Raw genomic sequence first — 121896 nt, 5'->3', positions numbered from 1 at the left:
GTGCGCCCCCGCACAACCGCCTCCTGCGCTGCAAGACAGGCGCGCACAACCGCTCACACGCACAGCTGAGGACGCACAGGCGCGGCCCTCGCCTCCGCGGGCGCCCTCCCGCACCCTCGGGCGCGCCCCCGGGCGCGCTCCCGGTCCGCAGCCGCCGCGCCCCACCCTGCGGCGAGGACCCGAGCGGGCGGGCGCGGCGGGGGCGGGGCGCACCTGGGCTCCGCCCCGGGGCGGGGCCGACGCAGCGTCGCGGTCGGTGGCGGCCGCACCTGGCTCGGCGGCTGCGGCGACGCGGCGGCGGCGGCCCGGGTGCGAGCGCAGCGCGGCCCGAGCGAGCGCGGGGCGGGCGCCCGCAGCGCGGCAGCGCCATGGTGGAGGCGGCGCCCCCCGGGCCCGGGCCGCTGCGGAGGACCTTCCTGGTGCCCGAGATCAAGTCGCTGGACCAGTACGACTTCTCGCGGGCCAAGGCAGCGGCCAGCCTGGCGTGGGTGCTGCGGGCCGCCTTCGGGGGCGCAGGTACCCGCCGGGGGGCGGCAGGTGCGGGGGGCGGGCCTGGGAGGTCGGCGACGCGGGAACAATAGCGCGGGCCGCCGGGGTCCCCGGGCCTCCGGGCTCGCCGCTCGGCGCGGGCGCTGGACTTTGGCCGCCGGGCTGCGGGAGCGCGGTGGGGGTGGGGCCGGCGGCCCGGCCTCGCGCCGAGACCCCGACGTCGCGGCCCCAGGTGAGCGGGGCGGCGTCTGCGGGCCGCCGGGGGCCTCGGGCGCGGGCCCCGTCTTTGCGCATTCGTGTCGTGCGCGCGAGGACCCCCGGCGCACACCCGGACACACGCCCGCAGGCCCGGACACACACCCCGCGTCCGCCCTGCCGGCGCTGCGGGGGCGCGGGGAGCCCCGGGACCCCTCTCTGGCCTCCGCCGCCCCGGCCAGGGCCGGCAGCTGGGACTTATTGCCCCATTTTGCCTGGGAGGCGGGCGGCCCAGTGGAAGGGAGATGGCTGGGCCAGGACCGCCTGTGGCGGGGCCCAGGTGCGGGCCCTTCTCCCACTCCCTCCCCGGGCCCACGTGTGTGTAAAAGTCGGGCCGCCCCGAGCGGGAGGAAGTGGGTAGGTCGCCGGGATTGGAGGCCCTGGGCAGGCCCAGTCAGGGCCACTTGCCAGAGCTGGGACCTAGGGCCTGGCATGGGGAAGAAGGGGTTAATTAAGGACTGGGCCTTCCTAGGGGGACGCCCTGCCCACCTACTGGTCCTGCCCACTGGTCTTGGCAGCAGCTGGGCACAGCCCATCCTCCCTCAGTGGCCTTCCCAGATCAACCTGTTCTGGGTGTGGGTCTGGGTGATAGCTGTCCCTCTCCCGGTTCTGCTCAAGCCTGTCTCTCCCAGTCTCTCTCCCTGCACCCTCCCATGCAGCGCCCACTCTGGGGCCTGCTTGCCCCCAAGGATCGGCTTGAGGAAGAAAGGCGGTTGGTGGGAGAGACTCTGGTGGCCCCAGCCCCTCACATCCCAGCTTATGAGGCCATAGAGGGTTCACCTTTGGGAGTCAGAGTTGGGTTTGAGTCCTAGCTCCATCAGACTGTGAACAAATTATCCCAATTCTCTAAGCTCGCATATTCCCCTCTGTAAAAGAAGGCACTCCTTCGCTTATATATCCATTTCGCAAATGTCAGTGGGACAGCCACTGTGCCAGGACAGTGCAAGAGTGATTGGAATCCCAGTCAGTACCTTCTTCTTTTTAAAAAAAGAAATATATTCCTATTAACTTTAGAGAGAGAGGAAGGGAGAGGGAGAGAGAGATAGAAACATTAATCAGCTGCCTCCTGCACGCCCCTGCTAAGGATTGAGCCCGCAGCCGCAGCTGGGGCATGTGCCCTGACTGGCCTGGAACCAGCAACCTCGTGGTGCACCGGCAGATGCTCAACCACTGGACCACACTGCCCGGGCCCAGTCAGTACCTTCTACACAAGGTTGCTGGGAGGCAGAGGAGAGAGCCCAGCTATAGAATTCTTCGCACTGTGTCTGGCACACAGTACCCGCTACATAGATGCTTGCTATTACTGCTCCTGGCACAGGTGTGATGTTTTTATTAATAATATTAATACTAGTCATTGTCCCCTGGCCAGGGGACAGCAGAAATTACTATCCCATTTCACAGGAAGGAAAGTGAGGTTCCCTTGAGGAGATGCACTGACCCAGGTCCCTGCGCTGTGTGACATCCTCCCTGAGGGTCAAGTTCAGTCTGTTCCCCACTCAGGTTCTCTAAACAGAGGGGCTGAGGAAGGTGGGACACCAGGCCCTGACAGGAAAGTGGGGTACAGAACTCTGCTTGGCTCATGAACTCTGGGACTCTACTGATGCCTTTTGGGTGCCAGGCCAGTGCTGGGTGCTCAGGATGCATTGGGAGTTGGACGTGGGAGAGTGGGATATGGGACATAAAACCAGGTCATCGCTGCCCTGAGTGATAAGTAGCGGGTGCAAGAGAGCCTCAGGGTAGGGGAGGTGGGGGAGGAAATCCCTAAAATCTTCCGGGGAGGGGAGGAGAAGGGAAGGCTCCTCAGAAGGAGGGCTTGAACTTTGAAGTATGCATAGGAATTTGCCAGGGGGAGGAAAGCACACACAGGGCATGGTGTGTGGACCAACAAGGAGTTCTCCAAGAACAGAGGGGGTCCGGTGGTAACCCAGGGAGGCTGGGGATGAGGGAGGCTGGTGAGACTGGGAAGGGCCTCTCAGGACGTGGGTGAGGCTCTGAGGGCGCTGGGGACTGACAGGAGGAGATGAGAAGTGCAAGCACCCAGGGGAAGGGCGGCCGGGGAAGGGGTGCTTCTGGTGCCTAAGGCACAGGTGCGAGGAAGCTGGGCAGCAATGCAGGCGGGCTCAGCAGGGCTCCAGCTGAGAGAAGATGGAAGGGTGCCGGCTTTCAGCAGGGCTGGGGACCAGCACAGGCAGTCCCTGTGCCTTCGGAATATCAGTGTGTTGCACAGGGGAACCGGGTTTATGTCAGTGCTGCCGTTTGCTGGCTGCGTGAGCTTTAGCAAGTTCTGTCAGATGTCTGGGCCTTGGTTTTCTCATCTGCACAATGGGGGTAAGAATGTAAATGCTGTAAGGACTAAATGACCAGACGTATGAAGGTAGTTGCGGTGTAAGTAAATGCTAGTGGCGCTTAGGGCTACTGCCCCTATGGTGGCCACGAGGCACACGGCTGGTCTGAACTGCAGTGTGCTATAAATGTAACAAACACAGTGGCTTCTGAAGACTTGATACCAAAAAACCATGAAATATCTCATTAATAATAATGTTTTTGTATTGATTGCATGTTGAAATGATAATATTTTGAATGTCCAGGGGACCCCGTGGAGGCTAGGGACACAGTTGAAAATCTGTGGATAACTTCTTTTTGTGTTAATCCTTGCTCAAGGATATTTTTTCCATTGATTTTTAGAGAGGGAGGAAGGGAGAGCAGGAGGGAAAGAGAGCGAAACATCGATATGAGAGAGACACATCAATTGGTTGCCTCCCACATGGGCCCTGACTGGGGCTGTGGATAACTTTTGACTTCCCAAAAACAAAAGTACTAATAGCTTACTGTTGACCGGAAGCCTTACTGATAACATAAACAATCGAGTAACATGTATTTTGTATGTTCTATATATTACACATTGTATTCTTACAATAAAGCGAGAAAAGAAAATGTTATTAATAAATCATAGGGAGGAGAGAAGCGTTTACATTATTTATTGAAAAAAAATCCACATATAAGTGGACCCATCCAGTTCAAACCCATGTTGTTCAAAGGTCAGCTGTATATTAGGTTAAATATATTACTAAGTTAATGCTGCTTGTTTCTACTTTTTAAATGTAGCTACTAGAAAATTTAAAACTACATATGTGACTTGCACTGTATTTCTATGGGACAGCACTGCTCTATAGTAAATGTATAATGAACATTTAATAGCCTAGAACTGTGGGTTTCAGCCAGAGGTGAGGTGGGGGTTGATCTCGGCTCTCAGGAGACATTTGGCACTGTCTGGAGACATTTTTGGTTGTCATTACTTGGGAGGAAGGTGCTACTGGCATCTAGTGATTAGAGACCAGGGATTCTGCTAACAGTCTTACAATACAGGACAGCCTGCCCCACCCCTTGCTGGACACAAAGAATTATCCAGCCCTAAATGCCAATAGAACAGAGGTGGAGACACACTGGTATAGAGGAAGTGCTTGTTAAACATTAGCTATTGGTAGCAAGATCTCACCTCATGTTTTCATTTTGAAGGCCCTGACAAGTCCGGCAGAAAAGAAACTTGTTTAATTTTTGTTAATGGGAGCAGGAAATGAGTAGGAGCTGGAGAGATAGGGAGAAGGGTTTGGTTTTGAAAGATGCCAGGAGGTCGAAATTGAGTGAGTGAAGAATAGTGATTTCTCACTGCGATGGGAACAGAGAGAAGGAACAGGTTTGGAGCAAGATGCTAAGGATTATGGGAGATGCCAAGGCTACAGCAGGTGCTCAGATGGCAGTGGAAGCCATCAAAGTGTGTGTGGGGGGCATGTCCATTTACAAGGCTGCTGAGACAGAGCTGTCAGCTGTGCCTTGAAGGGGCATGTGAGGAGGGGGCTTAGTTTGAGTGGTGGGAAATGAGACACTGGGCGGGGGGAAGGCTTCCAGAAGGAGGAGGTCCGGGCAGAGAGCCCAGGCAAGATACGGGCCCACGATTGTGTGTCGGATGGCCACTGCTGGCCTTGAGGAGGCTGGGAACTGGAAGGGTAGGAGCCAGATCAGGGAGGTTAGGTGGGGGTAGGCTGGAAAGAGGCGAAGCCTGGCGAACTCCTCGTTGGAGCAGCTGAGCTGAGAGGGGCAGAGAACAGGCAAAACTCTCCACAGAGGTAGGAGGTTAAGTGGGAAGGTCAAGTGTGATTTTAGGGGCTGAGGAAAGAGACTGGCCATTGAGGGACTTAAGGCAAGGATGCTTAGGTCCTTGGGAGCATGGTAGTGAAAAGAGGCACCAGAGGAAGGTCTGGTCATGATCAAATGATCTAAGCAATAGAATCCTGCCCCCATTCTCAGAACCCCAATATTCAAAACAGCTTCTCTGATTGGAATGAGCATTGGCCCTCCCTGGAAGAACCACATGCGGGCAGGTCCCCCTATGTTGGCCTCAGTCACCTCTCCCTCCCCCACCTCCATGTGGGGCTTCCTTAAGGCCCTTCCTGCCCCGCGGTCTCACTCAGGGTTTTCATGGCTGCTTCTCTCCTAAGTCCCAGGCCCCTCCTACTCAGCCTCTGGTACCTCCGTCTCAGTCCCCACCCTCTTTTCCCCATCTTCCTCTCACACCTGAGGCCCCCCCCCCATCTTCCCTCCCCCCCCCCCCTCCAGGGTCAGACCACTCACCCCTCCCAAAGTGTCTGCATCCTGAAGGCCTCCCATTTGTTGCCCTGCCAGCCCATCCCACCCCAGCCTCCCGCTGAGAGCGTGTAGTCTGCTTGAGGCCTGGGTTTGAATGCCAGTTCCATCGTCATGGCCCAGCTGAGTGGCCTTAGGCAGGTTGCTTTTCTTCTCTGTGCCTGAGTTTTGGAGTTACCAGTTGTTCCCTGGCTGCTGCTTCCTAGGGTTACGGTAAGGTGTAAATGAGCCTACAGGGTGTTGTAGAGCGCCCAGGGCGAGCGATTAAGCATATTATATTATTGTACTCTTCCCCCCTTCCCCCCTTCCCCCCTTCCCCCCTTCCCTGAAACAAGACCTCTCCCCGCCAGCCCTCTCCCCGAGGCACTGTGCGCTCTCCCACCTCCTGGCCTTTGCTTGCAGAGCCCCTCAGTCCTGCCCGAACCTCCTCCTCGCTCCTTCCTCTGGCAAACTCCTCTACACTTGCGTCTCCTATCTCTGCCCAGGTCCCCGACTCTCCCTTGTGCTGTGCTCCCTTAATTGGAGCCATGTAATTGGGGGTGGGGGGTGTCCTGGTGGCCCTGACCTGCCCTCACACCTCTCTCCTGCACAGAGCACGTGCCCTCGGAGCTGTGGGAACCCTTCTACACCGACCAGTATGCGCAGGAGCACGTGAAGCCCCCGGTGACCCGGTTGCTGCTCTCGGCCGAGCTGTACTGCAGGGCCTGGCGCCAGGCGTTGCCGCAGCTCGAATCACCCCCCAGCCCCTCTGCTCTGCTGGCCCTGCTGGCACGGAGGGGCATGGTGCCCGCGCTGCCGGAGCGCCCTGTGCAGGAGGCCGACTTGAGACACCAGCCTGTCCTCATGGTAGGCCCCGTCCACAGGACTTGGCCACTTTCTGGGACTCCACCCGTCAGGCCTGGCTCCTCCCCCAAAGGCTCCTCCTACCAGGCCAGGTTCCCCCCATCAGTACTCTTCCCACCAGGCGTGGGTCCTTCCAAAAGATACTACTATGGCCCTTGAGGACTTCCCTACATGGCCCCCCAGATCCTACGCCCTAATTAATGACCTCAAAGCCCAGCCCACCAGAAGTGGCTTTTCCAGGTCCCTTGTCTTGGTTCCTTTCCTGAGGCCCCACCCATGAGCCCTGGCCCTGGCGCCCCTCCCACTTCCAGATTCTTCCCCTTTCTTCTGTTCTGGTCTCACCCCTCAGCCCTTGTTCCCACAGGGAGCCCACCTAGCTGTCATTGACGCCCTCATGGTTGCCTTCGCCTTAGAGTGGACAAAGACGCTGCCCAGTCCTTTGGCCCTGGCCAGCTTGGAGCACAAGCTCCTTTTCTGGGTGGACACGGTAGGTGGGGTTGGGCCAGGATGGGCTGGGGGCCAGGATCGCCCAGTGACCAGAACACTGACCTCTCCTGGCCCCCCAGACAATCCGGAGGCTGCAGGAGAAGACAGAGCAGGAAGCAGCCCAGAGAGCATCTCCTGCAGCCCCTGCAGACGGGGTGGCCCCAGCACAGCCCTCGGTGAGATTAAGGCGATAGATGGACCGGAGGACAGACAATCAGGGCTGGGTGGGCAGTGCGGGGCTGCACCTTGTGGCCATTCCTGCATTGAGGGTGTTGGAGGTGACTCTGTCTCTCTCTCTCTCCCTTCCTCCCTCCTTCCTTCCTCTCCCCTCCCCTCCCCTCCCCTGTGCCTGCTCCTCTCATCTCCTCTCTGCCTCTCTGGGGTCAGTGCCCTACACGCTGGTACTGGAAGCTGGTTCCTGTAAGTGGGGCCCTTTCTGCCCCGTCTGCCTGCCCCGCTTGTCGCTTTGTGTCTGTCTGCCTGTCTACTACTCCTCTTACCTCCCCTAAGCTGTGAGCAAAGGAGGTGTGACCCCCAGCCCTGGGGGACAGAGACAACCCTTCTGTGAACCAAGAGAAGAGGGGAAATCTCTGCTGTTCACTGAGAGGGCAGACCCCTCCCGTTACCTGATGGGATGAACCTCCCCTCCCATCAATCAAAAGGGTAGAGCTCCCTTAGCTCGTCCACCTGAGCTGAGGTGGGGAGTCCTCCACTTTTTCTGAAGGGAAGACCTCAGCCCATCAGATCCATGATCCTGACCCTGATGGGCCAGGCACATGGACAAGACCCCTCCTAACCAAGAGGAAGGTCCTCAAACTCAAGAAGGTGGCAGATTTTTCCTGAGATTCCAGCTGCTCTAAGGATAGATCTCAACTTTGGGGGGTGGGAGGGGCCCATCCTTGAAGCACAAGTGGAAAGTGACCACTGAATGTGGGGGGAGGCTTTGGGCTGGATGAGGTCCCCGCCTTTTCTCACTCCAGGCCCTCTTTCCCCCAACCCTGGGGGCTAGGTTGGGGGTTCCTCTCCTTTTGCCTACCTGCTTCCTTTCCCTGAGCTGGGGCCTGGGTCTTTTGTGGGGGGAGGATTCCCTGCATGGAGGCTGCTCTGTGGGGTCCCTCCAGGCTGGGAGGAGCTGGGATCCCCAAAGCTGGCCAGAGTGCAGTCAGGGAGCTGGATGGCCAAGGGCTCAGGACTGGGCTCAGGGCTCTCCTCTCCCCACTCCCGGAGGTGTGCTTGGGTGCCCAGCAAGTCAGCACCTCTCCCGTCCCGCTGACGGCTGCTCCTCTCCCCCCAGCACGCAATTGCCTTCTGTTTGAAGGAGTCGGGGAGCAAACCCCCCATGGTAACGTATCCCCCACCCCAGGGTCCCAGGAGCCCCTGCCCCAGCCCCCACTGCTGGCCTGGCTGCTCGAAGACACTTCCTCTGCCTTGCTGCTGCCCTTCCCCTGCTCCAGGCTGGCCCTCACTTTGGCTCTGGGGACACCCCCCCCTCGTGGTGGAAACCCCAGGCTTCCCTGCCCAGCCTGCATGACCACTGACCTGGGGGCCAGTTGACCTCTGACCTGACCTGGTTCCCACCCGCAGATCCGATACCGCAAGGATCGTACCGTGGCCCGTTGTGCCCCCTGCTTTCCCACCGTGACGGGCCTCCAGGACCTGGCCAGTGGGGCTGCACTGGCTGCCACGATCCACTGCTATTGTCCCCAGCTGTTGAGACTTGAGGGTGAGTGAATAGGCCTGGGCCAGACCCCGCCCTGGGGAGCCCCATGTCCTAAGACCTAGCACCCAGGCATCTGTTCCTAGAGTGGTGCAGTCATTATGAGTGCAGCTTCCAGAATTGGCAGACCTAGGTTTAAACCTTTCTCTTCCCCTAATTAGCGGTGTGACTTCACATAAGTGTTTAACTTTTCTGCGCTTCATATGATTCATTTCTGCAGCAAGTATTTCTAGAGTGAACTGTGTGCCAGACCTCATTTTAGAGGCCAGGGATCCAGTGGCTCACATTCTAGTTTGGAGAGAGAGCAAGTTCATCCAAAACATTCCAGATGTTAGGTGCCTAGAAGGGTGCTGGGTAATCAGGAAAAGCTTTTTTTTTTTTTTTTAGATTTTTTATTGATTTTTAGAGAGAGAGGAAGGGAGAGAGAAAGAGAAACATTGATGCCAGAGTAAGACTCCTGCATGTCTCCTGCTAGGAATCAAGCCCACAGCCTGGGCATGTGCCCTGACCAGAATTGAACTGGCAACCTTTTCAGTGCACGGGAGGATGCCCAACCCACTGAGCCACACTGGCCAGGCAGGAAAAGCTTTTTGAATTGAGTTCTTAGGTGACTAGTGCCCTAGGTTTTGGAAATAGTAGATGAATAGACCGGAAGAACAGCCTATCACAGTACCCACCTCGTGAAGGGTTCATGGCATTAGACCCAAGGGAGGCCCTCCTTTTTCTGGGCTCCCCTTCTCCTCATAGACCCGGGCATTCTGTCCCTGCAGAGGTGTGCCTCAAGGACCCCATGTCTGTGGCGGACAGCCTGTACAACCTCCAGCTGGTGCAGGATTTCTGCGCCTCTCGCCTTCCTCGTGGCTGTCCATTGTCCCTTGAGGACCTACTTTATGTGCCACCACCCCTCAAGGTAAGGTCCTGGTGGGCCAACGTGGGTATCCAGGGCTGTGGGTCCCATGAGCTGACCCTGCCTTCCGCCTCCAGATCAACCTCGTGGTGCTGTTGGCTGAGATGTTCATGTGCTTTGAGGTGCTGAAACCTGACTTCGTGCAGGCCAAGGACCTGCCTGACGGTCACGGTGAGGCCCAGCCCTGGTCCAGGTGGGGTCGGGGAGGCCAAGCTCTGACTGACCCTCCTCTCTCTGCTGCAGCTGCTTCCCCCCAGGCCACAGAGGCCTCCACCCCTCAGAACAGCAGTGGCAGTAGGTACGCTTTTCCCGGTTGGGTGAGTGTCCACAGCCATGACGGGATCCTCCTCCCGGCTCATCACTGGGACAGGCCTAAGGGATGCTCTGCTCTCTACCCTGGGAGAGGTGAGGGAGGGGGTCCTGTGGCTGACGTGCATCTCTTGGCAGTTCTCCTGTCTTCAACTTCCGCCATTCACTCCTGTCACCTGGTGGCCCCCAGTCCCCACTCCGAGGATCCACAGGTGAGGGCAGGGGGATGTCCCTGAAACCCACCCAAAGATCGCCCCAGCTGATTTCATGTTGTCACCCTGTGACCCCTCCATTAGGTCTCTTTGGCACGTGGTGACATTCATTGACACCCACACTGACTCAGTGGCTCAACAGGACTCCCTAGTAACTAAATGGCCCCCAGCTCTCCATCCACATAATGACCCATCAGTGACTCACCCAGTGACACCCCCTGGCTAACCCCACCCAGGGTCCCCAGTGACCTCCCATAGTGACTACTGAGTCACCCCTCCCTAGGCTCACTGAAGTCCTCCCCATCCATGTCCCACATGGAGGCCCTGGGCAAGGCCTGGAACCGGCAGCTCAGGTGAGTGCATCTCAAGGGCCTGGGCAGGGGAGAGGGCTGGGCCAGGCTGGGGCTGGGGTGGGTCAGGGCTTAACCCAGGGGCTGACCCCCCGCTCTGGCCGCCCAGCCGTCCCCTTTCCCAGGCTGTATCATTCAGCACCCCCTTTGGCCTGGACAGCGACGTGGATGTCGTCATGGGAGACCCCGTCCTACTCCGCTCTGTCAGCTCAGACAGCCTGGGCCCCCCGCGCCCTGTGCCGGCCCTGACCCCTGCCCACCCACCACCAGAGCCTGGCGACCTGCCTACCATTGAGGAGGCCCTGCAGATCATCCACAGTGCCGAGCCCCGGCTACTCCCAGATGGGGCTGCCGATGGCAGCTTCTACCTCCACTCACCTGAGGGGCCCTCCAAACCCCCGCTGGTCTCCCCCTACCCACCCGACAAAGCACCTGCCTACGTGCCCCACTTTGAGGGCTCCTCAAAACTGTCTCCCTGCCTGGCAGGGGAGGTACTGAAACCACCGGCCCTGTCTGAGGGCTCCCCGAAGGTGGGGGCTTCATCCCCAGCTGCCAGCAACTCAGAAGTGAAGATGACCAGCTTTGCTGAACGCAAGAAGCAGCTGGTGAGGGCCGAGGCAGAGGCCGGAGCTGGCTCCCCGGTGTCCACCCCAGCGGAACCAGAGGCCCTGAGCTCAGAGATGAGTGAACTCGGAGCCCGGCTGGAGGAGAAACGGCGGGCCATAGAGGCTCAGAAACGACGGATAGAAGCCATCTTTGCCAAGCACCGCCAGCGACTGGGCAAGAGCGCTTTCCTGCAGGTGCAGCCGCAGGAGGCAGGAGGAGAGGCGGAGGCAGAGGTAGAAGCAGCAGAAGCAGGTCCTTCCCCTGGTGGGGAGCGGCCAGCAGGCGAGGGCCAGGGTGAGCCATCCCCACGGCCCAAGGCAGTGACTTTCTCACCAGAACTGGGCCCAGTGCCCCCCGAAGGTCTGGGGGACTATAACCGGGCAGTCAACAAGCTGAGTGCTGCACTGAGCTCATTGCAACGGGATATGCAGAGGCTCACGGACCAGCAGCAGCGGCTCCTGGCGCCACCGGAGGCCCCTGGACCCACCCCTCCTCCTGCTGCGTGGGTTATCCCTGTCCCCACGACGGGTCCTAAAGCTGCATCTGCCAGCCCTACACGGCGTGCCCCAGCTGTCCGGCGCAGCCCCGGGCCTGGTCCCAGCCCAACACCCCGAAGCCCGAAGCACGCACGGCCAGCGGAGCTACGACTGGCGCCACTGACGAGGGTGCTCACACCTCCCCATGATGTGGACAGCCTCCCCCACCTGCGTAAGTTCTCACCGAGCCAGGTGCCCGTGCAGACACGCTCCTCCATCCTCCTGGCAGAAGGGCCACCTCCGGAGGAGCCCATGGCCAGGCCGGGCCTCATCGAGATCCCACTGGGCAGTCTGGAAGAGCCCTCGGCTGAGAATGAGGGAGATGGGAGCCCCCCTGGTGATGATTCCTTAGAGGAAGATGCTTCTTCAGAGGGAGTTCCACGCACCGGGCTGGGATTCTTCTACAAGGTGAGCCACCTTGGTGGGTGGGTAGGTGGTTGCTAGACAGGTGGATAGACGTGATCAGGTGGATGGACAGAAGGTGAGTGAATGAGTGGCTAAATAGCCACGTGGAAATGGGCAAAATGTGTGCAGCCAGATGGACAGATAGGTGGAATGTGTGGACACAGGGTAGATGGGTAGACAGATGGGGGGTGCAGCTGGATAGATGGGTGGGTAATGGACAGAGTGGACAAATAGGGCAAGGGTCTTCAATGGCATCTCCTTCCCCCTCCTATCTCCTTTACACTCTCCCTCCCTCCCCCAATGGCCTTGCCAGTTCCCCTTCTGGACCCTGTTCTGTATCTGGTTGCTCTTCATCCTCATGGCACCCCCAGCCTGGGCCACCGGGCCACCTGCAATCGCATCTTGACTGGTTATACTGACCTCCCTCCCCCAAATACCTGGCATTTCCAACTGAGCAGCCAGAGGTTTTCAAAAAATGCAGATTGGTCCTTGTCATTGCCCTATTAAAATCCTTCTGTAGCTCCCCCCTTGCTCTTAGGATTAAAACCGGTACTTATAAAAAAACAAAACAAAACCATAAATAAAAATAAAACCAGTACTTAGGCTCTGCTCACCCTGATCTTGTCCAATGCCATTCTCCCCAGCTCTGGCCCACACTAGCCTCCCCGCTGTTCTACATGCTTGCTAGGTTGGTTCTGGCCTCAGGGCCTTTGTACTTGCTGTTCCCTCTGCTTGGACCACTCTCTTCACCCCTCCCCAGTTAAGTCCTCCTCATTCTCTGGGCTGCTTCCTTCAGGAAGCCTTGCTTGGTGCATATCTGCAGTGTAGACTGGTAGCTGCCTATTGGTGTGATATCAGATTGTCTTCCCCACTGGATTAAGCGCTTTGTGGGAGCAGTGCCCAATTCTGCCCTGCCCCAGTTGTGTCAATACCCAGCACATGGGGCTATGCATAAAGTGGGCACCAACTAAATGCCTTTAGAACAATTAATTACAAAACCAAAAGGACAGGTGAATAGTTGGCAAGCTGGGTTGACTGATCAGATTATAGCTGTGCCAAGGGAGAGACAGCCAGTTGGACTCAGTGCCTGCCCCCAGGATGAAGACAAGCCTGAGGACGAGATGGCCCAAAAGAGAGCCAGCCTGCTGGAGCGGCAACAGCGGCGGGCAGAGGAAGTGCAGCGGCGGAAACAGTGGCAGGAGGCCAAGAAAGAGCAGCAGAGGGAGGAGGCTGCACGGTGAGGCTGGGCACAGCCCCAGGGACCCCTGCCACCAGTGATCCCATGGTCTGTCTGACCGCTTCATTCTCTCCACCTGTAGGCTGGCCCAAGAGGACGTGGCCCCTGGCCCCCTGGCCCCCACCACTAGGGCTCCAGCTGAAGAAGAGGTGGGCCCCCGGCGGGGGGATTTCACACGGCTTGAGTATGAACGCCGGGCCCAGCTGAAGCTGATGGACGACCTGGATAAAGTGCTTCGGCCACGGGCCTCAGGGACCGGAGGGCCAGGCCGGGGTGGACGGAGGGCCCCCCGGCCACGCTCTGGTTGCTGTGATGATTCTGCCCTGGCTCGAAGCCCAGCCCGTGGCCTGCTGGGTGAGGACCCTGTGGGACATGGCCTGCCCAGTGACCCTCTCCAGGGCTTGCTGAATGAGGCCCCTTTGGGGAGAGGGTGGATATATTTCAGGGGGGCCTTATGTGGGTGGTAAAGGTTTCAGGGGGGAGTATCCTGCCTGTTGGGTAGACTTCTGGAGGGATGTGGGGGCTGCAGTAGGGTAAGGGCTGTTGGGCAGAGCTGGCTTAATGGATGAAGCCCCCGCAGGTATGTTTAGGGGTGAGAGATTTCTGCTCGGGGCTGCACTGGGTGAGGGTTTTTGGCAGGGATGACCTCACATTCCCTCCCCAGCCTGCCAGCTAAGACCCCACTGGGCATTTTTGAAGGTGAGGGGGCTTTGGGGGCATCTGACCCGATGCACTCTATCCCCAGGTTCCCGGCTCAGCAAGGTCTACTCCCAGTCCACTCTGTCACTGTCAACAGTGGCCAATGAGGCCCCCAATAACCTTGGTGTGAAGAGGTCCACATCTCGGTGAGTTTGGCCTGGGCAGGTGGCCTCTCAAAGTCTGGATGTACATGTGTGTGAGCTTTTGAGTGTGATATAGCATGTGTACACATCTGCCACTAAAGGGCTGAAAGGTCACGTATGTATACAACTGGGATTGTCTGTACCTGCTTGATAGGACCTACAAATGTGCCTCTGCACCTGAGTGAGTGTCCAGCATGCCTGAGGCCAGGAGAGGGAGGGCATTGCATGAGCTTGGGGGTATATATGATGTACATGTATGTCTCCCACTCTACAGAGGGTTCCAGGCTTTTCCTTCCCTAGTCCCACTGCATACTGGGCAGCTTCAACCCCCCCCCCTCCCCCTCCACTGCCTGCATCTCCATCCCATTCCTTTTTCCCGTAGGGCTCCATCCCCATCAGGCCTCATGTCCCCAAGCCGCCTTCCTGGTAGCCGTGACTGGGAGAATGGCAGCAACGCCTCGTCCCCTGCATCAGTGCCTGAATACACAGGTAAGTGGGACTTCAGGTGGCCAGTGCTGGGCCCTGCCTTTCCCTAGTCATCCCTGCTGACTACCCTGCCCCCTAGGTCCCCGGCTGTACAAGGAACCCAGCGCCAAGTCCAACAAGTTCATCATCCACAATGCCTTGTCACACTGCTGCCTGGCAGGCAAGGTGAATGAGCCACAGAAGAACCGCATTCTTGAGGTCAGTCTGTGCCCAGGGGTGGGGGTCCAGTGGGAGGGTTGGGGGCCTTGTTGTGCTGGCTTACTGCCTCCCCTGCCCACCAGGAAATTGAGAAGAGCAAGGCCAACCACTTCCTGATCCTCTTCCGGGACTCAAGCTGCCAGTTCCGGGCCCTGTACACCCTGTCAGGGGAGACGGAGGAGTTGTCTCGGCTGGCGGGCTATGGCCCCCGCACAGTCACACCCGCCATGGTCGAAGGCATCTACAAGTACAACTCAGACCGCAAGCGCTTCACCCAGATCCCCGCCAAGACCATGTCCATGAGTGTAGATGCCTTCACCATCCAGGGACACCTCTGGCAGAGCAAGAAGCCCACCACCCCTAAGAAGGGGAGTAGTACCCCCAAATAACCCTGCCCTGGGTGGTGCTTGGCCACCACCCTCTTGGAGGACATTCAGTGGGTATTCCTGGGTCCTGTCTATCCCTAACCTTGTCTGGGTGGGGCTGGAGTCCCCACCCTCTAACTTTCGTCTCGTCCTGCTGTGGGGGCTGAGCTGGGAGGTTCAGGGACTCAGGGCTCAGCTTAGTCCCCTGTCTGTCCTCCCTACCTTCTTGAATAAAATAATTTAAAGCAACCTTGAGCACTGGCATCTCCCTGAGGCTGGCTGGGGCACCTGGTGATAACTGCCTGAGAGGGTTTCCCACACCATTTCCTGTCTCCTTTCACTCTTGAACCTGCTCCAGTCTCTTCAGCCTCTTCAGCTCCCTTACTGGCCCTGAAGCAGCTCTGGCCAAGGTCATGAGTTCCCTGCCAACGTCCCCACCCCATCCCCATTTCTGAGCCCCTTTACTGACCTCTTCGACACAAGAGGCTTCTGACCAGCCTTCCTTTCCCCACAGCCTCCCACACCCCTGCTCAGTTTTCCTCCCCAGTGTGCCTGTTGTTTGTTTTGCCTGGCACTTGGTCCGTGGCCAACTGCCAAACTCGATTGTGTCTCTTCCAGCTGCCTGCCTGTTTCTAGGCTCGGTTACCGCCCCAGAGCCAGGGATTCCTGTGTTGTCTCCTCAGCTCCACATGTGAGGTTCTACTTGCTTCCTGGCATGGCCACTGGATGTCTGATATAGGCCCTACACCATAAGCTTGAGCCAGGCTGAGCTCTCAGTATCTCTACAGCTATGACATGCCAGGTGAGGGATCAGCTTCCCAATGCCATCCAATACTGCACATGTCACCTCCTAAAGCCCTCTTCTGTCCCCATCGCTTCTCTCTGTCCCCATGACCACCCCTAGTCCAAGTCAACAGCCTGGGCCTCCCTATATTCCCAGCAGCCTCCTATACAAGCCAATCCCTCACAGCAGCCTGCGTGGCCTATTCAGGACACAAATCTGATTACATCCCTGAATGCTTAAAATCCCTTAATAGCTTAGAGCCTACTAATGGTTTCCCAAAGCTTAACTAAGGGCCACACCCTGGCGTGGCCCATGGCCAAGGTCTGGCTCCTGGCCTCTGTCCAGAATAGGGGTACCTTGCTAAACTAAGTCCCTAGGACTGCCTACCTCTCAAGCTTGCTGACCAATCTTCCCACGGGGAGGCTGGGAATCTCTACCTGCTGACTGGGGTAGAAGACAGGCCTTAGGGAGCAGGGCCTGGTGAGACCTAGGCAGTTGGGGGCAAGGCCCCGCCTTCTCCAAGGCTCAGGGATCAAGGAGGCCTCAGGTGGCCTCCAAGTCCAGAACTGGCTCTGCAAGGTGAGGATGGGCATGTGCCCTGGCCTGGAGCCCAGTGCACCACCTCCTCCGCCAGCCAATCTGGGGGTGGAGGGGCTGGGCCCAGGGCCAGAGTGAGAATGAGCTGGCAATGCCTGCAGGCACCTGGGTGGCAGGAGGGCGGGCAAGGAGGAGGCTCAGACCATGTCGTACAAACAGGCTTCATTGCAGGGCTGTGAGGGGGGCTGTGCATCAGTCTTCCTTCAGGCTCCCAAACACGGCAGCCGGCACGCTCTGCTGCTCCAGCCGCACCTCTGGGGCAGATGGGAAGGACCTGGTCACCGCAGCTCTCCAGAGGGGCCCAGCACCCCCTTACCCCCCCGCGGGGCCACGGGTCTCACCGTTGGGCTCCAGGTCCATCTCGTCCTCGTCGTCGTCCTCGCCCAGCTCGATCTCCTCCGGGTTGGCCTGCTGCGCCAGCTGGGCCAGCTCCTCCCGAGACGCGTCACTCCTGGGCGGGGCAGTCACTGTTCAGGTGGCCTGACCACCTCCAGCCTCCCAGGACCCTCCCTCTGAGGAAGACCTGGCTTGTTCCCACTCCCACTCCCACTCCCACTCCCCTTCCCCCATCCTCACCTCACAAACAGGATCTTGCTCTGGGCCCGTGGGGGCTGGTCCTGCTCGGCCTCGGCTGCCAGCTGCTCTGCCCGCTGCTCTAGCAGCTTCATGTCATCCATGCCACTCTGCCCAGGGGCAAGGTCAGACACTGTGGGAAAGTGGGAAGGGGGCATCAGACACGGTGGATGGCCCCTCTCCACAGCACACCAGGTGTTGGAGGATCTCTCCTTTCCCTGAGGCTCCAGTCCTCAAGGAGTTCCCAGTTTCAGGCGGGGAAGCAGAGTTGACCCCTGGTGCTCCCAGTCCCAGGAGGTTAAGACTGGGCAGAGGGCAGAGACAGGACCCATAAGCCCAGAGACAGGGAACTGTGTTGCCCCAGGGTGGACCCGGCCAGGGTGAAGGGTGGCTGTGGCCGCTCACCAGTGCCCGTGGCACTGCCCGACACCTTGAGCATCTGCGAGGCCATGAAGTTGACCTGTGTGTTGTAAGTGGCCTGCACGCTTCGGCGGATACGCAGCATCTCCCGGATGGTGTCCTCATTGCCATGCCGTACCTCGAAGTCCTTCCATGTTTGCCAGAAGGCGCCAGTCGTCTGTGGAGGGTAGGGGTGCCTATGTAGGAGGTGGCCAGCTCAATTGCAGCCTCACCACACTCACCCACCTGCCCTAGGCCTGTGCCTACCCGGGGGTCACAGATCTGGGAGCAGAAGCTATAGATGGCCCGGGCGCGGTCAATCTCTCCAAGCTTGCACTCCATGTCTGCAAACCGCAGGCACATCTCCCGGGCGTGTTCATCCGACAGCACCTGGTGATGCAGATCACCAAGAAAGGCATGAGACAGGAGGAGAGCTGCCACAGGGGTCCCACACACCAGGCCGGTCCCTGAGCTTCCAGAATGTTCCCTGCCAGCCCCCAGGTACAGACACCCTCAGATCTGCAGCCTGCATGACCCATCCTATATTCTAAGAGGCCTGCAGCCCCTGCCCCACAGCCCGGCAGTGGGCACCTCGATGGCCTTCTGGTAGATGCCACGGGTGTGGGTGACTCCATAAATCTCCGCTGCCCGCTTGATGTAGATGTTGAACATGTCGTACTGCTGGGCGGGCTCCACAGCCTGGGTGGCACGCTCGTACACGGCCATAGCATGCCGGGCCAGGCCCCACTCCTCCTCCAGCTGTGCGTACAGCAGGTACAGGGCTGCGGCAGGACAAATGGGGAAGTCAGAGGTCTGTGGCCTGGCCCCCCACCCTGCTACCCTCCACCAAGCCACCTGGCCCTCCTCACTCTTTGCATATTTGGGGGGGCAGCCATCCAGTGCCTGCTCAAAGAGGTCTCGTGCCCGCTCTAGCTTGCGGCCCCCATAGCGGGCGATGAATTTGGTCAAATAGGTGCTCCAGATGTCAGACACATTGGGCCACTTGAACAGCGAGATACCACGCTCGTACGCCTGCCCAGAGAGGGGGAGTCGTGTGAGTCTGCAGGGTGAGGAGCTATCGGCCAGGACACTCCCCAGGTCTCCTTCAAGCTCAGTGAGTGGCCTCTTCTCTGTCTACCCCTGCCTACAGTGGTGGCACAGCCAGGAGGAGTGTCTGTATGCTGCCTATAGGACTCCAGGGACAGGGCCAGACTAGGATTTACTGTCATGAGTAGCTGACATAATGGGTGAGAGTGGAATGGATCCTCAGCATTGAAGACACTGGAGCCCCAGCTGAGGGGCAGCACACGCGTATGTATACAACCTCCCTGTCCATGTATATGCAGTATCCACATATACACATGCACACGTAAAACACCCCACATACCTATGACCCGCTGCCTGAGGAGCAGGACAGGGACAGCCCACACAAATCCACACCAACATCCTCCCTCCACCTCATACACACAGAGGCTGGACTTGGCGCCTGGGATGGGCTGAACTGTGTCCCCTGAAATTCATGTCGAAGCCCTAACTCCGGAGTCTTCATATGTGATAAGAATACGTTCAAGATAAGGCATTTACAAAAGTAAGTTAAAATGAGGTCACTAGGGTAGACCCTAATCTAATCTGATGGTGACCTTGTAAGAGAAGGAAATCTGGAGAGACACCAGAAACATGCACAAAGATGAACAGGCAAGGACAAGAAAAAAGATGGTCATCTACAGGCCAAAGAGAACCAACCCTGCTAACACCTTGATCTCAAACTTCTAGCCTCCAGAACTGTGAGATAATCAATTGCTGTTGTGTGAGCCCATGGTACTTTGTTACAGTAGACTGAGCAGACTAATATAGTGCCCAGAGCACTAGGGTAAGGGACACTTGTCTAGGATCTCCTGATTGCCTCTCCTCACCTTAAAGCTCTCCTCGAAGTACTTGTGCTCCTCTAGGAACATGGCATAGTTGATGACGATCTGGGGGGTAGCAATGCGCAGGTCCAGAATACGGTCATACACGGCCTTGGTAGACTGCGGGGGCGGGGGCAGGGGCAGGTCAGAGCACATCCTGGGGCTGAGTTGGCGGCCCTGCCACTCTCCCACAACGCGTTGGGTCCTGGCAGCTCACCTGAAAGGTGCCAAGGCTCTCCTCCAGGTCGGCAAGCATGGACCACACCTTCAGTGATTTGTATACTCGGTTCTGCACGGGCTCTGAGCCGTCGAAATATTCAGCCCTGCGGGCAGGCAGTGCTGTTGCCTTCTGCAGAGACATACCAGAGGAGGCAGAAGTTGGGAAATTGGGTCCCAGACTGGGTCACACAGCCACATACTCCCCTCTCCAAAACCCCAGTGGTGTTTACCCGCAGCAGCCGCAAGGCCTGGTCATAATTCTCGTGCCGAAGCTCCAGTTCACCACACTCACACCACACACTTGCCAGGTCATCCACCTGCTTGAAGCTCACCTTGGTGGCCTTCTCCAAGATGATGCGGGCCTGTTGAGATGGGAGAGGCCAGGCTGAAACCCTGCCCACCCGCCTGCCCCTGGGTTCTCTGAACAAGAATGGCTATGGACTCACATCATCCAGCTGCCCATTGTCCTCATAAAATTTGGCAAATGCAACCCACAACGTGTGGGGCTTGCCTGTAGCCTTGAAGGGGTCCACTGTCTGCACGGCCTCTGTGTATGTGTTGATGATCTGTGGAGGAGGGGCAGGGGTCAGGCTAGACAACTGGGGCCATGGCAGGTGAGGGTGGGGTGGAGCTTTGAGGAGGCAGGGCCGTCACGCACCTCCCGGGGGCGACCCTGGTGCAGGGCCACACGTTTGTGCCATTCATGTACATGGTGCGGGTTCTGGCGCAGCAAGACGCTGTTAAGGAGCAGGGGCCGCCGGCTGATCAGCTGCTCAAAGCGAGCCAGGCGTAGTTCCAAGTCCACGTCATCTGGAACCCATGGGGAGGGCGAGGGGAGTGGGGTTGAGGGCCTCAATACACAGCCACTTCTACTTGTCAGCCCTCTCCCCCTCCAGCCCTTGACCAAGTGCTCTGACCTGCCAGACTCATCCCACTATCCACCCTGCACTCCTTCCCTGAGCTGGTCAGGGCCACCCAGACCCCAGACTCACTCCTAGCCCCCAACATTTCCCCTAGCCCTCCTTCCTTGCCACCCTCTGCCATCCACCCAGCCCTCCCTCTCCACCCAGCCTGTGTCTAGCCCAATCCTGAAATGTATCCTCAGTCAGGCCTCCTCCCCAACAGACTCCTGCACTGCCCACCCAGCCTCCCTTCCTGCTGGCCTGACTGACCCCAAGACACACCTCTCCACTGCCCCAGCCCCTTGTGACTTCCCTAACACCTGCACACTACCCCAGTGCACTCTCCCTACCAGCCCAGAACTGCCCTGGCATCTCACCCTCTTCTTCCCGCCCCAGCTCTGAGGTGGTCTCCATCTTAGCTGCAATCATGCTCTCCTCAAACTGGGCATAGCTGTCAAACACCTGGGTGAAGTCCCGCACAGTCATCACGGTCCGGATGGCCTCCTCGTACACATCCCGAGCCTGTGGATGGGTATGGGGAGGGATGAAGTGCTGGCACGGAAGAGGCATGTGTTCCCTGCCAAATGGACACAGGGAATCTAGCAGCACTGCCCTTGGCACCAGTCCCAAGTTGGGACCCCGCAGGGCCTTGCCCTGGGCCTGCTCAGCTCCATCAGGGTATGGGCAGTGATGCTCAGCAGAGCCAGGATGGAGCCCTCCCCTCCCCTGATAGAGTGACTTGGGGACCTTGGCTCCTCCTCAGTAAACTGAGAGTGACAGCTCCTCATGCAGTCACTTTGAGGTTCAAGGAAGACATGTGTCAAAAACCTTGCACCCAGGCCCACAATGCAGGGACCCTAAACTCAGCTCAGCCACAGAGGGCTCAACTGTTGCTACTAAGAACCCGTTATGCCCACCTGACCCACCCTTCTCCAGCTCAGATTCTCCCAGTCACCCTGGCTCCCTGAGCTCAGGCCCCATCTCTCTGCCTCTGCCCCTGGCTGGTCCTGCTCCTCTGCCTCCACCTGGCTGCTGGCTTATCTCTTGCCGCTAGCCTTGGCCAGTGCGTTCTACTAGAAGTGGCAGCATATATAGTCGTTGTAAATGGACACCTGGTCATGCCTCAAGACTGGCTGGTATCTCCATTGAGTGGGACACAGCAGCCTCTCTTCAGCCTGCAAAGCTCCCCCATTCCCTAGCACTTCATCACCCACTCTCTCCAATCATCCCAATTTCCATCTTCTCCCACTTTCCCCAAAGCTCCAAAAACCCAAGCAGCTGCTCTGGTGACTTCTCAGAGCCCTATACTCCTCTCCCCAAGGATGACAGACAGCAAGATAAGATGGACACTGTAAAAAATAAATAAATAAATGGAGCTACTTTAAAATAGAGATGGAGCTGCCATCCCAGAGGTACTGCCTAGCACATCTTACTCCTCAAACCTTTGGAATGTTAAAACTGGGCAAAATAACCTTTGGACTGGGCCTAGAGCACAATTAATTATATACCAAATAAACTCTTTGCAAAAATAACAAGAAAGCAGATGTGATTACTACCAGTCTGAAAATTTAAAAAGCCAATGCCTTTCCCTTTCTCCTCCCTCTCTCCTCCCCCCAGGCACTTTACAATTAGCTTCCTCACTCCCAAACTCCAAGGGCCCTTCCTTTTTGTCTCTATAACTTGCTTCCTAACCCCTTTTCTTCTAGGAATTATTTTTTCTACCTCTGTGATTTACCAAATAAATGTTCTCTTACAAAAAGTAAATAGAAACATTTTTTAGTATAGCACCACTATATTAGCTTATCTGACCTTTTCCCATAAATATCATTTGCATTTGTCTCCTAATCAGAACAGTTTGGGCTTCTGCCTGAATCGGTGCTTACTGAATAGGCATTCTTTTGGATCTCAAACATGCTTGTTGCTTCTCATGTTGCCTTTTATTCTTAGGTTAATACATCTGGTGTCAGAAGTGGGATCTAAAGTGGCCTTACTTCCATGGACTGGCATTGCCTGGAACCGGGTATGGTACCTACGGAGCCTCTTTTGCTCATACCACTTCCATGGATAGCTGCCTCCCCAACCATGAAACCCTTTGGTGTGAATATCCTTCCTTTTGGTTGAGGTAAGTGACTTTGAGACCTGGAAGGATTTCTGCCTCAGGGACAACTGTCCTGATGTCAGCAGGAATCTGCCACTACATGAGAGATGCAACTTGGAGCCTGCTACCACATGAGAATCTTTTTCTCCTCCAGAGGGACTTTTCATGGCCCTGACACTTGTAAGAAGCACCTGGGGGGGAGCAGCCTGCAGGGACCCTTCCCTAATTGGTGAATACTCATTTTGTTGCGCACTCATTTGTTTCCATTCCTTTTCTCTGTTTATTAAGTTGTCATAAGAAAGATTTTAGAGGGAAAGACACATGAACCCTATAAATCCGCTGTCCAGGCTGCTGAGTTTGCAGATCTCACCAGACTGGCATCTATTTAAACAAACTACCTGGGGCTTTCAATTAACATCACTTGTCTTTATGTCCAGCCATGACAACTTTTAGAAGAATTTGTCTTTATCATTGGATCTTCACCTTCCAAAAGTCCTCAAAAAGTACCTTTGTTGAAAACTCTAGCTAATTATATGTGCAAACATTTTGGTCCCTTCCCTTGTGCCTGTCAATAAAATAGGCCAAATCAGCCAAAACAATTTAAAATTCTAATAGCCATTCAGGAAAACCTTTATTGTAACTCTACCTCAACCATCTCCCCCTAAAAGAGAAGATTCCAAACCTCTTGGGGACAACAGGATACATTCTTTAATTGATAACAGAAGCTCCTAGAGGACAAAAAAGTGTCCAAAATGGCAGCGGCATAGGAAGACAATGAACTCACCTTCTCCCACAAGCACACTGAAATATATACTTATATATAGAGCAATTACTCCTGAGAGACAACTGAGGGCTGACTGAACAGCTTCTGAACAACAAACAAGAGAAAGAGACCAAATAGAGAAGGTTGGAAACCACAGTTCTTTGGGATCTGCAGGAACTCTCTAGAATCAGAGGTGCTGATGAGTGTCATTGTTTATGTCCCCCTCCATCTAATCGGGTGGGCAGGAGCTCTATACAGGTGCTTTGGCCTACTTCCAAGTTCACTGCAGCACATTCCCAGCCACACTGCCCAGAGCCCATTATGGCTCTGAACAAAGGGAGTAAGCAGGATTAACCAGGCATCACCACACACACCCAGCCTCCCTGCCTGAAGCTGCTCTAGCCCAGCAGGCCAGCACCCTGGACACCATAGGCACCTGCTCACCTTCAAGTGGCTTGTAAAAAACACCCAGCACACACAGCCTAGAGGTTGCTTCTACATAAGGCTACATTTTAAAGACTGGGGAAGATAGCTATTAAATCTAGTTAATATAAACAAACATAGAAAGTCAAGCAATGAGATGATAGAATATCTTTCAAACGAAAGAACCAAAAAAAAATCCCCAGAAAAAAACCCTAATGAAATGGAGATAATTTGCCTAACAAAGAATTCAAAGAAACTGTCATGAGGATGCTCACCAAACTTAAGAGTGAAATAAAGAAATTCAGAAAGAACTTCAACAAAGAGAAAGTATAATAAAGAACCAAGTAGAACTGAAGAATACGATAATTTAAATGAAAAATACACTAGAAGGAATCAACAGCAGATTAGCGAATACGGAAAAATAGATCAGGACCTGGAAGACAGGCAAGTGGAAATAAACCAATCAGAACAGCAAAAAGAAAAAATTTTTAAAAAATGAGGACAGTTTAAGGAACCTCTGGAATAACATCAATTGCCCAAACATTTGCATTATAATGATCCCAGAAGAAAGTGAGAAAGGAACAGAACCTTTGTTTGAATAATGGGTGAAAACTTTCCTAACCTGGGAAGGAAACAGACATCCAAGTCCAAGAAGCAGAAAGAGTTCCTTCCTCTTGAATTTTTTTAAATAGTTCGAGAAAGATAGATATTAATTCTTGCAAACTCACTTTACAAAGCCAGCATTGCTCTGATACCAAAAACCAGACAAAAATATTACAACAAAAGAAAATTACAGGCCAATAACCTTGATGAACACAGATGCAAAAATTCTCAACAAAATATTAGCAAATCAGATTCAACAATACAATAAAGGATTATACACCATGACTTAGGATTTATCCAAGGGATGCAAGGATGGTTCAACACCTGTAAATCAATCAACGTGATACATCACATTAACAAAATAAAGGATAAATATCGCATGATCATCTCAATAAACACAGAAAAAACACTTGACAAAATTCAACATCCCTTTATGATAAAAACTCTCAATAAGTGGGTATAAAAGATACATATCTCAACATAATAAAGGCCATTTATGACAAATCCACAGCTAATATCATTACTCAATGGTGAAAAGCTTAAAGCTTTTCCTCTAAGGTCAGGAATCAGGAAAAAGACAAGGATGCCCACTATCATCCTTCTATTCAACACAGTATTGGAAGTGTTAGCCACAGCAATCAGACAAAAGAAGAAAAAAGGGGGAAAAAAGAAAAGGCATCAAAATAGGAAAGAAGTAAAACTCTCAGTGTTTGCAGTTGATAAGATACTATATTTAGAAAAGACTCCATCAAAAAACTATTACAACTGCCCGGCCAGGCGTGGCTCAGAGGTTGAGCGTCAGCCTAGGATCCAGGAGATCGCAGTTCGATTCCCAGTCAGGGCACATGCCCAGGTTGTGGGCTTGATCCCCAGCAGGGGGTGTGCAGGAGGCAGCCGATCGATGACTCTCATCATTGATGTTTCTCTCTCTCTCTCTCTCTTCCTCTCTCTGAAATCAATAAAGATATATTTAAAAAAGAAACTATTACAACTAATAAATTCAGAAAAGTTGCAGGATGCAAAATTAATATCTGCTGTTTCTATATACCAATAACGAGTGATCACAAGGAGAAATTAAGAAAACAATCCCAGTTGTAATTGCACCAAAAGGAATAAAATACCTAGGAATAAATTTAACAAACAGGTAAAACCTGTACTCTGAAAATTATAGGAGCCTGAAGAAAGAAACTGAAGACACAACTAAATAGAAGGATATACCATGCTCATGAATTGGAAGGATTAATATTGTTAATCTTTACTACCTAAAACAATATACAGATTCAAAGCAATGCCTTTTAAAATACCAATGGCATTCTTCTAAGAACTAGAACTAATCCTAAAATTTATACAGAACTACAAAAGACCCTAAATAGCCAAAGAAACCTTAAAAAGAACAATATGGGAGGTATCACGCTCCCTGATTTGCAACAAAGCTACAGTAATCAAAACAGTATGGGACTGATATAAAAGCAGATATATAGATCACTGAAATAAAACAGCCCAGAAGGAAATCCTCACTTAGATGATAGATTAATTTATGGGGAAAAAGGCAAGGATATACAATGGGTAAAGTGAAATAAGTTACACATTAAGCCACAAAATGAGCCTCAATAACTTAAAAAATATTGAAATCACATCAAGTGTCTTTTCCAACCACAATTTCAAGACATTAGAAATCAACTACAAGGAAGAACATTGGAAAGCACACAAACATGTGGAAACTAAACAACATGCTACTAAACAACAAATGGATCAAAGAGGAAATCAAGCCCTGGCTGGTGTGACTCAGTTCACGGGTTTGATTCCCAGTCAGGGCACATGACTAGGTTGCGGGATCCCAGGTAGGGGTGGATGTGGGAGCTAATAGTTCAATGTTTCTCTCTCACATTGATGTTTCTCTCTCTCCCTCTACCTTACTCTTTTTCTAAAAATCAGAAGACACATTTTAAAAAAAGGAAATCAACAACCTTGAGACAAATCCCTTCAATAACCAGTGCTGGGGAAAATGGACAGACACATGCAAAAAAGTGAAACTGGACCACTTTCTCACACCAAATACAAATATATATATAAACTCAAAATGGAATAAACCCGTCAATGTAAGATGTGAGACCATAAAACTCCTAGAAAAAAACACTGGCAGTGAACTATTTGACATCAGTCTTAACAACATATTTTTGCGTATGTCTCCTCAAGCAAGGGCAAGAACAAAAATAAATGGGACTACATAAAACTATAAAGTTTTCTGCACAGCAAAGGGAACCATCAACAACACAAAAAGACAGCATACTGAATGGGAGAAGATATTTGCAAATGATACATCCAATAACGTACTAATATCCAATATATATAAGAAATTCAGCCCGGCCGGGCGTGGCTCAGCTGTTGAGAGTCGACCTAGGATCCAGGTGATCGGGGTTCGATTCCTGGTCAGGGCACATGCCTGAGTTGCGGACTCAATCAATGACTCCCTCATCATTGGTGTTTCTATCTCTCTCTCTCCCTCTCCTTTTCTCTCTCTGAAATCAATAAAGATATATTTTTAAAACTAAAAATTTTTTTTAAAGAAATTCATACAACTTAACACCAAAACCCAAACAATCCAGTTAAATGTGCAGAGGGCCCAGCCAGGATGGCTCAGCAGTTGAGCATCCACCCATGATCCAGGAGATCCCAGTTCAATTCTGGATCAGGGCACATGCCCAGGTTGCAGGCTTGATCCCCAGTAGAGGGCGTGCAGGAGGCAGCAGATAATGACTCTCATCATTGATGTTTCTCTCTCTCTCACTCTCCCTTCCTCTCTCTGAAATCAATAAAAACATATTTTTTTTAAAAAAATGTGCAGAGGGCTTAGCTGGGTGGCTCAGTTGGTTGGAGCATCATCCCATACACCAAAAGGTTATGGGTTCGATTCCCAGTCAGGGCACATACCTACGTTGTGGGTTAGATCCCCAGTTGGAGGCTGTGTGAGAGGCAATTGGTCAATGTTTCTCTCTTTCTCTCTTCCTCTGTCTCCAAAAAAATCAATAAACATATCCTTGGGTGAGGATAAAAAATAAACAAACAAATTTTAAAAAATGTGCAGAGGACGTGAATAGACATTTCTTCAAAGAGGACACAGATGCCCAACAGAGGTGAAAAAATGCTCAACATCACTAATCATCAGGGAAATGCAAATCAAAACCACAATGAGGTATCACCTCACTCTTGTCAGAATGACTATCATCAAAAAGTCAACAAATAACAGGTACTGGTGAGGATGTGGAGAAAAGGGAACCCTCACACACTCCTGGGGGATTGTAAATCGGTACAGCCAATATGGAACACAGTATGGAGGTTCCACAAAAAATTAAAAATAGAACACCTTATGACCGCATCCCAGTATTTATCTAAAGAAAACAAAAACACAAATTTGAAAAAATATATGCACCTATATATTCATTGTAGTAGTATTTACGATAGCCAAGATATGGAAGCAACCTAGGTGTTAATCAACAGATGAATAGATGAAGATGTGGTGCATATATACAGTTGAATATTATTCAGCAATAAAAGAGAATGAAATATTGACATTTGTGACAACACGGATGTACCAAGAGGGTATTATGCTATATGAAATAAGCTAGACAGAGAAAGATAAATACCATATGATCTCACTTATGTGTGGAATCTAAAAAAAACAAAACACATAAATAAACAAAACAGATACAGACCCACAGATATAAAGAACAAGCTGATGGTTACCAAAGGGAAGGGGGGTGGTCAGGAAATGGTTGAAATAAATAAAAAAAAGACAAAATGACTTAAAGAAAAAGAAAAAAAAGCTCTAAAGGGTTCCTGAGTCATCTGAGCAGATGCTTTAAAATGTCTTATTGTGTGTCTGTCACAATAACAATACCTAACGAGGTATTTCAAAATGTTTAATAACTCTATGGTCAGAAATTTAGCAGAATTAAAAGTCTAATAATGATTGTTTTAAGCCTCTTCAGCCACCTGCCCCCCAGGCCCTCCTCCCAATAATCAGAAATGTGAACAGAGCCCACAACAGCTTGAGACTAAACAAACCAAATGAAAAAAAAACTGGGAGCAAAAAGCCTTTTAAAAACACAATTGGCTGAAAAGGTTCCCTTACATAAGCACCTGCCCCTCAGCCTCACTAAAAATTATTTCTCAAGGACAAATACAAACCTTAAATTTCTTCTCTAATAATAGTAAAAGCTTTACTTATCTGAAAAAATAATTTATTCCAACTGTTATAAATTAGTGGGGTTTTCCCTTTTGTACCTGTCTTATGGCTGAATTAAAAAAACTGAAACTATCAGGTCTGTTTGTGTCTGTCTACATATTGTATGTATACATCTAGAGGATTAATAAAATTGGTTTATAAAGAGCCCTGTTCAACTGACTTAAAAGGAATTAAGCACTTATATAAATTAAAAAAATATAACAGAAACTAACCAAAATGTTTTTCAGGTTCTAAAAAAGAATTTGATATTAAAGCTGATTTGAGTTTGGTTTGTTGAAACAGACATGTCTTTAGAGTTAACATTAAATATAATACTTTTATTCTACCTAGACTTATTACAAATTTATCAGCAAAAACAACTTAGAATGATGACTGTCTTGGTCTAACATCTCAAAGTTTTTATGGATTTTCTAAACATAATTACAAAGAACAAATAAATAGATGTAAGAGGGAATGAGAGCTGGATAAGATTAAATGAATTTATTATAAGTTTTAATTTCAACAGTGTACTTATATAAAAATAAAACTTAATGTTCTTCCATCTACTAAAAGAAAATTTCCTGTACTATTGATGTGCTCTTAATAAGAGATTATAAAGGAAAAACAAAGATTTTGTTTTATTAAAATGATTTTCTGTGCTCTTTATCATCAGATCTTTAACTGTTTAAGTAAACAAAGTCTTTTTAATATTAAGAGAACTAAATTTTGCTTACAACTACTTAACTTCCTGTATCTGCCTGTGATGTCTTTGTCACCATGATTAAATGGATAACTAAGTATCCTCACACAATTACCTGATTGTATGTTTATTTTTATTTCTTTTATTTATTATTGTATTTATTTATTATTGTATTTAAGAACTTTTGATATGATGTGGAATTTAATGAACAAAATAAACCGATGAACAAAGCAGAAACAGAGGCATGGATACATGAAACAGCAAGGCGGGGCGGGGGTGGGGTGGGGGGAGGTAGGTGTGTGTGTGTGTGTGTGTGTGTGTGTGTGTGTGTGTGTGTGTATGTCTGTCTGTCTGTCTGTCTGGATGAAAGAAGGTGAAGGGGTTAGCCAAAAACATATATATGTAACACACAGACAACAGTGTGGTGATAGCCAGAGGGAATGAGGGTGGGGTCTAGTGGAGGTGAGCAAAGGGGAGGGAAGGGGCGGGGAATAGGGGACAGACAAAAAGAGACTGCTTGAAGTGATGGGCGCACAATGCAGTGTACAGATGTTTATTTATTTTTAAATATGTCTTTATTGATTTCAGAGACAGGAAGGGACAGGGAGAGAGAGACAGAAACATCAATGATAAGAGAGTCATTGCCCGGCTACCTCCTGCATGCCCCCTGCTGGGCATGTGCCCTGACCGGGAATCGATCTCCTGGATCCTAGGTCGATGCTCAACCGCTGAGCCATGCCCAGCCGGGCAGATGATGTTTTATTGAGTTATGTACACTTGAGGCCTGTATGGTTTTGTGAACCAATGTCATCTCAATAAATTCAATTAAAAAAAAAAAGTTATTCCCACACCTAAAAATAAAAACGGTAATAAAGAAACTTTAAAAATTAAATAGAATCCTTTTCTTGATCTGAAAATAACCTGAGATTTCCCAAAAAAGGGCCCTTGGAACATTTATCTATTTATCTATATATATGTGTGTGTGTGTGTACATATATATATATATATATCCTTATAAAAGAGAAATATTGCCATGGCCAGTGTGGCTCAGTTGGTTGTGATGTTGTCCCATGCACCGGAAGGTCAAGGGTTCGATTCTGGTCAGGGCCCGTACCTAGGTTTCAAGTTCAATCCCTAGTCAGGGTGTATGCAAGAGGTAGGGGACTGATGTTTCTCTCTCTCTCTCTCTCCACCTTCCTCCCTCTTTAAAAATCAATAAAATAAAATAAAAGAAGAAATATTAAACCAATTAGGCTTATTTGGTACTTTAAGTTACATGGGAAGCACTGTCAAATAAATGATGCTAAACTTTTGATTATATTTGTGTAGGTGTTATTAACATAAATATTCTAGAAATTATGTAAAATCCCAAAAATCTGACAAGTCTTAAGATGTTAGAAGACTTCCATTCTTTCTGTCTTGAAGCTGTCTTTCCATCTCTTAAAGCTGTAAATCTTACCATGTGTCTGAATTGTAAATACCCAGGAGCTAACCAAAACATTGCCCTCAGAGACTGAAGGAAAAGAATATAAAGAGGCTTTTTAAAAATACAGACTACTGCCAGGCCTGGCGCGGCTCAGCGGTTGAGCATTGACCTATGATCCAGGAGATTGCGGTTCAATTCCCAGACAGGGCACATGCCCGGGTTGTGGGCTCGATCCCCAGTGGGGGGTGTGCAGGAGGCAGTCAGTTGGTGACTCTCTCATCATTGATGCTTCTCTCTCTCCCTCTTCCTTCCTCTCTCTGAAATCAATAAAGATATCTTTAAAAAAAAAATACAGACTACTACATAAGTTCCTTTGCTAAAATTGATTAGTAAAAGAACTAAGGTTTGTGGGGTTTGTGTTTTACAAAACTATTTAAAAAATAAAGATGAAAGAAAAACAACTGTTTATGGGAAGTAGGATATATGATTTCAGTAAAAGAAAGTATGAAAAAAGATGCACTTTTGTTGAGGGAAAGGAAAATAGATGTTTTTTGGATAAGGAAAGACATAAAGGACATGGGGTCTTTTTGTTTTTATTTTTCTTTATTTGGTAAAGGAAGAAAAAGGAAGAAATTTTGTCCTATTTTGTTTCAAATAAAAATAATAAAAATGGGACAAAAGCTGAAAGGTGTATGGAAGTTGCAGAAAGTCTGTGGAAGTTACAGAAGGTTTATGGAAAAGGGATCTTGCCCAGCCAGCGTGGCTCAGTGGTTGAGCTCGACCCATGAACCAGGAGGTCACTGTTCGATTCCTGGCCAGGTTACATGCCCAGGTTGCGGGCCCCATCCCCAGTAGGGGGTGTGCAGGAGGTAGCTGTTCAATGATTCTCTGTCATCACTGATGTTTAATCTCTCTCTCCCTTCCTTTCTCTGAAGTCAATAAAAATATATTTTAAAAAAACTTGCTTCGCCAGGGTGCTCAGTGGTTGAGCACTGACCTATGACCCAGGAGACGGAGGTTCAATTCCCGCTCAGGCCACATGCCCAGCTGTGGGCTCCATCCTCAGTAGGTGGCGTGCAGGAGGCAGCCAATCAATGACTCTCTCATCATTGATGTTTCTATTTCTCTCTCCCTTCCTTTCTGAAATCAATAAAAACATATTTTTAAAAAAAAGACAAAGAAAAGGGATCTTGAGAAAAGCATTTTATATGTGGACAAGTTAAAACTGCAATGAGTAAGTCAACTGTATCATTTGTGTGTGTGTGTGAACACTCAGCGGAACCTTAACCATGCCACTTTTATTTATTTATTTATTTAAAATATATCTTTATTGATTTCAGAGAAAGGAAAGGAGAGGGAGAGAGATAGAAACATCAATGATGAGAGAGTCACTGATTGAGCCCACAACCGGGGCATGTGCCCTGACCAGGAATCGAACCCCGATCGCCTGGATCCTAGGTCGACGCTCCACCGCTAAGCCACGCCGGGCCGGGCAACCATGCCATTTTTAAGTCTTTTGTCATTTACAAACAGTTGTTATTTTAGTCTAATGCTTTTATAAATGTTCCTACCAACATGCTTCATTTTCAAGTAGATTCATGGAGAGAACTCTGACACTCTAAAATACAGGCTTCTGATAAACTTTCAGATTATACCATTAAACTGGGTGAAGATTTGCAGAACACTAAGAAAAACTGCTTAGTTCTATTTATAAAACTGCTGACAAAAAGATAAAGATCAATAGGAATTAATAGCATGGTACTTAATGAACTGATGAGGATGATTATAATTTTTATGTATTTTTATATGAAATATTAGTTTTTTTTTAATCTTTGTTTTCCAGATGTAATTTTTTTTCTCCTAAAGTATCTACGACCTACAATTTAGTAAATTATACCTTCGTAAGAAGAATTGAAACATTTCTTTCCTTTCCTATCTGATCCCTCCAAAATTTATAAACTCTTAGTATAATCTACACCTTCATTTTTTTCTTTTTTCCTTACTTTAGTTCCTTTCTACTTCCTTTAGTATGTCACAAATATAGTGAGTGCAAGGCCAAGCACCCACTATAATATTGTTTCTCCTTTTCCCTTAATTTCTACCTGGAAAGATAATTCAGCATTGGGCATCATCTTTAAACCTACTTCACAGGCCAAATTGTGCATCTGGTTGCACACACAGTCAAGGATGTTTAAAGTCTGGTGTCGTCAACCCCAATGAAGGTATCCGATTTAAAAGAATATTTCTCCTTGGGCAGGTACTGTAATTAATGAATACATGATTAGAAACTTATCACAAATCTTAGAGAAAATTGCTGGAGCTACCCCCAAAGCAATAGCCAACCAGGAAAACTCTTTACAATTCCCCTGCATGAATTATACTAGACAATAAAATTGTGCTTGACCATATCCTAGCTGGGCAAGATGAGGTTTGCTGTCAATACTTCTTGTTATACTTGGATAAAACACCTCTGGTACAACAGAGATGGAACTAGATAAAATCTGGGCACAAGTCAAATGATTAAATAGAGTACCTACTGACACTTCACGGTTTTCTAGTACCTTAGCTGATTTCCCTCAAGTATTCCTCCTGGTTCAGATCTATTCCTCAATTTGAACTTAACATTTTATTTATTATAGACATTTTTGCTGTTATAAACTTTGTTTTGCACAGCTCAATGTTTTAAAAACACCACTCTGATAACGGTTGCTCAACATTCTGAAATGATCACTAAGGTTTGTGAGACTTCATATGAGAAGCCTTAAGAAACTACAAAAGGCCCTAGCTGGTTTGGATCAGTGGTTAGAGTGTCAGCCCTCAGACTGAAGGGCTCTGGGTTCTATTCCAGCCAAGGGCACGTACCTCGGCTGCAGGCTCAATCCCTGGCCCTGGTCCGGGAGTGTGTGGGAGACAACCAATCAATGTGTCTTTCTCACATCGATGTCTCTCTCTCTCTCCCCCCTTCCACTCTCTGAAAATCAATGGAAGAAAATATCCTCAGGTGAGGATTAAAAAAAACCACAACAAACTACAAAAGATGTTTGCCCCTACAGGAACATGATGGTAAAGTTTTCCTCTGTTTAGACACTCTTGTTGCTCAAAAAAAATGTCCTGCCTATGTGGGGTATGACATACCAGCAATGAGCCTTCCTAGTGATGAGGGAATGACAATGGCGTGACATAATGAAAATGAGCCTTTCCAGCAATGAAGGACCAATGGTGCTTTTAATAACTGATCGGTATTGCTTTCCAGTAATTGATCAATGACGCTTTCAAGGAAAGACTTCAATCAAAAGGAAGAAAATGTCAAAAATAATATAAATGGAGCTATTTTAAAATGGAGTTGGAGCTGCCATTCCAGAGGGACTGCCATGCACATCTTACTCCTCAAACCTTTGGAAGGTTAAAACGGGGCAAAATAACCTGTGGATTGGACCTAAAGCAAATTGTTTCCTAAACAGTTTGTAAAGAGAAGAGAGCAGATATGACCACCAGATTGAAAATTAAAAACCTTCTTTAGAATTAGCATCACTATGTTAGCTTGTTTGTCCCTACAGATATTCCTCCCTTCTACTTAGTTGTTCCTTTTCTCATAAGTACCCCTTGCCTTAGCTCCTAATCAGGAAACTGTTTGGATTTTTGCCTGAATTAGTGCTTCCCAAAATAGCTGTTCTTTTGGATCTCAAATAAATGCTTGTTGCCTCTCTTTGGCCTTTTATCTTTAGGTTAACAACACAAACACCTCGGGAGTGGGGAGTGAGCATCAAGTCAGGCACCTGCTCGGCATGTGATTCCCCACAGGTGAGGGTATGACTGTTACTCTCAATGTTTCAAATGAAGACACCAGGCTTAGAGGGTCCAGGGCTACACAGTCATGGAGAACCCAGGTCCAGCTGACCCCAAGGTGGGTACACTTGCCAGCAGGCCTTCAGCAAGGTAAATGTGTGCACGAGCTGCACATGTGTGCACACTGGCACATCTGCAGGTGTTTCCTGCTCACACACGTGTCCACATGTGTCCTAAGTACCGTGTTTTGGGGGAGATCCTGCCCTGTACCCAGTGCTCACGCACCTTCTCAAAGTGGCCACTGCGGATGTAGTAGTCAGCCAGCGAGCACCAGAGCTTGCCCAGCTGATCAGTGAAGCGGGTAAGGCCCCCTCGGATGATAGCGTCCACGTTGAGCGACTGCACCTTGTCCGGATTCTGGGAGATGAGGTCACAGAGCTCATGCCACAGCTGCAGGGGCCAGGAAGGAATCTCAGTCTCGGTCCCTGAGCAGGCCGTCCCACCCAGCCCCCGTCTCCCCATAGGTGCACCTGGTAGTTGGATTTGCCAGCCTTGGACACGAAGCGCTCGTCATTCACCACGGTGGCCAGGCGCTGTGCAGCCTCATCCAGCCGGTCACTTGACTTTAGGTACTCGATGTACTCCTCTGCGCTCTCAGGGCTTAGCTGTGCACCGATGCACCATGTCAGCAGTCAGTGGTGCCACAGAACCACACTGCTGTGCCTACCTCCCACTCAGTGGCTCTGGGCCATCTGTTAGCCTACTATCACGGTGCTGGCCAAGAGCCAGCCTCAGCCACACCCGTCCAGGCTAGGTCCTACTGGTCTAGCCTCAGCCCCATGGGTCCATCCTTGATCCCATTGTTCCAGTCTGGAAAACACTGGTCCAGCCTCAGTCCTGGCTGGTCCAGCCTGGGCCCCACTGGTCCATTCAGCCTCACGGGTCCATTCTTGGTCCCACTGATCTAGTCTGGGTCACAGTGGTCCAGCCTGGGTCCTGCTGATCCAGTCTCAGCTCCATGGGCCCAGCCTGACTCCATGGATCCATCCTTGGTCCCACTGATCTACTCGGGGCCTCATTGGTCTAGCCTTAGTCCTGATTGTTCCAGACTAGGCACCATTGGTCCAATCCAGCCCTCACTCATCTGGCTTAGACACCAATGGTCCAACCTGTACAGGCCAGGCCCTGATTTCATCACAAGCCCCTCCCCAAACGGTATTGCACTAAGGGTTTCACAACGTATATCAGAAATTATAAGTTTGAGAAAACCATAAAACAACTCCACTGTTTGCACCTTGACTCTCCACACTGCCTGTTCCACATTTCCATAGCTGTACGTCTCCCACAGCTGCAGTTTACTCTGGTTTACAATACAGTCAGCTCATGTGCATCTGTCTACCCAGTTAGACTAAAAGCTCCCTACAGGCAGGAACTGTCTTAGTCACACTGCCCCAAACTATTTAAAGAAGAAACAAATAAACTACAAACAAAAGCCTGCCTGTCTCAAGGAGCCTTTCCCCCATATCCTATCTGTTAAGTAACATCCTGGATGGGACTAGTGTCCCAGTGAGCCAGTGGGAAACTCTTGACCTGGGGAACTGGCCCATCTGCCTGAGGCTGACCCCACCTCACCCCTCCATGGGCTTACCTTGAGAAAGCGCCGGTAGCCCCGCACGGCCGTCTCAGGCAGTGGGTGTGAGCGCAGGAAACGCAGGTAAAGAGGCCAAATACGAGAGTGCTGTGTGATGGGCAGAGCCCGGAGGGCCCGGTCGAAAGTGCGGCGGGTGTGAGTGATACGGCCCTGGTCCACCAAGAACTGACAATAATCTAGCCACAGACGTGGCATCTGGAAGCAAGAGGAGAGGCAGGGTCTGAGTTGCTGGCACTACAGCATGGCCACAAAGACACCAGCCTCTGCCCCGAACAATAAGCCTTATCTCCTCACAACGTGCCTTGTCCTACAGCCAAGCCAAAATACAGCAGGACCCAGGAACCTATCCCTCCAGGACTAAGTCTAGCTCAGCCTCAAGTGCAGAAGCAATAGGACTCCAAGCCCCCTGCTTCATCCAGCTCCATGGACTCTGAGCTCCACCTCCCCACTCATCCCCTGGCCCAGTTCCCCCCACACCCAACCTTGTGCATGAATACAAAGGCCCTCTCGTGGCAGTTGTTGACATCTTCATAGGCAGGATCAGTCACACAGCGATGCTTCACTTGTGCCCGGCGTGCCTTCAGGTAGCGGTACCAGAGTTTGTAGCTGGGGAATAGGGGCAGGGGAGGAGAGGCAGAAACTGGTTGGCTAGCTTTATGGGGCCCCAGAATCCTTCACCCTGCCCCATAAGGCAACTCCTAGAAGGAACCTGGGACCAGTGACAAGTATCAGCAATGAGGGGATGGGCAGGGATATCAGGGAGGGTGTGCTGATCCATCAGAAGACATATACTCAGTGACAGAACACACAGCAACCACCTGGGACCTACTGGCTAGTTCTATTATAGCTGGACAGGTGGGGTTGGTGCTGGGGCAGGTAGGGCAGCTGAAGCTGTTCCTACCTGCAGGGCAGCAGCTTCAGCGCTCGCTCATACAGCTGATTGAGCCTCGGCTTCGGGGCCCCCTGTTTGAACTCAATGTAGCGAAGCCAGCATTTGACGGAGAACTGGTTCCGCATAATTTCCTCCTCATAGGGGAGGTCTTCTTCATCCTGCCAGGACAGGTAATGGGGAGAAGGGAGAACTGCTCTCAGAACCTCAGCAAAGCACCATCTACTCCGAACTCCAGACCTTACTCAGATCCTGGTGACTACCCTCAGGGCCAGGTCACCAGATGCCCAGACAACAGGACTCTGGTCCAGACTTAGCCCTCAGAATTCTACTGCCCACAATCTGACCCAGATCATCAGACTCCTCAGTCATAGGGTTCTAGGCCAGACATAAGATTGTCACCCAGACATCATTCTTTTGGCCTTCCAAATCAGGCTACCCATTCTCTGGCCCAGATACCAGACTCCTTAGGCTCTCTGGTCCAACACCAGCCTCTGTCCTGAACAATAAGCCTTATCTCCTCACAACATGCCTTTTCCTAGACAACAGGTCTTTGGAAATTCTTCAAGCTCCCACTAGCCAGAGTCTAGTTCAACTGTGTCCCAGAACTTGGAAGCTAGACCTTTTTCTCAGAAGACACGTATGGACCAAACACAAAGCCTTTTTCCCTGGACACTGAGAAATAGAGTGAAGAAACAGGGAAATAAATCACACATTAGGCGACAAAACAAGCTTCAATAACTTAAAAAAGAATGAAATCATCTCAAGCATCTTTTCAGACCACAACTTCATGAAACTAGAAATCAACTACAGGAAGAACACGGGGAAACACATAAATATGTGGAGACTAAACAACCTGCTACTAAACAACAAATGAATCAAGAGGAATCAACAACCTTGAGACAAATCCCTTCAATAACTGGTGCTGGGAAAACTGGACAGATGCAAAAAAGTGAAACTGGACTGCTTTTTTTAAAAAAAAAAGTTTTTATTGATTTCAGAGAGAAAGGAATGAGAGAGAAACATCGATGAGAGACAAACGTCCACCGATCAGCTGCCTCCTGCATGCCCCCTACTGGTGATCAAGCCTGCAACCTGACCAGGAATCGAACTGGCAACTTCTTGGTGCATGGGATGACGCTCAACCAACTGAGCCACAGCAGCTGGGTGAAACTGGACTACTTCCTCACACCATATACAAAAATAAACTCGGTAAGTTGCCCAGAAGAAACACACCTGATTGACTACCTTTTTCTCTGCTATTTTTTTGTTTGGTTTGGTTTTGGTTTTTTTGTTTGTTTGTTTTTTTGGCTTCGGGTTTTTTTTTTGTTTGTTTTTTGTTTGTGGGTTTATTTTTTCTCTTTTTTCCTTAGGAATAAGAGAAAGGGCAGAAAATTTGTTTTTTTCTTCTTTTTTAAATTTTATAAAAATCTTTTTTTTTCTTTTTTAAATTTTTTTTTAAACATTTTTTTAACTAATTTTTTTTTTTTTTATAAAATAATTTTGTCTTGCTTAGCTTGTTTTTGGTTTTGTTTTCGTTATTTGCTTTGTTTTGTTTTATCCTTGCTTCTACTGTCAAGACTTTCTTGATATCCCTGCTTAACGACTGGGACTTTATCATTATAACCAAGTTTACTGCTTTCCTCTATAGTTTTCCCCAAATCTCTTACCAGACTCCCTGCCTGCCTGGGCTTTATCTCTCTCTCCTCTCAATCCATTGGCATAACTTTTTTCTTCTTTTTCTTCTTTATTTTTCTACTTTTCTTTCATTCTTTCATTTTGCCCCCTTCAGTTTTCCTGTCTGATTGTTAGTTTCTCTTATTCTCTTTATTGTATTTTTGTTTTCTCATTTTCAACTATTATCCTATTCCTATTCTCTCCCTTAATTTTGTGCTGGCCCTTCTTTCAGAATCTTTTCTCTGCTTCTGTTATCTCCCAGTAGCTTCTCTATTTTTTATATTTTAGTTTATTATTATTTTCTAAATTTTCACCAGTATTAACAACAACATACACCTCTGGGCTCCACTGGACCCACAAGACAAAAATCCCACGCCACAAGACTGGGACACAGCAAATATATCTAATATATAGATATAAGCACTAAGATCTACCAAAATGGGGAGACAAAGAAACAACCCCCAAATTAAAGAAAAGGAAACATCACCAGAAAAAGATGTTGATGAGATGGAGTTGAGCAAGTTATCAGAAACGGAGTTCAGAGTATTGATGATGAAGATGTTCAAGGAACTTAAGAAGACTGTAGATGATAAGATCAAGAAACTTAGTGAAAACATGAAAAAAGAGATACATACCATAACTACAACTCAGACAGAGATAAAGAATGCTGTATCTGATATCAAGAATGCACTGGAAGGAATTAAAAGCAGGCTCAATGAAGCAGAGAATAGAATAAGTGACTTAGAAGACAAAGTAGAGAAAAATCACACAATCAGAGCAGCAAAAAGAAAAAACACTTAAAAAGCATGAGGACAGTCTAAGGGAACTTTGGGACAACATGAAGCAAAACAACATTCGCATTATAGGAGTGCCAGAGGGGGAGGAAAGAGAGCAAGGGATAGAGAACTTGGTGGAAGAAATAATTATAGAAAACTTCCCTAGGCTGGCGAAGGAGAAAGCCACACAAGTTCAGGAAGCACAGAGGGTTCCAAACAAGAGGGACCCAAAGAGACCCACTCCGAGAAACATCATAATTAAAATGGCAAATGTCAAGGACAAAGAGAAAATATTAAGGGCTGCAAGAGAGAGACAAGCAGTGACCTACAAGGGAACCCCCATAAGGCTGACAGCGGATTTCTCTTCAGGCCAGAAGGGAGTGGCATGAAGTTCTGCAAGTAATGAAGAGCAAGAACATGCAACCAAGATTGCTTTATCCAGCAAGGCTATCATTTAAATTTGAAGGTGGAATAAAGAGCTTCCCAGACAAAAAAAGGCTAAAAGAGTTCAGTACCACCAAACCAGCATTGCAAGAAATGCTAAAAGGACTGCTTTAAGAAAAAGAAGGAATAGTGAAAGAAAGGTACATCAGCATAAAGGGGAAAAATGGCATTAAATAAGTTGATATCAATAGTAACTTTAAATGTAAATGGAATAAATGGGCCAATCAAAAGACAAAAGGTAGCTGAATGGATAAGAAAACAGGACCCAAATATATGCTGTCTACAAGACACCCACCTGAAAGCAAAAGACTCACACAGGCTAAAAATGAAGGGGTGGAGTAAAATATTCCATGCAAATGGAAAGGAAAAGAAAGCTGGAGTAGCAATTCTTATTTCTGACAAAACAGACTTCAAAATAAAGACCATAACGAGAGACAAAGATGGTCACTACATATTACTAAAGGGATCAATCCAACAGGAGGAAATAACCCTTATGAACATTTATACACCCAATACAGGAGCACCTAAATATATAAAAAATCTCTTGGGGGACTTCAAAGGGGAGATTGACAGCAACACAATCATAGTGGGGGACTTTAACACCCCACTGTCAGCATTGGACAGATCATCAAGACAAAAAATCAACAGGGAAACGCAGACCTTAAATGAATCACTAGACCTAATGGATTTAATTGACATTTATAGAACATTTCACCCCAAAGCAGCAGAATACACATTCTTCTCAAGTGCACATGGAACATTCTCAAAAATAGAGCACATGATAGGGCACAAGGCAAGTCTCTACAAATATAAGAAGATTGAAATCATATCAAGCATCTTCTCGGATCACAATGCCATGAAACTAGAAATCAACCACTATAAAAAAACTCAAAAATATTCAAACACATGGAGGCTAAATAGCATGTTATTAAATAATGAATGGGTTACCAAGGAGATCAAGGAAGAAATCAAATACTTCATGGAAAGTAACGAAAATGAACAGACAACAACTCAAAACCTATGGGACACGGCGAAAGCAGTCTTGAGAGGAAAATTCATATCGTTACAGGCCTATCTCAAGAAACAAGAAAAAGATCTAATGAACCATCTAACACAACTAAAAGAACTAGAACGAGAACAGCAAGAAAAGCCCCGAGGAAGTAGAAGGAAGGAACTAATAAAAATCAGCAGAGATTAATGACATAGAGACTAAAGAAACAATACAAAAAATCAATGAAACCAAGAGCTGGTTCTTTGAAAAGGTAAATAAGATTGATGCACCTTTAGCCAGACTCACTAAGAAACAAAGAGAGAGGACCCAAATAAAAAAAGTCAGAAATGAAAGAGGTGATATAACAACTGATCCAACAGAACTACAAAGGATTGTAAGAAAATATTATGAGCAACTGTATGCCAACAAATTGGACAACATAGGGGAAATGGACAAATTCCTAGAAGCATACAATCTTCCAAAGCTGAATCAAGAAGAGGCAGAAAACCTGAATAGGCCGATAACAACTAATGAAATTGAAGCAGTAATCAAAAAACTCCCAGCAAACAAAAGTCCTGGACCAGATGGTTTTACAGGCGAGTTTTACCAAACATTCAAAGAAGAATTAACACCTATTCTATTCAAACTATTCCAGAAAATTCAAGAGGAGGGAAAACTCCCAAATTCTTTTTATGAGGCCAGCATCACCCTAATCCCAAAGCCAGATAAAGATACTACAAGAAAGAAAATTACAGGCCAATATCCCTGATGAACATAGATGCTAAAATCCTCACTAAAATACTAGCAAACCGGATCCAGCAATACATCAAAAAGATCATACATCATGACCAAGTGGGATTTATTCCGGGGATGCAAGGCTGGTACAACATCCGCAAATCAATAAATGTGATACATCACATAAACAAAATGAAGGACAAAAATCATATGATCATATCAATAGACGCAGAAAAAGCATTCGACAAAATCCAGCACCCATTTCTGATAAAAACTCTCAGCAAAGTGGGAATAGAGGGATTGTACCTCAACATAATAAAGGCCATATACGACAGACCTACAGCCAACATCATACTCAATGGGCAAAAATTAAAACCATTTCCATTAAAAACTGGAACAAGACAGGGATGTCTACTTTCACCACTCTTATTCAACATAGTACTGGAACTCCTCGCCATAGCCATCAGACAGGAGGAAAACATAAAAGGTATCCAAATTGGAAAGGAGGAAGTAAAACTGTCATTATTTGCAGATGACATGATACTGTACATAGAAAACCCTAAAGACTCCATCAAAGTACTACTAGATTTGATAAATGAATTTGGCAAGGTAGCTGGATACAAAATCAACATCCGGAAATCAATGGCATTCTTATACACCAACAATGAACTTTCAGAGAGAGAAACTAAAAAAGCAATACCATTTACCATTGCAACTAAAAAAATAAGATACCTAGGAATAAACTTAACCAAGGACGTAAAAGACCTGTACTCAGAAAACTACGTGACACTGAAAAAAGAAATAGAGGAAGATTTAAACAGGTGGAAGCAGATACCATGCTCATGGATTGGGAGAATTAATATCATTAAAATGTCTATACTACCCAAAGCAATTTATAAATTTAATGCAATTCCTATGAAAATACGAACAGCATATTTCACAGACCTAGAGCAAACATTTCAAAAATTTATATGGAACCAAAAAAGTCCCCGAATAGCTGCAGCCATCTTGAGAAAAAAGAACGGAGTGGGAGGGATCACATCACCAGACTTCAAACTATATTACAAAGCCACTGTAATCCAAACGGCCTGGTATTGGTACAACAACAGGCTTATAGATCAATGGAACAGAACAGAGACCCCAGAAATATACCCACGCCACTATGGTCAGTTAATATTTGACAAAGGAGGCAAGAGTATCCAATGGAGTAAGGACAGTCTCTTCAATAAGTGGTGCTGGGAAAACTGGACAGATACATGCAAAAGAATGAAACTAGACCACCAACTTTCACCATACACAAAAATAAACTCAAAATGGATAAAAGACTTAAATGTAAGTCACGAAACCATAAAAATCCTGGAAGAAAACATAGGCAGTAAAGTCACAGACATCCCACGTAGTGGACTTTTCACTGATCCATCTCCTAGGGCAAGAGAAACAAAAGAAAAAATAAACATATGGGACTACATCAAACTAAAAAGCTTCTGCACAGCAAAAGAAAACAGCCTCAAAATACAAAGGAACCCCACAGTCTGGGAAAACATATTTGCCAAGGATGTATCTGATAAGGGGCTAATTTCCAAAGTGTACAAAGAACTCATAGCACTCAGCAAGAGAAAGACAAACAACCCAATTAAGAAATGGGCAAAGGACTTAAACAGACACTTCTCCAAAGAGGACATACGGATCGCCAAGAGACACATGAGAAAATGCTTGACGTCGCTAATCATCAGAGAGATGCAAATTAAAACCACAATGAGGTATCACTTCACACCTGCCAGAATGGCTGCGATCAATAAATCAACAAACAACATGTGTTGGCGAGGGTGTAGAGAAAGGGGAACCCTAGTACACTGCTGGTGGGAATGCAGACTGGTGCAACCACTATGGAAAACAGTATGGAGGTTCCTCGAAAAATTAAAAATGGAGTTGCCGTTAGACCCAGTGATTCCACTCCTAGGAATGTATCCTAAGAATCCTGAAACATTCATCAGAAAGGATATATGTACCCCGATGTTCATAGCAGCACAGTTTACAATAGCTAAGATCTGGAAACAGCTCAAGTGTCCATGAGTAGATGAGTGGATAAAAAAGCTGTGGGACATTTACACCGTGGAATACTACGCAGCTGTAAAGAAGAAGAATCTTGTACCCTTTGGGACAGTATGGATGGACCTGGAGAATATTATGCTGAGTGAAATAAGCCAGGCAGCGAAAGACAAATATCACATGATCTCGCTTATACGTGGAATCTAAAGAACTTAATAAACTGATGAACAGAATAGGTTCAATGACATGGAAGCATAGATGAGATTGATGAATGTCAGAGGGATGGAGGAGGGCGGGTGGGTGGAGGGGGAGAGAGTAACCAAAGAATTTATATGCATATATGCACAATCCAAGGACATGGACAATGGTGGGGAGAGGGACTGGGGAGGGGGAAGGAACCGGGTGGAACGGGTCACTGGGGAGAAAAAGGGACATCTGTAATATTTTAAACAATAAAAAAACTTAAAAAAATAATAAATTAATAAATAAAAATAAACTCAAAATGGATTAAACCCTTAAATGTCAGACATGAAACCATAAAAGTCCTAGAAGAAAAGAGGCAGTAAACTCTTTGACATCAGTTTTAACAATATCTTTTTGGATATGTCTCCTCAGGCAAGGGCAACAACAAAAATAAATGGGACTACATCAAACTAAAGAGTTTTTGCACAGCAAAGGGAACCATCAACAACACAAAAAGACAACACACAGAATGGGAGAAAATATTTGTAAATGATACATCCAATAAGGCGTGAATATCATATATATATATATATATATATACATACATATATATATATATATATGGAACGCATACAACTTAACACCAAAAAAACAATCCAATTAACAAATGTGCAGGGGACCTGAATAGACATTTCTTCGAAAAGGACATACATCCTGAAACACCAATCAGATAGAATATATGCACCCTTGTGTTCACAGAAGCTTTATTTACAATAGCTAAGATCTGGAAACAGCCCAAGTGCTCATCAGTAGATGAGTGGATAAAAAAGCTGTTGTACATTTACACAATGGAATGCTATGCAGCTATAAAAAATGAAGGATCTCTTACCCTTTGAGACAGCATGGAGGGAACTGGAGAGTATTATGCTACATGAAATAAGCCAGTCAGAGAAAGACAAGTGCCACATGATCTCACCCATATGTGGAATCTAATGAACAAAATAAACTGACAAACAAAATAGGTCCAAAGACATGGAAGCATGGAACAGACTGACAGATCTCAGGGGTCAGGGGGGCAGGAAGAGGTTAACCAAAGAACTTATATGCATGTATGCATAGCCCATGGGCACGGACAATAGTGAGGTGAAGACTTGGGGTGGGGCAGAAGCTGGATGAAAGGGGACAAAGGGGGGAGGAAAACGGGGGACATCTGTAATACTCTCAATAATAAAAATAAATTTTATAAAAAGACATGGCCAACAGACATGAAAAGAATGCTCAACATCACTAATCATCAGGGAAATGCAAATCAAAACCACAATGAGATACCACCTCACTCTTGTCAGAATGACTATCATCAAAAAGTCAACAAATAACAAGTACTGGTGAGGCTGTGGAGAAAAGGGAACCCTCACACACTCTTGGTGGAATTGTAAATTGGTACAGCCAACATGGAACACAGTATGGAGGTTCCACAAAAAATTAAAAATGAACACCTTATGACCACATCTGGGTAATTATCTGAAGAAAACAAAAACACAAATTTGAAAAGATATATGCACCTGTATGTTCACTGTAGCATTACTTATAATAGCCAAGATATGGAAGCAACCTAGGTGTTAATCGATAGATGAACAGATAAAGAAGGTGTGGTGCATATATACAGTTGAATATTATTCAGCAATAAAAGAGAATGAAATATTGACATTTGTGACAACATGGATGGACCTAGAGGGTATTACCCTAAGTGAAATAAGTCAGACAGAGAAAGATAAATACTGTATGATCTCATTTATTTGTTGAATCTAAAAAAACAAAACACATGAATAAACAAAACAGAATACAGACCACAGCTATAAAGACCAAGCTGATGGTTGCCAAAGCGGAAGAGAGGTAGGGGTCTGGATAAAATTAAAAAAAGAGCCCAGCCCAGCCGGCTGGCTCAGCTGTTAAGCATTGACCTACGTACGATTCAGGAGATAGAGGTTCGATTCTGTCAGGGCACATGCCCGGGTTGCGGGCTCATCCCCAGCAGGGGGCGTGCAGGAGGCTGCTGATCAATGACTCTCTCATCGTTAATGTTCCTATCTCTTCCCCTCTCCTTTCCTCTCTCTGAAATCAATAAAAACATATTTAAAAAGAAAAAGAAATACCCCCAAAACAAGAAAAAAATAGGAAATAAAAGTGAAGTCACTATAGTCAAGCTGCTAAACTACCAAAATCAAGTAGGTTGAGACATGAGGAAACAATTCTTTTAACTCTGTGAACTTGACCTTTTGAATTTTCCAATTCTGTGTCACTGCCTGGATATACATCAGTTTCTTGTGTATCAACGCCTGGACACATACCAGACCCCCAAATACACCTCTTATTACCCCCTAAAGGACTCAGCCGGATCACCTAACCTGACCAGACCACCTGCCGCTGACGCCCATCCTCTAGACTACCTGGTGCTCATCATCCGGACCATCTGACATCTGACAAATAACTGTTTTGGACCAATCTTATCAAGTCTTTGACTCCAGGATCCCACTGGCCCTCGCCTGACCTGCTCCACATCAGCAGGTCTTTACTTCTGACTCCAGGGTTCTCCTAAGCCAGACACCAAGCCTTTATCCCAGAGACTGTAATGCTCAAGACCGTTACCCAGAACACCAACTCTTTACCACAGAAACCAGAGCCCTGGCCTGGTGACCCTGACTTTACTCCAAACACCAGACCTCTCAAGATTCAGCGATTCGAATTTCTCTTCTCTCCCGCTCCCCGCGCCCTCCCATTTCCGCCCCAGCCCGGGACGCCAGGCCCTTAACCTTCAGGGCAGTCCTTTACTCAGCCCACCTGGGCTCCGGCAACAGACGTTTACTCCTGGCCAGCCTGGTCCGGACATTACCACAAGGCCTCTAGCCCGTTAGGTTCCTCCCGCCCTCGGGACGACACAGCTTTTGGCCTAGATCCCCAGAGAGTCAGGCCCCAACCCCCTGAAGCATCCAGGCTCTATGTCCCTACGCGGACCAGCCCCGGTTCCGCAGCAGACTCACAAAGACAAGGTCCGGCCTCTCCTGCCGCGAGAGTCGCGCCATTACCACCATTTTCCCAGCTCTCCAGCTACAGGCAGAAGTCGTGTTATAATGACGTTACCATCTGAAGGCCCGCCCCCGAGCCAGACTCATTTCTTATTGGCTGACCACTTTCCGAGTGTGCAATCAGAATCTCGACTTTCCCTTAGACTTACCCAGCGACCTGGAGTAGTGAGTAGGCGCCCGAAGATGATGTCATGCGGCGCTCCTCGGCCAATCAGCTTCAGCGGTCGAGCCCTTGATTTCCTACTGAGCTGCTGCGGTCTTGGAGGGTTGGGTTTGGACGCCAGCGGCTTCGTAGCCTCAGGGCACCGAAATGGGGGTGAAGTTGGAGGTGTTTCGGGTCAGTGGGCTCCTGAGCAGGTGGGCGGGGCGCCTTCCTGGATCTGAGGAGGAGGCTCTGAAAAGACGGGATTCCAAGAGAGGGCGCTCTGGGGAGAAAGATCCTGAGATTTGAGAAGGCCTTTAGGGTTGGAAACCAAAGAAGGGGGCGCTGGATTAGGGTGGCTCTAGTAGGGCTGGTGTGAGGAAGGGTCTCTGAGAGGAGTGAGCAGAGGAGGGGCCTCTAGAAGGAAGACTCCAGACTCTGGGGAAGCTCTTGGGTTCAGGATGGGTGGGTGTGTGTCTCGTAGAGAGACTCCTAGGCTAGGGGAGTAGACTGAAGAATGAGGGATTTGGAATGCTCTGGGGATATGATTTTGGAGGCCGGGGCAATGAGGTAGGAACTCCTGTGCTTCTGGGGCCAGGGTGTGTGTGTATGTGTGTTGTCCTTTGCGAGGGAGTCTCCCAGACTCTGAGGGAGCTTTCAGACATAAGGTCTCTTGGATTATGGCGGCCAGACTCCCATAATCCTGGGGTTCTTGGGGGGCCCCGAGGAGGCTCTGCTGGGCTGTGCTAGAGCATGGCCCTCCAGGCTCTGAGCAACCTCTGCTCATCGCCCTCTCCCTCCCCTCCTTCCAGATGACACTCTACCTCACCTTCCCTGTGGCTATGTTCTGGATTGCCAACCAGGCCGAGTGGTTTGAGGACTACGTGGTACAGCGAAAGGTGGGCACTGGGAGAATGTCCGTGGGTTCATTGCTGAGGGAGGGGGAGGGCATGGGGCACTAATGTCTGCCTTCCATGAGCTGACTTGTCCTAAGTGTGGGGCTCTGGAGACTCCTGGCTCATCTGTCACTTTATCCCCACAGAGGGAGCTGTGGCCACCTGAAAAGGAGGACCAGGTAAGTCGCATACTCTTCCTCCCACCAGATGGACAGGGGGGGCTTGGGGCTTGTGACCATGATGGGTTCAAATGAAAATGTTATCCTCAGTTGTGAGCAGGGAACTAAAAGCAGATGGGCACATGGTTTCCTTATTGTCCTCTCCCCAAACGATGAAGCTGATCCCACTTGGATCCTGCTTAGAATTGGCACAGGGCTTCCAGTATAGACACTGAACTCTAAAGCCGTGGCCTGGGGGAGTGGAGGCAGGGTGGTGGGAGAGGGCTCCAGACTCTGAGGTATGTCCCACCTCTTCCCCACCATTAGCGCCGAGAGCTAGAAGAGTTCAAAGCGAGGATACGGAAGCAGCGAGAGGAAAAGCTCCTTCGCGCTGCCCAGCAGAGCTCCTGAGCCCCCCAAGTGCCTGCGTCCCACCTATGAAACAACAGACACTTAGTTCTTTGTTTCTCATGGAAGTGTTTTATTGTCTGCTTTCGGGGGGCACAAGTGGGGCGCAAGATGGCTCAGGCCCTCATGGGGCTTGTGTCTGGGGCTGGGGGCTGCTGTTCCGACGGAAGCTGAGAGCAGACGGGTCCTGAGGGGTGAGGAGGGGTTGAGGGCTGAGGGTCCCGGCTCGTTTCTGCACTCCGTCCTGTGGATGAAGAGGAGTCAACCAGAGGGAGGGACCAAGGGCAGCGTCTGGCGGAGGTGACACAAACATTGGAAGAAGGGTGCAGGTGGGAACTGTTGTTCTACCTCCCACCATCTGCCCCCACCATCCTAGAACTTCTACGTACCTTAGTTACTCAACACTTAGGGTGGTATGTGGGTGTGAGGTAGGGGGTCTAGGGGATCCCACTGGGGTCTTGATCAGAACCCAAGCTGTTCATGATTACAAGCAACATAGATACATCTGAGTGTATGATGTCGTGTGTCCTCCCTGAGAATGTCTTCTCAGGAGGGGTTTTTTTTCTCAACCCTTCCTGAAGCCCTCAGTCATGGCAATAGGAGCCATGAGTTCCAGCCATGTCTCTGATGCAAATGTGCCCTCTGCATGACCTTGCGGCCCTCTTGCCTTGTCTGGGTCTTCATTCTCTGGTCTAAAGTCGAGTATTAGATTGGCCAGGGGCCTTGTGACTGGTAGGGACACAGGACAGGCACTCCAACAGGCACTCATCCCCAGGGGGCACATGATGGACAGGTGAGGGTGGGAGGCAAGACTAGGGGCCTCAAGATGGCTGGTCTCAGCCCCGGCAGAGCATCACCTACCTTGGGGCCCACAGGCTGGAAGCCAGGCAGGGCGCTGACTGTCACACGCTGGTCATCCATGCGGCGACCCTGGGTGCTGGCCAACATGTCTATGAGATTGTCCATCTCTGGCGTGGGGCCACTCTCTGCATGGAGCAGACACAGGTGAGGATGAGCACATACATGGATTCCAGGGGACATGGCGCAGCTGGAGCCCCCAGCACACCCCTTCCCCCCCACTCGTTCTCCAGGAAGCATGCTCATCTCGCCTGCCATCCCTTGCCCCTAGACCCACAAGCATCTGTGTCTTTAGTTGCCTGTTCACTCTATCAGACAGACTCTTGCCTGCAGGGTCCCCAGATGGTCACTCATCCTGTACCCCTATGCCCTAACCCATTTACACCCCCAGACAGCACACCCACCCTACACACCCCACTGCCCACTCTCACGGCTCTTGGAGTTGGTGCCTGGCCCTGCCTGCAGCGAGCAGCGCTGCTCCTCCATTCGGCCGCTCTGCACATGGCTCAGCAGGTTGAAGAAGCCCTCTTCGTCTGGGGAGCCCGCCTGAGAGACAGACATACCTGGTCCAGCTGGCCCCTCAGTTGGGGGACCCTTCACTAGCTCCCACCCTGATCCCAAGGTCTGCTCTCCCCTCCTTGGCTCTCACCATAGTCCACGCTGATGCGCTGCTCTGCAGAGCTGCTGTGAATGAGACAAGAGTCTCCTTCCCAATCCCAGCCCCCAGGGTCCGGCCATCAGTAGCACTGCACGTGGTGCTGCCTCAAGGGAGAGGCTGTCTGTCGTCCTAGATTAGGGCCTTACTACAGGATGCCAGGCAGGAAAACATCCCAGGGGCTGCCTGCAAATCCCAGCATCCCCCCCCCCCCTTCACCGGGACCATCACTGAGAGCACTGACCTCTGCCCTGGGGCTGTGTCAGGCACTTGGACCCTCATACCCACCAGCACCTCCATGGGCAGCAAACTGGGTCAGGGATCCCAAGAGACTCGATCACTAATTAGATGCCCTACAAACTAGTTAGCCTTGTCATTCACTGCTCTTGAGGAGTTGGGAGTGTGTGGGGGTGGGACCTGCTTACCTTGGCACAGGGAACTGAACCCCCATCCACCCCTTCCTGGTCCATCCTTGTTCCTGCTTCCTGGGCCCTGTCTACTTTCTGCTGGCCTCTGGCCCAGCCCCATACCAGAGAAGGCTTTTTTTTTTCTTTTTCTTTTTTTTAATATATCTTTATTAATTTCAGAGAGAGGAAAGGAGAGGGAGAGAGAGAGATAGAAACACCAATGATGAGTCATTGGGGATTGAGCCCGCAACCCGGGCATGTGCCCTGACCAGGAATCGAACCCTGATCACCTGGATCCTAGGTCGACGCTTAACCACTGAGCCACGCCCAGCCGGGCCAGAGAAGGCTTTTTAAAAGACAGGTGTGGGGGCAGTGGATACCCAGCCCCAATCCCCGGCTCACACCCCATCTGCTCCCACCCAAGCTTAAGCCACATAAAGATGATCCAGATAATTGTTTTTGCTGTGCAATACTGGGGCTGCTGTGGGAGTAGGAAGCCAGGTGACCTGGGGTGGGACTTTGCTGATCTAGCAGGACTTTCTGTGCCCCAAGAACTCTCAGGTGGGATGTAGCAGCAGGCCGGAGCAGTGTCCCCACAGGGGTAATGGGGACTGGCTGGGCCCTATTGGGAAAGAACAGACCAATAGGACAGCTCAGGTGGAGTCTGCAGCCCAGCAGCGGGAAGCAGTGCAGGTGTTCTCACCCGACTGGAAGGCAGTAGCCATCTGCAGGTGGTAGGGGAAGTTGGACCTAGAGACCCCTGAGGCACCACCAGCCAGCCTAGCTCCATCTCTGTCTCCTGACCTCTACCCTACTCACTGTCCCTGGGTCTGGTTGCCTCCCATAGGTCCCAAGGCAAGGTTTGAGATCTCCTATCTCCCCGACACCAAGGCCAAGTTTAGCTGTCTACTTTGATTTGTACCCGCAGCCCTGCCTGGGGACTAAGGTTAGATTCCTGGGGAGCGAGGCAAGTAGGAAAGCCCTGCTCCTACTCCCACGCCACTCCCAGCAGCTATGGCTTTCTCTCAGTGCCCTGGGAGAGGATGTCGCTGGGAGGATCCTACACACACCCCATCCCTCCCCAAGATGCCTTTCTAGGAACCAGCTAAAGTTTCTTCCTGGAATAAATGGCCACATTGTCACCACCCCTGCCCAAGTGCAAAGCTTGGGCCTCCTCCTCAGGCAGCCTTTCCTGATCCGCAGTCATGCCTTCTCCTTGGCCTCAAGTCCTTGATGCCAGTGTGATGTCCTGCTCCACCACGGATGTATTAGTTTCCTAGGGCTGCCTTAATGTGTCACAAACTGGGTAGTTTAGATTAACAGACATTTATTGTCACACAGTTCTGGAGCCAGAAGTGTGAAATCATGTTGGCAGACCATGCTCCTGAAGCTTGTGGGGAGGAACCTTTCTTGCCTCTCCCTGCCTCTGATGGTTTCGGGCAGACCTTGGTGTTCCCTGGCTTGTAGCTACAGCGCTCCAATCTCAGCCTCTGTCATCACATGGCATGTGTCCTTGTCTTCACATGGCTGTCATAAGACATGGACATTGCATTAGGGACCCACCCTACTGCAGTATGACCTCATTTTAACTCATCTGCAATGACCCTATTTCCAAATAAGGTCATATTCTGAGGTCCTGGGGGTTAGGATCTCAACGTACTTTTTTTAGAGGGGGGGGACAGGAGCCCACTCAGACCATAACAGCTGAAAAGCCTGGTCACCCTCACTGAGTACAGTGTGGGGTGGCAGGCCCTGGAGACTCACCCCAGGGGACAGGCTGTGAAGCTGGGGTGATCCCAGCTCCCTCATGGTCTCCCAGCTCCCCCCTTGGCCCCTGCAGTTTATCTTCCCCCACCCCAGAAGCTGCAGGGGTTCCCTCCTTTCCCTTGGTCCTCGTTATCCTCTGGAGAAAACCCAAACACCTTGGGGATAATGGGAGTATTCTAGAATGGATGGATGATGGATGCACAGCTCTGAGTATGCTAATAGCTATTGAACTGTACTAGCACGCAAATTATGTCTCAATAAAACTGCTAAAAGGAAGGAAAGGGGAGAGTGGGAGGGAGGAAAGAAAATGAAGGAAAGAGAAAGAGAAGAAAGAATGAAGAAAGGAAGGAAGGGGAAAGGGAAGGGAAGGGAAGGGAAGGGAAGGGAAGGGAAGGGAAGGGAAGGGAAGGGAAGGGAAGGGAAGGGAAGGGAAGGGAAGGGAAGGGAAGGGAAGGGAAGGGAAGGGAAGGGAAGGGAAGGGAAGGGGAAAAAAGAACCCAAACCCCTATCAGGGTGGCCAGCCCTCCTGGTTTGCCTGCAACTGTTCCATTTTTATCAGGGTCCTGCACCCCAGGAACCTCTCAATCCCAGGCAGATCAGCTGGGCAAGGCCTACCTTGCCCCACAGAAGTCTGGCCTCTGCAGCTCCTCCAACCTCACCTCCTGCCCAGCCCCCTTCCCCACCACCTGCTCTTCTCCGCCTGGATTACTGCATGGCTGCTGCTTGATGTCATTCAGGGTTAAGTTAAAGGCCATCCCCTCAGAGGGGTCCTCTGGTTGTGACTCCGTGAAAAAACCTCATTTCCACCTGCAACAGTACCACCCGCAATAAAACACCTCCGACATGGCATTTGTTACCATATCACTATTTATTTCCTTTAGGTCAAAATCGATTCTTTTCTATCCCCTCCCTCCCGACCTCAACTGTAAGTCCCCTGTGGCAGACCTTCTGTTGTCTGTCCCATGCCTGTCTCATGTAAATGGCAAAGGACCTGGTACCTGGTCAACTCTTAATAAACACTAAATGGAGGAACCAGTTCGGGACTCTGCCTTAGCACACGTGCATCACACTGTAAGCCCGAGACCTCATTCGGATGAGTGCTGCTGGACTGTGCTCTGTCTGGGACAGCGTGTCAGCCTTTTACACAGCAGGGGCAGGCCCTGAAATTTCGAGTGGAGCCTGAACTGAGGTGTGTGTGTGTGTGTCAGCGGTTGAGCGTGCCATTCAACCCACGCGTGTATCAGCCTACGAATGTGATTGTCGCCTGTGAGGGTGTGTGTGCCACCAGTGAGCACCAGGCTGTAAGGAGCATTCCTCCTGGGGCAGACTTTTTTTTTTTTTAATCCTCACCTGAGGATGTGTTTTTATTGATTTTAGAGAGAGGAAGGGAGAGAGCCGACGTCTGTGAGCGTGTGGCGGGGGTGGGCCCCTCCGGGGACTTGGGGCACAGCCACCTGTCCACCGGCGGGGAGCCTACCTGCCTTTCCAGGAGCCCGGGGCGGGGCGGGGCGGGGCGGGGCCAGGCCGGCGGGGCGGGGCCCACGTGGGTGACGCGCGAGGCCACGCCCCCACCTTAGGTAGACCCGGAAGCGGCGGCGGCGCCCCTTGGGGAAGATGGCGCCCTCGGGGCTGAAGGCGGTGGTGGGGGAAAGTGAGTGTCGCCTTGGGGGGCGGGGGCCAGGGGCGCCGGGACTCCGGGACCCCGGCGGCGGGGAGCTGGAGGCCGGGCTGGGCGTCGAGCACCTGATCCTCGAGGGGGCGGGCGGGAACCGGGCTCCAGCTGGACAGCCTGGCTCTCCCGCGCCGGAGCCCAACCGAATTGTAAGACTGGACTCCGGGGACCCGAGGGGTGGCGTCGGGCACAGCTGGACGTGCAGACTCCTGGGTCTCTGAGCCGGGCAAAGTCCTGGGGCTGGATTCTTGGGGTCCAGTGCCGCGGACTGGGCCCGGCTGGGTGCTCTGGTCAGCGGCCCGAGACCGTGCGAGAGCTCAGGGGGTGTGTCCAGGCCCCTGTCGAGGTCCGGGGTGGGGATGCCCTCGCTGAGCCCGGTGCTAGGTGAGGACTCGGGCGTCCCGGCTGTGCGGCCGGCGTCTTGGGGGAGGGGGGAGGCGCGCCCCCTCCTGACCCTCGGGTAGTTCCGGCCTCAGCCGCTCCTTCCGCCCGGCCGGCCAGATAACAGCGGTGCCGCGACGGGCGGGGCCGCCCTGCCCTCCCCCCGCTCCGCTGCAGGGCGGGGGGTGGCTCAAAGCCCCGGCACCCCAGCCGAAAAGGAGCCTCCTACGTGGTGGTTAAAGGGAGACTGGAAAGCCACTGATTTCCGTGTTACAGATGAGGAAACTGAGGCTGGAGGTTGGGTGACGGAATGACCACAGCCAGGCGCATTTCAAAGCGGGGAACCAGGGGCCCTGCATTCTAATCTAGTGGAAACTGATGGTGGTGGAGTGGCAGCTCTGGTCAAAACCTCCACACCAGGAGAACTGGAGGTAGCCCACAGTAAGGCCCAGTCCAGCTCTGGAGGCAGGAAGATCTGTATGCGAGCCCTGACTTTCCAGTTATTCATCTAAAGTATATTTATCCAGGGCTACTTACATACCAGGCTCTGGGCCACTTAGGCACTGAGGGTGCTTAGTCTAATCACTTGCCCTCTTTGAACCTGTTTCCCTGTTTACAAGTTGGGACTGACACCAGGAGCTACGCCACAGAATGGGGGAAAGGAGTAAACAAGAATTAAGATGGAAGTCCAGCCTGGGATCCAGAAGGTTTAGGGGTATGGGTGGGGGAGCAGACAGAGGACCCAGGATCCTAAGCCCACCTTCCCCTACAGAAATTTTGAGTGGAGTCATTCGGAGCGTCAAAAAGGACGGCGAATGGAAGGTAGGGGCGAGGCAGAATGCGTTTTCCAAGCCCATGTGAGGGGCCCTGAATGTGAGACTCCCCCAAATTCCCTGAGGAGTCTGGGTGGGTCTGTGATGGGGTGGAGGTAGGGTCCTGGGTCCTGTCCAGCCAGCGCTTGAAGCCAACAGTCCTGCTCACCACCCCAGCCCACCTCTGGGGCAGCTTCAGCCTCTCTTGCCCACTTGTCTGTCCATCATCCATCTGTCTGGACAGGTGCTTATCATGGACCACCCAAGCATGCGCATTTTGTCATCCTGCTGCAAGATGTCAGACATCCTGGCTGAGGGCATCACCAGTGAGTGGACACCCCCACCCCATGCTCTGCACATGGGACCTGAGTGTGGGAGCCCATGATGGGCAGAGCCCCACACAGGACTTAAGGCTGTGGTTCCTGAGGAGCAGTCTCCCCAGCTGTGCAACCCCTGTGTGTGGACCTGTGTAGAACCCTCAGGGAAAACTCAGTGTAGGGTGCCAGGATGCATAGCCCCTTGGGGTGTGACTGTGTGACCCTGAATGTGCAGAACACTGCCAATGTCTAACACTTGCCATGTGCCCCAGTCCCAAAGTGACCTTCATGTGTCCCTTTCTCTGTTCCTATTAGTTGTTGAGGACATCAACAAGAGGCGAGAACCCATCCCCAGCCTGGAGGCCATTTATTTGTTGAGCCCCACGGAGAAGGTGCCTATGTGAACAAATGTGTGTGTGTACATGGGTGCATGCCTCTGCATGTCTGCATGTGTATGGGAGCACAGGCAGTGGCTGAGGGGCTGGGGCAGAGGACAGATGGGTCAGGGAGTGCAGGGCCAGGCCTGGAGATTGATCTGCATTCCCTAGTCGGTACAGGCCCTGATCGCAGACTTCCGGGGGACCCCGACCTTCACCTACAAAGCAGCACACATCTTCTTCACAGACAGTGAGTATGGATAACCTGAGGAACGTGGAGGAGTAGGGGTTGAGGCTGGAGGTGTGGGCAGCTCTGGTCTAATGCCCCCTCTTGCCCACCCCAGCCTGCCCTGAGCCTCTGTTCAGTGAGCTGGGCCGCTCCCGTCTGGCAAAGGTAGTGAAGACGCTGAAAGAGATCCACCTTGCCTTCCTCCCCTACGAGGCCCAGGTACAGTCCAGCCTAGTCCTGGGCAGGTTGTGGGGGGTCGGTGACCAAACAACCCAGGTTCCCCCAGAAACGCTTTGAGACAAGTAAAGGGGACAGTGAGTCAGAAAGGAAAGGAGCCAGCATGGAATGAATGAACTCTTACCACTGTAGGCACCTGGAGCTGCGTGCCACTGAGCAACTGCAAGGGGCAGCATAGAGCAGCCTCTGAGTTGTCCTGCTCAAGGGGGCGAGACGGGTATTTTCTCCACCTCCTCCTCTAGGCATGGGTTGGGGGTGCCCCAGCTTGCCTCCTGAATGGCAAAGTGGGCTCCAGGGAGGCCCCAGGGAGTGGTAGGTGCTGGTGGCTGGTGCTGGGCAGGTGCATACCTACAGTGGAGACACTGGCACTTGTGTCCTTGCAGGTGTTCTCCCTGGATGCCCCCCACAGCACCTACAACCTCTACTGCCCCTTCCGGGCAGGTGAGCGGGCACGGCAGCTTGAGGCGCTGGCCCAGCAGATCGCCACACTTTGCGCCACACTGCAGGAGTACCCAGCCATCCGCTACCACAAGTGGGAACCCCAGCCTGATGCTGCCCCCTGACCTTGACCCCATTCTGCATCCACCTTTCACCCCTTTTGTGATACCAGCCCCAACCCTCACCCTGCCCCCTGACTCCTATCCCTAACCCCATCCTTGACCCCTAGTCTGTGCTTGGTCCTCCCCAACCCTACTCCCTGTGGTGCCATGTCTGCCTGTCCCACCCCCAGGGGACCAGAGGACACGGCCCAGCTGGCCCATGCAGTCCTGGCCAAGCTGAATGCCTTCAAGGCAGACACTCCCAGTCTGGGCGAGGTAAGGGGGTATGCTGCGTGGTGGGGCAGGGCCCCAGCCATGGTCAGGGTTAATGTCCTCCTGCCTGCCCACCCCTAGGGCCCTGAGAAAACCCGCTCACAACTACTGATCATGGACCGGGCGGCCGACCCCGTGTCCCCGCTGTTGCATGAGCTCACATTCCAGGCCATGGCCTATGACCTGCTGGACATTGAACAGGACACGTACAGGTAGGAAAATCTTCCCCTTTTCCCTGAAAACCCCTTCTCCCATCACAACCGACCTGAGTCCCTGGGTCCCTGGGTCCCTGGGTGCCTGGGTGCCTGGGTCCCTTGTCCTCAGCTATTGGCCCTGACCTTCCTGTTTCGCCCCTCCTGCAGGTATGAGACCACAGGGCTGAGCGAGGCCTGTGAGAAGGCTGTGCTGCTCGATGAGGACGATGACCTATGGGTGGAGCTGCGGCACATGCACATTGCGGATGTGTCCAAGTGCGTGCTCGTGGGGGGCAGCGGGGGGGCCATTCTGCACCACTGTCCCCACCTGTATCCCTACTACCAGCGTCACCACCCCTCTCCATTGTGGGCCTAGTACTGGACCTTCCACCTTAGCTGAGCACGCCCTTCTACAAGCCACATCCCTCAGCCAACTCTCCAGTGTGTCCCCAGTGTGGGCTTGCACATGGCATAGTGCAGGGACATGCGTCCCCTGGCTGCCGGGCTCCTCCCAGCCATTCGACCCCCACACTGCCCTCAAACTACATTCTTGGCACCAGCCCCCAACCTTACCTCTGCCCACCTTCACGGCCAGGAAGGTCACAGAGCTTCTGAAGACATTCTGCGAGAGCAAGAGACTCACCACCGACAAGGTACAGGCTGGCCTGCATCAGGATGGGCAGCTTGGGAGGAAAGCCCCCTTCCCATGGAGCGGGGGTGGGACCTCAGTCTGGATCCCAAGCCTGGACTGGGGACCTCACCCCCACCCTGTCCATAGGCCAACATCAAAGACCTGTCCCACATCCTGAAAAAGATGCCACAATACCAGAAGGAGCTGAACAAGGTGAACACAGGCCAGTACCTGCTCCCCCACCACACCTGCCACCCTGTCTCTTGACTCAGTCTGTTACCCCTGATTCCCCCTCCCTACCCCGCAGTACTCTACGCACCTGCACTTAGCTGACGACTGCATGAAGCGCTTCAAGGGTACCGTGGAGAAGCTGTGCAGTGTGGAGCAGGTGGGGGCAGCTGAGGGGCTGGCAGGACAGGGTGTGGCCCATGTGAAGGGAGGGGCTTGTTGGCAGACGGGTAGAGACCAGGTACTAGGTTGAAGCAGCCCCCAAAGGTCTTAACCAATGACCCTGGGGATGTTCCTGCCATGCCCCACCCCAGGTGGCTGACAGGACAGCTGACCTCCAATCCCCACAGGACTTGGCCATGGGCTCCGACCCAGAAGGTGAGAAGATAAAGGACGCCATGAAGCTGATCGTGCCAGTGCTGCTGGACGCAGCAGTGCCCGCCTACGACAAGATCCGGGTCTTGTTGCTCTACATTCTCCTGCGGAATGGTGGGTGGGGGCACTGGGGTCTTGGGACACCGTGGTTCATCAGGGTCTCCAGTGGTCCTGAGACTCTCTCAACCCCACACCACAGTTCCCTGTCCTTGAGATGTCCCCACTGACCAGGCACAACAAACCTCACAGATACCCCTTTGGATCCTGGGATACCCCCCCTCCATTGACCTGGGAACCCTTCATTGATATGAGAGCTTCATTAACATGGAAAACTACCAAAATCTGACTCCTCCAAACTTGGCTTCTCAACTAATTCCAGGGGACCCCCAGCCTGCCCTGTCTAGACTCCATCCCCACCCAGAATTCTAACATCCGGATTCCCACTTGCACCAGCCCTGGTGGGTTCCTCGGTCCTGAGAACCTCCCCACTGCAGGTCCTGGGACCTCCTCACACCACCCCTAACCCAGGAAGTCACATGGCCACTTTCTGTCCCCCTGCCCTCCCGGAGCCCACCCGCATGAGAATCCCACCCGTGTAAGCCTGCCCATCCCCCTCCACCAGGTGTAAGTGAGGAGAACCTGGCCAAGCTGATCCAGCATGCCAATGTACAGGCCCACAGCAGCCTCATCCGGAACCTGGAGCAGTTGGGGGCCACTGTCACCAACCCCGGGGTATGCTGGGTGCAGAGTCTGGGTGGAAGGCAAATGTAGGCTTGGGGGGTGGGGGACAGAGCCTGTGGAGAAGGCATTGAGGCAGAGCTTGGGCCCTGGGTCGTGGAGGGCTGGGGTCCACGGGGTATGGTGTGGTTTTGGGGGGGACAGAATACTGTGTAGTGATTGGTCTGGCGACCAGGGAGCACCAGGGCTGTCCCCAACTCTGGGCCACGCTTTACCAGGGGGGTGAGGTGTGGTCAGAGCCCAAGTCCTGGTGGTGGTGCAGCATGGCATCTGTGGTCTGAGTTCCCAGGGGTGGATGGCACATTGCTAGCACGGGGGTGAGAACACACGGTTGGCCCTGGGCTCCTGGACATCTCAGAGGACTCCTGTGCGCCCAGCACACACAGCAACTTCCTCTGTTGGGATTTGCGTAGCCTCTCCTGTCTCTCTCGCCCTCACATCCTACACACCCCTGGGTGGCGCCTCTCTCATATTTCCCCGTCTCTTTCCTGGTCCCATTGCCACCTCCCACCTCTCCGTTCCAGTTCCTCTGTCCTCCCGTCTCTGTCCCCACTTCTTTCTTTGTCTTCCTTCTCCTCTTTGCTCAATCTTTATCTCACTGTCTCTGTATTTCTTCCTCTCTTTCTCTCTCAATCTCTCTCTCTAGTTTTCTGTTCTCTGCATCTTTTTCTGCAACCCCCCCAAGCAGTAGGAGCCCTAGCCCCATCTATGACCTTCCTCCTCCATTACCCCACCTGCCCGCCACATTCTGCCCAGGGCCCTGGGACCTCCAGCCGGCTGGAGCGGAGGGAGCGTTTGGAGCCCACCTATCAGCTGTCCCGCTGGACCCCAGTCATCAAGGACGTGATGGAGGTACCATGGGTGGAGATGGGCACTGGGAGGGTAGGGGCTGGGCCTCTCCTGCCCCCCCCCCAGGTCCTGCCCTGATCCAGGCATCAGCTCAGTCCCCTCCATGCTCATGGGGCTAAGCCTTGGGGCTTAATGGGAAATCCCTTATTGAAGGCATCCCCAGCATCTAGTCTGCTGTGCCAGGGGGCACCCCAAACCTATCCAAGGAATTGGGGCAGCAGAGGGGCCCCTTGCAGGATGTCTCAGTTTCTCTCCACCTACTGTTCCCCTTCTCTGATCCCCTCCATCACCCTAGTTTCTTCCCGTTTCTGGGAAAACCCCTTCTTCCCCCCTTTGCCTTCTCCCACTGGCCCCTGCCCATCCTAGTCACTAAAAGTGGCAAAACCAAAAAAGACTAGGTCAGGGGCCCGCTTCCTGGCTTCTTGCCTGATGTCCCTGTGGAGTCCTGGCACTTCCACCTGCTTGGGGGCCCAATCACTGGCTCCTCTGAGAACTGTGGATGCCTGGGTTCCTGGGTCTCTGAGGGGCTGGGGGGCTGGACTTCTGGGTCACAGGGGACTGGGAGTCTATACTCCTGGGTCCCCAAGGGACTGAGGGTCCAGACCCCTAGGTCCCCGAGGGGATGAAGAGGGCTCCTGTCTGCCAGGATCTTGGCTCCTGAAATACCCAATGAGGGGAATCCAGAGCCCGGGCCCCATTGCCTGAAGCTCCTCTCCTAAGCCTCGCTCTCTGGCCCCCAGGACGCAGTGGAAGACCGGCTGGACCGTAAGCTCTGGCCCTTTGTGTCGGACCCCACCCCCATGCCAAGCTCCCAGGCTGCAGTCAGGTGAAGGCCCTGGGGATGCCCCCTACTGGTGTCCATGCCGGTGTTACTTGAGGGGTGTGGGGGGGTCTCTTGTCCAGACTGACCTCTGCCCACTTCCCCCCCTTCCACCCACACAGTGCCCGCTTCGGCCACTGGCATAAGAACAAGGCTGGTGTGGAGGCACGGGCAGGGCCCCGGCTTATCATCTACATTGTGGGCGGCGTGGCCATGTCGGAGATGAGGGCTGCCTATGAAGTGACCAGGGCCACCGATGGCAAGTGGGAGGTGCTAATTGGTGAGGAGCCAGGACGGGGGTCTTTGGGCTGGGGTGGGACCAGGATCTGGACTCCCCCATGCCTGGGTCCCTTGGGCTGGCGCTGGACTCCCAGGCGCTTTAGAAAGGTGGCCTGACAGCTGGAGTCCTGCGTTCTCAAAGCCTGGGGCTTCTGCAGGGCTGACATCTGAGAGCCCTAGATGAGGGGAGGTGACTGGACACTTGGGTTTCACTGGGACTGGAACTTGGGTTCCAAAGGAAAGGAGTCACTTAGGGCCTGGACCCCTGTGTTTAAAAGGAATGCTCAGAGTCAAGGCCTGATCTCCCAAGGACCCTGGCTGGGGGTGTCAGGGACTTGGGCATGGACCCCACCTTCCCAACCCTACCCTCCTGCCCAGGCTCCTCACACATCCTCACTCCAACCCGCTTCCTGGATGACCTCAAGACGCTGGACCAGAAGTTAGAGGACATTTCCTTGCCTTGACCCTCCCACCTCCACCCTGACCTGTACCCCTCCCTTTTCAGAAGAATAAACTATATTCCTATGTCTGGGGCCAGCATCTACCTTGCTTTTTTCCCAGGGAGCTATAGTGGGCCAGCCTCCCATGGGTCTCATCCCCTGGCCTGTGCCTCCAGCCCAATCACACCCTGTTGTCCTGTGGAGGACATCTGAAACCCAAGTGGAGATTATGAACTTGGGCTCTTGTTTGAATGTTATCTCCAAGTCTGACTAATTGTTAGGTGTTGGCCAACTTGCTGGGTTCCCCTTCAAACAAATGGGGCAAAAAAATGCTTTGCGGAGGAAATAAGTCATGGTGTCAGAAAGCTGATGGGTGATGGTTGCTGTTCCCCCATTGTCACTAGAGTTACCTTGACTGCTCCAATGAGATTGTTAGTAGTATTGTTGCCAAACAGAATGGCCCTGTATGCACCCTCCCAAGCCCCTAGGAGCTGCCCTGACAGGGCTGCAGCCCCATGGGGGGTCTTCTCTAGCTCCGGGGATCAGACTGCATTTGTGCGAGAACCAGCACACAGCAAATCATGCCTGATTCCCACCCCAGCAAGTTGGAGCTCTCCCCGCTCATCTTCCTCCTTACCCCCAGGGTGTTCCCCGGGGGCTTCTAACTTCAGGACTTACCAGAGCCTTTACTAGATATATTCGTTTTCTGGGGCTGCCATAACAAAGTACCACATTCCTTAAACAACAGAAGTTTATTTTCTCCTGGTTCTGGAGGCTGGCAGTACAAGATGAAGGTGCTGGCAGGGTTGGCTTTTCCTGAGGCCTCTCGCCTGGGGGCATAGAGAGCTGTCTTCTCCGTGTCCTCACGTGGCCTCCCTTCTGCACACGTCTGTGTCCTAACCTCTTAAAAGGACACCAGCCTTGTGGGATTAGGGCCCATCCTCATGACCTCATTTTAACTTGTCTCTTTAAAGGCCCTTTCTTTAAATACAGCCACATTCTGAGGTACTGAAGGTTAGGGCTTCAGTGTAATGACTGTTAGGGGGACACAGTTCAGCCCAGAACACTCAGCTAAAATGAGATGTGAGTCCAGTAGCGCTAATAAGACAGATGAAGACACTTGTCCCTGGAGTACGAAGGCACGGCCAGGCAGGCAGCGGAGCAGCGGCCAGAGGACGCCCCAGCCAACGCAGCCTGGGGCGGGCAGGGGAGGCTGCTTCCAGGAGGCGAAACGTGAGCTGAGAACGAAGAGTCAGGGGCGGGAGGAGAGTGGAATGGAGCCAGGGGGCAGGTTTGAAGAGACCACGAGACCCGAGAGCCGCCCAGGGCTGGCAGGGTGGCGAGAATCCCGGCGCCGGGGGCGGGCGGGCACCCTGAGTGGGTGGGCGGCAAGCTGGGCATGGGGACGCGGACGCCGAGCTCACCCTACCCGCACCCCCACCCCCACCCCCACCCCCACCCCCGCGGAGCGCCGCTGAACTCCGTGCGGTCACCCCTGGGAATGTGGCCCGTCCAAGGGGCAGGAGGGCGTGGGCTGGGGCGGGGCGCCGGGACCATCCCTTCCCACTCGCTGGGGACTCGGGCCTGACTTTAAGCCAATTATTTTGAGAATTCAGGGAATTCTAGAAGAATCGCGCACACAGTTCGTAGGTGGGGGCTTGGAGAAGCACAAAAGTCTGATTCAACAATTCTAGGGTGTACCTGAGACTCCGACCGGAGCAGAAAGATGGGAATACACAGCTGTCGCGTAGTGGGGGGGGGGGGGGGAGCGGGGGTACAAATGCCTTAGACGGCTGTCCCTGACGCACGGCTTCCCGCGAGGCTTCAGCAAGGAGGCGATTTAACTGGCGGGAGGCAGAGGGATTGGGGCGGGGGCCGGGGGCCGGGGGCCGGGGGCCGGGGGCCGCGGGAGGGGCGGCTCGAACGTCCCACGTTTAAACTCGCCTCCGTGGGAAGGGGCCGCTCGTGTAGGAAGCGCCGCGAACGCCAGGGGGCGCTGTGGCTCAACGTTCCGGTTTCTTTGCCCTTTCGCGTCCGTGACGGGAGCTCGGGAAACTCCGAACAGAAACGTCGGGCAAGGTCAGGGCTTACTCAGTAGTTGAGCCGCAACAAAACCCTGTTGCATATGCGGCCTAGACCTTTGCGCTGTATTTATACACAGATGATGTTCCGTCTCCAACCTAAGGATATTTTGATTATACAAATATTCATGGGCCCTTATGGGGCACAGCAGCCAGTGGTATCAGGCTCTGACAGCATCCCAGTGTCACGCCAAGCCCTCCACAGGCATGACCCAGAGTCTTCAAACCCTCCCATGAGAATAAAATCCAACCGCTCTCTGCATCCTGTTAAGTTCCCTCCCCAACTCCATTCCCCACTCAAACCAGGCCACCACAGCCGCTCCAGCAACACTGGCTGGTCCTGCCACAGGGCCTTGGCACCTGTTGTTCTTGCCTGCAAGGCTCTTCCTCCAAATTTTCGCATCCCTCCCTCCTTCCCATCTTAGTTCCAATGTCACCACCTTCAAGAGGCCTCTGTTGTACTTCCTCAGGGGCATGTTTTCTTTGGGGCTCTCTTCCCATCCTGGGGAATGGTCCCCATTCTGGATTTGACTGGTTGCTTCCTTGTGACCTCCTCCTATAGCTTGTTCCTTAGAATTTCCCCCACCCCAACCGATGAAGGGGTGTCCTTTAGTCCCCACCAACTCTCCACATAAAGATGTTAGCAGCCATCGATTCTGGCCGCCTGGACCCATTATTTCTCAATGATTTCCAAACTTGCGTTCCTTCTGCCGGAGTTAACTGAAGTCCTTCTCGAAGGAACTGCACCTCAGCAACTAGTGGGTTTGTACGGAAAGTAAAACCTGATACGTTTTCTTACTATTCGAGATCCCCAGGAGGCAACTGGACACATGAGCTCATCAGGGAGGCCTGGGGTGGGGACAGACCTCAGGGTCTCCAGTGGTCACGGTATAAGCCTATAATAATAATATAATAATATAGATTATAATAATATATTCTTGACATAATAATGTTATGATTATTTAACACTCAAATGGGGGCAGCCCTGGGCTGGGCAGTGGTTCCCAGTGTGCTGAGGAGGCCCGCAGTGAGAAGCAAGGTCTACTCAGGCTAGTGTCCGTGCTTTGGGCGGCCTGAAGGGCTTCTGGGATGGAGTGAGCACCGTGCTCTTGAGGTCGGGAACGCGTTCCAGGGCGGGAGTGCCTGCCTGTGCTATCTACGCAGGGGCTTCTTCTAGAATAACATCTTAACCAAGTAACAGGAGGGAAAGGGCTGTGATCTTGAACTGCTCCAAAATGTGAGGGTCCTGGGCCCGAGGGAGCTGCCAGATGGGCCAGGTGGTGGGATGTGGAAACCTGGGAGAGACCTGGGGGGAAAGGAGCCGAAAAAGACCTGCTGGAAGTCTGCAGGGTAAGGGGCTTTGTGGCCTCGGGGCAGGGAAAGCAAGTGACTGTGACTTAATGAGCCGAGGAAAGCTCTTGGAAGTGAGACAAGTGAACAGAGGGGAAGCCAGTGTGCCAGGGGCACCCAGACATCCAGGAAGCAGGGCAAACTTCCTGTTTTTTGGTCTTGTAAAGTTGCTTAAAACACAAGTTAACCAACAGCTACTGCCAAGGACATTGTGAAAAGGTGTCTGGGGTGAGGAAAGTGCCCTGGTAGTGGGAAGGTTCCACCCCAGTGGGGCCAGAGATGGGGTGCCTGGAGGCTGGAGCATTGGGGGTACAGAACAGGAAGGGAAAGTCCTGGCTGGAGTGACCACAGTTCCCTTTTGAGACCACTAAGAGTCTCAATTCCTGTTGGTGGCTGGGGAAATTTTGGAAAAACAATGATGAAAAAAGGCAACATTTATGAAGCATTTACTAGGTGCCATGCTCCATCTGTATAGTCTAAACAGATTCACATAAAGTGCTAAGGAAATAAGACAGAGAAAGACAAATCCTGTGTGACCTCACTTATATGTGGAATCTATTTTCCCCTCCAACTTTATTGAGATACAGTTGACATGTAACATCGTTTCAGTTTAAGGTGTGCAGCGTGGAGATTTGATACATGTACATATTGCAAAAGTATCACCACAATAAGGCTAGTTAGCACATCCATCCCCTCACATAGTTACATTTTTTTATGCGTGGTGAGAACTTTTAAAATCTACTCTTACCAACTTTTAAACACACAATACGTCATTGTTAACTGCAGTCACCATGCTGTACGTTAGATCCCCAGAAATTATTCATTTTATAACTGCAAGTTTGTACCGTTTGACCCCCTTCACTCATTCCCGCACCACTCAGCCCCGGGCAACCACCAATCTGTTCTCTGTTTCTATGAGTTTGTTTTCTTTTTTAATATTTATATGTGGAATCTGAAAAAACTGAACTCATAGAAACAGAGCAGATTGGTGGTTACCAGGGGCTGGGGAGAAATGGGGAGACATTGTCAAGGCGTACAAATTTCCAGTTATGAGATGAGTAAGTCCTGGGGACCTAATGTGCAGCATGGTGGGTGATTAGAGTTAACAACACTGTATTGTATACTTGAAAGTTGCTGGGAGAGCAGAACTTAAATGTTCTCATTACAAAAAGGAACTAACTGGTAATTATATGAGGTGCTGAAGGTGTTAACTAACCTTATGTGGTAATCCTTTCACAAGGATGTGTATCACAGCAACACACTGTACACCTTAAACTTACACAATGTTATATGTCAATTCTATCTCGACAAAGCTGGGACATTGACCATGAAAATGAATGAAATCTTACCATTTGTGACACCATGGGTGGATCTAGAGGGTATTATGCTGTGTGAAATAATTCAGTCAGAGAAAGATAAATACCATATGATTTCACAGAAAGAGACTGATAGATACAGAGAACGGACTGATGGTTGCCAGACCGGAAGGGGGTTGGGGGGCTGGGTGAAAAGGGGGAAGAGATTAAGCAGAACAGATTGGGAGTAACAAAACCGTCACAGGGATATGAAGTACAGCACAGGGAATATGGTCAATTATATTGTAATGACTGTGTAACGTAGGGAGGATGTCAGGAACCAGCCTGAAAGACGAACAAACCTGAGTTCGAGGGGTGGGAATTAAAGAGACAAAGTTATGGGATCAGGAGGGCTGCCCTCCAACGAGGTGCAGCAGCAAATGGCTTCAACGCCTTTATTATCTAGTGAGTAACAAACAATTAATAATGAGGTGGGGGAGATACAGAGTAGTTCCTTCAAGGCCGCATGAATGCTTTGTCAGAGTAAACACCTGCCTCCTGCATGAGCTCAGACCTTGGGAACTATCTGTATCTCGGCTTCTAATGGGAACTTTTGGGGAGGGTTGAGTCCTTGGCTCCAGAGCCTCAGGCTGCGTGGACCATGCCCAGACACGTAGCGGGCTCTCAATATCGAGGGTCATTGTGGGGAGGGTCGGGTCCCTGACTCCAGGCCCTCAGGTGGCGTGGACCATGTCCAGACACGTCACCGGCTCCCAACAGGAAGAGGCATGGGAACGAAACAAATAGACCAAAGTGAAGCCATGTCAGACTCAGAGCCTGCCATGTGCCACCAGATTATGAAACTGATTAATCAGTCATGAGATAAGATGACTATCAATTGCTTGCCACACCACAAACATTTGCCCATACAAGGTACATTTTGTGGTCTGTTTGTGCGATGCCAAGAACCCTCCTGGCTCAGGGCTCGAGTCCTCACTAGGGACTCTCCCCTCCAGCATCATAGGGATGGTGCCAGGTACTAGACTTATCAGAGCAACACTTTGTAAAGTATATGATTGTCTAACCAATATGCTATATACCTGAAACTATAATACAAAATAAAATTGAATGTCAATTGAGAAATAAATTTTTTTTAAAAGCTGGGGGGAAAAGTACTCAATCCTCACCTTGCGAGGTAGTCACTAATAACTCTCCCACTTTACACATGGAGAAACTGAGGCCCAGGTGTGCAAGGCCACACAGCCAGTAAGAGGCTGCGCTGGGATGCCATCCCAGGAGGGGGCTGCAGCCCTGAACCTCGCTGAGTGCCTTCCTTTGCTGCTTTGGTGTCCTGGGCAGGGGCTGGACTGACAGCTCATCCTGGGTGCGCAGGACCCCAAGAATTGGGCTGGTCGATGGGGTTCCACGAAACTGTTCTTGGCCCCCTTACTTTGCCCTCCATGTGTCCCCACCCCTGCTGCATGCACCCCACCCCCACCCCATGGTATGGGAGGGAAAATGCCTTGTTACGAGTAAAGACTTTGACCCTGCACACATCTAGATCTGAAATCTCCCCTTGGAGAGTGATGCACCTGCAGCATCAGTTTTCCCCGCCACGAAGCTGCACGTGGCTGCTGGGAGACTTTGGGGAGGTGGCGAGATGGGAGCGCTGAGGCTCTCGGTGGAGGCTGAGGGGTTGGGGGTGAGGCTCAGTTTTATTCCAGGAAGCCGTGGTCCCGTGCTCCCCCATCCTTTCCCACCCCCACCATCCTCTGCTCACAGTTCCTCAATTGGGGGAAAGGGTGCAAGTTAGTTCATTAAACCACCCCCCCTTTCATTTGTTGATTAGGAAGTAGGAATTGGGGGGAACTTTTATAAACTTCTAAATTCTCTGAATTCCTTTTAAGCCTTTGCTGGGTAGCTCAGTTAGTTAAGAGTGTCAGCCTGATAAACCAAGGTTGCGGGTTCGATCTCCGGTCACTGCACATACATACAACAATCAATGAGTGAATTCATCAATAAGTGGAACAACATATCAGTGTTTCTCTCTCTCCCTTCCCCTCTCTCTCTAAAAAAATAAATAAATAAATCAAAAAAACAACAACGGGTGCATTTTTTTTCTGTCATTTCTTGAAAAGAAAAAGCTGTAAGAATATTCTCAAAAGATTATTTTTTTTCTTTTCTTTGTCTTACTTTTTAAAAGGAAAAGCTGGGACAGCAGCCGTGGATATCCAGGGAGAGCCCCCCATTTCTTGGGGCTGAAATGTGCAGGGACCAGACTGGCCAAGTTCAAAACCAGCTCCTCCACCAACTGGCTGTGTGACCCTGGGCAAGTCCCTTAACCTCTCTGGGCCTCAGCATCCCCTTTTGTGAAGCGGAGATAACAATCCTATCTACCTGACTGGGTGCTGTGGTGGTGATTAAATAAGGTGCTATGAGTAAATTCCTCAAAACAGGAATAAGCAGTCAACAAATACTAGATATCATCATCTCAGAACTTACTGGAGAGCCTGGAAGTGAAAGACTGATTGATCATATCCTATGAGGAGGGAAGCTCCGGGGAACCCTGAGAGGCAGGAGTGGGTCTCGGCAAAGAAAAATCTCCCGTAGTTAACACTAGAAATTGCCATGATTTTCACCACCCACCCTCAAGCCTCCCACCCCTCCCTGCCCCAAGCACAGCCTGGCCTCAGTGGGCCCTGCCAGAGCCGCTTGCCAGTCGATTCGGCAGGACAGATCCACAGCCCCACCGCACGGCGCTTAGGTAAACGAGGCGAAGCTCTCCAGCCCTTTGTTAAAGAAATCCGGCAGTGGTTCAGAGCTTTTCCTTTTCTTTTCAGTCATTCATCAGAGAGAGGCCGGAAGCAAGTGTCAATGATTCTTTTCTGATGTGGCAGAATGACTTGTCATCACGATGTGTCACCAGGGCAACAAATCATCTAGCAAGACAACCAATCAGAAGTGCAGATTGCCTCCTGAGGTCAGGTTCACAGAAGGTGGCAACAGTTTCTAAGTCTTCCAAGGGATACAGGCCCCTTTGTTCAAGAGGAGATGTGTATTAACACAGAGAGGCTGTTCTCAAGGTCTTCAACACACAGGAAAACCAGTTGTATGGGGCAGAAAAATCCTCTTTCTGTGGCTTGAGGACACAAGTTTCCTTCAGATCTTTGGGAAATCACTCCCCCCCATTGTAATTTAAATGATTATTTGGTGGTGATGATTATACAATCACATTTGTCAAACCTCATAGGACTCACTGTGTAAATTACTCATTAAAAAAAGAACACTTGGGAAAAACAAAATATTCATGCAGCATGCAGGTATGTACATTTGTTAAAATGTAGCCAATCGACTCTTCCTTTCGCCAGAACCGCCATCTGCCAGTAATTCGCCAAAATGACCAACACAAAGGGAAAGAGGAGCGTCACCCGCTATATGTTCTCTGGACATTTTAGAAAACGTGGAGTTGTTCCTTTGGCCACATGCATGCGCATCCACAAGAAAGGTGATGCTGTAGACACCAAGGGAATGGGCACTGTTCAAAAAAGCGATGCCCCAGAAATGTCCCCATGGCAAACCTGGAGGAGTCTACAGTGTCCCCCAGCGCGGTGGGCACTGTTGTGAGCAAACAAGTTAAGGGCAAGATTCTTGCCAAGAGAATTAATGTGCGTATGGAGCATTTTAAGCGCCCTAAGAGCCGAGACAGCTTCCTGAAACGTGGGAAGGAAAATAATTAGAAAAAGAAAAAAGCCAAAGAGAAAGGGACCTGGGTTCAACTGAAGCGTCAGCCTGCTCCACCCAGAGAAGCACACTTTGTGAGGACCCATGGAAAGGAGCCTGAGCTGCTGGAACCCATTCCCCAGGAATTCATGGCATGATAGGTGTTAAAAAAACACACACAAAAAACCTCTGTACTGATAAAAATGTTTCTCTTAATTGGGTAGAAGTGTGGTGTCCCTTCCTGCCCCCCCTCCGAAATTAAAGAAAACTTTGCATCTTAAAATAAATAAATAAAATGTATCCAATCGAACACTTAAGATAGATGAGTTTTTATTGCATGGAAATTATACCTCAATAAAATTTATTTTTAAAAATTACAAGTATGTGATTGTTCTACTGTACTTTTTAAAGACCTGGCTCTGAAAAGTTTATTAGATAGTATTAGATGCAAAATTAAGACCATTAGAGCTGAGTCACTGGTAGAACTCAGAGGGAATGAAAGGAGCATTTTAAAAAGAAAAAAAAGAGAGAATTAAGGAGCACATGGATTTTTCCTGCTATTGAACCAGTGGTTTTCAAACTGAGTCCCCAGACAACCCTAGGGGTTCCATATACTCTCATTGCTTTTCACCCAGCTTGTATCAGTTCTGCCCACTTCTTCTGCACCCTTCAAAAGCTTTTCTCACCCGGCCGGGCATGGCTCAGCGGTTGAGCATCGACCTAGGATCCAGGAGATTGGGGTTCGATTCCTGATCAGGGCGCATGCCCGGGTTGAGGGCTAGGCAGCTGATCAATGACTTTGTCATCATTGATGTTTCTGTCTCTCTCTCCCCGTCCTTTCCTCTCTCTGAAATCAATAAAGATAATAATTTTGCCTCCCCTCTTCCTGTGCCCAAACTGAGGGAATTGGTAGTGGAAAAAATAAAATGGAACAAGCATTGCAAAGACACTCACTAAAGCAGAGTCAGGAGGCTTTCAGGGAAGTGGGGCCTCTGCAGTCCTGTGCCTTGGTTCTCCGAGCTGCTATTACGTTGCTAACCTGCAGCTAAACACAGCTCAAGGCCGAGCCATAAACATCCTGGAAAAACATAGGCACTTGCCCTCCTGGTAGTTTCCACCTTGCAGTTTGCATATTGAAACTAACTGAACCCTGGTAACCTCGCCAGCATCCTCCCTTTGCTACAAAATTACGCTTTGTGCATTTTGCCTTTACAAACCCTGCTTTCAAATAAATGCTTTTTATTCTTTATTACAGCTTATACTTTTTCTTGGTCGACAGGGTCTTTAAAGAAGGGAGCTTGTGGAATTCGTTTATCCCAACCAGGCTCTGCCTTTCTGCCCCACTAGTCGTTTTCAGTTCTTCAAAACAGGTGCCCTCTTTCCTGCTCCAGGACCTTGGGACATGCAGTTTCCTCCACCCGGAATGCCCTCCCCAGCTTGTCCTCCAGGTTTACATTTGCTTGCTTTCCAACTTCTGCTTAGCTGTCTCTTCCTCCACAAAAACCTTCATGGGTTCCTGCATTTGGGGGCCAGGTTCCTATGTCAGAAGTTCTCCTAGAACAGGGGCCCTTTCTTTCAGGGCAGAGATGACAGGTGAAATTGGAGGCCGATTGAGTGTTCTCTTGGTGTCAGACAAGGGCAAAGTGCCTGAGGGCAGGAGTGGCCCTTTGCTCCCTACTGGATGCACAGTACTCAGTACAACACCTGGCACATAGTAGATGTTTGATAAATATTGCCTATATCTGGCCCTGTGCACACTGTTGTGTCTACATAGGAATTTTACACACACATATCACTTTTTTTTTTAAATGTATCTTTATTGATTTCAGAGAGAGGTAGAGAGAGAGAAGCATCAATGATGAGAGAGTCATTGATCGGCTGCCTCCTGCTCGCCCCCGACCGGGGATCGAGCCCACAACCCGGGCCTATGCCCTGACCAGGAATCAAACCGCGATGTCGGGGATCCTAGGTCGATGCTCGATCGCTGGGCCATGCCCGGCTGGGCACACATATCACTTTCATTGAAATACAACATGCGTAAATAAGTGTGCAAATATTATAAATGGATGTGTGTGGTATGTTCTCGTCTGTGTCTGGGCTCTTTTGCTCACCGTTGCGTTGGTGAGAATCATCCAGATTGTTGTATGTAGCTGCAATCACACACTGGTTTCTCTCTCACATTCACTGCCACTGATCAGGGTGGGGCAAAAGTTTTTTCTGTAAAGGGTCAGAGAGTAAATGTTTGGTTTTGTGGGCCATATGGTCTCTGTCACAACTATGCAACTGCATTGCCATGCTGGAGCAGCCACGGAAGAGATATTAAAAAGGGGGCATGGCTGTGTCCCAAGAAAACTTTATTTATGAAGACTGGGATTTGAATGTCATATACTTTTTGCCTGTCACTAAGTATTAAAACATTTTTTCAATGATGTAAAAATGTGAAAACTCTTTTGGCAGTTCCTGAAAAACGTTCAATACGCAATTGCCATATAACCCAGCAATTCCACTCCTGGGTAGATACCCAAGAGAATTAAAAGCAGGGACTCCAAGAGATATTTGTACACTAATGTTCATAGCAGCATCATTCGTAATAGCTGAGAGGTGGGAACAACCAGACTGTCCATTAATAGATGGTTAACCAAAATATGCCGTAAAATGGAATATTAGCATTAAAAAGAAATGAAGTCCTGGTACATGCTGCCACATAGCTAAATCTTAACATTGTGCTAAGTGAAATAAGCCATATGCAAAAGGATAAATATTATATGATTTCACTTATTTGAGGTATAAACAGGCAAATTCATAGAGACAGAAGGTAGAATGGTGGGTGACAGGGCTCAGGGAGGAATATAGGGAATGTTTAGTGGAAACAGTTTCATTTTGGGAACATGAGAAAACTCTAGAGACAAAGAGGGCTGATGTTGCACAATATTGCGAATGTACTTAAATTAATGCCATTGAACTGGACACGTTACAATTGTAAATGTTATGTCTTTTATAACGATTTAAAAAATTCATTTATATTAGAAACAAACAAACCTATTCTTAGCCCGTGGGTCTGTTACAGGCACCTTTCACAGACACCAGAGGGGTGTGATCCGACAGCCCTAAGTCAGGGAGAGGGCTGTCCCCTCCTCAGTGCTTTTCTTGTATAAATGAATTCAAACGAGTGACTACAGATAATTGTGTTGTGTTAAAGTGGATTTATTAAGGAAGTAAAGCATGCAAATTTATTAATGAAGGAAGGCAAGCAAATCTACCACCCGGCAGGTAGCGTGGATGGGCTCTTAGCTAATCTGAAGAGGGAGTGTGGTGTGTGTGTTTTCCTTATATAATTTTCTGTTTATAAACTTTCTTTTTTAATATTTTTATTTAAATTTTTATTTAAATATGTTTTTATTGATTTCAGAGAAAGGAAGGGAGAGGGAGAGAGAGAGATAGAAACAGCAATGATGAGAGTCATTGATCGGCTCCCTCCTGCACGCCCCCTCCTAGGGATCAAGCCCGCAACCCGGGCTACTGTCTTGACTGGGGATCAAATCTCGATCTCCTGGATCACAGGTCGATGCTCAACGTCTGAGCCACACCTGCCGGGCCTGTCTATAAACTTTAAAATTCCTCTGCTAGATATCCTGGTACAGGTTAACTCTGAAGATGTCTCTCCCTTTTACTTTGTTATGACTTCCCCAGAATTTATGAGAAGCACCTGGCAATTAAATCCCGAAACTGCTGACTCCTCTGTTTAAACAGTGGGATGAGATAAGACTGCACTCCCCCCACCCAGCCCCCCTCTGTCTTTTAGTTAGTTTTCAGGGTGATTTAAGCTCTGTATTTTCTAATTGCACGAAGATTCCCCCTCCTCTCCCCCTTCCCTTCCCCCTCCTCCCCTGCATTCTTTGGAGACACCCATTTGCTCTCAGGCTCTTTGGCTGGGGAAGATAAGGGCTTGCTATTTACAAGCTGGCTGCATGCAGACTGCCAAACTGGTTGGCATTGTTTAATTTTCTTGTTTCAGCTTTCTTATTTCTCCTGCCCTGGGATTTTTCTAGCTTCTTACTTTCCTATAACAGGTCATACAAATGTAGATGGCAGGCCCAGCTGGTGTGGCTCAGTGGCTGGGCATCAGCCCATGCACCAAGAGGTTGCTGGTTCGATTCCCGGTCAGGACACATGCTCCAGTTTCGGGCTCGATCCCCAGTAGGGGGCGTGCAGGAGGCAGACGAGCGATGTTGCTGTTGCTCTCTCTTCCTCTCTCTAAAGTCAATAAAAACATTTTTTTTTTTTTTTTTTACAAAATAGATGGCGGGCTGGATTTGGCCCACAGGCTGTTGTTGATTGTTCTATTGAGGAAACAAACCACAGTTTTATTTATCTGTTCTATTGCTGATGGACATTTGGGTATGAATATAGTCTGCAGTTCTCACATAGGGGCATTATTCTGGTTATGTCTGCAATCCCACCCCTACATACTCACTCATTTCTCTACCTGTCCCTCGGACTGTGGCTTCTGGAACCATCCCCCAGGCACTACCTCCTGGACCAGTCCCGGCCAGGTGCGGGAAGGGAAGAGTTCTTGAAGACGGAGGCTGCGGCAGGTAGAGGGGCAGAGCTTCCACCCCTGGGCCCCTGCACCCTGCTCCAGGGGCTTCCTCTTGTTCCCGGATGTGGTCAGGGAGGGATAGAAGGCCAAGGGAGGTATTACCCAAGTCAGGAAACCCCACACCCAGCGGCCTTAACGAGAGCGAGATGGCATCAGCATGGACTTTGTGTTGAGGATTTGGCCTACTGTGCCTGCTGAAGTGACACTGCTCCTGCTTTACCCAGAGCCCTGGCGGGGGACCTGGGGGCACAGCAGGACCTCCAGTCCCATCCCCTACAGGAGCCCAGGGTTCTAAACCCCACATGTTCTGTGAGCCTGGCCCTCCCCAGATGGGCAGGGCTGACCCAGCCGTGGGTCTCTTGGTTCCCTTTTCCAGCCCCTGCAAGATTAAGGCTCTCTCCACCCCCCTCCTCTGCATCCTGGGGCTGCTGGTGTGCGGCAAGTTGCCGTGCCCTGTGGATGAAGCCATCCGGGAGAAGATCCAGGGTGTTATCAGCTCCCTGAGTAAGGACTTTCACATCCAACCCCAGCAGGGGCCTCAGAGGCCCCTCTGATTCCTGACCCGGAGAGAAGGTCAAGCCAGCCCAAGCCCCAACCCAAACTAAAACTGACCCCAACCCAACCCAGTCCTAACCCCAATCCCAAATAAACCTCAACCTCCAGTCTAAACCAAATTTAAAGTTCAAACCTCACCCCCAAGCCCAACCAACCCCAAGCCCAACCAAACCTCAACCTTGAGCCCAACCCCAACCTTCAAGCAAATCTCAACCCTAAAACCCAACCCAACCCCAACCCCATCTAGCTCTAGCTAAATTTAACCACAGCTCCAAACCTTCCTTCCTCCAAAATGCCCACAGACTCCAGGTGAGCTCTCCGTCACCAGAGCTCCCCACCAGGGCCTTCTCTAGGGGAGTTTTCTTGACCCCCCCCCAAACTCCAAGCCACCAGGGCCTAGGCTACATGCGAGTGGAGGAGGGGCAGCTTGGTCTCACAGAGCCCCTCCTTCCTCCTGCAGCTCTTGGGGCAGTAAGAACCAGTCATCGGGAGTGTCACTTCTGGGAGGTCCTGGTCACCTGACCAGCACATGAGTACAGAAGTCCGTTTTCCATGCTCTCAGCTGTTCCCGGTGTCCTATAACCCCCTTTCCCCATGTCCAGCCTCTATTTCTCGAAGACCACGGAGCCAGCCCCCGCCTCTGCTTCCACAGGGTCCTGGTCCACATTCCCAGCCACCTCCAGGGCTCTGTTTTCTTAGGACACTGATGTCTAGGCCCCCAGCCTCCACAAAGCCCACGAATCTGGCTTCCACTCCTCGGTGTGGGAGCCTCCAGCCCCCTACCCCCCCACCCCCAAGCCTCGAGCTTGGGGTCTAAGCTCCATCCTCTAGGCCCACAGGCTTTGCTGTCACCGGCTGCATGTGTGACTCTGTCTGTGGCTTGTGGGATGTGCCTTCCGAGACCCCCAGGAGCGCGCAGCTGAGGTGCGCAGCCTGGGTAGGTGAGCAGGGGCCTGAGAGTGAGTGTGCTTCTAGGTGTTTCTTTGAGCGGGGTCTCCAGGTTGAGGGAAAAGTAGTTCCAGGGAAGGTCGAGGCACGGACCTGGCCTCAGTTGCAGGCGGGGGTGTGCAGTCTAGTGGTTAGCACCGTGGCCTCACATCCGTTCCCTTACTCCATGGGCCTTGAAGAAGTAGAATTTCTTGGGGTGGGATGGAGGTATGGGATTGCTGGGGAAGGAAGAAAGGTGTGGGGGACCCAGGAATCCTGCCTCTGAGGCTGGCTGCCCCGACCCTAGAAGGTGGGACTCGGAGGTGTCACAACTTCTCTCTTGAGAGAGAGGAGACAGGAGGATGAGGGTCATCCAGACAGACAGACAGACATACACACACAGCTTCCCGTGTTCCTTATCTTTTTTAAAAAAGCTTATTTTTGCCCTGGCCAGTCTGGCTCAGTGGTTAGAGCGTCGGCCTAAGGACTAAAGGGTCTCGGGTTCAATTCCAGCCAAGGGCACGTGCCTCGGTTGCAGGCTCGATCCTGCCAATTGATGTGTTTCCCTCACATCAATGTCTCTCTCTCCCTCCCTCTCTCTCTGAAAAGCAATGAAAAAAATATCCTCAGGTGAAGATTAAAAATAATAATAAAAAACTTATTTTTATTGAATATAATTGACATACATTATATAAATTTAAGATGTATAATATGTTGATTTGATGCATTTATGTATTTTGAAATGATGACTGTAGCACTTGCTAACATCTATCACAGGTTCCTGACCATTCTGATCCGCCTCTAGGTCTGCAGGCTTCTTCTCCTGGTCCACCCTGAGACCTCTGGTCTCCTAAGACCCCTCTTGATCTGGGGGAGTGAGGATGCCCCGGGGTGGGAGGGTTCTGGATCCCTGAAAAGAGGAGGCCGACCTCTCCTTCCTCCCCCACACCCCAACCCAGAGATTTCCTCATCTGCTGAGAAACCTTCCGGTGGGTGGGGATGCGTGTGGGCAGACTGGCACACTGGGACCATGGAGGCTGAGGGAACCTGAATAAACCAGGAGGCCAGGATGCAGGCGGCAGCCTTCAAAGACAAGCAACAGGAGGCCCCAGCCAATAACAAAGGTTAGGTAACTTGGCGTGGGGGGGGGGTCAAGAGGGGGAGGCTGGGATGGGAGAGGTAAGGAGCTGAGAGTGGGGGTCAGAGGTTCTTCACCTCCCCAAAAGGCGCGCGCGTGTGTGTGTGTGTGTGTGTGCGCACGTGTATCCCCCAAACGTTCACAGACCCTCTTCTCTTAACCAAGAAGCAGATCTTACTTAACTTTTATCCCCAGAAATGTGTTGTATGCAGGGGTGTGGCGAGCCAGGACTTCTGAGCCCCCTCCCAGCCCACCCCCAGCCCCAGCCCCAGCCCCAGCCCCAGCCCCAGCCCACCCCCAGCCCCAGGCAGGGTTCCAAACCCTTCCCACCGACCCACCCGCAGGTGCAGATGATCCCGACTATGAGAATATCACCTTGACCTTCAGAAAGCAGGACAAGGCCCGGGGCAGACATTCACCACCCAAGAGTGAGGGTAAGCAGCCCCGCCAGCCCACACCACGCAGCTCTGGGAGGGCGTCGCGGGAACAGCGGGCAGCACCTGGGGGTCGGGGTCGGTGGTGCAGGGCGTGGTGGCGCCAAGGCTTACGCGAGACGGGTGGGGGCAGCTTTGCGGGCGGCAGGGTGGTGACTGTGTAGGTGGAAGTGTTGGTGAAGGTCTGGGTGATGGGGAACAGGTGACAGGGAGGATCCACCGAGACAGCTGGTGAGGGTGCGGCTGGTGGGGACAGTGTCGGCCACAGTGAGCACTGATGTTGGTGGCTGCTGGTAACAGCTTCTGCTGACATTGCTGATTAGTGCCCAGGGTGATGACAGGGGGGCATGGCGGTGAGAGCGTTAGAAACAAGTGCTGGTGGTGCAGGCCAGGGTGCGTGCAGGCGGCAGTGTTGCTGGTGGGCGCAGCTGCCAATGGCATTGGGAAGAGGGAGTGAGGCGATCGTGTTGGAATCGGTACTAACAGTCCAAGTGGTGGTCCTGAACCCTGGAGGTCACCCGCCCTGCCTCTGCCCCACTGTCAGCCCGGTCCAGGCCATCCTCGGACTCTGCCCAGGGCCCCCCAGGGTTGTACAGAGCCATTGTGACCCTGTACATTCTTCTTGCTCTGCTTTCCATCGTCCTGTTGGCCTGGATCCTGGTAAAGAGTGAGTGAGTTGGCTTTTGGTTTTGGTGGTGGGGAAGGGGACCGGGGCAGCATGGAGGGGTTTGAAGAGTTGGGGAGGCCCAGTGTTCCCACTGTCCCCTTTCCCCCCAGTCCCTCTCCCTCCCCCCACCCCTGCTCCCAGGGCTGCAGAACTGGGGCACTTCAAGGGGTTTTCTACCCTCCCCCATCCTGAACAGATTCTGAGATGTCCCGGGAGATGCTCTTCTTGAAAATGGAGATCTCGAATGGTGAGGGGAGGCCCTGGGGGAGGCCCAAGGGGTTAGAGGGTGGGTAGAGACAGCCGCAGTGACACAGACATCCCCGCCCATACCCTCAGTCTCTCACTCAGCACTTGAGTGCCGGGAAGGGCAGAAGGAGGGCTGGAGCAATATCCAGCACAGCATCAGTGAGGTCAGAACGTACATCGGCAAGGTCAAGAGCGATGTCTACAATGGGAATGAGAAACTGAAGATGCTGCCAGCAGGTGCTCCTGTGGCCCTTCACTGCGTGGACTGTGGTGCTGGGGAATCTGGGGAGGGGACAGCAGAGGTCCTGCCCTCCCAGAGGGCAGGGTTTGGAGGGGTGATGGATGTCACCTTTCAGTAACTTGGGGGGTATTTAAATGCTGCTGGGAACCCCAAGTGCAGGGCTCTGCAGCACCCTAGCCTGGGGGTTTGGGCAAGGAGGGGACTCCCAATGAAGGTGGGGGCCTTGTCCAAGGCCCCACCCCAGAGCTCTCCTGTCTCTCCCCAACCCCAGACATAATCCAAATCAAGGGTCAATTACAGAAAATCTCTGAAATGCTGCATAAAATGCCAAGTCAAGGTAAGCTGGGGCCAGGGGAGGCGGAGCCCTGGATTTGGCCCTAGCTTCTCTCCCAGGGGGGATCTGTCTGATTTTGGATCTCCATCTCCCTCCTTCAGCACCCCCATCTAAATAAATGAGAAGATATGGAAGCCCTGGGTGCAGCTTGGAGGACATGGTGGTACCTCCCAGTATAGGTGAAACATGGGGGCCCCAGCCTGGTCGGAACCTGTTCATCTTCTCCCACATAAAAAATCGTATGTCGCCCGGCCGGGCGTGGCTCAGCAGTTGAGCATCGACCTGTGATCCAGGAGATTGGGGTTCGATTCCTGGTCGGGGCACATGCCCTGGTTTTGGGCTCGGTCCCCAGCAGGGGGCGTGCAGGAGGCAGCGGATCAATGACTCTCACCATTGATGTTTCTCTCTCTCTCTCTCTCTCTCCCTTCCTCCCTCTGAAATCAATAAAGATATTTATAAAAAATCCTATGTCATGGAGAATGAATGTTGTGGAGTTGCACGTGTGCACGCGTGTGTGTGGGGGGCGTATGCGTTTCATGGAGGGCGGGTATTTCAGTGTGTCCCACAGGAAGGTGTTTTGGGTGAATGTTGAATGTGGGTGTGTGTGCACAGCTGTGTGACTGTTCCTGTGGCACGTGTGCATCATAGCACGTTGTGAGCGTCATGCACGTCACAGTGGGTGGCTGTGTCAGCAGAGACCGCAAGGGTGTCACAGTGAGCGAGGGTGTTGGTGACACATGTTACCCATGCATGTTTCACTGTCAGTGTGAATATGCATGAATGTCCTGCAGTATGTTGTGTGTGTAAACGTGTCAGGGCAGAAGTGTGTGTGGAGCACACTGTGGGAATGTATCATTTTAACTGTGGGTGTCAGGGTGTGTGCCCTGTTACTCCCTGTGCCTGTGTGAACAACTGTGTCAATGGGAGCGTGCCTGATTGTGTCACGGAGAGTGCTCAGAGCACGTACACACAGGTGCCCGGCTGCTTTTGCATATTTTGTGATTCATGGAAATAAAGGCCAAAGGAAAACAATGTGGCTTTCAGATCTGTTATTGGGGCGACTGGGGGTTTGGGGGAAGTCTGCAAGTGTTTGGACTTGGGCAATGGGAAAAATCACACCCATCTGGTGGACGTTATGCCAGAAACGCTGGGGACACGAGGGTGCATGAGAACGATGTCCCCAGCGGGTCCCTGTGTCCGTGAACGTGCTCAGGGAGCGACCGAGTCCCTGTGCCCCTGAGTGTGTGCCCACCAGAGTCTGTGGCCTGAGCTGTACATGTGTGCACATGTGCCCCTGAGACAGACGTGTGCCCGTGAACATGTGACCATCCGCGCTGCCGTCCCCCTGAACGGGGCCGACCAAGGCCGGCGAGATCCCAGGCCCCGGACCGCACCCTCGGGTCGGGCTCGGCGGACACGCGCGCCCCCGAGCGGCCGCTCTAGCGAATCGCGGCGCGCGCCCCGCCCACTCGCCTGCCCACCGCGGCGCCTGCGCACATGGGGCCATTTACGGCGTCGTAAAGCAGCTCGGCCGAGCCGCGGGCCGCAGTTCCCGGTGAGACTTTGCCCGCCCGCGCCCCCTGCCCGCGCCGGGTCTCGTCCCGACCCCTCCCTGCGGCCCTGTGGGTCCTGGGCCAGAGTCTCGGCGTCCGCGACCCCCGGGCGGCCCGCTGCGGCGCACCCAGGAGGCCCGCAGGGAGGGAGTGCCCCTCCGCGGCCCCTCCGCCCGCCCGGGCCGGGGTCTCGGGGCCCTGGCCTTTCCGTGGTTCGGCTCGCGACCCGCGTCACGGCCCAATAGAGGGGCCTCAGCACAGCCCCTCCCGTCCCGCGCGCGGCGCCCTCCGTGTAGGCGGCTGCTCACCCGGGCGGGGGCGCCCCGGACCCCCGGGCCCTGCTCGTCTTCCACCCCCCACGCGGAGGCCGCGGGCGCCGTCCCGGCCTCCAGACCCCTCCGGCCGCCCCCCCGTCCCCGCCTGGTGGGGGCGGGGCGCTCAGTTCTCCTTCCCCACCTCACCGGGGCGGCGGCTGCACACCTTAGTGGGCGAGGGTGGAGGAGAAGAGAGGGGGTGTCAGCGCCCTTGGGCTCCTCCCCTCACTCACTGCCGCCCCCACCGCAGAGCCGCAGCGTGGGGGTCTCAGCCCCCCTCGGGGTTTCCTCCTTTAGCCCCCTTCCGAGTCTCCCCCACGGACCGCCGCGGCTCCTCGCGCTGGGACGGAGGGTCACAGCGCCCCCTCCTGGTCCCTTAGGCCCCGGGTCTGAGGGTCAGCCCCCTCCCTCTCCTCCCCTCACCTCTCTGGAGAGCCCGGGGGGAGGGGCCCCCCGCTCCTCCGCCCCCCGCCCCTCCCGCCCCGGCTTTGTCACAGATGCAGGTCCCTCTTTGCCCCAAGGAGGCGTGCTTCGTGCGCGCCGAGTTGGCGCTGCCTGCGCGGGGTTGGAAGAGTTCCCAGCGCCCCTTCCTGGCTTGCCCCGTGGATCGCGTCTGTTCCCCGAGCCGCTGGTGGTCTCAGCACACCCCCTAGTCCCACCTTCAGCGTCTCGCTTACGGCCGGGCAGAGGCAGGGGAGTAGCCGCACCCGCAGGGAGTCAGTGCTGGAGCGCACACCAGGGTCCTCACGGTCCCCATCCTTCCTTGCCCCCTCCCTGCCCTCGTTTTCTAGTTGCTGCCACAGTGGTGGAGGGGGCGCAAAGGTGCTTTTCACGCACAAGAAATCACCTGGGGATTGGGGTTTCCCTCGTCCCCTCGTGGTTCCACTCTTGTCTCTCCTCCCACCTTACCCCCTAAGCTCTCTCGGGCCCCCGTTTCTCCTCTGCTGGATGGGGCAGGAGGCTAGGTTTACGCCCAGGTGAAAGCCCCTTTTCCTTTCCCATGTGAGAAGTCAGTGGTAGAGCGCCTGGGGGCGGGCTGGGGGTCCCAGGGCTCTTTCTCCGGCCCTGACGCTGCTGTTGCCTGGTCTCCCCGCAGGGAAGCGGCTGTGGCATGGAGGCGCGCTTCACGCGTGGGAAGTCGGCGCTGCTGGAGCGCGCGCTGGCGCGGCCGCGCACCGAGGTGAGCCTGAGCGCCTTCGCGCTGCTCTTCTCGGAGCTGGTGCAGCACTGCCAGAGCCGCGTCTTCTCCGTGGCCGAGCTCCAGGCGCGTCTCGCTGCGCTGGGCCGCCAGGTGGGCGCGCGCGTTCTAGATGCGCTGGTGGCTCGCGAAAAGGGTGCCCGGCGGGAGACCAAGGTGCTGGGCGCCCTGCTCTTCGTCAAGGGCGCCGTGTGGAAGGCGCTCTTCGGCAAGGAGGCCGACAAGCTGGAGCAGGCCAACGACGACGCGCGCACCTTCTACATCATCGAGCGGGAACCGCTCATCAACACTTACATCTCCGTGCCCAAGGAAAACAGCACGCTCAACTGTGCCAGCTTCACGGCGGGCATCGTGGAGGCAGTGCTCACACACAGCGGCTTCCCCGCCAAAGTCACAGCGCACTGGCACAAGGGCACCACGCTCATGATCAAGTTCGAAGAGGCTGTCATCGCCCGAGACCGGGCCCTCGAGGGCCGCTGACCCCGCAGGAAATAAAGGATGAGAGAGCCCCCTTTCCAAGAGTGTCTTGTGTGTTATGTGGGAGCCTCAGAGATCCATTCAATACAATCCAGATCCCTGCCCCAGACCATGAGGGAGGCCGAGGTCCAGGCTGTTTTTACCATGGGGAGGGCCAGGTTGGACCCAGCTTGGGCTTTCAGGTAGGGCTGGGGGAGTCCAGGGACAGTTGGGAGATAGACCAGGCAGAAGGAGTGGAGGGATGCTGGTAGTTTCTGGAATCACAATTGGAGGCTAACTATGCTGGAGAGGTCACCCCGATGGGGTGTCAGGTTCAGAAAGACTCCTTTAGGTCAGGGGCTAGCACACTTTTTCTGCCAAGGGCCAGGTAGTGAATTGTTTGTAGGTCAAGGACTGGGCGTGGCTGTGTGCCTGGAAAACAGGCTGACCTGCTGTAGACTTGATACTCAAAGTGTGGTCCAGGGACCAGCTTCATCAGTATCTCTGGGGAGTTTGTCGGTAATACAGACTTTCAGGCCCACCCCAGACCTACTGGCTCAGAGCCTGCATTTTAGCAAGACCCCCAGGGGGTTCCCGTCTACCTTAGTTTGAGAAGCAGTGTGCCGGGGCACAGAATATTAAAAATTTGGGCAACTGGGCTCCACCACCCTCCCCTCCTGAGTTTCAGATTCTGCAGGTTTGGGGGGTCCAGGAGATTTGCATGCTTAACAAGTTCCCAGGAACTGCTGGTGCACCCTGGGCTCCTCTTTGAGAACTAGGGCCCTAGACACCTGGCTCTCAAGGGGAAGTCAGTGGGCTCACTTTAGAATCATCTGGATGCTTAAAATAGCTTGAAGTTAATTTCTAAGTACACAATTGATAGATAAACACACCTTGTTTTAAAAATACTACACCTCGGGCGGCCGTTTCCCTTTTGCCCACTACCCTGCATCCCTAATCACTCCTCCCTGAGGGAAATCTTGCCACTCTTGGGGAAACTTGTTCAAATTTTCCCTGTTCCCTCACTCCACCAGTACCTGAACAAGTCCATTTCCAAAAGGAATCTCAGGTGCTTTCGGCTGGGCCCCCTCACTGCTTACGGAGCTTTTAAGGGTGGCATGGGACAGCTCTTCAATGTGCTGCTTCAGTGCTCTGTCCAAGAGGGGACAGGGTGCCGGCTTGGTCAGGGGGCAGTTTCAGTCCTAGCAAGAGGTGATGAGCTGGGTGGGCTTCAGCACGTTGCCAAGGAGGCAATGTCCACAAGGTAAATAAAACTACTTGGGACTCAGTGTGTGTAGCACAGAGGTGGTCAGGAAATAGCTGTTGGCTTGAGGCGAGGAGACCCAAGGGAGCTGGGAAAAGGGTGGCAGCCTGAGTCTGAGGTGGGGGGAGGTGACTATGAGGCCAGTAGGGATTTGGAGTCTGGAATCCAAGAGAGATCTGGGGATCAGGCAGACATGGAAGCCACAGACCTGGAGGAAGGAGAGCCAGAGAGTGTGATGGGAAGCGGATTTTGAAGGGAACCGCAGGGGTCATCTTCGGGTTTAGCAGCCTGAGGTCTTCAGGGACCCTGGAGGGAGCGTCCTTCGAGCGCCTGCTGGGGGGTTGGGGGCCAGATTGTAGGAGAGAGCCAGGAGACAGGGATGACACTGCCAGCTCTGCCCAGAGTCCCAGCAGTGAAGGATGCCAGAGAGAAAGAGGGAGGGAGGGGAGGAGACACGGCCGGTCCCCAGGGGAGGGGAAGCAGGAGAGCATACACACTGTGAGAGGAGGGCCCAGGGCCTGTTTCCTCTGCTGAGGATGAGAGGCTGACTTGTGGAGAATGGAGCAGGTTTGGAACAAGCAGTAGGACTGTGGGACTGGGCACCTATTTGGGGCAAGGGAGGGTGAGGAGAGAGCCCGCAGCTGTGGTTCCCATCACGGCAGCTTTGAGTTAGGAAGCCCCCAGGCAGGTGGGGGTGGGGTGGGGTGAGAGGAGGAACCCAGCACCAGCCCTTTGGTGACTCAGGCAGGCGTCGCCCACCCCCTATTTAACAGGCCACCAAGCAGGATCCCAGAGAAGAGGGCATTCACCCATGGTCATGCATTAATTAATCTGACAAATATTTACTGAGTGCCTACTGTTTGCCAGGTGTTGGGGACACAGCTGAGAACAAAACAAAGATACCTGCTCTGAAGCTGTGCTCTAGCCAGCAGGGAGAGGCAACAGACAGATCGGCAAATTCAACATTTTGTTGAAAGGAGGGGTGCCGTGGTGAGAAAATACAGTGGGGCAAAAAAATCAGTGTTGGGTGTCATTTTAAATGGGAGGGAGAGGGTGCTCAGGATAGGCCTAGCTGAGGAGTGGGGGGGGGGGCAGCATGTTCAAAGGCCCTGAGGCTGGAGTGAGCCTATGTGCTTAAGGAACAGGGAGGAGGCTGGGGTGGTGGGAGGAGAGAGAGATGAAGCTGGGGAGGTGAGGCGTGTGGGATGGATTCTGTGATGGCAAAGGACTTGGACTTTTTTTTTTTTTTCTGAGCAAGAAGGAAACTTCTGGAATGTTTGGGACAGTGAAAAGTGAGACACCACCAGTTCAGGTGGAGTGAGGATGGGGCTACACCAAGGCGGCTGCTGGAGCGGGTAAAAAGGGGGCGGATTCTGAATATGGCTTGATGGCAGAGCCTGTGGCTCTCCTTATGGGTCTGGAGGGAAAGGGGTGGCAAGGATGACCCCAGTGTTGGCCTGAGGGACTGGTAGACTGAAGTGATGAGTTCCCCACATGGAGAGTTCTGAGGAGGGGGCCCTGGGGGAGACAAATATGGGGGTGGGCAGTGGACAGAGAAAAAGGTGATCTGGGATTCTAACCCATGTTTCACTCCAAGGGTTTTGCTCTGTCCCTGCCTCGTCCTGAGCCCCAGGACTCCCAGATGTCACTATAGCACCCTCCCCAGGCCCCTGGGTCATGGCTGGACCTTGGCAGTCCAGTGTGGGCATCTGCCCATGGATTCTTCCTCCCCCTCGAGTGGGCCTGAGAATCGTGTGAACGTGTCTGGCCTCCTCTAAGCCAGGAACTGGGAATGGGGGAGGCAGGAAAGGGGTTTAACAAGGGGTGTCCTGAGATCCTGGCCTGCTTCCCTTCTACCTTTGGTGTCAGGCTGACCTTGGCCAAGCCTGGGCCTGGTGCTGCCTCGGCCACTGAGTGGGAGTAGGGTTGGAACCTCTGGGCTTCAACTGACTGCCGGGTGACCGGGCCACCTCCCCATCGGTCTCTCCACCCGGCTAGCGCTTACTGAGCACCTTCTGTGCACTGGGCTTTGTGTGGACTTAGGCCTTTCCCAGCAGCCTGGGCAGGGGAAGTAGGCTCAGTGTCGTCAGCCCACTGCTTCACCCTGAAGGATTCCTGGGGCACTAGAGATGTTCTGTGCGCCACTGGACCCGAGTCCTTATGTCCAGCCCTGCCTAGTAAATGCTTCTTGTAATGAAGGAGGGGGCAGAAAGGTGGGGAGGTAAAAATGCCACTTCAGTTGTTCCCAATACTCAGAGGTGACCTCAGGCACCAGGCTCTGGACCTCCCAGCTCCCACCTTCCACCCCTGGAAACCAGAACGAGTGAGGCCCCTGAGGAGAGACGTGTGAGGGGCTGTCTCCGCTCCATTTATTGATGCAGGGAGGGCGGGGAGGCCTGGCTGCTTGAGCTGCAGGTCTGTCCTGTGGAGCAGGGACACAGGGGCTGCATCTGGGGAGCACAAGGGCATGGTCCGCTCCTGCCTCCAGCAGCGGTGAGGTGGGGATGATGGAGGAAGCGCACAGGTCAGGGTGGCCCCTGCTCTCCCTGGAAAGCTGCACTGCTAGGCCCTGTACCCTAGCTGGAGGGAGCTCCCAGCCTTCAGGTTGATGGGCAGGGGTTCTTAGGGCGGGAACTCTGAGCACTTGAAGGCAGGGAGGTGGTGACAGCCAGTTGGGCTGAGGGGCAAGGGACAGGCCCTCTGGGAAGATGGCATGAGCCAGGGATGGGTCAGCCGCCCTCCTTTGGGCAGGAGAAAAATGTCTTCAGGACTCTTCAGCCATAAAAGAGGCACCTAGGCCTTGGTTGGTCATCCTCAGGGTCCCACTCTGGCCCTGGGTGTTCCCTGTTTGAGGTGGGGGAGTCACAAAGAGGGGAACACCTGGAGGGCAGGCAGGGGGCTGTCAGGTCCATGTCTGGGGGACCGAGGCGGCAGGTGGGCAGTCAGCATGTGGCCAGCCGGTCACATACCCAGCCGTCGAGGTAGCTGTTGCAGAAGGCATCATTCCACTGCCCAGAGCCTAGCATCATCACGCAGTCCTCGCCCTGGCCCCCGTTGTTGGGTTCCCCTGGCCGCCAGTTGCTGGAGCAGAAGGCTTTGGGTCAGGTTGGGGTTGGGGGAAGGAGCCCCACTGCCTTCAGCCTAGACACACACCCCTGAACCTGGGTCCTTCTCACCCCACCCCTGGATCCGGTCTAGGCCTCCCTCCAAACCCTGAGCACCTCCTGCCATTACAATCCAGAAGCTCTCCTGAGGCCGGGCCTGGGGCACCTGCCTCCAGATACCCTCCCCTCTCATCACAGGGAGCTCCCGCTCTCTGAGTCTGGGCCCAGGGCCATCTCCTTCACATCCCCACTTCTCACCTATAGTCCAGGGGGTTCTCGTCCATCCAGACAAATTCCCCCTCTGTGTTCAGGTCCCGAAGGCCAATCCAGGAGCCCTTCTTGTTGATGTATTTGGCCAAGAAGTCCTGAGGAGCAGGACAGGGCTGGAGGGCTGGGGAGACGGGCTAGGGTCCCTCCACCACCCAAGAGGCTGTGCCAGGGCTCCGCCTCCCCCTCCCCCTCGACCACTTGCCGGCCACGCCTCCGCAGAGCCCAGGCCCACCTGCTCCTCCTGGTTATGGATGCTGACCAGCCGCCCCTGGAGCTCGCTGCAGGCATACCGTGCCTGGATCCACCTCTTGGCGCCCTCGCCGAAGTAGTAGCACTTTCGTTGGAAATTGACCCACTTCTCAGGGCATGTGTTACACATGGAGCCTGGGGTGGAGGAGAGACCCAGGGGGCAGCTGTGGTAGGCACCACGGCCGGTGTCATGGCTGGTGCTATGGTGGGTTCTGAGCACCCTGTTGGGTACCATGGGTGCAATGGGCCGAGTGGGTGGCAGCACCTCTCCTGGAGTCACTCCTGGGATGTGGGCTGAAAGCAAACCCACCTGGAGACCAGAGGGTCTGGCGGGTACCCTCCTTCCCTGGAGCTCTGATGCTGAAGGTAAGGCAGCCCCACCGCAGGAGCACCTCAATTGCCAGCACCATCGCCACAAATGCCTCCACTGTGAGCAGAAGGTCAGCCGCTGACACCGTGGCCATAAGCGTGCCTCGGCCACCAGCGCCGCAGCCGTCAGTGAGCTACCACGACCACACGCCCCAGCACCGCAATCGCCCGCATCGCCTCCGCAGCACCAGCACAATGGCCGGCAGCACCTCGATCACGTCTTTGCCACAAACATTATCACGGTCAGAAGCCCTCGACCGCCGACACGTTACCACAAATGCCTCTGTGGTCCACAGCGTCTCATCTGCCAACACCACGTCCCCAGACACCGCCACTGTCAGCAACACCGTCATCACTGACATCAGCACAGCACCATCCGTCCAATGCCAGCCACCTTCCCCAGCATCACACCAGCCACGTCTTAACCACCGGTGCTGATGGCGACGCTGGGACCAGGACGGCCAGTGTTACTTTACCCCGCACTGTTCTCGCCAACTGCTCCGGTAACCGCCCCGGCCACCATCAGTGCCAGCACCCCAAACCAGCACTCCTGGCCACTTTCTGGGATAGGGAGTTGATTTTCTTCTCATTGGCCAGGAGAGGCTGGGGGGGGGGGGACGGGACTGGAGAGTTGGGTCCCCATGGCCTCAACCCAAGGCCACCTTGGTCTCTCTCTCTCCCCTTGTTCCCACCTCGGGGAAACTCTCAGGCACTGTCACTACCACCAGCATTTCCAGGGGGAGGGTTGAACCCACTGTTACTGGTCCACTCAGCCATGATTTAAAATAGCTTTTCTTAGAGTGGCGCTTGGGAGGAATTGTTGTAAGGAGCCTGGGGTCCCCAGAAGTCTGTGAGGCCCTGGGAGGAACAGAGCCGGCTGTGCTTCCCACTCATGAAATGGCAACCGGTACGCAGCCCTCTGGGGGAGCCACGTTAAACAGGAAGAGAACATCTCTGGTCCCTTTAAGAAAAATTTGGGGAAGGTGTCGTGGCTGTGTGTCACCTGGTCATCGAGAGACAGCCCTGGAGCTGGCCATACAGCAGAGGTATCCTTCAGCATGAGCGTGGTCCAGACCCCTCCTCCCAGTCTCCCCGGGGGGTGCACATGGGGTTTCTTGCTGGAATTCCCACAGCCACACCATGTCCCAGGGGACAGCACTCCTTCCCACCAAGCACAGATCCTTCCTCTTCTCTCCCCCAACTGAGGCAGCTGGGGCTTCCCAGAGGTGGAAGAACAAAAGTCAAGGGGGGGGGGGAGCGGGACTTCAGGCTAAAGGCACACTGGCCTGCTGGGGCCACCCCCACGATCCTTGTAGCTACCAGCACTGGCTCTGTCACTGCCACCCCTGGGGACTATGTCACGATGGCTTCATCCCCATTGCTGTGGCAGTGATCCTCCTGCACCCTCTGGCTAGGTCAGACAATCCTCTGGCGGGTGGCAGGGCTGTGGCTGGGGCATCCTACTGGTGACCCCCTGCTGAGCCATGAGGGGCAGGGGACTGGTCAGTAAAGAGAGCCCAGTGATGGCAGACACAGGACTGCTTCTACCTGGAGGAAGACACTGGGCCCGCCCACCCTCAGGCCGGTGGAGGGGGGCAGCCAGACTCAGAAAGGGCTTTCTGCGTGTCCTTTGTTGGCCCCACCACACACCTGCATTGTCACATGCACATACCTGCACACCTGTGGGCACAGGCCCACGCACTCACCGTTGGACACCCGGAGCTCTATCCACAGCTTCGCCACCTCCTCCCAGAGTCTTTCCAGTGCATTCAAGGCTGTGCGTCTCTCATTTAAGCCTTGGGTGGTTGGATGGGGCCAGCGGTCACAGACAAACTTGTGGGCCTCTCCTGGTCCCTCCCCGACCCCAGGCCGTCCCAAGCCTCACCCTGGGACTTGAGGTTGCTCAGGCCCTCTTGAAGTCCATCCAGGTTCTGAGAGAGCTCCAAGTCTGATGGGGCGGGGGCGGGGGGGTGCAGGAAGGGTGTCAGGAGTGATGCCTGTGGATCTCGAGGTCCCCGTGGCTCTAGGACACCCCCAGTCTCTCACCCTGAGTTTTCATTCTTTTCTGCTCTACTTGGATTTCCTCCACGTTCTGCAACATCTGGGCAGCTGTTTGCAGGGAGGGGCTCAGTGTAAGCAAGTCTGTCAGGGCCCCATGCCCCACACAGGCCCCCTTGGCTCTTAGCCTGGGGTTTCAGGGCCACCTGCTCACTTTGCAATTCACAGGTGACCTGCAGCACAGCATCCACATGTGCTTTCAAGTCCTCTTCCTCTCTTTCTCCCAGACCCCCAGCTGAAGCCACTCACCCTGGGATTTCTGGGCCATCTGGTCACCCCTGTGTCTTTCCAAATCCTTGGAAACCTGAGAGACTGGGGGAGTAAGGGATGTGTCCTCAGGAGTCAGTCCCCCACACTCCCCAGCCCCAAGTGCAGGGACCTCCTCACATAGTCACAATGGCTGCAGCTTTTTGTTTTTAATTTTGGTGGCAAAAGTACTCAGGAAAGTGCAGGCAATAGAATGGATTTGTGCACTCCACCCCCCGGAATGGAATATAAAAGCAGCAGGCATTTACTGAAAGCTCATTGGATAGCAGGCACCTTCTAAATGCTTCACAAGTCTTAGCTTGTTTCCACCTCATAGCACTGAAATGATGCCCATTTTACAGGTGGCTAAGCTGAGGCATGGAGCAGTTATAACATTTTAACAGGCACTTCTCAGAGTCCTCCTCTCCCAGAGTCACTGGGCTTAACCCCCACATGAGGAGAGAGGAACACAGGCTGACCCTTGAGTTCTGGGGGGACACTGGAGCCCAGTCCTTCTCCCACGTCCCACAGTGGTCAGTGGCAGAAGCAGGACAAGAGCCTGGTGTCCTAGGCCCCTCTCTCACCCTGGCCCCTCCATACCGTTCAGGGCAGCGATGTCTTCCAGCCGTTTCAGACCCTGTACAGTGTCCCAGTCTGGGCAGGGGGAGAGAAGAGGAGAGGAGAGGAAGGGGTTTTTCAGGTGCCCCACCCAGGTGGGGGGCTCTTGAGAGTGGAGGAAAGGAGAGACATGAGAAGGGGCTGGCAGGGACAGGGTGGGAGACATGGTGGGGGAGTTGGGCTCCAAGGGCTGTGTTGGGCTCCCCAGGATCTTAGAGTGGGTGTCTGGGAGGGACCATGAGAGGCGGGCCACATGGGACTGGGGATGTTCTCACGCCACAGAAGCAGCAAGGTCAGCAGCCCAGCCCACAGCATGGCTGTCACCAGCCCCAAAAGGGCCATCTGCACCCCTGGCCTGCAGCATCGTCCTCTTCTGCGAAACTGCAAAACGTCTGCCAGGAACAGGGAGAGCGACAAGGGGCACAGGGTGAGGCTGGGCTCCAGCTCTGCCCCTTCCCCCATTGCTCAGAGCCCCAAAGTCCTGGGAGCCTGTCCAGAGCGCAGGCTGGAGCAGAGGGTCTCAGCAGACAACACCCCCCCCCCCCCCCGCCTTCTCTGTGCACCTTCCCTTCACTCTATACCTCATGTCTGTCTGTGCAGCTCTGAGTCTGTCCCTCTGCATATCCAGCCCAAAGTCTGCCACTCCTGCCCTAACTCCAGCTGTCAGCAAGCCAGACTCAGGCCCAGGTCACTGTCCAGAGAGACATGCCAGGGGCCAGGGGCCAGGGGCCAGGGGCCGAGACCCTGCTTCCACATGCTCCTCTCTGATGGCTGACCCCACCCACCTCTGCCTCTGCCTCTCTTCCCTTTTATAGGTTCAGCTGCCCCCCACCACTATGCTGGGGGCCGGGGCTTCCTTCCCCTGTGACCCCAGCCCTTACCCTGGTGCCTATCTCCCACCGTGGCCCATTCCCTAAACACAGCACGTGGGGTCTCAGTTCTTCCCCATATCTGAGCTTCCCCCAGCCCCTTCCCCGGATACCGGCACCCCCGGGCCTTGCCCCAGCTCCTGCCCCTCCCAAAGCTCTACCTTGATGCTCCGCTGCAGGCCCAGGCCCACTCCCCTCCTGGCCGTGAGGACTCATCACACTGAGCCCCACTTGCTCTGGGTCCCCGTCTTCCAGTCTACTGGGCTTCCAGGGCCCCAGCTGGAACTGTTTTGCTGTTGAGTCAGAGAAGGGAGGTGCCCTCGGCTTCCCTGTCTGTGTGGCTCTGTGCCATGAAGGCCCCCCCATAGTGGGCCTTTCCTAGAAATTCACTCTCCTTCCCAAAGAGAGACGCAGGAACCCTTCTCTTCTCCTGGATGGAAGGTAGGAGGTCAGGGCCCTTGCTTTTGGCAATGTCAGCTCCAGAGAGTCCTCTCACCTGAGTATAAACCGTCTTCCATGGCAGCCCTGATTGGATCCTCCCGGCGATGGGGTGCTCACCACCTGTCAAGGTAGTCCACTGGATGGACACAGGCACAGCTTGGGCTGGGATCTGAGTTCTAACAAGGCTTAGGGTTAGATTCAGGCTCTAGTTCTTGGCTCAGGACAGCATCTGAGGGTTGAGAAGCTCCGTGAGCTTGAACTGATTTTGTTTAGTTCACAACTGGGAGGTGCAGCTGGTGTGAAGGGCCGCAGGCTTAAGACCAGAGGTGAGGGCCCCAGAGTCCATCACATGTGAGGTTCATGGCAGATGCTCAATTAACGTGCACCCATGTGATCTTGGCAAGTGGCTGAACCTCGAAACCAATTTCCTCATTTATAAAATGACTATATTAATACCTGTACTATAGGGTAGTGGTCTCTTCTCCATGAATGTGTAATGTGCTTCGAACAAGGCCTGGCACATAGGAAGCCCCCAAATATCCTTGGCTCTTGTAAGTCTTGCTCCCTGTGCAGCCTTGGCCGGGGACTCAACCTTTCTGAGCCTCAGTTTTTTCCTCACTAAAATGGGATCGATGATAGCATCCAACTCATGAGGCCGTGGTAGGATCAAATGTGTGTGAAGCTTTCGGCACCGTGCTGAACACAGTGGGTCTTCAGACACTAAACCTTTATCAGGTATTTACTCTGTGCCAGGGCTGCTGGGAAATGCAGAGACCCCGTCCCCAGGCCTCAGCTACCTCTTCTGCCAACCTTTCCAAGACATCTTTAAAGTCGCTTGACTTTATTTATTTTTGTTAATCCTCGCTGGAGGATTTTCCATTGATTTTTAGAGAGTGGAAGGGAGAGAGGGAGAGAAACATCAGGAGGAGAGAGACATCAATTGGTTGCCTCCCACACGCACCCTGACTGGGACCTGGGATCGAACCTGCAACCCAGGTAGGTGCCCTTGTCAGGAATCGAACCCGAAACACTTTTGTGTGCAGGCCGACACTAACCACTGAGCAACACTGGCCAGGATGAAGACACTGACTTTAAAGCACCTACTATGTGCTGAAGAATGTGGACTTTGGGTCAGACAAGCCTGGCGATCATTGGCTGCCCCTCTTGCTGTGTGACTACAGGCAAGGTGCTTCCCTTCTCTGAGCCTTGGGGAAATGAAGATGTGGGGCTGCCAGGCTCTGATTACTGGCAGCTCAAACCAAGTATTTGGCCATCCTGGCGGAGGCCAGAATGTCACCATTCTGTGGCTGGACATGCCTGAGCCCAAGCCCGCCAGACCTGGGGCTGAGTCCTGGCTTTGCCCTGGATGAGTGATTCAGTTTGCTCCTCTGTAAACTGGGGGTGAGTGACACTGCTGACTCCACTGTGTGAAGTACAGTCGACTGTGTGAGATGCTGGCATGCAGTAGGTGCTCAGTAAGCCTACTGGTGGGGTGCTGGGCAAACTGAGGTACTGAGAGGGTAATAAGTTGCCCACTTCCCAGGAAGTGCTTGAACCCAGGACCTGTGACCTTGGAGCTTGTTTGCTCAGCCACCTGGGGACATGGCCTCCTGGTGGGTGTTTGCTGGTAAGTGTCAAGGTGGCAGGGTACAGAAGCCAGGCCATTTTTCTAACATGAGAGCTCTTGCCTCTGCTTACAACCTTCCATAGCTCCCCAGGGCCCTCCATCAACAGCCCCCAGTATACAGGCCAAGCTCATCTTTTTGGCTGGCTTTCACTTTGCCCAACCAGGTCCCTGCACACCTGGAGGTTCTGTCCGTGACACCCATCACCCACTGCCCACTGCCCTCTTTGCATACAGACCTCCCCTCGGTTATTTCTCAAGACAGCCCAGAGCTGGTTTCTTCTAGTAAACCAATGTCCACTTCCCACCACCACCTGACACACACATGGACTCACACATGTGCACACACATTCACACACTCACACAGGCACACACTCAGAGGCACTCACACACAGGCAGACACACGTGCTCAGTCACAAGCATCGCACATTCACACTTACCTGTCGCTGTCCTTCTGGTCCGTTGGGGCCAACTGGAAAGGCCACAGAGGCCCCAAGCTGCGGTGAGAAGTTGAACCTGGAAGCACACTTTCTTCTGAAAGCAGAGCCACCCCCAGCTTCTATTTTCATGACCCAAAGGCAGGCTCCCACCCAGATAATCACGCTACATGCATGGCCTCATCTGGGGCGCCCACACCCGGTAAAGTCCGTACTATTATTATCTCCCTGTCTCAGGTGAGCGAACTGAGGGTCAGAGATGCCAACCCGCGTCCCCAAACTGCTAAAGGAGGTAAGCGGTGGAGTCAGGGTTTGAACCAGAGGGACTGGGCAGGAAGAGGGGAGGGAGTGGGAGAGGGAGGGAGAAAAGAAAGAGAAAGACACATGAGGTAACATGATAAAACTGTGGTCAGACAGTGGCAATTTTGTTGTAGTTTAATTTAGTAGCGACATGTGCTAGGCACACTTCTTAGCACCTTAGGTGCAGAAACGCATTTGATGGTCATAATCACCCTATAAGGTAGATGCTTTTGTTATCCATGCTGCCTTATGGGTGAAGAACATGAAGCACAGAGAGGTTAAGTAACTTACCCAAGGTCACACAGCTCTTACACGGCAGGGGCAGGATTTGAACTCAGGCAATGTGAGTCCCAATGTTCCCTGGCCCTTAGCGCCAGCCTGCTCTCAGTTAGGGAATGCCCAATGCCAACGGCCCGCTCCTGGATGGGCCGCCTTCTCACCCCACGCCTGACACCCTTGCTCCCACCACGGACGACGCCCACTTGTGCCCCATGCCCCAACCCGAACTGAGCCGGGCCATCCCCCAGGTGCGGAGGGGCCTGGCGGGAATGTCCTTTGGAGCATGCCCTCCAAGACAATGGGACGGTGCTGCTTGTCTGTCACACTGTCCCCAGCGTGGGGATGTGGAGCCCTCTGTGCATGTGCATGGAATGAATGGCTCTGGTGAGCTGGGTCACTCATGCACCTGCACTGTCCCCCTCGACCTTGATGGGAGCTGATGGCGGGAGCTTGAACCCACTGCATGGTGTGCCAAGTGGCAGAGGATGACCATTTAAGTAGGGAAGACAGCTGTCAGGTGGGCAGCAGAGAGAGGTCTCTGGGGGCTGCTCGGGGGACAAAGGACAGCAGAGGCCTAGAGGGACCTGGGAGCTGTCACGGGCGAAGGAGGGGGAACTCTGAGAGGGCTGTTTTTAGAGGGCCTGGGGGGCTGGAGACACGGTGGGGGACTGTCGCCTGGCCCAGCGGCCAGAGGAGGTAGCCTGAAGTAGCGGCTTGGGGATGGAGAGAAGCGGATGGGTTTGAAAAGGGCCAGGCCTTGGGGACGGGCGCTTGGAAGACGCCGTGAGAAAGGACGGGGCTCAGCCCGGTGTCTGGGTGGACGGTGGCGCCGTCCTGGGGATGGAGGCAGACAGAGGGGCAGGTGTGGGCCGCAGTGAGGCTACGGGGCACGTGGGGGCAGAGATGGGGCGGGATCGGACCTGCGTCCAGGCGCCGCTCTGCGCGGTGCCCGGGCGACAGTCCAGCTCGGACCCCGGGCTTGGTCCAGGCGCCGCGCCTCTGGCCGGCCGGGCCCCCGCCGACATTCAGTTTAGACCAGAGGACGCTCTGGGGGTGAAAGCTCACGGGTGCCCCTCAGCTGAGGGCGCCCCTCCTTCCCTCTGCGGCTCCACCCACGCCCCCCACCGCCCGGGGTGAAAACAGGAAGCGGCGCTGCGGCCTGGGGGGGGGGGGGGGGGCGCCCGGCGCTTCTTTGGGGTTTGGGATCCTTGGGCCTGGGCTGCGCCGCGCTCGTCGCCAGGCCTGGATCCTGGCTCGGGAACGGGTCGAGTTGGGGGTCCCCAGACGGGACCCCGCCGCAGCCGCAGCCCTGACCCTACACAACCCCAGCTCGGCCCCACCGACGCTCGGATTTCCAGGGGAACCTGCGCTCCCGGCTGCACCGAGCCGCGTCCACAGCGCCCAATTCAGGGCCCGAGCTCCCGGGACAGGGCCGACGCCCACAGCAAACGTGATGCAGGAGCCACACCGCCCGGACTCCAGCCGCATCCTGAAACAGCCCTGGGCTCACCCCACCTGCTTAATCTCCGCTGGTGACGTGAGGCAGGCGCTGTGTCGAGTCCAGGAGGGCTTCCAGGAGGAGGTGTCTCTAAAGCTGGGTTTCTCTTTCTCAGCACTGCGGCTGGATGAGTCTTGGGTGTGGGAGGTGTCCTGTGCATTGTAGGTGATTTAGCAGCATCCCTGGCCTCTACTTACTTGTTGCCAGTAGCAGCTCCCTCTCCTCCTCCCTTTCACCAGTGGTGACAACCAAAAATGTCTCCAGCTATTGCTAAATGCCCCCTGTGGGGAAGAATCACCCCAGTTGAGAACCACTGCTTGGAAGCATGATTTTTATTTTATTTTATTTATCTTTATTGTTGAAAGTATTACAGATGTCCCCTCTTCCCCCAGTGACCCCTTCCACCCCACACCCACTCCCCTCCCCAGGCGTTCACCACACTATTGTCTGTGTCCATGGGTTATGCGTACATGCATATAAGTTCTTACGTTAATCTCTCCCCACCCACCCAGCCTTCCCTCTGAGATCCCTTAGTCTCTTCCATGCTTCTATGTCTCTGGATCTATTTTGTTCATCAGTTTGTTTTGGTCATTAGATTCCACATATGAGTGAGATCATGTGGTCCTTGTCTTTCTCTGACTGGCTTATCTCAGCATAATACTCTCCAGGTCCGTCCATACCGTCCCAAAGGATAAGAGATCCTTCTTCTTTACAGCTGCGTAGTATTCCATGGTGTGAATGTCCCACAGCTTTTCCATCCACTCACCTACTGATGGGCACTTGGGCCGTTCCCAGATCTTAGCTATTGTAAACTGCGCTGCTATGAACACAGGGGCGCATATATTCTTTCTGATTAGTGTGTTGGGTTTCTCAGGATACATTCCTAGAAGTGGGATCACTGGGTCAAATGGCAGCTCCATATTTAATATTTTAAGGAGCCTCCGTACGGCTTCCCACAGTGGCTGCACCCGTCTGCATTCCCACCAGCAGTGCACCAGGGTCCCCTTTTCTCCACATCTTTGCCAGCGCTTCTCACTTGTTGATTTGTTGATGGAGCCATTCTGGCAGGTGTGAGGTGATACCTCACTGTGGTTTTAATTTGCATCTCTGATGATTAGAATTATGGAGCGCTTCACGAATTTGTGTCATTCTTGCGGGGCCATCTAATCTCTGTACCGGTCCCATTTTAGTACACATGCTGCCGAAGCGAGCGCTGGAGGCCTGATTTAAGGAGGAGAAGGCGCTGGCTTTAGGCTTCAACTTCCACCGTTTATCTGTCTCCATCTATCTCTCCATTTGTTGTCGACAGATCACCTCTTTCCTCTTTCATTCACTCAGCCATTCATTGCTCACACACTGTGTGCCAGGCTCTGGGGACAAGGTAAAGTCCTAGTTCTCATGAGGGAGGAAGACAGAGTTTTGTTTTTAATTATAGTAAAATATACGTAATATGAAATTTATCATTTTAATCATTTTCAGTAGCACTAAGTACATTATTGTGTAACCGTCCCCATCACCCCTCTCCAGAACTTTGTCATCTTCCCAAACTGGAACTCTGTCCGCATTAAACACTAACTCCAACACCCCTCCCCCAGCCCCTGGCTCCCACCATCTACTTTCTGTCTCTATTGATCCGACCCCTCTAAGGACCTCCTGTGAGTGGAGGACACAGTATCTGTCCTTTTTGTGACTGGATTTTTTTACTGAGGGTTCATCCCTATTATAGCATAAGAGCAAAAATTAAACTCCATACATCCCAGGGCAATTGTAGGTGGTGGGAAGCAGGATTGGGGATACTTTGGGGAACAGCTAGTTTAGACTGAGGGATTAAGAAACCTGGGGCCCGGGAAGTGACTCTGAGCAGGCCACTCCGGGAGAAGCCGAAGCTGTGGCTGTGTTTTCATCCTGATGTTCCACGCGCCGCAGGTCCTCCCTGGGCTTTGCAATCTCAATGGCATGAGCTGATCCCAGGCCCCCTCCCAGCCAGGGGAAATCCACGCCACCCTCTTCCAGAGGCGCCAGGTCCTGGAGCAGGGCCAGTGCGGCCCCCACCCCACCCCCACCCCAACCTTGACCGTGTGGCTGAAGCAGTCTCTGCTTTCCTTGGGTCTCAGTTTTTCTCACAGAGAAGGGCACTGGACTCCTGGCCCTGGCAGCCTGGAAATCTTACAGCCTCAGGAGCTGGGAATTCTAGAGAGCTGGGGCTGGGCTCAAGTGACAGCTGCTGCGACAGTAGGCTGAGGGATGCAGGGTGCGGGGCTCTCAACATCAGACATACAGATACAAACACGTATTCACAAAGTGCCACAACATCATCACTTGCAGGGTCACACACATAGACAGAGACTGACAGGCACTACACAACTGACCCAGACACACGCACAACACACAACACATGCACACAGACACAGTACAGTAAAAGCTCAAACACACACAGACACTTACACCACACACATGCAAAGATTCAGACATACAGACAAACGCAATACAATCCAGTCACGCCACACACACCACATACACACAGTCACAACTCAGAGATGTCTGCACAACACAGACACAGACACAGACACAGACTACAGGATACAACCAAACCACACACACATTACAAAGAGACACATGTGACGTACATAATGCATACACACAGACACAAACAGATACAGACAAATATATAGAAACTCAGACACAATACAGCCAACCAGACACAATACAATAGGACCACACATACAACCCATAGACATTTATGCAACACAACACAAAGATGCAGAGCACATGCACACAGACACAACACTGCAAAACCACAGACACACACACAACACATACACACAGAAACACAGATACAAACACATAGACACCCACAGAAGCACACACAGAGCACACACGTCATAAACACACAGATACAGACACAACACGATTGAACTACAGGTACAATATAGACACAACCAGTGTGCGCATCGATACAACACAATCGCATGCACAAACACATACATACACATATAAATGCACAGAAACGTACACACAAACAAAATGCACACACATACAGACACAACAGATATGAGCGCGTGCACAGACACGCACATCTGCCTCTGCCAGCCTTCTGCAGAGCTGGACGGGGGCTGGACCCGAGGCGCCTTCCCGCCCGCCACCCTCCTGCCTGACTGCTCGCCTCCCTCCACTGCAGGCCTCTTCCCCTCCCCTCCCCTCCCCTCCCCTCCCCTCCCCTCCCCTCCCCTCCCCTCCCCTCCCCTCCCCTCCCCTCCCCTCCCGTCCAGCGTCCCAGCCTTTGATGACTCCCCCATCTCTGTGTTCAGTCCAGCCCCCTCTCCTGAGCTTCATTTGTTAAAGCTCCGACTCCCTCCCTCGTTCGCTCCTTCATTTATTCAGTGAAGCACTGGGCACTGTCCCGGGCAGTGAATGAACCAGACAGAACGCCCTTTCCTCGGACCTGCCCTCTATCCAGCGGGAGAGAGACCAAGGGCGGATGGTGGCGAGCGCCATGGGGACATGCAGCAGGCGGGACTGGGACACAGGCGCTGTTTAACTAGAGGGATCAGGGACGGCTCTCTGAGTGGAAGCTGTTTGAGCCCGGCCCCTGAAGGGACTGAAAGAAGCAGCCTTCAAGGGTCGGGGGAACAGTAACCTTGGCAGAGGGAACGGCAAGTGCGAAGGGCAGTAGCCTGCAGGCCCAGTGTGGCTGTCACTCCCCCTCATGGTTCCCCCTCTGCTTGGCTGGGGATCGGGGGCTGACTACCTGCTGTGCTGGAGGAACACCCAGGAGGCCAGTGTGGCTGGAGCGGAGTGAGCCCAGAGGCGTCGCTGCCCCAAGCTGGGTACTGCATCGCCCCCCATTACCCCCAGCCATGGGCCCCACTTTCTACATTTCTCCTTTGATTGCTCCTGTTTTTCCTCTCCTACGACCCCACCTTCGGTCCCTGTCCTTTCTCCCAGACAATGGCGGCAGCCCCACCCACCCGTCTCATCTGCCACCGACCTTACAGCCCTTCCCCGCACAGCAGCTGCCTGACCGCATCGTTCCCGTGCCTACAATCTGCTACGGCGCCCAAAGTTCCAGCTCCCCATCAAGAGCCTTACTGCTCGGCGCCCAATGCTGTCTCTCAGCCACCCCCAGCCCCACTCCTGCGTGATCCTCCAGGTGCCTGACCGTCACAGAGCTCTGCCACACCGTGCTCTCCGCACCCCTTTGCACTGGCGGGTCCCCGTGCTTGCAGTGCCCAGCTGGTCTGCAGCATCAGTTTGCAAAGAGGCCTTTCTGACTGCGGAGGCCAGGCCAGGGGCCTCCTCTGAGCCCCTGCAATCCTCTGGACCCCTCTTCCCCAGCGCCGAGCTCCTGTGCTGCATGGGCCTCTCCTAGGACTGGGAACTCCCCAAGGGCAGAATCTGGGTCCCCTTCCAGAGGGGACAGCCATGTGTACCCCCCTTTGCACTCCTTCCTGACCCTCACCCATGCAGAGAGCAGGAAGAGGGAAGGCACCTGGAAGAGGCTGGCTCTGCATTGTCACCTTCCTGGAGCGTTGGGGTCTGGAGCCAGGCTGGTTTTGTTTTTGTGTGTTGTTGAGGGTGGAGGAGGGGACACAGAAGCTGGCTTATCCACAGCTTTCCTTCTGGCTGGCCTCTCAGGCCTACTGCCCACTCCCTCCAACGCCCAGGTCCCAGCACACCTACAGGCGCCAGCGGGCTGAGCTGGTTTATCCAGGAATCCTGAGAGCATTCTAGGCCTGCACTGGTAGATTTGGGGATTTCTCTCTGACAATGCCATGGTTTAGTGACAGGATGGGACATTATGTGGGGACCAGAATGGAGGATGGCTCTCAGCCCCTCAGGAATCCAGAAATTCCTCAGGGATCCAAAAGTCCAGGACCCTAGGACCCCTAGCCCCTTAGGGACCCAGGAATTCAGGACCCAGGTACTGACTTTCAGGGGCCCAAAAAGCCAGGACTCCAGTCCTGCCGTCAGGGACCCAGGCCCCCAACCCCTTAGGGACTTCTATCTAAGATTGTGGGTTTTTTGTTTTTTTTCTACTCCATCCCAATGGACTGTTTTGCCGGCTAGTGCATTAGATGGGCCAGGACAGTAGGGGTGCTGCTCCCTGCTGGACACACCTAGTCACTGTCCCCCACTGGGTGTAAGTGAAAGTTGCAGAATCCCAGCCTCACCCCTTTCCCTGCAGAGTGACTTTATCCTGTCCAGGCCTCGGTTTTCTCAGCTGTAAAGTGGGGATTAGCACAATTCTCCCACATAGGTTGTCATGTGCGTTAGGCCTTCTGCACCAGGCCGGATGGAGAGACATGCTCAGCACATGGAGAGTTATTAGTGCTACTTCTGCAAATTTGCGGCTTATCTCCCATCATTAGTCCCCACCTCCTGCAAAGGCCCTTAGAAGAAAATCCAAATTCCTTGCATCTAGCAAGGCACTGTGTCACTGGCACCCGCCCCACAAGCATGAGTCTCCCTTTGCTATGCACCCCCCCCAGCCATTTCCGATGTTTAAGCCCTTTCCCTGGTCCTCCTTCATCCTCCAGGACTCTGCTCTCTGAGGGAAGTGACCCTGGCTAAGTGGCCCCAGCCCCTCAGCCATCCCTTTAATGGTCTCTGTGACCCCTGCCCCATGTGCGAATGTGTCAGGTGTGCCTACGGTCATCACCGAGTGGTCAGCTCATGGCTCAGGGCTTGGCACACAGTAGGTGCTTTACAGGCATCATATCTGAATTCGTTTCCTATGACTGTTGTAAGAAATTACCAGAGACTTGGAAGCTTTAAAAAACACAAATTTATTATCTTGCCGTTGTGGAGGTCAGAAGTCCAATACCACCTCACTGGGTTAAAATCAGGGTGTCAACAGGGCCAGTTCTCTCTGGAGGCTCAGGGGAGAATCTAGCTTCTAAAGGCACTCACATTTCTTGGCCCATGGCCCCTTTCTCCCTCCTCAGAGTCAGCAGTGTAACATCTTCCCATCTCTCCCTGACTACTTCTGTTGTCATGTCTTTTTCTCTGACTCTGACCCCCCTGCTCCCTCTTGTAGGAACCGTTGTGACAACATTGCCCCCCACCCGAGAATCCAGGATCATCTCCCATCTCTAGATCTTGACCTCAATTCCACCTGCAAAGTCCCTTTAACCATGTAAAGCCACATGTTCACAGGTTCTGGGGGTGAGGATGAGGCACCTCTTAGGGGCTGTTATTCAGCAGATCACAATATCCTAGAAGGTGGATGCTGTTGTTATCATTAGTCCCACTAGAGAGATGCAAACACTGAGGCTCAGAGAAGCAAAGTCACGTGCCCAGGCTCACTCAGAGTGAGTGGCAAGCACCAGCTCGGACTCTGGGCTTTCTGTCAGCGTCTGCCAAATTCATCCATTTGAGCCATCTGTAAGTGGATCTGGGCACAAAGGAGAAGTGACTCTGGGGGCCGGGGTGTTGAGGGGGCATCAAAGAAGATGGGGAAGGGGCTGGGCTGCCCAGGGCTGGAGGAGAGTGTGTCCTGTCCCACCCTGGGGGCTTCCCCAGACACCTCAGCCAAGCTGATAAGATGCCTTGGGATCCCAGGGGCTTTCCTGGCATTGGGAGGAGGGGGTGGGAGGTTGGCAAGGACAGGCAATTCTGTGTCAAGGCCATTTCCTTGGAAAGTGGGTGACAGGGGGGCCAGTTTGTCCAGGAAACCCTGGTTGGCCTCCAAGGTCACCACTGACCTACTGATTGAGCCCCAGAAAGTGTGGTCGTATCGTCACTCAGGGGGTTTCAGGAACACACACTGGAAAAAAGGCAGAGGGCAGCTGAAAGTGACTTCTCCTGCCCCCACCTCCTGCTTCTTGGCAGAAGCCCCCTCTGCCTCTCCAAGGCACACCGCCCTTCCCCCACCAGCCACCTTGCCCCTCAGGCTAGAAGTTGGGGGGATTGATTTTCTAGAAAATTCCACCTCCAACCTCACCATGTGTGCATGCCAACTTCTATTTCTCCTCACCATCTCCTCTCCCTGCCAGACTGTGAGCCCCAGGGAGGCAGCAATCAGGACCTGAACCCCAATATTTCATTGTGACAGTCTTTGAGCATACAGAAAAGTTGAGCTTTAAAATGAAAAACCCATCCCTAGATTCTGCAATCAATATTTTCTATGTGTGCTTTATTACAAGTCTATATATCTATTTACCCCTCAATCCATCTTATTTTTTATGCATTTCAAAGTTAGTTGTATATACAACTCAACACCAGGAAGACAGACAATGCAATTAAAAAATGGGCAAAGGACCTGAAGAGCCATTTCTCCTTAGAAGACATACAGATGGCCAAGAGACACATGAGAAAAGGCTCAAGGTCCCTAATCATCGGGGAGATGCAAATTAAAACCACAATGAGGTATCACCTCACACCTGCCAGAAGGGCTGCCATCAACAAATCAACAAATGACAAGGGCTGGTGAGGGTGTGGAGAAAGGGGACCCTGGTGCGCTGCTGGTGGGAATGCAGACTGGGGCAGCCACTGTGGAAACAGCATGGAGTTTCCTCAAAAAATTAAAAATGGAGCTGCCTTTTGACCCAGTGATCCCACTTCTGGGAATATATCCTAAGAATCCTGAAACACTCATCAGAAAGAATATACGCACCCCTATGTTCATAGCAGCACAGTTTACAATAGCTGAGATCTGGAAACAGCCCAAGTGCCCATCAGGAGATGAGTGGATGGAAAAGCTGTGGGACGTTCACACCATGGATACTACGCAGCTGTAAAGAAGAAGGATCTCTTACCCTTTGAGACAACATGGAGGGACCTGGAGAGTATTATGCTAAGCGAAATAAGCCAGTCAGAGAAAGACAAACATCACATGATCTCACTTATATGTGGAATCTAATGAACAAAATAAACTGATGAACAAAATAGATCCAGAGACACAGAAGCATGGACCAGACTGAGGGATCTCAGAGGGAAGGGGCTGGGTGACTGGATAAAGGAAGGTGAGGCGATTAACTAAAGAACATATATGCGTAGCCCATGGACACACACAATAGTGTGGTGAGGGCCAAGGGAGGGAGGTGGCTGGAGTTGAGTGCAGGTGGCAAAGTGGGGGGAAATTGGGGACATCTACAATAGTGTCCACAATACAAAACTATTAGTTGTAGACTTTCTGCTCACTTCCCCTGAAACAGTCCAGCCTGTGGAACATGAACTAAAGTCCAATATTTGTTTGCCACGCTCCTTACTTTTTTTCCTTTGAGTAAGATGACATAGAGTGAAATGCACAAATCCCAAGAGTGTTTCCTTTGAGCTTTTACAAATGCATTCACTTTGTAATTCAAATATCTATCAAGATCACAGACCGTTTCCATCACCCCAGAAAGTTCTTTCCCAGCCCTTCCTGGGAAATCCCTGCCTCTGCTCCCAGACAAGCATTGTGCCACTTTTTTCCTATCTAGAATAGTTTTGCCTGTTCTAGAACCTCATATAAATGGGCTCCCGGAGTCTACACTGCTTGGTGAATGGCTGCTTCCACCCAACCTAAGTATTTTCAGAATCCTCCACATCCAATCTTCTTGTTTTCTGTTGCGTGCCAGTGCCCGATGTATAAAAGGTAATAAGCGTTGGAGAAATGTTTGTGGATGAGAAAGTGATTGCACTGACGGAATGCAAATGATTTCATTGCATGAATGAATGAATGAATGAATGAATGAATGAAATTGTTTCTTGTTCCCAGGATGCTTGTTCTCACTCCTCTCCAGCTTCTCTTGACAGCCTCCTTCTTGGTCTTGGTTCAGGGGGCTTTGTTCCAAATAGCAGAGGCCCCCCCACCTCTTGCTCCCAAGTCCCCCAGTCTTCCCAGGAAAACACATGTTGTCAGGCATGTTTCCACCAGCTTCCTACCTTCCCCGTTATCTGCTCCACCTTCCAGCTTCATTTCCTTCCCTCCTGCTCTTCTCTAGATAAACCCCCCACCTGGCTCTGGAACTGCTGAGTCCCTCCTGGGTCAAGAATGCCCTTCCCGGGCAACCAGAGGCCCAGACACTGCCGACGTGGCGCAGAGGGCCAACCAACTTTGGAAAACGGTTCAGCAGTTTCTTATAAAAGTTAAACACTCATGTACTGCCTGACCCACTGCCGGGTATTTTTCCAGGAGAAGTGAAAACGTAAAGCCATGAAAAGACCTGTACCAGAATGTTCATAGCAGTTTAATTCGTAGTAACTTACGTTGGAAGCAATGTGACCGGCAGCCCGCAGGCGAGTGGATGCGCCGTGTCCAGCCGCGCCGTGGAACATGGGCCAGCATGGACAGGCACACACTGTGGGTACACGCCCTGTGTGATGTCTAGAGAGGGAATCTAGGCACAGGGGACAGCGTATGGTGTGATTCAATGGATATGACACTTGGGGAAAGATAGGCCTAGCCAACAGTGATGAAAGCAGATCCTGGTGGCCTGGGGCAGGGGTGGGGAAGGGACCTGAAGGATGATAGAAACGTTTTATATCTGGGATGTGATGGTGGCTACACAGCTGTATACTTTTCTCAAAACTCTGACTTGGAGCTTGAAATGGGTGCATTAAAATTTAAAACATTTAAATTGTGGTATAAAATACACGTAACATAAAATTTACATCGTAACCGGTTTTAAGTAGATAGTTCAGGCCCCTGGCCAGTGTGGCTCAGTGGTTAGAGCGTCCTCACGTGCACCAAAGGGTTGTGGGTTTGATTCCCAGTCAGGGAACATACCCAGGTTGTGGGTTCGATCCCAGGTCATGTTAAATATATTCACATTGTTGAGCAACCAATCTCTAGAAGTTTTTTTGTCTTGCAAAACTGAAACTCTGTACTCATTAAATAACTTCCCATATCTCCCTCCCCGCAGGTCCTGTCACCCACTATTCTACTTTTTGTTTCTATGAGTTTGGCTACTCTACGTACAAGTAAGTGAAATAATGCAGTGCTTGTCCTTTTATGACTGGTTTATTTCACATAGCAACAGAGACTTGGCAGATGTAATTAAGGATTTAGAGATGGAGGTTGTTAAGTGTTAACGAATTTGATGGGTCTTTGTCCCTGTTTTTTAGCAAGGAGCATCTAAACCCTTGGGATTTCCCTACGATAGGAGTGTCTTTGATCTTCAGGGTGGGACCCCTGGGCTCATACCTGAGTTTATACCAAGGAGATGGCTCAGGTCATGCCAGAAAGACCAAGCATGAGGGGTGGGACTTTCAGCCACCCAACCTCCAGGGAGGGGAGTGGGGCTGGAGATGGGGTGCAGTCACATGAGCAATGATTCAATTAATCACACCTGCATAATGAAACCCCAATCAAAACTCTGGACACCAATGCACAGAGGAGCTTCCTGACTGGTGAACACGTTGAAGTGCCAGGACAGTCACCTGTCCTGAGTCCATGGGAACTCTTTGTTTGAGACCCTCCCAGCCCTCACTCTATGGTTCTCTTCATTTGGCTATCTGAATTTGTGTCCTTTATAATAAAACTGTAGGTATAGAGCTTTCCTGAGTTCTGAGTCATTCCAGCAAATTGTGGAACCAGAGGGGATCGTGACATCCTCTGAATTCATATCGGTGGGTCAGAATCAGTTGGTCAGAGGTGTGGGTGGCCCGGGGACCCCCAAACTTGCAGTTAGGGCAGCCTTATTAGGAACTGTGCTCTTAATCTGTGAGTGTTATCTGCGCTAACTTGGGGTGGTTAGTGTCACAACTGCATTGTAGGATTACAGGAGAGCATCCTGGATTATCTGGCTGGGCCTAAAAGTGCAATCACAAGTGTCCTTATGAGAGGGAGACAGAGGAATATTGACCCAGAGAAGCAAATGTGACCACTGAAGCAAGATGCTATTCTACTGGCTTTGAAATGGAAGGAGCCAAGAGCCAGAAAATGTGAGGGATGCAGTTATAGAAGCTGGAAGACAAGGAAACAGATTCTCCCATGGAGCTTCAGGAGGGACCCTGGCCCTGGTGATGCCTTGATTTTGGCTCAGGGAAACGAATTTTGGGCTTCTGGCCTCCAGAACTGTACAGAATGTGCTGTCTTAATCCATCAAGTGGTGGTCATTTGTTACAGCAACCCTAGGAAACATACACTCCCCCACGCTGACCATCTGAACATCTATCAGCCTGGCCGACAGTCCATGAAGCATGCCACCTGTCCAGGACTCAGGGAGCTCCTGGGCCTGGCCAGTGCCCTGCTCTGAGCTGCACTTGTAGAGGGCCCAGAGAAGGGTTGGAGTGTTGGCTGGTCACATCACTGAAAGGCTTCCCCTGGCCAGGGTGTCTGGGTGTTACTCTCTCTTCTTCCTGCTCAGTCAATGCTCTCAGGGCTGAGCATCCTAGGGGATCCCAGCAGCTTTGGTTTTGAACTCAGTTCTACACAGAAGTACAAGCTGCTAGCCTGTCCTGCCTCTTAGACCTGTCTCCATTGGAAATTCCAGGAAAGCCTCCAGGTCCCCCAGCCGGGGACAGGAAATTTTGGGGGTACAGAGTGAATTCAGATCAAAAGTTCCTAGTTGATAAAGCCAGGCTCTGTGCACCCTGCACCCCCAAACGTGTTCCACCATACTTAATACCTTCCAGTGCTCTCTGCCTGCAAAACTTTCCCCTTTCAGTTCCATGTGCTCAAATCTCATTATACCTCGAAAGTCTGTCTTCTCTGGGATGTATTTCCTGATCACTCCACCCAGTGCTCACAGAACCTAAGTGCCCTAAACATAAGGGACCTGCTCATCAGATCCCAGCAGCTCCTCTCACACCTGCCTCAGGGCCTTGTCTCAGGCTGCTTGAAATCTCCACATGCAGTCTCTTCAAGGAAAGGGGCCACCACTTTAGTATCTCAGCAGAGTCCCTCTCCCTGACTGCACAGGTGGCTCCTTCAAATGCATCACGTGTCACTCATTCATGCATTCCTCCATTGAGTCACTGGTCACATTGTTCCTGTGCCCAGCTAGACTGGAATGAGATGATCTGGATGAGGGGTGGGGGTTAAGGACTGGGTCTGACTCACTCCCATGTCCCCAGTGCCCCACAGCCGTTCTGGCCCAGTGCAGGCTACTCATAGAGCCATGAAGTCGCTTCGAGAGGTTGGGGTCACTCACAGGGGTCACTGTCAGGGTCTCGAGGATAAAGCTTAGAAGAGCTCCCCAGAACAAGGAGCTAAGATTCACATTTCAAACATTTATTGATGCTTCTTAGGGCTTTGAGGACAGTTCACAAAACCCCTATCTTTGAGGCCTCCCAGTCTAGGGAAAAATGCAAGAAAACCAGACATCTCCGAGTCACCTGATCTTCGGTAGGGAGGGAGGTGGGGCCAGATCAAAGGACCCAGGAGTCAGGATTTTGGAAGAGGTGGAGGCTAAAGATAGGTCCACGTGGGAGGGCTTGTGATGAGGTTGCAGAGGAGGTTCAGATGGTTCTTAGTAGCGGCGGATGGGGGGGTCTGATGATGGTGGGCCAGCCAGGAGGGTGAAGAGCTTCAGGGAGCACAGCGGTGGGTGTGGCTCAGGGGCACCGGGTGGGCTCAACAGCTGCGTCTCTTCTCACAGATCCAGTTGTCCCTCTCATTGCTGCAAGGGGCGTCGTTCCATAGCCCCGAGTCTAGCATCATGATGCAGTCCTCGAGCCCCCGAGAGTCATTGGGCTCTCCCTTGTTCCAGTAGCTGCAGGGGTACAGCGGAGGTGTTGCTGGGGGTCTAGGCTGAGGATGGCCCTGGGGTCCAGCCTTCAGGGGCTAGCCTGTTTATTGCTTGCTTGGATCTACTCTAGACACCCTGAGGGTCTAACTTACGCATCCACCTGGGATATAACGTTCTAACCCCCAGAATTTATCTCTCAGCCAGTTCCTGGTGGCTGGACTGCCCATCCCTAAGGAGTTCCTGAAATCTGTCCAAAGGACTGTCCCTAGGGTTTGACCTGTTCCCTTCCCCAAGTCCCTTCCTTCACCTGAAGCTGAGCCGGACTCCGTCCACCCACTGATAGCTCTGGATCTTTCTCCCGCGGCGCACGGCCCTCAGGCCCAGCCAGTAACCGCGGCCTCCTGTGTTCCGACTCAGGAAGCCCTGGATGGAAGAGAGACCGAGCTCTCCATTCTGTCCCGCCTACCCGCCCCCCCCAGCCTCCCCTCTCTCCCCTCCCCCCTCCCCGCCTCAGGTGAACTCCGCCTCCCACCTGGGACGCCCAGGCTGCGCACCTGCTCATCCAGGTCCCCGACAATCACCAGGTGCGCACCAGCGCCCGAGCAGTTTTTCTGCGCCTCTGCCCATGTGGCCTTCTGCACCGAAAAAAAGTAGCAGGAGCCCCGAAAGGGCAGCCAAGACGTGGGGCACTCCAAGCAGGAACCTGTGCGGTGTCAAAGGTCAGTGAGGTAGACTGCTCCCCGGTGGCGCAGACGGAGGGGATTGGGGGGCGCAGGGGCAGAACCATCGCGAACAGGTCAAGGGCAAAGGGCAAATCCGGGCGGATCGGGGAACCAAGAGCCCGCGGGCAGGGTCCACTTATCCCCTCTGTTCCCTTCCCCCTCCCCGTCCTGCTCACTGTTTCCAAGTCGGACTCCCTCCAGCGCCCGGTGCAGCTCGCTGCGGATGCCCTCGCGGTCCCTTCCCGCTTCAGCCAGGCTCTTGGTCACTGCGAGGTCAAGGGAGTCCAGATTATAGCTGGGGTTAGGGTCAGGAGCAGGGTTGCGATTAGGTAAAGGGCAGCATCCATGTCAGTGGTCAGTATTACGGTCCAGACTATCACGGCCAAGGCCCAGCCTTATAGCTGGGTAGGGTCCCCCGGGGTTGGGGTTAAGAGTTGCAGTCAAGGGCAGAGTCCAAGGGTCAGAGTCAGGATGGGAGACACGATCGGGGTTAGAGGTCAGGGTCACAGGAAAGGGTCTGGGTACAGAGGAACCAGGGTGTAAATCAAGGGCATGGTGAGGGATCAGGGGCCGAGGCGGGGTCCCGGCCGTACCGCGGTCGCTCAGCTCCTTCAGCGCGCTCTCCTGCTCCACGAGTTTCACCTGCGCCTGGGTGAGCTCGGAGCGCGCGCTCTTCAGATCCGTCTGCAGGCTCTGGCCTGGAAAGGGGGCGGGGATGGGGCGGGACATCAGAGGCCTCCTCCAATCCTGGCTGCAAGCCCCGCCCAAGCCCGCGGGCCCCGCCCACAAGCCCCGCCTCCGCCCCGCCTCCGAGCCCGCGGGCCCCGCCCCGGCCCCCCGCCCCGCCTCCGAGCCCGCGGGCCTCACAGCAGCTGTTGCAGGCTCCGACGTCGTCCTTCAGGGCGCTCAGCACCACCGTCTGCTTTGAGGCTGGAACGACCCCGCCCGACCCCCACACGCCAAGTCACCCTTGGGAACTCACGGGGACACCCTTCCCCACTCCGGGCCAGCTCCGGGGACCCTGAGGTACCCACCCACCCACCTACTCGCAAACCCAGGAGCCCCGGGTCTGCACGCACCGTTGATTTTCAGCAGGTCCTGGCCTCCGAGCAACTCGCCGTTCTGCTTGGAGGCTGTGGAAAGAGGCTCCTGCAGGCGCGGCCCCGCGGACTCGGAAACATTCTCCTCGCCCGAGGGGTGCGGGGACCCCCGTCGTGGGACGCACAGAGGGGGTGGGTAGGGGTACAGCACACATGAAGTGCCCAGGAGCCGAGGGGAGACAAACACACGGGGCCACACACACGTTCATGCATGCACATGGGCACTTGTGTGCGTGCACACAGTCCGAAGATGCACACACACACTGTTCACACGCAGCCCCAGGCAGGGGTCAGGGACCCAGCCGGTGTGCCCTGGGGTGGAGGAAAGAAACTAAGCAGGGAGTTGGGAGGTGGGGCAGGACTGCGACACAGTCTCCCCATCATAGACGGTCACTCACCCTTGGAAAGTAGGATGCTCAGAATGAGGGCCCACAGGACTGTGGTGACCATGAGAGCCAGGGCCACTAAGAGGAATCGCCATCTCCACTGTTTCCAGTGTCCTTGGATAACAAAGGACTCATGGGTCCCTCCTGTACAGGACAGTCCTGGACCCCTGAGCCCCAAGGACTGAGCCTTAGCCCTTTAGGTCCCAGAAAACTGGGATTCAGAGAGGTTAAGTAACTTGCCTATGGTCATAGCCCTTAAGTGACAGAGTTATAATTTGAATCTATGTCCAGTTGGCTCTAGAGCCTGTGGTGTCTCTCCAGCACCCAGGACTGCTCCCTCTCTTGGCTGTTCTTCTCCCTTCCCCCATCAAACCTCAAATCAGAGGGACCCAAGGGGGCCAGTGAGGCAGTCCCACTGCTCGCTCATACCTCCGGGCACCTCCTCGAGGCTGCCACTCCAACTGCTGTACCCCGCAGTGTTCATGGTGAGTGGGATCCCTGCCCTGGGTATTGGTATAAATGTAGCCCCCTCCCTCCCCCACCCGCCTCCTCGGTCTTCCTTCCTTTCCATCTCTTTCCTTTCAATTCCTGGTACTGAGAACCCATTGACTAATCACAGGGCTGGGCCCTTTCTGGGCTGAGCCAGGGGGTAAGGGCGAGGTGCAGTAAGGGAAGTGGGAAAGCGGTGAGGGGGTGAAGGGGGGTAGAGGGAGTGGAGGGGGAAGGGCAGTGGAGTATGAGCACACACACACACACACACACACACACACACACACACACACACACACACACACAGGCTCATCTGTGCTCAGTACCAACCTCCCTGGGCTGGTGCTGGGGTCTTTTCTTTGGTCCCCATCTCTTATAGGTCAGAGGCTGGGCTTCCTCCCAAGAGGGACAGGCCTCCTTCTGGGTCCCTCAGGCCTGGACTCCTGGGTTAGCTCAGCTTCACTCCTTAACTCGCCCACAGATGCCGGCCAGAGGCTGACTCTTAGTTCAGTCCTTGTTCAGAAGGGAGAACACAGATGTTCAGCTAAGCTTCTGGACTCAACTCTTGGGTGGGTGGGTGGAGGAGTGTATGTATGTAGTTTCTAGAAGCCTCAGTTTTACTCCTCTGTGCACAGGGGACAGTGACAGGGCCTCTCTCCAAGGGATGCTGTGATAAAGAAATGAGGTTATGAATATTAAGCCCTAGCACCGTCCCCAGGCACAAAACCCACGAAATGTTCATTCATCTTTTCAACAAACACTGAACACCTCCCACGTGCCAGGCATCGATTTAGGAACTGGGCATTGTCTGATGGTAGGGTAAAGGTATAATGGCCACTGCAACGAGAAGTTAACTTCAGACCAAAGAACAAGGCAGGCAACTCCATAGAATATAATAGAATTGATTATACTTACGGGAAGATTGGGCTGGAGCAGAACAGATGGCCCAGCAGTCTGTGCGAACTATTTTCCACTACCGGACCCCTGCTACTGCGCTTTTTTATAGTATAACTGAGGTACTAATGATTGACAAGACAAAGGGACGAAGAATGGAGTAGTGCCAGGGGCCATTCCTCATGCCGGTCTTGTGATGGATGGTTCTTTAAATCGATGCTATCACCAGTTTGATATTTATCTTGGTTGTCATGCCATTCTGGCCGTTACTAACAAATATATTTATGGCTACATTTTAAGGAACATAGGTAATCATCAACTAGAAGGCTTGATATGCTCGCTAAGGACCGTGAAGTTGGTCACAGCACGAAATTTAAAATGGAATCTAGACACAGAGATGGAGTTGATTTTGTCTGCAGCTACAGCGGCATACATCAATGCCCACAGGAGCAAATCAGTGCCCACAGGAGCAAATTCCCTCCTTGGAGCAAACATTCCAGTAGGGGGTAGGGATAGACAGACAGTGAACAATGAACATAATGAAAAAGTAAGTTGTATAGATAGTGGTTCTCAACTGGGGGTGATTCTGCCCCCCAGGGGACATTGGGCCACACATGGAGACATTTGTGGCTGCCGTAAGTTGGGGGGTGATACTGGCATCTAGTGGGTGAAGACCAAGGATGCTGCTCAATACTGGCCCCCAATGCTGAAGGTGAGAATCCTACCATAAGATATTAAAAAGTCCTAATGCACCCAGCCAGGCGTGGCTCAGCGGTTGAGCGTCGACCTAGGATCCAGGCGATCGGGGTTTGATTCCAGGTCAGGGCACATGCCCGGGTTGTGGGCTGCAGCCGATCAATGACTCTCTCATCATTGATGTTTCTCTCTCCCTCCCCTTTCCTCTCTCTGAAATCAATAAAGACATATTGAAAAAAAAAACACCTAATGCTATGAAGGGCTTGGAAATGCTAGGCTGGGACAGTGGTCGATAAATTGGATGGATGACCAGGGTAGGCCTTGCTGAGAAGGTAAAATGTTATTTTTTATCCAGCACCTCCTACATTCTAGCCTCTCTCTTTTTTTTAGTTGAAAATGTAGCCCACCTTCTCAAATCCTCTCAACGACCCTCAGAAATAACAAACATTATCCACATTTTATTTAAAACTTTTATTCTATGCCTGTTTTCCTGCCTTGTTCCAGGAAGGAATGAGAGAGACATGCACAATAAAATAAAATAAAAAGACAAGAAATTTTTTTTTAAAAAGGAAGGCAAATAGGAAATGAGGCTCAGGGAGGGAACTTGAATCTAAAAGACTCTGCTGGGGCACAAAGTTCAGACCGAGGTGGCCGGCTTGTGACAAATGCAGACCGCCCCCTTTGTTGCAGCAGAAAATTGCGTTCAGACACCTGGGGAGGGGTAGAGAATTCCTTCAGAGGAATCTGCCTGAGAGATGTGTACACTGTGTCCTCACTGAGCTTTCCATAAATACAGTAGCAATTTTCTACCACTGGGCCAAGGTAGATGGCTTCAGTCATGGCCAAGTGCAGTGTTAGGAAAGGCAGACTCTCCCGCACTCAAAGCGGATGGCCATCAACGCCACGCAGGCTCTTAGCATGTTGCAAGTAGTGGTGAGTTTGAGGAGTTTGAGGCCACAAACAGAAGCTGGATGAGGGGCCAGCTCTGGACTTCTGTGGATACCTGAAAAATGTCTGTCACTCTGTTTCTCTCTCTTGCTTTCTCTCTCACTTAGAACTAAAGGAGAATCCTGAGCTGAGGGGGCAAATGATCATTTAAGTACAGGGGAGGAATTCTGTTCCAAATTAGAACCAGGAGATGCAAAAATGTCAATGAGTCAGATGGTAACCTCATGCAGATCATGGGGTCTCTGGGTACTCAGTTTCTTCATCTTAACCATCAACAGGTGATAAAGCTTTTGAGGCCCAATTTATTATGTTTCTGTGGCTTTTAAGAAGACAGATGTAGCCCGGCCGGGCATGGCTCAATGGTTGAGCATCGACTTGTGATCCAGGAGATGGAGGTTTGATTCCTGGTCAGGGCACATGCCCAGGTTGCGGCTCCATCCCCAGCACAGGGCTGCAGGAGGCAGCCGATCAATGACTCTCATCATTGATGTTTCTGTCTCTCTCCTTCTCCCTTCCTCTCTCTGGAATCAATAGATATATTTTTTAAAAAGATGTAAACGGATTGTGAAATATTTAATATATCTTCATTACCCCCTAGTCACCACTGGTGTGCTTTCTGTCATTAGATTAGCTTGCATTTTCTACTCAGCATAGTTAACACTCCATTCCTTTTGATTGCTGAGTAGAATTTTGTTGTGTGGATATACCAGTTTTGTTGTACACTCACCTGTTGGTGGGCATTGGGGTTGTTCCCAGCGCAAGTATTTATGCGGATGTATGCTTTCATTTGCCCTGGGTAAGAGCATCACAGGTACCCATCCCCGTAGGGCTCACACACAGCAGCCCTTCACTAATTTATTTAACAGATATTTATTTGGTGCCTACTATGGCCTCTCATTAATTCATCTAACCAACCTTTATTGGGCGCCTCCTGTTGGCTCTGTTGAAGTTCTTGGCCATGTAATGGCAAATAAGGCAGCCAATCCCTGCCCAGATGGATCTAAATCTAAATATTTGAAAAGCTAACCTTTGGGAAGAATATCTGGGTAGAAACAATTTCTTGGTCAAAATATCAAGAAGACAACAAAAAATGATTAATAAATTAAACCATTTTAGAAAATTCTATTTTGACTTGGGTAATGTTTTGTTAAGCTGATCTTTAAGTTTATTGTCATACAGGCACACACACTGTTTTCTTAATTTCTAATTGCTGCTGTATTTTCTTTCTCATTTCAGGCTTATCTCAAGTATATCCCATTTGTAAGTCTTTTTCCAAAAGCATAGGTTTCATTTATTCTTTCTACTGTTTTTGGATTAAAGACATGGTATTGCTTACTAGTTAAGGGTCAAACTGCCTGGGTTAAATCCCAGCTATGCCACTTATGAGCTATAGCGTCTTTCCCTCATCTTTTTCTAGGAGGTGGTTTGGTTTTCCTTATTAATTTATAGAAGTTCCGTATGTATTATAGACACAGATGCAATCACCATTTCCCATGCGGTGGCTGCTCTTTCCACTTTATGGTGCTTTTTGTTGTTAATCCCCGCCTGAGGATTTCTCCATTGGTTTTTTTTAGAGAGAGTGGAAGGGAGGGAAGAAGGGAGGCAGAGAGAGAGAGAGAGAGAGAGAGAGAGAGAGAGAGAGAGAGAAACACTGACACAGACACATCGATTGGTTGCCTCCTGCACCCACACGCCCTGCCCGGGGCCGGGATCCGACCTGCAAGCCCAGGTACCTGCCCTTGACGGGAATGGAACTCGAGACCCCTGGGTGCATGGCAGGCGCTCTAACCACTGAGCAACACAGGCCAGGGCTCATCAATGAGTAAGGAAATAAAGCTTGGTGGGTCCACACTCTGAAACAAACTGGTAGTAAACCAGTTGTACAGGAAGCGACGTGCCTGGTCTTCAGTAACCTGGGGTCTCGAGAAGCTGGAGCCCTTTGAGGCCCACGGCACCGTGGCGATCGTGAAAATTACACACACGGCCGCTTAGGTCTGTGCACCTAAGAGCGTGCACCATGCACATCTAGTGGGTGCCTGCGGTGCGGGGAGAGGAAGAAAGATTAGACAGCGAAGGTCAGCAGTGCTCATGGAACAATGCAGGGCTGAGAAAGGTTATCTTCCCCCAAGTGGGAGGGTCCCGCTCCCCCTGGCAGGCCCTTTGCTCCGACGCTCGAGGCTCATCTTGCCTTGGTCATCAGAAGCCGAGCTGGAGTCAACAGGCACTGACAGCTGACTTAGCAGCGGGGTTTACTGTGGGGCACATCCTCCTTCTGGGGTTCTTGAGGACAGCAGTGCTCGGGGGGGCGAGCGCTCAGTGGGAGGAAACGGGCAAAAACCACAAGGATTGTACAATCTCATCAGAATGTGTTACTGGGAAAGCACTTCGATGGAATTGATTTATCAGCCCTTACGCAAGAGAGAGAATGAATGTGTCTGGGGGATCATGGGAGATTTTCTGGGAGAGGTAGCATTGGACTGGGCCGTGATGGGCAGGCATATTGTTGAGAGAAAAAGGAAGGGTCTATCAGGCACAGAGTACAACTGAGGCACAGGCAAGGAGGCAGGGGGATGAGTCTCTTTTGTATATACCTGGAACTGAAGCGATGTTGGGGAGCCGGGGGGAGCTGTCCGACACAGTGAGGCCACTGGAACGCTGCCTGCCCCAGGCCCCTTGCACAGAATTTGCCTCAGGGAAAATGAAAGGGGAAAGGAGGTCCCAGGCATGAGGCTGGCCACAGACCTTTAGCTTCTGGCCATGACCCATAACAGGGAAGGGAGACCCGTTTTGGGTGGTGGTGGGGAAGAAGAGTGCAGAACATGTGACTAGGGATTTTAAAACAACATAATGAGTCTAGGAAGCACAGGGGACTATGAGGTCCCCTGGAGGATCTAACTCAGTCTGGGAAATCTGGGAGGACTTCCTGGAGGAGGTAATGCCTGGAGAAATAGAATTATAGATACAGTCAAGCCTCGGTTCTTGGACATCTCCTATCTCGGTCAATTTGTTTTTTCGTTTTTTTTGAAATATATCTTTATTGATTTCAGAGAGAGAAAAGGAGGAGGAGAGAGAGAGAGAAACATCAACGATGAGAGAGTCATTGATTGGCTGCCTCCTGCATGTCCCCTACTGGGGATCAAGCCCACAACCTGGGCAAGGGCCTTGACTGGGAATCAAATCTCGATCTCCTGGATCCTAGGTCGATGCTCAACCGCTGAGCCATGCCTGGCAGGGCGAACAATTTGTTTCTTGACCCAACTGTTCATGGAAAAAAAGTCTTCGTTGTTGAACAAGCTTCAGTTCTCAACCTGACAATCCTTTCATGTTCATACATCAGCATGACAAAAAGCCTCTCTCAGGCCACTACCAAAGGAGAGAATGCACCAGTAAGTCAGTTTACCACTAAACCTCGTGTTGTTAACATCTCAGGAAATTGTGCTGTGAATATTTTTGTGTTTTTTTGCTTGTGTTGCTGGTGAAATGGATTATTAGCACAATTTTAAAACATGAAGAGGCCATCAAGAGTGCTAATGTTGCTAAGGGTGTTCACAGGCTACGAAAGAGCTGGAAAAACAGTTGTTGATTTGGATAAACGAAAAGCAGTTAGCCAGTGACGGCATTTCGGAGGCAGTAGGATATGAACAAGTGAGGATGCTGCATGCTGACCTGAGAGGCACCCCTGGAATGTGTGCTGAAAGTGATTCCTTTAAGGCTAGTAGGGGGTGGTCCGATAAATTTAAGAAAATAAGTGTTTGTTTACAGATTAAACAGTACATTAGACAGGTACTGTGTATAAGAAAGGTTAAAAGGGGAAATCCTTTGGGGGTCTGGAATGAATTAATTCAATTTACATTATTTCTAATGAGAAGAAATGATTCGGTTTTTGAAGAAACCGCTTCTTGAACAGCCTTCTGGAATGAATTAAGTTCTAGAACCAGGGTTCCACTGTAGATAGAGTTGTCTTATTGTGGTAAGATACACAGTATATGGGTGATGAAAGAGTTTTCCCAACATGAAATTAACACGTGTAAACATTGGGAGTGGGGAGCAGGCAGAACTCTTCAGAGACGCTGAGACTAATTGGTGGGCAGTAGTCTGGGACTGGGGTGTCAGGTGGGGCCAGATCATAGCAGGACTTGAAGAGTGGGGACAAGAGGTTTGGATTAATGTGGAAAGAAGGCAAAAACCACAGGACTTAGCCCTGAGGCCAAGGCCACTCTATGATTTTATTCTCTCCAGAGACAGGAGGCTTGCTACTCACCAGGGAACCCAGGTGAGTGCAGAGGGTGTGTTGTGCTTGGATTGTTGCGGTTAATTTTGGGGTTGCTTTAAAAAAATTATGCATGCGAAAATGTAGGCAGAAAAAAAGCCCATGAAAACCCACTTCTTCACTCACCTTTATCAAGTTTTGACATCTTCACAGATGCCTTTTAAAAGCAAATAGATCAGTCCTGCCGGCGTGGCTCGGCAGTTGAGCATTGACCTAGGATCCAGGAGATCGAAGTTTGGTTCCCCGTCAGGGCACATGCCCTGGTTTCGGGCTCGATCCCCAGTGGGGGGCTTGTGGGAGGCAGCCGATCAATGACTCTCTCATCATTGATGTTTCTCTCTCTCTCTCACTCTCCCTCTCCCTTCCTCTCTCTGAAATCAATTTTTTAAAAAGTAAAATATCATAGCAGAACATGAAAGTCCCATGCACCCCTTATGATCCTATTGTCTCCTTCATCCCCTAAGACAACCGCCCTCCCAAACTTGATGTTTATCATATTAAAACATACTGTAACGATTAGTCTTTTAGACGACACACTGGGTTGCTTTGCATATCTGGAGCTTTATATAAATGGTACCACATGGGCCATATCCTTACAAAGTTGTTTTTGTTCCCTCCATATTAATCATGAGATATGACTATCTAACACTCAGTCTTCATTAGAAAAAAGATAAACACAAGAAAACAAATGCTTAGTAAACAAAAACCAGAATAAAACTTCCTTAATTTGATAAGCGGTCATTTCCAGGAACTCACAGAAATGTCTCACTTAATAGTGAATTCTGAGAACCAGTTTTGGTAAAATTAAGAACAAAATAAAGATGCCCATCTTGCTCTTTTGCCAATGCAATAAGAAAAAGAAGTCAGGCCTAATAATATCGGAAAGAAAGAGTCAAAGTTGACAGTATTTCGAAGCCATGATCATCTAGCAAGGAACTCTTAGAGATTTAACTTTTGGATTAATGAATGGATACAGCAAGATTAGCCTATAAAGGGACTAGCTTTTGGCCTGGCCAGTTTGACCCAATAGTTAGAGTGTCGGCCTGCCCACTGAAGGGTTTCAGGCTCGATTCCGGTCAAGGGCACGTACTTAGGTTGCAGGCTCGATCCCTGGCCCTGGTCAGGGCCCATATGGGAGTCACTAATCGATGTGTGTCTCTCACATCAATGTCTCTCTCTCTCTCTCTCTCTTCCACTCTCTCTGAAAAGCAATGGAAAAATATATATACCCCTGGGTGAGGATTTAAAAAAAAGAAGGGAGCAGCTTTCCAGCAATAAGCATCTGAAAATGAGAGAAGAAACAGCCTTGGCTGGGTGGCTCAGTTGGTTGGAGCATTGGCCAGTACACCAAAAGGTTTCGGGTTCGATTCCCGGTCAGGGCACATACCTAGGTTGTGGGTTCAATCCTGTGGCAGCACATACAACAGGCAACTGATCAGAGTCTCTTTCTTTCCTCTCTCTCCTTCCCTTCCTCTCTCTCTCAAAATCAATAAAAACACATCCTCACGCAAGGATAAAAAAAAATGAGAGAAGAAACATATCCTCTTCCCAATAGAAAAAAACCCTATAAAATTAAGAATAACTGTAACAAGAATATGAGTAAAACTATTAAACTCAACTAAGATCTTGAGACAGCCCAGTGAGCCAGGACAAGTGGTCACCTCCCTAGAAATGATATGTAGGCCTCCGTTGTATTTCAGCTCCAGGCCAGAAAAGCAGCAAAACCAGGTGGGCGACACCAGTACTAGCTTTGGCGACTGACTCCCAGCCTTAGCACTGAACAATTGGTGGAGACCACGGCCCTGGAGAAGCACACCTAGAAAACTGATGACTATTCTGCTGAAACCCTCCCTTGAGACCTCCCTAAGATTTCCTCATGCAAGAAAGAGATAAAAAGCCTCAAGACAAAGGCCCAGGGCATGCTCTCCCTCTGGGGAGCAGCCCCCGCCATTCCCTTTCCCCTCTTCTTCCCCTGCAGGCCTGCATCTCCTAAACTCCGTAGGACCCCATGAGGCTTGCAACCAGGGGAGCAGTGGGCAGCGGCAGCTCATCCCAGGCTAACCCCTGAACCTGTCTCCAAGGCCCCCTTTTCTCTGACTTCCCAGAGAGCCAGGGCAGCCCAGCCTAGGCTCTCCTAATGCTTCTTCCATAGTAAGCCCTTTCTTGCTTTGCTGTCCCCAGCTTTAAGAAATGTTCCCTCATACTCACCTGGACTCATGTTGTGAAATGTTTCTTGCACAAAGTCAAGAACCCGCACACTACCTGCCTGTCCTAGGCAGACCCTCTCAGGGCCAGGTCCCATTTCCGGTAACACAAGTTCGCCAAAAGAACAGTTGGTGTTTTATTTATTTTTTAATTATTATTATTTTTTTAAATTTTATTTTTGTTTAAAATATTACAGATGTTCCTTTTTCTCCCCAATGACCCATTCCTTCCCCCTCCCCAGTTCTCTCTCCCCACCATTGTCCGTGTCCTTGGGTTGTGATAGATGCATATAAATTCTTTGGTTACTCTCTCCCCCTCCACCCACCCGCCCTCCTCCATCCCTCTGAGATTCATCAGTCTCATCTATGCTTCCATGTCACTGAATCTATTCTGTTCATCAGTTTATTAAGCTCTTTAGATTCCACGTATAAGCGATATTTGTCTTTCGCTGCCTGGCTTATTTCGCTTAGCATAATACTCTCCAGGTCCCTCCATGCTGTCCCAAAGGGTAAGGGATCCCTCTTCTTTACAGCTGCGTAGCATTCCATGGTGTGAATGTCCCACAGCTTTTTACCCACTCATCTCCTGATGGGCACTCGGGCTGTTTCCAGATCTTAGCTATTGTAAACTGTGCTGCTATGAACATCGGGGTACATATATTCTTCCTGATTAATGTTTTAGGATTCTTAGGATACATTCCTAGGAGTGGAATCACTGGGTCAAACGGCAGCTCCATTTCTAATTTTTTGAGGACCCTCCATGCTGTTTTCCATAGTGGCTGCCCCAGTCTGCATTCCCACCAGCAGTGCACCAGGGCTCCCCTTTCTCCACACCCTCGCCAGCACATGTCATTTGTTGATTTGTTGATGGAGCCATTCTGACAGGTGTGAAGTGATACCTCATTGTGGTTTTAATTTGCATCTCCCTGATGATTAGTGACATTGAGCATTTTCTCATGTGTCTCTTGGCCATCTGCATGTCCTCTTTGGAGAAGTGTCTATTCAGGTGCCCATTTCTTAATTGGGTTGTTTGTCTTCCTCTTGCTGAGTGCTATGAGTTCTTTGTACACTTTGGAAATTAGCCCCTTATCAGATACATCCTTGGCAAATATGTTTTCCCAGACAGTGGGGTTCCTTTGTATTTTGAGGCTGTTTTCTTTTGCTGTGAGAACAGTTGGTGTTTTAAAGGATTTAGTTCTTCCCAAATTAATTTATAAATTCAATGCCATCCTGATTAAAATCCTAAATAGATTTTTAATAAAGTTGTTTTATTGTGGTAAAATACACAAGACATAAAACTTGCCATATTAATAATTTTACATGCACTGTTCAGTGGTATTAAGTACATTAAGTACATGTTGCTGTGCAACCATCCCCACCATCCAT

The 121896-nt window shown here is 51.9% G+C and overlaps 9 protein-coding genes and 1 pseudogene across 11 annotated transcripts; 6 read left to right on the top strand and 4 right to left on the bottom strand.

The window, feature by feature from the left end:
* Positions 1-368: 368 nt before the first annotated feature.
* On the top strand, positions 369-15403 carry CAMSAP3 (calmodulin regulated spectrin associated protein family member 3). 3 transcript variants are annotated; one of them, XM_087816267.1, is made up of 19 exons: positions 369-516; positions 5978-6231; positions 6593-6715; positions 6795-6890; positions 7102-7134; positions 8009-8056; positions 8299-8441; positions 9179-9341; positions 9416-9509; positions 9582-9636; positions 9786-9859; positions 10143-10212; positions 10319-11759; positions 12854-12993; positions 13076-13347; positions 13739-13838; positions 14218-14324; positions 14401-14519; positions 14603-15403. In XM_087816267.1, exons 1-19 carry the CDS (start codon positions 369-371, stop codon positions 14906-14908), a joined length of 3786 nt encoding a protein of 1261 aa, XP_087672393.1. In that variant the 3' UTR covers positions 14909-15403. The 3 variants fall into 3 exon arrangements, with proteins under 3 accessions (XP_087672393.1, XP_087672391.1, XP_087672392.1); XM_087816265.1 differs by having other exon boundaries at positions 6578-6715; positions 8299-8437; positions 9202-9341; XM_087816266.1 differs by lacking the exons at positions 7102-7134; positions 8009-8056 and having other exon boundaries at positions 8299-8437; positions 9202-9341.
* Positions 15404-16412: 1009 nt separating this feature from the next.
* On the bottom strand, positions 16413-46788 carry XAB2 (XPA binding protein 2). The gene is made up of 19 exons (XM_016217436.2): positions 46723-46788; positions 36842-36990; positions 36423-36546; positions 35938-36135; positions 34820-34954; positions 34575-34739; positions 20643-20787; positions 20022-20173; positions 19810-19929; positions 19594-19725; positions 19362-19493; positions 19151-19264; positions 18107-18269; positions 17829-18019; positions 17505-17627; positions 17244-17415; positions 16842-16971; positions 16607-16716; positions 16413-16519 (listed from the first exon to the last, which is right to left on the bottom strand). The coding sequence occupies exons 1-19, from the start codon at positions 46771-46773 to the stop codon at positions 16458-16460; spliced, it is 2568 nt and encodes an 855-aa protein (XP_016072922.1). The 5' UTR covers positions 46774-46788; the 3' UTR covers positions 16413-16457.
* Positions 46789-47009: 221 nt separating this feature from the next.
* PET100 (PET100 cytochrome c oxidase chaperone) lies at positions 47010-48851 on the top strand. The gene is made up of 4 exons (XM_016217431.2): positions 47010-47104; positions 47722-47808; positions 47952-47984; positions 48291-48851. The coding sequence occupies exons 1-4, from the start codon at positions 47078-47080 to the stop codon at positions 48372-48374; spliced, it is 231 nt and encodes a 76-aa protein (XP_016072917.1). The 5' UTR covers positions 47010-47077; the 3' UTR covers positions 48375-48851.
* On the bottom strand, positions 48496-50399 carry PCP2 (Purkinje cell protein 2). The gene is made up of 4 exons (XM_016217430.2): positions 50310-50399; positions 49661-49775; positions 49233-49357; positions 48496-48615 (listed from the first exon to the last, which is right to left on the bottom strand). The coding sequence occupies exons 1-4, from the start codon at positions 50352-50354 to the stop codon at positions 48496-48498; spliced, it is 405 nt and encodes a 134-aa protein (XP_016072916.1). The 5' UTR covers positions 50355-50399.
* Positions 50400-54442: 4043 nt separating this feature from the next.
* STXBP2 (syntaxin binding protein 2) lies at positions 54443-61752 on the top strand. The gene is made up of 18 exons (XM_016217428.2): positions 54443-54933; positions 55168-55249; positions 55556-55632; positions 55789-55867; positions 55962-56065; positions 56467-56615; positions 56814-56898; positions 56977-57107; positions 57258-57365; positions 57685-57742; positions 57868-57933; positions 58028-58108; positions 58299-58437; positions 58946-59055; positions 59818-59913; positions 60651-60736; positions 60853-61010; positions 61388-61752. The coding sequence occupies exons 1-18, from the start codon at positions 54763-54765 to the stop codon at positions 61471-61473; spliced, it is 1866 nt and encodes a 621-aa protein (XP_016072914.1). The 5' UTR covers positions 54443-54762; the 3' UTR covers positions 61474-61752.
* Positions 61753-69571: 7819 nt separating this feature from the next.
* Positions 69572-70053, top strand: LOC148093178 (large ribosomal subunit protein eL21 pseudogene; annotated as a pseudogene).
* A 6978-nt stretch (positions 70054-77031) lies between these two features.
* Positions 77032-81284, top strand: MCEMP1 (mast cell expressed membrane protein 1). Its single transcript, XM_087815877.1, has 5 exons — positions 77032-77101; positions 77460-77549; positions 78094-78216; positions 78553-78699; positions 81202-81284. Exons 1-5 carry the CDS (start codon positions 77047-77049, stop codon positions 81282-81284), a joined length of 498 nt encoding a protein of 165 aa, XP_087672003.1. The 5' UTR covers positions 77032-77046.
* TRAPPC5 (trafficking protein particle complex subunit 5) lies at positions 80551-82606 on the top strand. Its single transcript, XM_087815911.1, has 2 exons — positions 80551-80592; positions 82001-82606. Exon 2 carries the CDS (start codon positions 82016-82018, stop codon positions 82580-82582), a length of 567 nt encoding a protein of 188 aa, XP_087672037.1. The 5' UTR covers positions 80551-80592; positions 82001-82015; the 3' UTR covers positions 82583-82606.
* A 4158-nt stretch (positions 82607-86764) lies between these two features.
* On the bottom strand, positions 86765-92123 carry FCER2 (Fc epsilon receptor II). Its single transcript, XM_016217435.2, has 10 exons — positions 92102-92123; positions 91012-91128; positions 90719-90772; positions 90122-90184; positions 89861-89923; positions 89700-89762; positions 89521-89610; positions 87429-87580; positions 87185-87291; positions 86765-86903 (listed from the first exon to the last, which is right to left on the bottom strand). Exons 1-10 carry the CDS (start codon positions 92121-92123, stop codon positions 86765-86767), a joined length of 870 nt encoding a protein of 289 aa, XP_016072921.2.
* Positions 92124-108664: 16541 nt separating this feature from the next.
* CLEC4G (C-type lectin domain family 4 member G) lies at positions 108665-111514 on the bottom strand. Its single transcript, XM_087815910.1, has 9 exons — positions 111439-111514; positions 111022-111123; positions 110603-110656; positions 110391-110453; positions 110117-110221; positions 109700-109789; positions 109356-109504; positions 109109-109224; positions 108665-108825 (listed from the first exon to the last, which is right to left on the bottom strand). The coding sequence occupies exons 1-9, from the start codon at positions 111491-111493 to the stop codon at positions 108687-108689; spliced, it is 873 nt and encodes a 290-aa protein (XP_087672036.1). The 5' UTR covers positions 111494-111514; the 3' UTR covers positions 108665-108686.
* Between the last annotated feature and the right edge of the window lie 10382 nt (positions 111515-121896).

Source organism: Miniopterus natalensis, chromosome 4 (genome assembly GCF_054644295.1).
Source record: "Miniopterus natalensis isolate mMinNat1 chromosome 4, mMinNat1.hap1, whole genome shotgun sequence".
Classification (NCBI taxonomy): Eukaryota; Metazoa; Chordata; class Mammalia; order Chiroptera; family Miniopteridae; genus Miniopterus; species Miniopterus natalensis.
This window is presented reverse-complemented; position numbering and strand designations above follow the sequence as displayed.

Coding starts and splice junctions, on each gene's coding strand:
- CAMSAP3 (XM_087816267.1), top strand. CDS start 369: ATGGTGGAGGCGGCGCCCCCCGGGCCCGGGCCGCTGCGGAGGACCTTC. Junction 9,637..9,785: donor CAGAACAGCAGTGGCAGTAG/GTACGCTTTTCC, acceptor ATCTCTTGGCAG/TTCTCCTGTCTTCAACTTCC. Junction 10,213..10,318: donor GCCTGGAACCGGCAGCTCAG/GTGAGTGCATCT, acceptor CTGGCCGCCCAG/CCGTCCCCTTTCCCAGGCTG.
- XAB2 (XM_016217436.2), bottom strand. CDS start 46,773: ATGGTGGTAATGGCGCGACTCTCGCGGCAGGAGAGGCCGGACCTTGTC. Junction 34,740..34,819: donor CTGGCAAATCCAACTACCAG/GTGCACCTATGG, acceptor TGGCCCCTGCAG/CTGTGGCATGAGCTCTGTGA. Junction 19,726..19,809: donor ACAATGGGCAGCTGGATGAT/GTGAGTCCATAG, acceptor CCATCTCAACAG/GCCCGCATCATCTTGGAGAA.
- PET100 (XM_016217431.2), top strand. CDS start 47,078: ATGGGGGTGAAGTTGGAGGTGTTTCGG. Junction 47,809..47,951: donor ACTACGTGGTACAGCGAAAG/GTGGGCACTGGG, acceptor TTATCCCCACAG/AGGGAGCTGTGGCCACCTGA. Junction 47,985..48,290: donor CACCTGAAAAGGAGGACCAG/GTAAGTCGCATA, acceptor CCCCACCATTAG/CGCCGAGAGCTAGAAGAGTT.
- PCP2 (XM_016217430.2), bottom strand. CDS start 50,354: ATGGACCAGGAAGGGGTGGATGGGGGTTCAGTTCCCTGTGCCAAG. Junction 49,776..50,309: donor GTTCAGTTCCCTGTGCCAAG/GTAAGCAGGTCC, acceptor TCTGTCTCTCAG/GCGGGCTCCCCAGACGAAGA. Junction 49,358..49,660: donor AGGCACCAACTCCAAGAGCC/GTGAGAGTGGGC, acceptor TGCTCCATGCAG/AGAGTGGCCCCACGCCAGAG.
- STXBP2 (XM_016217428.2), top strand. CDS start 54,763: ATGGGGGAAAGGAGTAAACAAGAATTAAGATGGAAGTCCAGCCTGGGA. Junction 55,633..55,788: donor TGTTGAGCCCCACGGAGAAG/GTGCCTATGTGA, acceptor TGCATTCCCTAG/TCGGTACAGGCCCTGATCGC. Junction 57,366..57,684: donor CACATTGCGGATGTGTCCAA/GTGCGTGCTCGT, acceptor CTTCACGGCCAG/GAAGGTCACAGAGCTTCTGA.
- MCEMP1 (XM_087815877.1), top strand. CDS start 77,047: ATGCAGGCGGCAGCCTTCAAAGACAAGCAACAGGAGGCCCCAGCCAAT. Junction 77,102..77,459: donor GGCCCCAGCCAATAACAAAG/GTTAGGTAACTT, acceptor ACCCACCCGCAG/GTGCAGATGATCCCGACTAT. Junction 78,217..78,552: donor GGCCTGGATCCTGGTAAAGA/GTGAGTGAGTTG, acceptor CCATACCCTCAG/TCTCTCACTCAGCACTTGAG.
- TRAPPC5 (XM_087815911.1), top strand. CDS start 82,016: ATGGAGGCGCGCTTCACGCGTGGGAAGTCGGCGCTGCTGGAGCGCGCG.
- FCER2 (XM_016217435.2), bottom strand. CDS start 92,123: ATGGAAGACGGTTTATACTCAG. Junction 89,611..89,699: donor GAGCAACCTCAAGTCCCAGG/GTGAGGCTTGGG, acceptor CAACCACCCAAG/GCTTAAATGAGAGACGCACA. Junction 86,904..87,184: donor GAGAACCCCCTGGACTATAG/GTGAGAAGTGGG, acceptor CTTCTGCTCCAG/CAACTGGCGGCCAGGGGAAC.
- CLEC4G (XM_087815910.1), bottom strand. CDS start 111,493: ATGAACACTGCGGGGTACAGCAGTTGGAGTGGCAGCCTCGAGGAGGTG. Junction 110,454..110,602: donor GGACCTGCTGAAAATCAACG/GTGCGTGCAGAC, acceptor GGGTCGTTCCAG/CCTCAAAGCAGACGGTGGTG. Junction 108,826..109,108: donor GGAGTCCGGCTCAGCTTCAG/GTGAAGGAAGGG, acceptor GTACCCCTGCAG/CTACTGGAACAAGGGAGAGC.